Here is a 144,179-nt window from a genome sequence, read left to right as displayed (position 1 = left end):
CAGCCAGCTTGCTAGCAACCAGGGACGGTTTCCGCTGAGGGAGGTCCTGTGGAGTGGGAATGTGGTCACCAGTGACCTCTGTCTTATCCGGGGCTGCAGCAGGAAGCTGCTTGTTCTTCATCTTTGCTTTTGCCATGTTGTAGTCCCCAGAATCAAAATACTTTTGCTGAAAACAAAAACAAAAAAATCAAATTAGAGTTTAAAAGTTCTTTGTTACTATTACACTGACTTTGGTTGAAATATGAAACCACAACCCTCTAACACTATGATAAAACTGTGGGGATGGAGAGATAGCTGTGATTAAGACCACTGGCTGCTCTTGCAAAGGACCTATGTTCAATTCCCAGCACCCACATGGCAGCTCACAACTGTCTGTAACTCCTGTTCCAGAGGATCCTACACCCTCAGACAGGCATACATACATGCAGGCAGAACACTAATGCACATTAAATAAATAAATAAATAAATAAATAAATAAATAAATAAATAAAGCAAGCAAGCCTGTGATGACAGTTTAAGAGCAACCTCAGGATAGTCTACAAGCAAAACCAAATGCATTTGCTTGAGTTCTGCCTTATATTAATCATGTTTAGCTGATTTTTATTGAGTATCTACTGTATGTAAACTAATGTATCAAGAGCTAGCAAAAGATAAAAATGATCAAGTAAGTCAACTGTCATAACAACTTTTAAACCCAGATGCTGTGGTCACTAAAGTCTGGGTTTGGCAAAAGGAAATAATGCTGTGATGAAATGATAGCACAGATGAATAATGAACAGAAAAGATTTCTCAGACTTTGGTAAAATGAAGCAGCTGGGAATCAGCTTAGTGCTGTGGATGGTCTAGGGAGGGCTCACTGGCTGACTCCCCCTAATTATTCTTCGATAAGCCAGATCTGGCCTATGGGTCTATGATTGGAAACTTTCAGATAGCACTGTACAAGCTTCATATGATGTAGTAACAATAAAATGTGGGCCAGGTACTTTTGAGGTTGCTGCAGTATCATTTCTGATTGATCTGTTAAAATGGTAATTTTGATGCCCCCAAAATCAAGAAGCTGCTTATATCTGGGTATGTGTGGCACACCTGGAATCCCAGCACTCAGGAAGTGGAGATATTCAGGACTGACACAAGACCCTCCCTGTCTAAAAATGGAGCACTACTTCTTTTTTACTGGTTGACATCTGCGCACAACAAAGCACACTGACAAATTTCTTACTTGTATTACTTAATGTATGTAGAAAGTAAGAAATTTAACAGTGCAAATTTAAAAAGACTGATAATATATGTATGTATATCTATACATACACACATATATAATAGATACATAATATACATTTTATATGTGTGTATTTATTTATTTTACATCTCCTTATACAGTGGGTATGTATGCCAGAGAGCATGTCTGGAGGTCAGAGGGCATCTTTCAGAAGCTGGTTTGCTGATTCCACCTCTTGAGTCCTGGAGCCTGGACTAAGGTTGTCAAGCTTGGAAGCAAGAACCTTTACCCTCTGTCATCTTGCAGGCCTAACCACTGTGGGATTTCCTCCAATTTAATAAACTCAGTTTCTAACTAGACGCTATTTTATACTAAGAAAACGTTAATCATAAAATGATCTCATTTAATTGCATACTGAGACTTTCTGAAGAGAAAAATAATTTAAATTTTACTGTGGCTGGAGTTTAAACAGAACTCAGCAGAGCAGACACTGACAGGTGGTGCGGGGGAAGGAGACTGATATTTCTCAGGTTAGGATCCAACGGACACAGTCTAGCAGTGGTATTAGCTGTCTAAAAATTTCTAAACTTCATGAATTCATCAAAAAAAAAATCTAAAAGTGGCCATGTATACTAATTACTCTCTATAATCTCCACATTTGGGGTCTCTGTATATAGCAGACATATCAATGCAAGTTTAAGGTCAGCTTGGGCTACATTGTAAGCTCCAGGCCAGTATGAGTTATAGTGAGATCCTTTCTTAAGCAAAACAAACCCCTAAAAACCTAAAACATACTTTAGATCATATAGAAGGCAATCTTACAAAAGCCTCTTCACATATATTTATTTATTCATTTATTTGAGACAATGTCTTATAAGGTTCAAGCTAGCTTCAAACTCTAACTTGCTATGGAGCAGGGGTAGGTGACTGAATTCCTGACCCTCCTGTGTTTTCATCCCAAGTGCTGGCATTACATAAGCGCCCCACCCGACTTCCCATTAACTGAGCAGCATTGATTTTATACATGTGATCACCTAACATGACAAACTTTAAAGTCATGTTTATTAGAACTGGGTCCTCAGTCTTGGTACTTTACAAGCCACAAATACAGAAATTCACAGGCTAGACTGTTCAAATCCTTTTTGACTCTGATGGGCTATAAACTCACCATGCGTATGGTCTTATTGTTAAAAGCCCAGTGAGAATATTATAACATTAATTTTGTAATATCAATGGGTACAATACAGAAAATGACCTAATATAGTAATTGAATATGACCCAGCCCTTTCAAACAATGCAGAAACTATGTTTCTTAGCTTGTTAACTATTATGACAAAGGAAAATTGAAACCTAGAACCTGGTGATTCAGACTTCGAAAAAATTCTAGAACAACAATAAAAGCTTAATCACTGACAGTTTGGGAAATTACAGATTCATTCAAATATTGACACTGCAACTTTTATATAATTATTTGATTCAAGTGTCATTTCCTTCATTTCCAACTATTTTCATGTACGATACCAACTTTAAGATATATTAATTCTGCTGTGAAGAAACCTTCTCCTAAATACTAATAATAATCAGTCAAGCGCAGACATGAATCTGATGCTCAGGATCAAACATGATTATGTCATAGCTGAAAATATACCTAAAGGTGCAGTTGCATAAGGAGACAGTCTTTGCACATTCTACACCTGATGAACGGAGTTCTCACCTTGATGTTTCTTGCTTACATGGTACTTATTAACTATGTTTTTAGAGAACCACATAGTCTACTTGTGGAATAACTTATTAACTATTTCTTTGATGCTGAACATTGATGTGGCTTCTAATTATAGTAAAAGCCTTAAGAGAAAAAAGCTTTAAATTTGAAGGTTTTTCCCCCTCATACTGAATTATAGTTCACATTAATTTATAAGTAATTAGTCAAATAATGAAAATACTTCCATGAATCTTATATAAAATCTTCCATGAACCTTTCAAAAATAAAGAGTAATTTTAATGTTTACACAAAAAAAGTAATACATTAGTTACACACAATTTCATGCTTACCAGTAGGAATTACTCTAAATATTTTCCCACTGTGGTTGAATTTAGTATGATGAAATTTAAATTTTACTGATTTCTACCTTGGATGTAAATACTTTCTGTCCTAACAGTTATAGTTCCTGTAAAATTTCTTTATTTAGAGCTATGCTAATGTTTTTAAGTTTTGGAATAATTTCCATACAATTAATACTCTGAATCTGTTTCAGAGTACAGAATTTCTGCATTTTTCTATATTTAATATTATTTTCTTTATTTTATTATTTGAAAGATATAAGATATTTTATTATTTGAAAGCCTTTCATTTTTTTAATGTTTAAACTAAACCACATTATTTGTTGATACCTTTAAAAAAAATCACTGTTTTGGAGTACATATGTAACTATTGTGCACACCCACAGACTTGTTTCTTATATAAATAGCAGATACTAATACACTTAAGGTACTTAGCATCTTATATAGTATGTAGTTATCTTTCACATATACTCCATCATTCTCTGATCCTGATATGAGAAAGAATTCAAATATGCTTTAATTCTAATTTTCTAAATTTTTCAAGCAGAAGGAGAGGAAATTTAAAAAACAAGTAGCACTAATATTCCCATGCTAAGAAATAATGACTTCTACCTAAAAAAGGCAGACAAGACTCTGGGAAAAAATGTTCAGTAATTTGAATTACTAAAATTATGTGTAAATTGGATTAAAGGAACTGTGAAGCAAATTAAATGATTTTACAAGAGATCATTTCATCCAAATACAAAGGACCGTACGCCTCTGAATGTTGTATTAGACTTGCTTTCAAACAGGCAAGTTTTAATAAGGATGCTGGGGTAAATAAATACCCGTCTCTGGACAGTGTTTCTTTTTGAACAGAAGAGGGAAAGGGGCCACACAGAAAATACAGGGTGGGTTTGAGTTATACCTACATTTACGTTTTTACAAAGATGACAAAGTAAGAATTCTTTGACATTATCACCTGTACTATATGGTACATACTTGAAATACTTTACAGTTTAATTTAAAACATTGTAATCGCTTCTTTTCATACATATTCATTTCATACATGAACCATGTGAAATACTGACAGAGATACACACACCTGGAAATACGGGAATAAAGACACAGACATTCAACTCAGTTTGTCAGCACATTGAGCTCACAGGGAAAAGGTGTGAAGATGGCACTCAGCAACTTACCCCTTTCTGCAATCTTTTCCTTAAAAAATCAGACCCTCCAGGCTTTTGTCCCAAGTGAGGATACCTTGCCTTTAACTTTGCTTCTTCAGCTTTCTCTGGACTAGTCACTTTATCTTCCATTTCCTGAAATAATTTCAAGTAAATTATTTCTGTTACAACTGAATTTTGAAAATAATTCACCTTTTAATCTCTAGTCTCTGGCTTTCTTGTTGAACTCCAAGCAATACAGCCTTTAAGAAATCAAGCCCAGGAACCTTTCAAACGCCTCTATCTTTTTTTCTCGAATGTCCCATGTGATAGCTCTATTATAGCTGTGATGCATGTATAACACCCCACACACTGGATAAAAATACCGAGATAGCTCAGCTCTCAAGTCTTGCTTGCAGTTACTTTCCAGTCATGTATAATACATTCATAATTAGTCACCTTCTATGGAACTCTTCAGCTCTTTGTCTATATTTAGAGAATTTTCCTAATACTATCAAAAATCTAAAAGTTCTTTGTGATTTCCTTATTTAAAATCACATATGATTTTAAACTCCTTAGACTCTTTACTAGACATTAACAACAGCTCAAATACTAGCATATTTTCCCTAAGTAAATCAATTTAGAAGACCTTGTTATCTATGATGGTATTTTTTTTCATCAATCCTCACATCTGGCCGTGTGTGAGAGTTCATCCCTTAATTACAGCACCCAAGAATCTGAGGCAGAAGACTATAGCAAGTTCAAGGCTGGCCTCGAGTGAGAAAGTTCCTGTTTCTACCAACAAAAGGGGAAATTCTGTTCATGTCAAAACAAAACAAAACAAAGCAAAAAAACCCACATACTTTTAGGTTTTGGATGCTGTTTTTGAAAAGGTTGTCATTAAATGTACCCCCTCCATCACAGTGCAACTTGGGGCTCATTATGCTAGTTAAATGTTCTATCACCTGTTTATACTGCTGGTCTTCTTACTATCTTGAAACTATTTTCTTAAACACCTATCTTGTTTGAGTATATATTCTTCAAAATGCTATTTTACAGGAAAGAATTTATCATAACAAGAACAATGAATCAATAAAATCACAGGTCTCCTTTGATGGGAGGATGGCCAGCTGGCCAGGATACTTTTAGCTATTAGACTCATTTCTCTGAACTGGCAAAATCACACTTTGGCACATTTTGAGTCTCTGAGGTTATTTACGAAGTAAAATAGCAGAAATGTTAAATCTATAAATATCAAACCAACTGTTCTTATATAGCAAGTAAATAATTCATCTAGAAGATTTTTGCCCTGTCTTTTTTGTACTTTCCTCAAAATTATATATATATATATACACACACACATATATATATTCTATTCACTTTATGTATTATCAACACTTGACCCTCAACAACTCCCTTATACCCCACTTTATGTCTTAAGAGGATTTTGTAGGAAAAGGTGCTAATGGCAAATACCTTTTGTTGTCAAATCCCTTTCCATATTCCTAACCTATTCTGCTTCAGTATTTTCCCTTTCTAGGCTGCAGCTTCATCTTCTAATCTCTTACTGTGGCGATTCACACATATACTCCATACAAAATTTACCTGTGTATTCAGCACAATAAGACTTTAAATAATGATTTTACAGCTCTTACATTCAAGAATGGTATGTCCAGAAGTTTAAGTGTGAGGTACACAATATATATCCTGGATATTGTTCAGTGTGTGAACATGTCAATATGCTGCTATCATTCTCACAGTTAAAAGCTAAGCCTTCACAAGCCCACCACCTCAGCTGGTATCATATGCTCAAGTCTACACAGAAAAATAACTGCACTATCATTCTTAAAGAAGATTTTTTGGTTTTGTTGTTTGTCTTTGAGACACGGTTTCACTATGTAGCTTTGGCTGACCTGGAACTCACTATGAAGACCAACCTGGCCTTGAACTCACAGAAATTCATCTGCCTCCTGAATTCTGGGAAAGTTCTTTAAGGAGTTTTTCAAAATGTATTTTTATACATGATTTCTGTCTTAAGATTGGAACCTAACCAAGCAGAATATGAAGATATCATACTTATGTAAAGCTGGAGACACCAATGCAAAAATAAGGTGTGCTAGAATCTTAGCGACATCTAGTGGCAAGTTCAGCCTTCACAACACAAATCTACTACCACCAATTGGCATTCTCAGAGCTGCAGTGTCAAAGCAAATCTGGATTAAAGGCCCTATTTGTAGGTTTCCCTTTCTAGTTTGCCCATTTTAGATAATGCTAATTGAAAAGGTGACACCATCAACTGTTGGCCTTTAGTCCCAGCACTTTCAAACCTTTTGGCCAGAACCAGATTTTCTTGGGCCAGAAAGATTATGCAGCAGCAAGTGAAGGAGCTTGCGACGTAAATATGACAAGGGGAGTTTCATCTCTGACGCTAATGGCAGACGGTGAGAACTGAGTCTCCTGACCTTCTCAAGTATGCTGGAGCACACATGTACCCATTCATGCTCACACAAGAGAAAAATGAGGCCAGGCTGATCTACAGAGTGATTTCAGGAGCCACATGTACAGAGAAGCACTTTCTCATGAGAAAACGAAACATATTTATGAGATCTACTTGAACCTGAGAGCTCGAGAGTTTGAGACTAATCAAGGAGAGGATAGTGAGAGGAGAGAGGTAAGACAGAGAGTGAAGGATGGGGGAAGAAAAAAGGGACTCCAATTCTTCAACGTTCTTGTCAATATATAACATTATTAATTAATAAGTCCTGCCAGTACAATCTTAGATGATTTCAAACTTTGGTCTGTATCCAACAAGTGAAAAGAAAGTTAGGAAAAGACTGGCCTAAGCTACACTTTAAAATGTAGTTAAGCACTATCAAGACTACCACAATACATCTCATGAACTATACAAAAACATTCTTAACCTAGTGCAGATGCAGGACCTTATATTAAGTAAGTCTGAATTGCTGGACATTCACTAACATTCTACCACAGCTATAGATTTGCTTATAAAAACATACACTCATGGGGTGGGGACACTGTGGTGCTGGCATTCAGCCACTCTTGCTCTTCCCTACACGCTTCCTCAAACAATATAAACAGAACAGAAGGCTAAAACTACATTTCCCAAACTGCATTACTATTAGGTAGCAATGGCAGCCACAGCAGATGAACAAGTGTGGAAGAAAAGAACCATTCTTCTCTTGGTCACACTGTTACAGAGCAGTAGGCCCTTGTGAGTTCCTACAGTAGGGTATCCACAGACAATCAGGGCTCCTGTACAAGCCACATGGCAGTAGGATAGAAGATGGCAGGCTCCAAACAGGACTCATTCCCACAGTCAGAGACATTCTTCAATCCCTGTCTCTAAAAACATTTCTTTTTTCCCCATTCTGTTCTTCCAACTCTTTCAAGAATTTGTAACCTAGCACCTCAAAACATTTTCTTTCTGTTGAAACATGTAGCTTTTGTTTTTGTCTTCCTCATATAATGCTTAACAAAAATCAAGTGAAATAATTTATACTTGTAGTTATGCTAAAACATGTTAAGAGGACACAGAATTGCTAAGGATACAAGTTCTTATACATTAAAGATATTCCCGAACATTTACTGTAGCTAAGGATGAAAACAAACTGTGAAGAAGGGGTGGGGGAAAGGCTTGAGATAAAGAGAAGGAAATATAAAGCAAACAAACAAAAAATAGGATACATATTCATAAATTAAATATTACACCCTGGATGTCTTTTGCAAAGGGGTAAAAACAGGGCCTGGGATGTAGCCAGTGTCAGAGAGCACAGAGGCCCTGGGCTCACAGTTTTATCATTTGAGAGTGAGAGAGGGCAGGCAACAATAAAGGGCTGGGCTGTAGCTTAGTATGGAGCACTGCCAAGAAAGGGCAGGGCAACAGGTTCAATTCCAAGTGCTGCAAAAACAAAATCAGACAAAAAGAAAAATACATAATAGAATAGTATTTTTAAAATGTACATGTTTGTAATTTGGAACAGTCATGATGGCTTATTCTGACTGTCAAACTTGACAGTAACAGACTCTCTAGGCACATCTATAAGATAGCTTGTGGATGGATTAACTAGGAGGCAAGATCTACCCTAGATGTTGTCAATATCATTTCATAGGCTGGGGTTCTAGACTGTGTGTTTTAAAAAAGGAAGTAGACTAAAGAGATTGCTCAGTGGTCTAAGCGAAACTGTGCAGTTGTGAAGACTGGAATTTGGAACCTGACACCCAAGTAATAAGGCAGGTGCTGCATAAGCACTTGTCACTCCAGTGCCAGGGGCTGTGTGTGATGCCCTCCTCTGGCCTTCACATGTACACTTAACACACAACACAACACACATGCACTTACACTAAATATTGGGGGTAAGGAAAAGGAGGAAGGGTGAACACCAAAATTCATCTCTGCTTCCTGGCTGTAAGTACATTGGTTCATGTGGGCTGCATCTTCAACTGCAGAGCAAAGATAAACCCTTGCTCTAAGTTACTTTCTTTTGCTACTGAGTCAGAGCCATGAGAAAAGAAATTAATACAGAAGTGATCATACTCAATTAACAGTTTGATAAAGATGCATAATAAAGTTTTCTTTCTTTCTTTTTTTTTTTTCCAGACAGTCATTCTGTGTAGCCCTGGCTGTCCTGAAACTCCATCTATAGACCAGGCTGGCCTTCAATTCACAGAGATAAGCCTGCCTCTGCCTTCCAAGTGCTTTAAAGGCATGTGCCACCACCGACCAGGATATAATGAGATTCTAAAGGGGACTAACTAAACAAAAATAAAGCATAAAACTTCCAAATTGGTAGTTTAATAGTAGAGAAAGAAAATCAACAGGGGACTTAATGAAACAATAATGGGACTAGATACAACATGCACGCTTGCACGTACAATAAGAAAGGAACAGAATACAAACATAATGCAATAAAAAAGGAGCAAGGGTGAGATGGAAGAAAAAAAATCCTAAAGTGTTAATGATCACACAATGGCCTGTCCATTTACATCTGTGTCTGGAAGCTAGGAGAGATAAGTCATGCCTGTAATCCCAGTGTTCAAGAGACAGAGCCAAAAGGATTGCTGAAAGTTCACAAGCTTGGTTAGCGGAGCATGTACCAGGACAACCTGCTCAAAAGGCCAAAATAAGCTAATAAATCAACAGATATAAAGTCATAGCTGGATTACAAACAAACAAACAAACAAAAAAACTAGCTACTTACTGAGTAAAATTTAAAGTAAGTGACATAGGCAGAAAGTAACTCAGGGGAGATAACATATTAGGTAAGACCTAACCAAATAAGAGCTAGTGCAACTGTTATCAATATTGAGAAACATAGATCCTAGACAAAAGTATAATTAGAAATACAGAAGCAAGCCAGGTAGGTGGAAGTGGCACAGGCCTTTATCATAGCAGAAGCAAGTGGATTTCTGAGTTGGAGGCCAGCCTGGTCTACAGAAGAAGAGTTCCAGAACAGCTAGAGCTACACAAAGAAACTGCCTCAAAAAGACAAACAAAACAAAAGGAAATACAGAGGCCTTGGTCTCTGTGTAGTTCCCATGGTGGGCATGGGATAGCTATTGCTATTTACTAGTCTCTAATAATGATAAGGTACAAGCCTGTGCCCTGTATAACCTGCACACAGATGCCTGATCCTTGCAGGTAGGTCCTAGCACTACAATAGGGTTTGAAGAAAATCACTATTATTTTTGTCCTTGAAGAAAACCTAACCAGCATTAGAAGCCCACTCAGGAATAGGGCTGTTTACAGAATCTGCACTAACCTAAGAAGTGAAAGCCTGGGCTTTGGAATCTCCACCTTGGAGGTGATTGGCATGTCAGCAAGGTTTCAGTGATAATTTCTGTTAATTCAACTATGAGCAGTGTAAGGGACAGAGAAGGTGGTTACTGTGGACTCTGCTGCTACAAAAGATAATTTCTGTCTGAATTTAGGCAGATCCTAGAAACTGGTCTCTCCCATATTAATCCATGTGAGCAGCTGACAACCTGTTAGGCAAGAAGAAAAGAGGCTGAAACCAGCACATTTATGTACCAGGTAGACATCATTAGTTGGGTGTGGTTACAGATACATCTAGTTCTGGTCTCAGAGCCAGAGATGACTTGAGAGGGTGAGCCTGGGTAAACTTACTGAGACCTTCCCCAAAGCAGAGAGAGTTTTACCTTACAAGTACTTGAAGTACTTGATTTTATATCTAGATCTAGATCTAGACAGAGATAGATAGATAGATCCAAGTAACTGTTTTTACATTTATGTATGTATGTGAGTGTGGAGGCATGTGCATGTCACAATAACGTGTGGTAGTCAGAGGATATAACCTGTAGGAGTCTGTTCTCTTTCCACCATGTGGAACCTGGAGATCAAACTCAAGTTGTCAGGCTTGCAGGCAAGAACCTTAATACTCCAAGCTATCGAGAAGCCATCTCACCAGTCCCAGATAAAATATTTTAGAGTGAATGAGAGTGAGAGTGAGAGAGAGTGAGAGTGAGTGAGAGAGTGAGAGAGAGAGAGAGAGAGAGTTAGTTGTGTGTGTGAGTCAGCAGGTGAGTTCTGGGCCAGCCTGGGCAGTGATACTCTGCCTCAAAACAAAAGGAACTCTCACGAAGACTATGTATGTTGTATATGTCTACAGACTTAACTTAGTGGTAGACCAGTAGCGTGGCAAGCAGGAAGACCTGAGTTTAATCCACAGCAGCAGGCAGGGAAGGACAATAAGCAAAGAAACTAGTTAAAAGGAACTAAAAAGGAGCAATTAGTGAAGACAAAGTAGTAGAGCAACAAAACAAAGGGAAGAGCCAAACAGTCCAGGCAAGATTACAAGTTTGAGTACAGCTTAGGCATCCTACCACTTTCCAGGCCAGCCAGGGCTACAAAATGAGACCATGTTAAAAGCTGGGCATTCAGGGACCCCAGCAGAAGAGCTAGAGAAAGGACTGAAGGAGCTGAAGGGGATTGCAATCTCATAGGAAGAACAACAATATCAACCAACCTGACCAACCACAGCTCCCAGGGACTAAACCACCAACCACAGAGTTACCCATGGCTCCAGCTGCGTATGTAGCAGAGGATGGCCTTATCTGTCATCAATGGGAGGGGAGGCCCTTAGTCCTGTGGAAGCTTGATACCTCAGCGTAAGGGGACACTACAGTGGTAAGGTGGGAATGGGGGTTGGTGGGTAGGGAAGCACCCCCATAGAAGCAAAGGGGAGGGGGGAGGGGATAGGAGGGTTTGCAGGAAGGGGGACAACATTTGAAACATAAATAAATAAAATAACCAATTTTTTCAAAGCTGGGCATCTATCTTTAATCCCAGCATGTATGAAATAGAAGTGAGACCATCAGTTCAAGGCCAGGATTTGATATGTAAGACCAGGTCTTTAAAAACAACAGTAAAAGAAGCTGGCAGACTTCTTTTAATCCCACCACTCATGAGGCATAGGCTGGTGGATCTTTGCGTTCAAGGTCAGCCCAGTCTACAGGTGGAGTTCCAGGATAGCCAGGGTTACACAGAGAAACCCTGTCTCAAAAAAGAAAACAAATAAACAATAACCAACCAAACCAACACCCAAAAGTAAGGGGCCACTTTTCACCAAGCCTAATGACCTGAGTTTGATCCCTGGGCCCAGATGGTAGAAAGAGAGAACAGACTCCCACAAGTTTTTCTCTATTTTGCACATTTACACTGTGTGAACACACACACCTCACAATCACTCTCTCTCCCTCACTAATAAAATATAATAAAAGTTAAAAAGCTTAAAAAAGAATGTCAAATTCTGGAAAGAAAAATAGTTTTAAAAATTCAAATCTGATTTTTAAATTTTATTATTTAAAAATTCTTAACAGGTTTCTATATTTTACCATGTATGATGAAATAAAGTATACTTATATAACTAAGTGGATAATGGTGAAAGGGCATCAACTGTCTTCCTATAGTCGATACATAAAACAGAACCTAATTTTTATCAAATGTAATCATGAACTAAGATTAACACACGTAAGTCCCCTATCTCTGGGGCGGTTTGTTAAAAAAGAATAAAAATTTAAAAAATGATTAACACATGTATTTTTGTGAGTTTTATAATTAGAATATATTAGAAACCCTGTGTTATTAGGGTATTAGGTATACACACATAGAAACATTTAAGGGCTAGAGTTTAGTAGCAAAGCAAAATCTAAAATCCCTAAAGTTCTGAATTCAATAGATCAGCACCAACAATAACAAAAGGCCTTGGGAATTCTTAGATGCAGGGATCGTGGCTCAGTGGTACAGTGCTTGCTCCACATGTGCATGGTAGGCCCTAGGTTCAATCTCTAGTCCTGGGGGGAAAGCTAGACGATTATTTTATATTCTAGTAAGCTAAAAATAATTTTATAAAAACCGCCATCATTCTCAGCCTGTGGTAAGTTACATAGCATGAGCAGTAAAGTCTGAGCACTCAGGTAAGTTCTCTGCCTGCCGGGCACCATGCTCACTGTGAATACGTACAATTAACAACGGCTAACAGACCTTTGAAAATATTGTTAGGAAGGTTCAACGACTGTTACCAAGTTTAGACAATCACTTTTGTCCTGTAAATTGTTACTATTTGGCAGTATTTGGCATGCAATGACAGTAACTAAAAGTCTCCAGAATGAACACAACGTCCTTCAACTGTTTCCATAAAATCAAAAATCTCTATAAAGGTAGGTTTATCATCAGTCTCAGAATATTTGGTGCAGCAGAGCTAACAGGTGCAGGAAATAAGTTATCAAGTACAACCCTTACACAACAAACAGGAGCAAATCTAACAAGCTGGCAGGGCTGGAGATGTAACTTAGTGGCAGAACACCACCCACTATGCACTAGGCCCTGGGTTTCAACCCTAGTACAGATGGGATATGACTGAAGGAAGCCATATTCAGGAGGTAGGTGCAGTAGGATAATACTCACAGTCCAACTCATCCTGGACTACACATTGAGTTTAAGGCCAGGCTGGGATAAGAGACCCTGCTGAGCAAATCAAAGAAAGAGAAATCTGTCTGGATAGAAATAGAGAACATTATTTAGCCTACCAGAAAGTATAACAAAGTAGCTCCAGAAAATACTATGATTAACTACAATTTTTAAAACTCTGGGGAATACTGTTAAATATTGTTATATAGAAACAATTGTGGGACTGGAGAGATGGCTGGGTGTTTAGAAGCAATGGCTGGTCCAGAGGTCCTGGATTCAACTCCCAGCACCCACATGGTGGCTCACAGCTGTCTGTAACAGGAGATCTGATGCACTCTTCTGGCCTTCCAGGGCACCAAGAGTACACATGTTCTCAGATATATATGTAAACACATTAAAACAAACAACAAACAGCCACTAAGAGATAAGTATCAGAGGTAAGATTTAAAAAGCCTCTCATGAGGGAGAGAACACCAATTTCTTTCTCATGGTTTAATGAGCTTATGATGTCTGAAACTGGAGCGGCCATATTACATTATGAAGTAAGATGCTAAGAATGGTGGAGCAGCAACAAAGGACATAAATACTGGAAAACTTAGAGCCATTCTCCCAACCCTCGGCTAGCTTTCATTTGTGCTTTTTTTGCCGAGAGAAAAGTTACTAACTTCTATTTTGTTTAAACTACTAATTTTATTATTCTGATACATGCAAACAAACATAATTCTGATTACAGAAAAAAGCATGTAGGATTTAGACACACAAAGACTCGGACAAGCAGGTTTTGTCTGAGGATGAAGGAAGCATCAAGAAGAGATTAGAACAATGTGAGCAAGAAGATGACTTATGGGAGATAGAGCAAGAGAAGGTGATGAAAGAAGGTTGAACACCAAGCTGGTGAGCTTGGACTTCATCCTGTGACAGACAATTGGGTCAGACAAAGTTACTCTCAGACAGGACTGTCCAAGGTCACCCAGCACCATCCATTCCAGGCAGTCTTTGAGGGAACTTGTATCAAGAATGGAACTAGAGGTTTGACACTGAAACATATTGTCCAGTTCCCTTCCTCTTCCACAATTCACCAAGCTTATCTTCTTTTAACTTTTAAAATTATATTATATATATTATACATACATGGCATATATATAAATTAAGATTTTGTTTATTTTATTTATATGAGTACATTGTAGCTGTCTTCAGATATACCCAAAGAGGGCATGGGATCCAATTACAGTTGGTTGTGAGCTACCTTGTGGTTGCTCAGCCGTTAAAGGCTTCGCTCACAACCAAAAATGTATACATATTTTTTGAGACAGGGTCTCTATATATAGCCCTTGCTGCTTCAAAAATCACAATGTAGACCAGGGTGGCCTCAAACTCAGAGATCCACCTGCCTCTGCCTCCAGAACACTGAGATTCAAGGTGTGTGCCACCACATCCTGCCCATATCTTTAAAAAAAAGATTATTTTTAAGTTTGTATGTTTTGTCTATACGTATGTCTGTATACTACTTATGTGCCCATAGAGGTCAGAAGAGGACACTGGATCCTCTGAACCTGCAGTTTCAGATGGCTATAAGCCACCAAGTGGGTGCTGGGAATCAAACCAATTGCTCTGAAAGAGCAGCCAGTGTTCTTTAACTGAGCCATCACTCCAGCCTGGCCCAGTGTTCTTTTAACACAAATATTTCAGTTGAGAGCTCTACTTCAGCTAGTCTTTCCTCAGACATGTCACTTAGTTTAATTAAAATAATCTCCAGAAAACTTGCTAATGGCATCTTAAAAAACAAACAACCTAAGCTGCAGCACACATATATACATCATGCATTTAGTTTTGTTCATATTTTTAAAGTGGGTCAAAGTTAAGGTTTGGGTGCTCACTGTATAATACTGAGTTAAGTAGCTCAGGTTGGTCCTGAACTCATAGAGCTTCTGCCTCCTGACTGCTGGGATTATTAGATAAACTACTATAGCTAGCTAGAGGTAATTTTAAAATGTTAAGTTAACTTCAGTTCTAAATAGTTAAATGACCTCATAGCTTATATTAAAGGAGAACTTGTCATCACCTGTCCTATGGGATAGTTAGCTTTTAACAGCTGCTACCATTTCTCAATATATTAGATATTTAGTTTCAGTACAATACCAGCTACAATGAACAGTTTATAGACTGACTTCGTTTAGGTTTCTGTTTAAGACTGGTACAAACTAAAGAGAGATATCTGTGTACTTTTATGCTCACACATATTTACCTATTATCCTAATTAAAAATAGGGGGCTATCTGATTTCCTTCTCTTTTTAAACCTTTGCTTTTTAATTCTATTTCCACCAGTCTGTGAATTTCTCCTCTTAGTGTGCGTGTACACCATTCAGAAGGGGAGAGTCATTAACCCTGTCTTAGTTCATGCAGGGTCCAAGCACCTTAAACTTTTAGAAGCAACAAGCCAACCCACTATAAAACCTTAAAAGTATTTTAGCTGAATACTTAAGCTTTAATTGAAGGTCAACTGGGTACAGAGACAATAATCAACTTTTTAGGTCACGTAACTGCTCTTCCAAACAGAAGAAACAGGTGATCTGGCTCATGGGAACACAGAAGTGACTTTGCACATTTTCCTCCTGTTTAAGGATAGTGTCCATGCCACAGGCATTTACAATGTACAGCCAATCTTCATTTAAAAAGGGACGTTACATTTCCCACACCCTCTTACTGGTATTAATGACAGTAGCTAGACAAAAAGACCTAAAAATGCTCGAGGAGAAAAACAAAGCATAAAGAGAAAAGATTAAAAGTTATCCCTGATATTAGGTATTGTATTAGGCTATTTTGAAAAATTATTTTATTTTATGTACACTCTTGGTTTTGGCTGTATCATGTCTGGGTGAGGGTGTTGGATCCTGGAGTTACAGTTGTGAGCTGCTGTCATGTGGGTGCTGGGGATTGAACCTGGGTCCTCTGAAGAGCAGGCAGTACTTTTAACCACTGGACCATCTCTACAGCCCTATATTAGGCTATTTTAATCAAAAGTACTTATACTCTAGAAATCAGTATTTCAAACCTTAGCAACATATTAACAAGCATTACCCAAAATTATTTTAGTTGGGTGTAGTGGCAGCTCGACTGTAATCCTTGAACTTGGGGTGGGGGGGGCTTAAAGCCAAAGCACTTCAAGTTAAAGGCCAGCCAGGACTACAGAGTGAGCCTCTTCCTAAAAAATAATTAAACAGAGGCCAGCAAGATGACTCAGTGGGTACGGACTCTAGCCACCAATTCTTACAATCCAAGTTCAATCCAGAACTCTCATGGTGGAAGGAGAAAACAGACCCCCACAGGCTGTTTTCTGATCTCTATATAGATACCCCCAACATACAACAATTTTTTTAGAAAGAAAATTACCCACCACACTACTATGTAGCAAATTCAAACTGAGCTTCATTTCAGTGTACTTTGGACAAGACAGACAGACATGGCCTTTGAGTTCCTAAATCCAAAGCAGTTATAAACATACCAAAAACTTTGCAATATGGACAGGTAATATTTAAGATTATTGCTAAGAAAGACTGTAACCCTTAAACTATATGCATTTGGGGGGGCTTCAAAACAATCTATTGCTCAGTTGGGCCTCATGGCACAGGCACAGGCTTGTAACCTGAGTCACCTGGTGTCTGCGCCTAGAGGATCCCGAATTCAAAGCCTGGCTGGACTACAAAGTGAGTTCAAGTTGCCTGGGCAACTTAGTGAAATCATTTCAAAGCTGAAATCAGGAAGCTGAGGGCCAGCATGGTTATAGATCAATAGTTTCAGGGCTATCCTCTCTAGGTAACCTGAGCTACACCAGCCCCAGTCTCAAAAAGACAAAAGAGGGGCTGGGCATAGTCAGTCAGAAAGTGTTTGCTGTGCACACACATATTCTCTCTCTCATGCTGTTTCACGAAAATGGGGGGAGCGGGAACCCCAGGAATAGAGCTCAGTGGTAAAGCCCTTGCCTAGGCTGTCCCAGAGGTCCTACTACAGAAGGAAGGAAGGAAGGAAGGAAGGAAGGAAGGAAGGAAGGAAGGAAGGAAGGAAGGAAGAAAGGAAGGAAGGAAGGAAGAAGGGAGGAGGGAGGGAGGGAGAGAGGGAGAGAGGAAGGGAGGGAAGAAAGGATGAATGGATAAATCCTTCGTCTTGCAAAGTATAATATGACACGACATTATAACTGCCTACTGTTTTTATTATCCTTGTTTTCCTTCTTTTCACCAGTTAACTTACAATTACTATCAGAAGAGAACTATGGCAATGGAAGAAATAATAGAGGGTAAGTTGACATGATTAGAGCATATGGAATGAGCAAAACCCACTAATCTACAGTGCAACATTAGACCAAATTCCATATACAGTAAAGCAGATTGGTATTAATTATCAACCAATTAATAAATCTTGAGACAGGATTTCATTATGTACTTCCAGCTGGCCTGGAACTCACAAAAACCCTCTAGCTTCTGCCTGAGTACTGGGTTTAAAGGCCCAATTTGGGTTTTTTTGTTTGTTTTTAAAGAAAAATTGTTGGGAACTCATGACTTTTCTTCTTTGTTAGCTAACTGGCTCCATGTACCCTGGAAGTCAAAGCATCATAATAATTACGACGGAATGGGCAGGCACTACATAAGCATACAGGCCTCAAATTCGTAGGTGTGCTGCTAGCACATTTCCCTTCAACAGAGACATACAAATGAGTTGACAAATATATCCTCATGATTCGAGAAATATCTAAGATAGTGAAATTTCCTAAAGCTCCAATTCTCGATTTTTAGTCAAGTGCCACATGCAAAGCCCACCAGCTAGCTTTTTTTTTTTTTTTGAGCAGAAGTTGTGCTGGGTTTTTCGTTTGGGCCTCACAGCCGTCGTGGGATGTTGGTACTATTACCGGGACTTTACCGACAAGACTGAAGCCCAAAGGGTTTAGGAAAGAGATCACGAGGCCATACAACTCACAACCTTAATAACCGAGCCCTGCATCGCTGCCTGAATGGAGACACCACCTTAAAAGAGTTCCCTGCAAGCTCACAAGTGGCCCGAGCGCTTCCGGAGGGACAATTGCTCAGGAGAGCAAATCAAAGCCCACTACAGAACTGGTCCCTTACATGGGCCGGCGTCCTAGCGGCCTGGTACCCTTGGGTGCTACACCAAGGCACGGGAGAGGATCGGTTCCTTTCCACTCGCCGGGGCCCTCCCGGGTTGCGGGAGGAGCCGTCGGCGGAGGGCTCCAGGCCGCCCTCGCTCCCGCGGGCCCGCCAGCCGAGGTTCCCGCCACACCAGGTCCCGCAGGTCCCCCGGGTCCTCCGGCACACTCACCTTTTGCTCCTCCGCCGACGCTGCCTCGGGGACTTCCGCGGACATGGTGCTCCTTCTGCAGAAGAGACGCCGGGAGAAGACAGATTACCGGGAGGCAAGACCGCCCGCCACCTTCTGCCTGCCCCGCTGCCCGCCGGGCCGGCGGCTACCGCCGCCTTGTGACGACACGGGCCCCAGGCTCCCGCCCGCCGTAGTTCCCGCAGCCCAGGCCCGCCAGGCTCCCGCGCCGCGCCCTTACCTACCTATCCCCGCGCCTCCGGCCCTGCGACGCTCGAGCACTTCCTCTTTCCCTCAAAGGTTGCGGCTCGCGCCTCACCTCACTTCCGTCCATGGGCGCACAGTGCTTCCTGGGAATTGTAGTTGGTCTGTGGCGCTGTGGTTTCCCCCTCCCCTCCACTTCCCCCGCCTTTCCAGACAACCCTGACCTCCTATTTAGTCCTCTGCTTGCTTGGCAGTACCTCTGCTTCAGTTTAACCCCATCCACCTTTACTTCCTCTGTTCTTTAACCTTGCCTCAGCGCCACCTTTTCTTCTTAGACCAACCTCTTCAAGCTACCACTGCTCTGGAGAGTTCCACAACAAGCACAGCGCCATAACACAGGAATTGTGACTACTTTAGTAATGTCACCATTCCTCTTCCTGTTAGCCACAGCAGGGAAGAAGCCAATATTTTACTCCCAGACCTTGATATTTCCCATGCACTAAATCACTGATAAATCAATTCAGCTTCCATTCCTTGCTCTCCCACAGCAGTCAGCTCAAAACATTGATTTTCAAAGCAATGATTTTCTTAACTGTCAAGTCCGTAGCTTCATATTTATTTGTCATTCTACTAAGCATCTTATAGCTGCTGACACATTTGGTTCCAAGGAAATGTCCCGTCCCTTAGAAATCTGGGGCAAAGGCGGCCTTATATAGTTAACTAGTAAGAATCAGAAGGCAATGCAAGCAGTTCTGGAAGACAGGAGAACAATCAAAACCTCAGTCATTGGATATGGAATGTGGAAGACATCAAAATCAAAGCTGAGCCCTGTGGCATAGGACTGCAATCCCAGCTGTCTGGGAGGCTGAGGCAGAAGTGTGGCGAGTTTATGTATGCTTAGGTTAGAGTAAATCAAAGGCCACCCTGGGGGATTTAGTGAGGCCCTGGCACAGTGGTAGAGGGTTTGCTTAGCACATGCAAGTCCACCTACAGTCAATCTCTCTCTCTCTCTCTCTCTCTCTCTCTCTCTCTCTCTCTCTCTCTCTCTCTCTCATACACACACACACACAGAAAGAGAGAGAGAGAGAGAGAGAGAGAGAGAGAGAGAGAGAGAGAGAGAGAGAGCGCTTGGAATTTGGCTCAGTAGCAGATGGATGGGTTGCCTGGAATGACTGTCCCTGCGTTTGACTCCAAGCACCAGATTAAACCAGTATAGTGGTGCAATGCTTGAAGTCCTAGGACTGGGGAGGTAGAGGCAGAAGGATCAAGAAGTTCAAAGTTATCCTCAGCTTGAGTTTGAGGCTAGCTTGGGCTATGTGAGGCCCCATATCAAAAGTAAACTAAAACAAGACAACAACAATAACAATTACAAAGGCCAAGCAAACCCCAAACCCCAGCATGTGCAGAATCTCAGACGGGAAGTCTTGACTGATACTTCAGTTTGAAAAACAAAACGATTAAGAGTTCTTGTTGGAGAAGGAAGGGAAGGGTTAACCGGCCAAGTAACAATTTAAGATAAAAGGGTTTAAGAGGCTAACTCTTGGACAAAGATATCCCTTGAGAATGGCTCAGTTTGTCCCCAAATCAACTGTAGTTCCAGGACTTTGCAACCTGTAATCCCGGAACTTTGCAAGTGGAGAGAGGAACTTCAGTTCAAGCCCAGCCTAAGCTACATGAAGGCGAGTCTCCAAAACCAAAACTCAGCAACAACAGCAGCAGCAGCAGCAGCAGCAGCAGCAGCATTGTTACCATTCTATACTGACAAATGAACCTTCTGTGCTTCCCTACAACTCTGCTGTATGGGGGTGGGGGAGAGAGGGAATCAAAGTATTTTTTTCTAGCTGTTCTAGAACTCACAGAAATCTGCCTGCCTGCATGTGTCCCTGTCCCTGGCTTTTTTTGTTCCAGACAGGGTCTCACTCTGGCCTCAGTCACAGCAAACCTCCTGCTTTAGCCTCTCAGTGCTTTTCACTTGAGTAGACCTGTATAGAGAAGGAGACTGTACTAGTCAGGCTAGTGGACACATCTAACTAGTATTTTTATTAATAAAATACTATACATTATATATATATATGAGTAAATTTGGGGTTAAAATGTAACAAGGGACACAGGAGAAATGTATGTGTAAAGAAATCTGTTCCTGGGCTGGAGAGATGGCTCAGCAGCTAAGAGCACTGACTGCTCTTCCAAAGGTCCTGAGTTCAATTCCCAGCAACCACATGATAACTCACAACCATCTGTAATGGGATCCGATACCCTCTTCTGGTGTGTCTGTAGACAGCAACAATGTACTCACATACATCAAATAAATAAATAAATATTTTAAAAAAAGAAATCTGTTCCTACAATGAATAAAAATATCTATATAAAAATGATAAGCTGATAACCACTGTTCCAAAAATTGACTTCTAAGCATCATTGAATCCCAATGATACGGTAATTCTGTAACTCTATTGTTTGCTGTACAAATAAATGTATTAACAATAAAAATTCGCCGGGCAGTGGTGGCGCACGCCTTTAATCCCAGCACTTGGGAGGCAGAGGCAGGCGGATTTCTGAGTTCGAGGCCAGCCTGGTCTACAAAGTGAGTTCCAGGACAGCCAGGGCTACACAGAGAAACCCTGTCTCGAAAAACAAAAACAAAAACAATAAAAATTCTCTGCAAGTTTTAGCTGCACACAGAGAGAGAGAGAGAGAGAGAGAGAGAGAGAGAGAGAGAGAGAGAGAGAGAGAGAGAACAGGCAGCCAGAGAAGAAAGGGAAACAAAGACAGAAAATCAATATTTATTTACTCCTAAAATAGATAACACCATTCCTGTCAGGGCAAATCTGAATTTTGGGGAGACAGGCTGAGCAAATGGAAAATTCCTCAGGGGCAAAGTCCTGTTTTATGGAACTATCTGATAAGCCATTCTTCCTCCAGTAACACTGCCAAGGGGAGCCATAAAGCCTGGCTCTGGTCCCCTGCAATGCTCACCCACATGAGGAGAAAAGAAGGTGTTAAGTGTGGTGGTGCACGTCTGCAATCACAACACGTGAGAAGCAGAGCAGGAGGATCAACAAGTCAAGGCCATCCTGAGCAACAGAGCAAGTTTGAGCTAGCTTGGGTTTCCTGAGTCCCACCTCTAAACAAAGAAACATTCTCTGTCCCTGTGTTACCCTACAGCAGTGTTCAACCTAAGAAAAGAGGAAATAGAAGCCAGGAAATACGCACATGGAGATTTAGCCCTGTGCCCAAGTTACCAGAACTGGGAGCTACAAGGGCCAGCGTTTGGAGGCAGGCCATTTTCACTCCCAGTGGTATATTCTGTAGGAAGCTGGAACTGAACAAAGCAACTTTAGACAGACTTCAGTTCCCAGAGGCTGCTAGAACACTATTCGCGCCACCATAACTCATGTACTTTAAAGACTGCACACACTGAGCTGCAGTGCTCCATTGCCCAAAATGCTCTCCTCTGATCCCTAGATAGTGGTCATTCCTCCCCACTCCCCTTTCTGTTTAAAGCCAGGGAGGGACTTAACTAGGCAGCTCCACAAGATGGACGCATAGTTGGCGTATAGCTCAAGTCTGGCCTCAAGTTTAATGACCCTTCCTCCTAGGACCGATTCCTGGTGTAACCAAAATTTCAAGTCAGCTGTTTGCCCCTTTACAAAGAAACAAAGAGGAGACCAAGAAACGGCAATGGGTTCAAGGAAATACGGTTCTGTTTCTGTTGCTGGTATTTTTCTCCATCTGGACTGCAGCTACCTACAAATTATAGAACACATGAAACACAACTCAAGGCATCTGCATGTGTCGACACAGCTATACATTATTAAAATTCTGGGAGACCACTCCTCCTCAGGTGTTTAAGAATCTGGGCTATTCTGGTCCCTAGCATTGGATTTTCTCTACATTTTCATTCTTTATGGTCCTTGTACATGCCCTATCACAGGTCTGGGTCGTCATTCCTCGTTCTGTCCTGTCCCTTAACCTCTTTTGTTGAGTCTCTATTTAAAACTTTACTTTTTGAGATGAGTGGTCTCAGTCTATAGTTTAGGTTGCTCTTGAACTCATGAAATTTCAGGGTCCGCCTTTCTTCAGTCTCCCAGATGTTGGTATTACAAATAGAGCTGGCTTTATCCACTGCTTAACAAGAGGATTTTAGGGCCGATGGGATGGCTTCATAGGTAAAGCAAGCACCGAACCCAAGCCTGACTTGATTATGATGTCTTCCCTTTAACCCCAATCTTTCTTTCCTCTAATTGTATACTCTTCCTGAGGTCACACCCATCTGAGGCCCCTGAACTGCCATCAATCCAGAACAAAGCAGTCCCATAGCACTTTCTGTGATGATGTGGTATTCTACGTTTGTGTTCCCCGATACACTAGCTACTAAGCATGTAGTGCTAACCGCCACTGAGCATTTAATGTGGCTAGTACGAGAACTGAATGCTTAAAGAATTAGCCAGAGATTAGAAACCATGAGAAACACTCTTGACAGAGTCTTACAAAGCTCCCTCTGGTGGCTCTGATGCTAATGTGCACCAAAAAAAATAATAATTTTTAAGTTTGGGATTTCATAAGCATATGCAAACTTTTAAAAGATCATAAGTTGTTATTTTTGTCCTCCACCCCCCCCCTTTCTGTCTTTGAGATGCACGTGTAGCTCGGGCTGGCCTCAAACTCACTATGACTCCGGAATGACTTCTGATCCTCCTGCCTCTGCTTCCTGTGTGCTGGGATGACAATGTACCACCATGCCTGGTTTATGCTGTGCTGTGGGTTGAACTCAGGACTTTGTGCATATTAGGCAAGCACTCTGTGACTGAGTTACAGTTCATCACAGAGAGAATGCATTTTTAATTAAAGGGATATATAGTAGGAGACTTGAAAATTATTTGAAACTCAGAGAGGCACTGAGTAGTTAGAACGGGAACTTTTTTGGGTGTGTGTGTGGGGAGGGGGGCAGAGTCTATGTAGTCCTAGCTGTCTTGGAGCTCACTATTTAGACCAGGCTGGCCTCACAGTTGCAGCAATCCTCCAGCCTCTGAACCTCAAGAGTTGGGATTAGAGTATGCCCCGCTCCTAGTTTGTACCTAAATATTCCTGTCTTGTTGTCTACTGTGCTGCCCATTGGTCCAGCACAAATATCAAGACTCTCGTGTTCTACCTGAGCATGACAGGAGGCGGCTTCTGATATATCAGCCAAGCTCTCTTTCTTGGTGACCTTTCCAATTGCCAAATGCTTCTGTCCTTGGCAGCTATGGAGCTAAATGGATACTGTCTGATGGTTAATCTAACAGTCACATAAGTGTCTCGTTTAAGAATAAAAGCCAAATACACGTTTTAGTTTTTTGCATATATTTACAATATAAATATTAATCTTTTCAAAGTACATTTTTTTTAACAGTGTGAGAAAATTATCTAGCATGGGACAGCAATTTAAAGTAAAACCTCTACAGTAGTGATTCAGGGAAAATAGAATGTTTTGGACCTTAGAAGGAATGAGAATGGGCAGGTAGCTCAGCGCTTGCCAGGAGGATGGGAGCAGCTTTGTCGGACCCCCTGGGGACAGACCCTGGGTGAGTGCTATAAAACCTAACCTGGAGAGATAAAAAAGCATACATGCTTGCATAGTGCATTAATCTTAAAGAAGCCCAACATTTCATTCTCATTTTCAGTAGCTTAAATGAATAGCACTTAAAACACACCACACAAAATTAAAGACTTATGCATATATTTCAATTTCAACAATAATGTCAAAAATACATAGTATGATTTTACATAGGATTGTGCTACATTAGAACACTAGAGACAAACATCACTTGACTATTAAGGAAAACATTAAATATTAAATAACAGAAATAAAATGTGTAAACACTAATCTAACTGGGGATTTTGCTATTGCAACTGTCCAACGAAGTGGTTTCAACAGTACGGAAAGGCGAAGACACGGGTGCTTCCAGTCCACTTAGGAGTCACGGGTCTCATTTCAAGGGGTCCTTTAATAAAATCTGGTCCAGGACAGCAGAGGAGGGCCACTCTGCCCCACCGGCTCTCGTTTGATGTATTCCGTTCTGTGAACGCTCATGTTCAGGCGTGGGTACTGAGCAAATACTTTTAAGTTGTCCCCCTCATCAACACCTTGGTGAAAACTGAGGGTTTGTTGGCGACTCAGTGTAGGATTTGAGTTCATACGCAGCACCGCTATCGACCTCCATGGACTTTCTAGAGAACAGGAGCCGGACATCTCTATGGAGGTAGATCTTTCCAGATTTAGAACTCTGGAACCTAAATAAATGCAAAAAAGACAACAATGTTAGGGGATGAGTCTTTAAAATAAGTAAAACTACTCACGGGAGCAGGAAGAACCACTCTTGCTGTGCCATGAGATTAATTCCCTTTCCCACAGTATCTGGGGCTGAGCTGTCAAAAACTAATTCGTCATTCCCTAAACCCTCTGCTCCGTAATGGGGCCAAGACTTGTGTCTTCTGGGAGTCGGGGTTTCAGCGTCACTGTTCCTCCCTGGCCCCGCTGCATGTGCACTCTCCTCATCTAAGGCATCAAATTCCCACTGACACCAGCTAATTATATGACTATGCCTTGGCTCTGCAGGTCAGGCATATTCTAGACACACAGATAAGAGAATTCATACAAATTAGCTTTCTATGACATAGGGTAGATTAAAATGGATCCCATACTCAAAAGAGTCACTGTAGAATCTAAAAAGGTTTTCTGAATAAATTGTCTACTCATGTGATCACATCACTCACTAGGGCAAGACAAGAAGACTGTCACATTTGAGGCCATCATGACCAATTCATCCAATGACAAGCAAGCCTGGACTACAATACAGAAATGTCTCAAAATAAAATAAAACAGGCAAGAGAAGACTCAAGCTTTTCTTGACGTGCATTTGTGCCTGTGTGTGCATGTGAGGGCCGAAGGCGACATTGGCTGTCTTTTTCAGTTGCTCTTCATTCATTTGAGACATTCATACTGAGGCGGCAAGGTCTCTCACTGAAGCCAGAGCTTGCTGACTTGCCTGGTCTACTGCCTTAATTAGGGATTCTATTTGTGATTAAACACCATGACCACAAACAACTTGGGGAGAAAAAAAAAGATTTTATCTTACAACTTGTAGTCCATCATCCAGGAAGTCAGGGTACGGACTCAATGTCAGAACCTGGTGGCAGAAATTGGAGCAGAGGCCATGGCATAATTCTGTTTACTGGCTTGCTCCTCCTGCTTTCTTAGTCAGGGCCACCAACCCAAGGGTGTCATCTCCTACAGTGAGCTAGCCCCCCCCCCCCTCTATACCAGTCATCTAGCAGGAAATGTATCCCAGGCTTGCCCACAGAGCAATCTGGTGGGAGCATTTTCTCAATTGATGTTCCCTCTTCAAGAATGACTCTAACTTATGTCAAGTTGACACAAATACTAGCCAGCACATCTAGCCATCCAACTTGCTCCAAGGATTCTAGATAACTGATTTGAATCTGCTCAGCTTCTATGTGTGTTCTGGAAATGGGAACGCTGGACCTCAGATCTGTGTAGCAAGTGCCTTACCCCCAGTGCATACATTTTGTTTTGAGACTGGGGCTCATATTGTACTGAGACTGCCCTGGAACTCACCATGTAATGAAGGCTAGCCTTGAACTTTTAGTAATCCTCCTGCCTTAGCTTCTTTAGTGCTGCTAGTATTACAGATGTGTGCACCATGCCTGGCAAGGTTCAACTTCTGGGACAATCACTGCTATTATTAGCAGTTGGTTAAATAAGACAGTACCGGCAGACAAAGTTATTGATGAAATGAAAAGAGGCTATAGTTGGCACGGAACTGTTTCTATGTTCCACTAACTTTCCCCAGCAGATGCCATGCAGTGCTAATTTCTCTTTGTTTTCTTGGAACAACAGAAATGACAGTCTGTTTGTGGATTTTACTCCAAAGCTAATGGAAAGGCCTGGTGTGACACTGACTGGCTCACTCCTCCTCCCTTAAGTTTTCACCTTGGGAAGCTTTGGGGACAATGCCATTTTTTCCAAATAGGCTTTGTATAGCTTCTACATATTTAGTCACTATATGAGAACTACAGAGGAGGTTGCTGACTTTGGGTGAATGATGGTTGCACACTGCTAAAGCTATCAAGCTTTGAGAGTTTGACAATGCAACTCTGTGGCATGCACAAGGCTGTAGGTTTGATCCTAGACACCACAAAACAAATAATACAAACCAATCAGCCAACCAAAACCTCAAGAGAACAGTGCGAAGCAGAAGCTGAATAGGAGACCTGAATCTTTTCCTATTGGGCTGGGCTGGTGATTGGTCGGTGGATTAACTGATTTTGCAGTGCTTGGGACTGAACACAGAATCTCATACATAGTAGGAAAGGACTCTACCAATAAACCATATCTTTACTTCCTTCCTTCCTTCCTTCCTTCTGTCCGTCCGTCCGTCCGTCCGTCTATCATTTTTGTAAAACTGAGAATCAAATCCAGCACCTTCCTCATACTAAGGAGACGTCACTATCACGGAACACAGTCCACCACTGGAAAGTATTCCTAGAGTGTGCTATTTGATTATACTTCTACTTCTATTTATTTACCTTTTTAAGTTTCTCACATCTGCGTATCACTCTGTAATTCAGGCTCACATAGAACTCATTTAATAGCCTAGGATGACCTTGAACTCACAGCAGTCAGTCCTCCTGCCTCAGTCTCTCCAAGTTCTTGATTTAACCATATCTGGGAACATTTATATATATTTAAAGTTCTCAACATTTAAAAAAAATTCTGTGTGTGAGGGAAGTGGTACATGTCACCGTCACCATGCAAATAGAGTTCAGAGGACAACTTATGGGAGCTGGTTCTTCCCTTATACCACATGGGCCCAGCTCACTAGACCACATTTCTTGTTTTGAAAAGGTTTTCCAAGTTCGTGTCTGGCGGACACATTTTCACACTCGTAGCTTATGTGCACATCCCATGGTGCTCCTGTCAGGCAGGCCCACTGTGAGTACAGTGTTGCCTTTTGGATGCATAATGACAAGGAGAGGCCCACCATGCAGTGCTCTGAGAGGAACAGTCTTATTCAGGTGTGGCTCTAATTCACTCCCTACCTAACCTGCAGTTACATATTGGCGGATGGCTGAGAATCACAGGATTCCTTACAATAAAGAGCCAGTCATTGACGGGGTTGAGAACATTCTACAGGGTTACAGGGAAAAAGCTATTGTCTTCTGTCTTTGATTTGTTCAGTGTTCCTGAGAGCTACACAGGGTCTAGGGGCTTAAACTGCAACTCAGGGATGTTGGCAACACGGACCAGAAGGGCACAAGCAACCAAGGACAAAAGCTCTTACACAAGCTAGAGCTGCAGGTTGAACACAACGCTGGAGGATGCAGCAGCTCTGAAACCCCTTCCACATCAGCACCGTCACCTGCCAGATAGCTAGAAGCATGGAGGTGCAGTCATGGAGTGGGTGGGTCAAGTTTAAGAACTCCTCTGCTCAATAGGGACACTTAGCTTCATGTGGCTAACAGCCACCTCAAATGGGACTACTTCAAATTGATTGTCCCAAGGGTAAAATATATTGTTGATTTAGAAGATTTGTTAAAACAAAAAGAATAAAAAGTTATCTTGATTTTATACTGATTATATATTCACATTCTAACATTTAGATCTGCTAGGTTAAGTAAAGTGTACTATATAAAGCTTACCTGCTTCTTGTTACTTTTCCAGAGATTCCTTTTTTTTCAGACAGGGTCTTATGTAACCCAGGCAGGCCTTAAACCTGACAGATAGTTGAGAATGGCCTTGAACTTTTGATCCTCCTGCCTCCACTATCCAAGTTCTGGGATGACAGACAAGGGGCTCTATAGCCAGATTTGTAACTTTACTAAAAAGGCTACTAGTAACTGCAAACTAAGCTGATGGCTCAGACCAAGTTTCTATCAGCCTCACTGGTTTTAAAAGTCACAAATATCAGGCTCCATCCTGACTTTTAGTATGCCCCATTTGACAGTTACAAGTGTAAACCCCTGAGTTTAATAAGTAGCAAGGGTGGTAAGAATGAATTCCACATGTTTTCCACGTTGGCATGTTGTCAAGAGAGCCCCATGCTGAGCATGCATGGTGCTAATACAGTCAGTTAAAAAGTTCCCTTAAGGCCTTATCTGGCATCAATCACAGGGGAGTGGGTGGGTGGGTGGGTAGTAGGGGCGCCCTCAAGGAAGCAAGGGGAGGGAGGATGGGATAGGGGGTTTGCAGAAGGGAAACCAGGAAAGGTGAAAACATTTGAAATGTAACTAAATAAAATATCCAATTAAAAAAGATTTTTGCACAAGCTTGCAATCCCAACGGAAGAGGAGTGTTTCTCTTTCTCCACATCCTCGCCAGCATCTGCTGTCACCTAAATTTTTGATCTTAGCCATTCTGACTGGTGTTCAGTTTGGCGGTTCCTCAGAAAATTGGACATAGTACTACCGGAGGATCCAGCAATACCTCTCCTGGGCATATATCCAGAAGATGTTCCAACCGGTAAGAAGGACACATGCTCCACTATGTTCATAGCAGCCTTATTTATAATAGCCAGAAGCTGGAAAGAACCCAGATGTCCCTCAACAGAGGAATGGATACAGAAAATGTGGTACATTTACACAATGGAGTACTACTCAGCTATTAAAAAGAATGAACTTATGAAATTCCTAGGCAAATGGATGGACCTGGAGGGCATCATCCTGAGTGAGGTAACCCAATCACAAAAGAATTCACATGATATGTACTCACTGATAAGTGGATATTAGACCAGAAACTTAGAATACCCAAGATATAAGATACAATTTGCAAAACACATGAAACTCAAGAAGAACGAAGACCAAAGTGTGGACACTTTGCCCCTTCTTAGAAATGGGAACAAAACATCCATGGAAGGAGTTACAGAGACAAAGTTTGCAGCTGAGACAAAAGGACGGACCATCTAGAGACTGCCATACCCAGGGACCCATCCCATTATCAGCCTCCAAACGCTGACACCATTGCATACACCAGCAAGATTTTGCTGAAAGGACCCTGATATAGCTGTCTCTTGTGGGGCTATGCAGGGGCCTGGCAAACACAGAAGTGGATGCTCACAGTCAGCTATTGGATGGAACACAGGGCCCCCAATGGAGGAGCTAGAGAAAGTACCCAAGGAGCTGAAGGGGTCTGCAACCCTATAGGTGGAACAACAATATGAACTAACCAGTACCCCCAGAGCTCGTGTCTCTAGCTGCATATGTAGCAGAAGATGGCCTAGTCGGCCATCATTGGGAAGAGAGGCCCCTTGGTCTTGCAAACTTTATATGCCTCCGTATGGGGGAACGCCAGGGCCAAGAAGTGGGAGTGGGTGGGTAGGGGAGTGGAGGGGGGGAGGGGGACTTTTGGGATAGCATTTGCAAAGTAAATGAAGAAAATACCTAATAAAATTTTTTTTTGCAAACTGAAAAAAAAAAGTTCCCTTACAAAGCAAGTCTAGTGGGCTGGAGAGATGGTTCAGAGGTTTAGAGCACTGGCTCAGAGCTTTAGAGCACTGGTTTCAGAGGTCCTGGGTTCAATTGCCAAAACCCACAGGGAAGCTCACAGCTGTCTATAGTGGGATCTGATGCCCTCTTGTGGTGTCCTCAAGTAAGGTACTTTCCTATTGATCTGAGACATTACCTCAGGTGTATGAGGTAGCGTAGTAACTGTGCCGTGTGCTGGATGTTCTCTTGGTTAATACTTCTCTTCATCTCCTGTTTAACAGGAACTGAGAACGTCCTCTGTCTCAGGAATGTCTGGTGATTGGCTGGCATGCCTCGTAGGTCATACACGACTACAAACATCTTCACCACAGTCTTATTGGGATTGAATAAGGTCTGAAGAAACAACACAAGGGTTATTCTTCAAAAGAGTGATTTGTATATATGGTGCAGAATACCTTCCCAGTAATTAAACAGGCTCTTTAGTAACTTAATTCTGCTCAATAGATTCCATTCAGAAGCTAACATTAACAGCTAAAAAGTAATATTCAATACTTTCAGAGATTCAACCTCATTTCTTATATGACAATAAGAAAAAAAAATCTTGTAATAAACTAAGATTTTTCATCACACATTTCATATTAATAGCAAATAGCATACATTTTTCTCATTGTTCCGATTTTCAGAAATTGTTCTGCTCGTTTAAGCATAGTACACTCTTCATGATGTCTTTTGCATTAGGATATGCTAGTTCTGTTATTTCAAACATTAGCTTCACTGGTGATATCAACCGCAAATTCTCAAGGTAGAATTTTAATTTCTCTTACATTTTAACAGATTGTGATTTTTAAAATAAAAAATATAAGCTCAGCAAAACTAGAATTTTAGAGAAACTGTTTTAAACTACTTACTGTAAAATTGCTATAAATGTTCAAGGGGGGACTTTATTGAAAAAGTTTCAGGATCAGGAAATAAATAAATAAATAAAGCTCACTCTCACTCATTAGACCCACAGTCTGTAACAACACTAAGCTTTTACACTCGGAATCACTCACAAACGATCAGGCTTTACAAATCACCGCTATCATTACAGATCGGAATATGTATTCTCAGAGAAGACTGGAGTAAGTCAATTGTTACTTGGCTATAAATAACTGAAAAAAAATGTAATTTTTAAAAAAAAATACACATTTTTAAATTAAAAACCCAAGCTGCTGAACTGACTTTAACCAAATTACCAACACATCAATCGGTAACTTGGTGCCAGGCTTTGAGAAGCTCGTCCCAGGGACCGGACATCACTCACTGAATCAAAATGAGAAATACACCAGCATTATGATCCAAGTTTACAACCTAGCACGTGCTAAGATCAAGGCTGATACAGTCAAGAAGTACAAAGCAGACCCAGGACGTCAGACCACGTGAAGAATAAAAGCGTGCTTAAAACGGGCCACTCAGAGGTGGACTTCTCTTTCTAGGCCAGTGGCTTATTACTAGGGCAGCTCATAGCTAGCACTCTAGTGGTCCACACACCTCATGGGTTCTACAGCCACGGGCTAGAGAATGGACAAGGATCGCTCCTTAGCTTTAAAAAAATGTCTGGGATAGAGAAATCACATTTTAATAGGCAGCCACTCTTCTGTGGTGCACACGCACACTGCTCACGACTGCTCACTCTTGTGAGATGCCAGATAAGCATGCAGGTGGGGCAGAGCTGAGTCAGACTTGATAAGGTGCAACCCAACTGACAGATGGGCTGACCCCTTGAGGTCACAGGGATCAGAAAGCCTTCCGGGCTGGACCAGAGGCTGAGTGCAAACAGCCAGCAACAGCCAGATCCTTCCAGTCTGCAAAATCTGAAGCCGACTGAGGACTGGCAGTGTTATCCTGGGTCATACAGGTCTGCCCTGGTAAGAAGAGGTTTCCTTAGGCCAAGCTAGATGACAACAGTTGAAGGCATACCACCTTCTCTGCCCCGACACCTCTCAGATTGCACTGAGTCAGCTTTAGAAATCATTCCATTAGTATTAACATCTTGTTTCCCAGGTTTTCCGACCAAAGCAATACAGTATTTTAGGGTCTCCTTTGAAACAGATCAATCTCAATATCGCTTAATATTTAATAGAAGGTATTGGTCAGGACCTAAATATATTGAAAATAGCTCAGTTTAAATCATTTAAATGGTTCATATTATTTGTCTAAGGCATTCATGTCTATTAGCTTATTAATCTTTTCTTTTAATGGAGGCCCCCAAAATGCTCATTCCTGGGGCAGAGCATGGCAACTCCAAACCAAGCTGCAGCCCACTGTTACTTACCAAGGTTGTTGCAGCAGCAGTAGCAGGAGAAAGGGCTAAGTTCTATATGTGTGAGAGAATGATTATTGCAATTGTAGGCTATAAAACACATACCACTTGTATCGTTCCTGAAGGAGGTACTCGATAACCCCTTTTACCAAGGGACTCTAAAGTAATCACACCCTTGAAACAAAAGAAGACAAATTGAGTGCATACATATATAACAGGCGAAAGTAAGAACACATGTTTATCGTACAATTCAGTAACCTATTTCTAAGGAAAAACATTCAGATTGCATTAAGAGCTACATTCTGCGAGTATGAAGCGGTGGGACTCCCCCTTCTAAAGAAACCATTCGCTGCTGCTCTTCCTGGACATGTTGCAACAAGCAGCATACAGCGTTACAGCATTACGGCCACTCTGCTTGGAATTGCCCACTGAGACACAGCAAGGGTCAGGTTTCCTAGCCATAAGGAAATCAATAAAGCAGGGCTATAGATTAGTTCTGTTATCTAATGAGGGAGGGGGCATGAAGAAGCAAAGAAATGATTGATCATGGAGTATGGAAAAGTATGTCTAATTTGGGGCCCCAAATGAAGGAATTCTTCAGTTAGTGAGTCAACTTACACATCTGAATTTCTGATGAAAGACAGAAGAAAAGAATTAAGACAGCAACTAAGTGGGGTTGGAAATCTGGGTTCCAGCCTGATGAATTTCTAGCAGAAGAGATGTTCAAAGCAAGTATGAAAAATGAAGGTTTACCACCAAGCTGCCTGCTCTGCACAAAGCAGCCATACAACTGTTTTCCAGGAGGGAATGCTGCTACAGAAGCAGCTGTGCCGGAATCTGGATCTTTTTAAGGTGCTATTTGAGTATTTTTTTTATTTTATATTTTTCCATTTTTTTTTCCACACAAAGTCTTATGTATTCAGGCCGGATACAAACTTACTATGTTGCCAACGGTGGCCTTGAACGTCTATTGCTTGAAGCTTCTGCTTCTCAAGTGCTGGGATTACACAGCGAGTGTCATCATACCCAAATTATTTCTATTTCCTTTAGTTCTTTGTCTACACAGAGCCTTGCTATGCAGCCAAGACTGGGCTGGAACTCATGAAAATCCCCCTGCCTTAGCCTCTCAAATGTTGGGATCACAGCTGTGATGGACCACACCCAGGGGTATTGCCTTTTAGCTGTTTACTTGGTAAGGAATCTTAGACTTAGAATTGGCTCTAAACAAGAGCAACACTAGCTTGAAGGTCTAAGAGCTGAGCTCTGGGGAGAGGTCAAAGGTGAACTGTAGTCATCTCACTAGCTAAACCTAAAACAGACGCTGAAGGTCCTCCACTTAGTCTAGTACTCAGAGGGGTAGACACAGCATCACACACACACACACACACACACACACACACACACACACACACACACGATTCTGTTAGATCAGTCTGCCTGGCCACTCTCCAGATCTAGCAAATAGATCCTGCCTTTCAACCACAGGACTTCCCTGATGATATCATTTGTACAGCAAAGTTTAAGAAAACCTCAAGTACAAGCAGCAGTTTTTCTGCAAAGTCCAAACAATGGGGAAGAAAGAATAAATGTGAAAAAAATAAGTCAGTTGGATGTGCAAAAAGCTTCCCAATAACCAGGGTGAGGGAGTGGCCACAGGTGGTGCTTTCGGATGCTGTCCATGTCTACTTTCTTGAGGGATTCTTTCCTCCCAGTAGTTACAGCAGTTAAGTAGAGTAAGTGTGGACTCATGACTCCATTATCACATATCGAAAACAGGAGTCTCAAGGTAAGTGTAACATAGGACTGCTGCACTAGGTGACATGGGACCTGGGCTGGGAGGTAAAAAGCAATGGACCAAGGTGGCGAGAGAGCCCTGCTTTAACACACGATCCTAACTTCACACACAGAGCATGAACGTTAGCCTTACACCTTGGCAATGCAGCAATAATTCCTCACAGTGTGCTCAGAGTATTCACTGAGGCATACGCACACCACTTTTCAAGTAGAAGAAGTGTGCACAGGTACATGAAAAACACACTCCTTTCTGAATCCAGAAAGAACAAGCAGAGCATATCAAAGTGATAGCTATTTTATAATCGCACTGGTAGGGCCAGGAGTTATTGTCTTTCCCCCCCAACCTCCTTCCCATACAAAGAAGAGAGAGCCAGGACGATGACAACTATGACTGTGACTGTTTCTTTCTCTAACGTACAATTCTGATAGCTTTTAGATCATAATGATAACAGTGATTAAGTTCACAGTGACTGCAGATTTTTGAAAGGTCTTTTAAGTTTAGGGCAGCACTCCAGTATAATCACTTTTTTCTTCCTTTAAACTGTGTGTGTGTTTGTGTGGGTATTTGAATCTGAGTATAAGTGCCCTTGGAGGCTAAGAGAGGGCACTGGATCCCCTGGAACTAGAATCATAGAGTGTTGTGAGCTGCCCAGTGTGGGTGCTGGGCACAGGTGGCACAGGGCACTTGAGTCCTCTGGAAGAGTAGCAAATACTCTTTGAGCCCTCTCTTCAGCTTCCAAACAACAATTTCTAAATAATCTAAGACCAGTTGTAGCACTGGAAAGCTGGGATTTGATTAATATTACTCAATTCACTTCATGGGCCAGCATATCCATATCCGTACCTAAGAAAACTTCGTTTAATGTAATGAAACATGTCCTCTGGCATATTTGTAATAGTAAGGTAAAGGTGAACTAAATTTGGCAGAATCCTAACACCAAAAAATCCCCAAATTATTAGATGATAAAGAATGTGAATGTCTGGGTACAGTGACACTCCAGTAATCCCAGCACTTGATATGTAGAGGCAGACAGGTTGTGAGGTCAGTCAGACTGGCTGACATGGACCCCATGTCAAAAAATACAACTAACAACAACAAAAACTAGTATGGAATAGTAGATGGAAAACTAAAACCAGCAGGCCTCGATTTGACTAATTACAAACAGCAGGAAACCACTCCTAGCCAGTCATGAGCCCATAACAGGCCTAGCCTGACCTCACCACCATGACAGCTGTTTTCTCTGAGACACAGTTCCTGTGTAGCTGAGTGCTGTGGTGTGGTTCTTGGAGAACATTCTTACTGCTGACTCCAAAATGAAGAATTAATTTTTCAAGAATTGTTCGATACAAAATCCCACCACAAAGAATTTTCTGTCCTAAAATGTATTAGGTACCACAAAGGTGCATTACCTCTGATGGTCTACGATGTGCTTGATCTAACAAAACAATCAGTCCCAGCTAACAAAATATGGTCAGTCCCTTTGAAAGCAGACTAAACCAACAAAATATAGAACAAATTTTAGGAAAGATTTGCGGTGTGAGGTTTGGAGTGAGCCACTAGCAAAGAGAACCCATTCCTACCAAATAAACAGACATAGGGGAAAATATGATAGTGGGAAGATCATTGTAATGGAAAAGGCAGGTGGCATTGACTGTTGTTTTTGGTTTTTGAGATAGGATTATCCTCTGTGGACAAGGTGCTTCCAGAACTTACTACATAGCCCAGGCTAGCCTCAACCCCACTAAGGCAGGCCTCCTTAGAAGGAGAACCTAACAATTCAGTAGGCTGAGTTATCCCCTTCCAGTATCCTTTCAGAGTTCCCAGGAGAACCTAACAATTTAGTAGGCTGAGTTAACCCTTTCCTTTCAAAGTTCCCATTAGACTAGGCTTGTCTACCAAAGGTATGAAACACTACCCAGGCCCTGAACCAAAATTTCACCTTAAAACTGGAGTTAACCTAAACTAGCCCCCTTGACAAACCAGGACACCATTGAGGTGGCCATATTTAGCTCCCTAGAAAGTACAGCTTCTAGTCCTGTCAGGTATGCAGAAATCCCTTTTCACAGCTTTTATTCTTAACAAAAGACATTGTCACTAATGTTCTTAGAATGCCTGAAGGCAGGAGAAAGGAAGCCATTGGGCAGGTGCTAAGTCAGGGATGCAGGTCTAGGCCTGTATGCATCTCTGCTTCTCACAGTGAGACTAACTGTGACTCTGCACTTTACAGCATCACTACAAACCTCTCCTTTGTATTTTGAAGGAGTGTTTACACATACTCCAGTGTGCAGAGGCACTTCTGCAGGCTGAGGCTTGTATCACCCAGACTCCCCTGCAGTAGAAAATGGGAACCTCAAATTTACAAGACCTCAGGCTCAAGACTGTCTTCTCACTCACAGAAGCTCTCCTGCTCTCCACTGAGAGAGAGACACTGGTGTGATCAGAAATAGCTCACACTCTCTAGAACCTCAGGATCAAAAAGCGGGGGAGGGAGGTGTGGTGGAGGGGCTTCAGGTTGCCCCAAGTCCCCACTGACATAAGAACCACGCGAGGAGGCAGCCATTTGGTATTGAGTATACAGTAAGCACTGGGGAATTTGTGTGAACTTAGCAAGATAGACTGATTATGTCAGTCACTAGTCAGTTATGTAAAAATGGGTAAAATTTCAGCAACCTTTTCAAGTGCAAAGCAGGTCACCTGTAGTCTGAGCCAGCTGAGAAAAAGGTCTTGGAGCAGCATTTTGGCTTACTGGTCTGTATTCAGTTTTTAAAACTTTCTCTTAGGAACAGCTTCACACTTTCAAGGGCAAAACAGAAGCAGAGATGTGAAATACTAAGCTGGCTGATTCTTGCAGAAAAGACAAAAGTACTTGCCATGTAAGGCGAGGGAGCATTATCATCCGAAACACTGTAGAACGACACTTCCACTGGCAGAGTCAAGTGCGTTGGGCAGAAAGTCCCACTGGCTCCCACCTCAGCCGTAAAGCCATCGACTATGCCGAGGGGGTCTAAACGATAGTTCAGAACCGATTCCTGGAAGACAAGACGACAACATGTGCTTTGAAAAGGTAGAAAATGTAGCACGTTAATTTCACTTCCTACTTAGGGAACTACTTGACTATGTTTTCCAGGTCCTGTGGTAGCATGTGTCTGTAAACCACTGTCCAACAGGGCTGAGGCAGGAGTGTACTGAGTAGCCAGCCACTTGGAAGTCTGAGTGACACAGAAATGCTGGTTATTACAGGAGACGTGTTTCTTACCTGACCTGAACTCACCTCTGCCTTCAACCAGCTTCTACTAGATCCTACCCAACACCTCCTCTCACCCACTCAGATACCACTGGATCCTCTTGGAACATTGCCGTTTGTTAGATCTAATCGCTTGCTATGCTATTTATCTTTGTGAGTGGAAAATACGCTCTCTGCTGGGCACAGGGACTCGAACCTCATCAGCACTTGGGTATCAGAGGCAAAAGGACTGCTGTGATTTCAAGGCTAGCCTGGACTATGTAGTCATTTCCAAGCTGGCCTAGGTTATATAATAGGACATATTTGAAAAGAAAAGCTCCACCAGAGAAGATATCTGCCCCTGAGAAAGCCCACTGGAAGGTGCTAGGTCTCGACAGAGGCCACATATAGAAGTCCTGTTAGAAAGTTAAGCCAAACATTTGTCATCTTGGAAAATGACTACTTCTGTTTTTAAAAGATGCTGTTGTATAATATATGGAATTTTATTTAGTTTAGCTGAAAAAAAAGGTGAAGAAACCCTGTCCATCCACGTGGTGCTCACTCCTGAGCACCCTGTCTCTAAGTGGTGGCTCTTCAGGTGTTTTCAAGACCCCCAGAAGCTTATGTGGTGTGACCTACGGGGACACCATGGTGTGGGAGGAGTGGCCCTTCGGTCAAGTGATCATTTGAGAAGGAGCAAGATAGGTAATTTCAAGGCTTTGAAAAAAGACGGTCAATTCATTTATTTCCTTCTCACAAAGAATATTAAAGACATAATGATTTCGTAGCCCTAGTGCCCTAGTTTAAGGCACATTGACTTCTACAATAGTTTCAAAACAACATTACCTCAAAATTTCCTAGGAGACTAAGACTTGTGATTGGTGGAGCACTTGAACTCAAAAAAGGTTTTTCATGAACATCTGGGTCCTCGTCAATGTTCAGGCATGGCCGAGAGCTATTGGGAAAATAGAAGCAAAGAAAAATAGAACATGTTAGCTGCAATGTTTTCTTATTTACATCTATAAAATGAATTAGAAGAAGCTGAACAATTTCATTCAAACTACTAAAATTGTTATTAAATTTTAAAATACAAAATTTTTAGCTGGGAGGTGATGGCACACACCTTTAATTCGAGGACTTGGAAGGCAGAGGCAGGCGGATCTCTGTGAGTTTGAGGCCAGCCTGGTCTACAAAGTGATTTACAAGACAGCTAGGGCTACACAGAGAAACCTTATCTTAAAAACCAAAAGAATGAAAAAGTTAAAAAAATATGTAAAATTTGTAGTTGAAATTTCAGATTAAATATTTTATTAGCAATATTCAGTAATGAATATTTATAACACATCACATAGTAGAAGTTACCGAAAATATACAATACTCTGAATTCTACATCATTTTCAGCTGAAAACAAGAATTCAAAGGCAAAATTATGCGATTGTAATTACAGAGCTGTCTAGAGATGCAGCCCAGTGATAGAATGCTAGCCTAAAACACAGGCTGGATCACTGACAAGGAAAATAGAGCTTTTCTAAAGGAGGGAAGGAAGGAGGGATGTAGGAGAAAGGGAGGGATTGGGGGATTGAGGGAGGCAGGCAGGCAGGCAATGCAGGCTGGAAGACAGAAGGCTCAGCAGTGAACTGATGGGCCTGGCCCCTGAACCGCTGTGAGGAGCACACAGCCAAGCTCACTGTCTCGCTCTTTATGTGTATGTGCAGCAGCAGCATGAAAACGGGACTTTTTTCTTTAATTAAAATTCTTTAATTTTTATAATATTCATATGCAGGGGTGTTTTGTCTGCATGTCTGTCTGTATGCCGAGTGTCCATGGAGGCCAGAAGGTGTCAGGGTCCCTGGAACTGGAGTTACAGATGGTTCTGAATCACCTTGTGGGTGCCGGGAGTTGAACTGTGGTCTCTACAAGGGCAGCCGCTGCTCTTAACCACCGAGCCATCTCTCCAGCCCCGAAATAATATTTCCTATGACACTTTGACTTAGAGTCGGCACGTCTGCTGCACAGTTCTCCTTCACACCTATGCGTTTGAGGCAATTACCTTTTGGAGGACAGGCTTCTCAGATGCAGCAGTGACGTGTCTAGATCAAAGCAGCCTGACTGTGTTTTTCTTTGAGGAACCTAAAGGCAAAGTAATTACTTACTTTTTTTTAAGGATTACTTTTAAAATTAATAAAACTCTTAGAAAATCCAGGCTAAACATGTTGTTTTAAATGACAGCTATTTCTTTGTTTGTATGTGTATAGGTGCATGTAGGCTAGAGCACACACGCAGAGGTCAGAGGACAGTGACAAGAGTCAGTTCTCTCTTCCCGTCATGTGGCTCGGCAGCCAGGCTTTACCTGCTGAGGCTTCTTACTGATTCAAAGCATAGCCTTAAAGTAATAAAAATTCTCTCACAATAGTTTGCTTCAAATAATGATGCTTGTCACATATTTTTCTTTCATTCTCATTTTATTACTATAGAAAAAGAACTCAGGAGATTCCTAAAAGTACTTTAACTAGGTTCTAAGTAAAACTAGGTTTTCCCCGAAACTAAAGCATACATGATTTTTCTGTACAAGGACTCTTACTTTGTGTGTGTGTGTGTGTGTGTACAAGTGCAACTATGTGTTTATACATATGTGCATATATGTGTGAAGGTCAGAGATCAATGTAGGTACCTTCTTCAGTCAGACTTTTTTATATGAGTACACTGCTGCTGTCTTCAGACACACCAGAAGAGGGCATTGGATCCCATTACAGATGGTTGTGAGCCACCATGTGGTTGCTGGGAATTGAACTCAGGACCTCTGGAAGAGCACTCAGTGGTCTTAACCGCTGAGCCATCTCTCCAGTCCTTCAGTCAGTCTTTACCCTACTTTTTGAGTCAGGCTCTTTCATTGAACCTGGGGCTCATGGATTCAGTGAGTGCCAGAGATCCTTCTGTCTCTGCCTCCCCACCACTGGCTATAGTCATGTGCTGCTGGGCTCAGCTTCTGTGGAGGCACTGGGATCTGAACTCAACTTTACCTACTGAACCACCTCCTATCCTTATTTGTAAGTTCTATCTACCTGTGCACTTTGGGGGATGTGTACCTGTAATGTTTAGAGCTTAAACTAAAGGGACAAAAAATAAGAGTGTTGGCATCCTACCCACTGTAACATCCCAAGAATGCAATCTTCACAGAGAATGGGTTTGTAAAACAGTGCTCTGAATTTTCAATCACCAGCATATACTAGGTTATATTTCTCACAAGATACATATCTCAAAATACACTGAAAATGAAAGCTCTAAGTGCAAATTAAAGGTAAAGACAGATACAACAGGAGAGTTAGATCTGTTTGGGGAAGCATGTTTGTAAAGCATGAATAATTAGTGTAAAATACAACTGAGGCACTGGTCTGAGAAGAAACGGCTGAGATCATCATGGCTAGAAGTGACAGCAACCCTGGAAGCTACAGAGGTCATGAGATGAGAGAGCAGAAAGGTCAGGACTGGATGGGATGGACCTCTCTGGGAGACCCTGCATCAAAGTTAAAGCTGCCTCCCCATGCCCACAGAGTGGGGAAAGGTATGTTCAAGTGGTAGGGTGCTTTCCTAGCATGCACTCATTTAAATGGGTTCAATCTTTAATACCACAGAAAAAGTCTCTGACTCAACTGTGTCTCAGAAGCTGACCATATAAAATAAAGCAGCCAAAACAATGGTGAGCTCATATGTGTACAATCCAGCATAACTCACACTTCAGAAAAGCCCTCTGTCTTCCTTCATTTCACTCTTGATGCTCGGCCTGGTCTGTGCTTGGAGCTTCTGCTGCACATGGTGAGCGTGATACCTGTGTTCTCTGGCTCCTCCAGGGTTACCATTCCCTCTCCTTCCTGTCTGTCACACTTAAGTGCTTTCTAAATATCTGCCTGTGTATTTACTAAACTTCCACTCAGCTGATTCCATTCTACTATTTTTCCATATGGAGTGCATGTACGTTCATGCATCTGTGTGTGTGCATATGTGTACATGCATGTATGTATGTACATGCATCTTTGTGGGTGCGCACACTTCAAGGAGAATAATTCCATATCCAGATGTTTCCCTTCAAACACAACCCACCCCCCCCCCGGCTTTCTGGAGACAGGGTCTCTCTTTATAGCCAAACAGCCACTGGTTTGCAGTCATCTAGCCCTCTCAAGTGGATCATTCTGTCTCTGAGCAACATTCCAAGCCCTCCAAGAGGAGTTTCTAATCACTGCACTCAAAACTATGCTCTTATTTATACTAGTTTCTAAATAACATTGTTGCTGGTACCAATATTTATTGAGATAAGAGAAAAAAAATCTATTTGTATGAAATTCCATCAGCATCAAGGCATTTTTAAAAATCTTTTTTTCTTTTATACTTAGTAACATAATATTTAGCAAAAGAACTTCAGGAAGAATTTATTTTTTAAAAATAATTATTTATTTTATGTATATGAGTATACTATAACTTTCTTCAGACACGCTGGGCATCAGATCTCATTGCAGATGGTTGTGAGCCACCATGTGGTTGCTGGGAATTGTGCTCAGGACCTCTGGAAGAGCAGTCAGTGCTCTTAACCACTAAGCCATCTCTCCAGCTCCAGGAAGAATTTCAATACCAGTAAAATACATTTCATTTTCTTTCAATGTATAGTCTTTCCCCGTATTATTATATAGCTGTTAAATGTACTATCAAAACCCATGAAGTTTTCTAACTGAAAATTTATTTCACGGGCATCGAAATATTTCTGTCACTGTTGGCTGAAGTGCTTGAGAGCATGCCAGCGGCCTGCCTGCAGGTGCTGGGCGTGAGGGAACTGAGGGAACTTACTGGACTTGAGAGGAGAGGCAGCCCCGTCTGAGGATGAAAGGCTCTGGTTGATGTCCCATCCAAGGAATGAAAATTATGTTTCCTCCAGACACTTGAATGTTTCAGTGTAGTCCTCTGTGAGGAAAAGTACTAGATTTTAGTGGGAATATTTAAATAATGGCAAATTTGTAGCTACACTGCTAATGCACTCTGAGATATACACCCCTGATGGTGAAGCTAAAAAGCCCTTTCTATCTTACATGTCTAAACATACACCTACACACATGCAGACACATCAACACAGACCCATATAGCACTTGTTTCTGATATCATGTCTCAAAAATTTTGAAGTGTGCCCAATACAACTCTTTTATCAACATGTTCACTCACAATCTAGCATCTAATATTTTAACTTGTAGGAAAAACCAGCTAGAAATCAGAGTTAAGACTATAAAGTATATAACTGTGCCAAGAGCCATTTTTAGAAGATGTAGTTTAGGATGACAAATTTGGAAATATAGAACGGGGCTGGGGAGAGGGCTCAGCAGTTAAGAGCACTTCCTGCTTTTCCTGAGAACTCAGGTTTGGTTCCTAGCACCCACATGGTGACTTACAACCTTATGTAACTTCAGTTCCAGATGGACCCAAAGCCCTCCTCTGGCTACTGTGAATACCAGATATTCATGTGATGTTCACATATACACGTGGGCAAACTACCCATCCATATAAACACAATTAAAAAACTTTTCTAAAAAGTGGTATGAATCAAGTGACGTGGTCACAGCACTGTTTTTACTGTGAGTCACAAAACAGGAGGAGGGGGAAGAGTGGCACATATACATATATATTATATATGTGTAATATATATATATATATATATATATATATATATATATATACACACACACATACATACACACATACATACATGCTTGTAATCCTAGTGGCTTCCAAGGCTAAGCCAGGAAGACTTGAGCCCAGGGCTCGAGGTTGGCCTGGGCAACCACTGAGACCCTCTTTCAAGAAGCAGGGGGGAATACTTACAAATTGGACAAATTTATATCTAAAGATCAGAAATTTACAAAAAATATGAAAACTAAAAATAAATAAATAACCTAAGTTGATCGCAGTTCACATTTATCAGCTTTTTTTTTTTTAAAGATTTATTTATTTATTATATGTAAGTACACTGTACACTGTAGCTGTCTTCAGACACTCCAGAAGAGGGAGTCAGATCTCATTACGGATGGTTGTGAGCCACCATGTGGTTGCTGGGACTTGAACTCCAGACCTTCGGAAGAGCAGTCGGGTGCTCTTACCCACTGAGCCATCTCACCAGCCCATTTATCAGCTTTGTGACCCAGGATGAGTTATCTTGTCCTTCTGACCTTTGGGGTTAAATAAAAAAAAAAAAATGCTTCTGGCCCTGGGGCAAGAGAGAGAGAGAGAGAGAGAGAGAGAGAGAGAGAGAGAGAGAGAGAAAGTCCAACCCTCTGAGCCTCTGTTTCCCCCATGTGTCCTACCTGTTCCTTGGTAAAGTGCCAAGTTCTATAAGCATTTGACATAACTGAGAGGACCCAGGAAAGAATGCAGAAATCAATACACACACACACACACAACATTCATCCCTGCGTCCCCAGGCCAAATACAAAGGCTAGGTGCTTCTGAATGGCAGGAAAAGGTCACATAGCTTTTAGGCTGCTGCTGAAAGGTTTAAATGACAGACCTCACAGAGCCTTGACAGTTTTGCTGCTGTAATCAAAACTTTTAAAGAAGGGACCCCACACTGGATTTTAAACCATGTGACCCATGATCCATTTCTTCTCTTACCTTGTGTTGACTTTCAAGAGGGTGGGTTATTGGCAAGAACAGTGATAGTTCTGTAGAAATCTTATCACACCACACTGGGTACTCTACAGATAACAGGTACCCTTGGGCCTTCATAATCACATTTCCAGTGAATCCAATTCTAATGCCTAAGAATCACATTTGAACTATCACGTTACCTACCAATATGTCTGCGCTGTGCAGTCTTTCGCCTGCAGACAAACAGTGCTTTACGCTTTGAGGTTTTCCAGCACCTGAGTCCCTTTTTTCCTCCTGTTCAGTTTTGAGTGGGTCTGATACAGTGCTTCTGGGACCCTCAACCTCTTCACTGAGGTAATTTTCTGTGCCAACCCGAACGCATTGCTCACACGCCTTGGATCTTGTGGAGTCTTTACTTGAACAATTCGTTTTGTTCTTGTTCAAATAGTCAGGCATTTCCAGCAGAGTCACTTTTAGTTTTGAGTCAATACCTTTTGAATCATCACACTGGAGATGACGGAGAGATCCTGGACTACGCTCGTCGTTGATTTTCTCCGTACACGTATTTGTGCAAATCTGTTTGTCAATACTGTTGCAATGCAAACACTGTTTCTCAGTTTCATGGCTCATTTCTTGCTCCTTAAGGTGTAATTTACAGGATGTACTTTCCAATCTGCTAATCAAACCCAAGCTGCTTTCATTGCAGAGAGCTGTGTTAGAGGAAGTTAGTAAGCCAGCAGCCTTGTTCAGCAACTCCTGCCTGGCTGTGGGGCTGATGCTATCAGGATGGTTCTGATGCTGAGTTCTTACTTCAGGTTTCAAAGGCTTTTCTTGAGGGCTGAATTTGACAGATCGCAAGCATTTACTAGGTTTGAGGCTTTCCCCATCACCTCTGTCTCCCAATAAGGACACTTCTGTATGAGACGCAGAGACAGAGACATTCTCTCTGCCCTTCTTCAACAAGGTTTTGTCATCAAATGAACTCCTGAACACTTTAGAAGGAATGGAATTGGAGTCGTGCTTGCTGAATGCAGGCCGGGGAATGTGAGCTGCGGGGTCTATGTGTTCCAGGTGCTGTGCAATCCTGGCTATGACGTCCTGCCGCTCCTGGAGTAAAGAGCCAATCAGCGGGTTTGCCTCCCCAGCAGGCTGGTGAGGGTACAGACTGTGAGAAGTGCAGGTTTCTCCTGGCCTGGTTTCTGACTTCTCTCTGACTTTCCCCTCCCTGCTGTCTCCTGGGGAGCCAAACTCTGGACTCCCAAAAGAGACAGAGAATGCTTCTTTATATCTTCTCACACATCCACTTTCCTGTGAAACTGGGTGAAGCTTTGGGCTAAGTGAAGTGGACTCCTGGGTGTTAAAGGGGAGTTCAGACATTCTAGAGGAGCTGGGGTCACAGTGAATCAAGTGCTGAGCAATCCTGGCAATGACTTCTTGTCGATCCTGAATCAAGGAGTCCATTAAAGGGTTAGGTTCCCCTACTGGCTGCCGAGAGCTCTGACAGCTGGAGACACTGGAATCGACCACAGGCAGTGATTTGAACGTTCTCACTGATGCCCCCTGTGACCTCACTTCTCCCCCGGTGCCACTGAAGCCCAGGACACTGGCTTGAGGTGCCCCATGGTCAGACTTGCTACCTGTGCCTGGGCAGAGCCTGACATTTCTAATGGCTGCAGTGTACTCGGGAGGCATGCCACTTCTGACGTGCAGGGCACTCACGGGTGCCATGGTCCATGTGTGCTGGCTGCATAGGCTCTGTGAGCTGCTGGGACAACGGTACTCCACCTCACCAGGGCCATGGTGCTGACAGGCTCTAAGCTCCTGTTCGTGAATTCTCTTCTCATACAGACCAATGTTAGTATGAATACTACAGGTCAAAACCGGATAATGAGCTTGTCTGGGTAAGGACTGAACGCTGACTTTCAAGGCCACATTGTGAGAGACATTGGGGACTGGAAACACATGCTCAGTTGGAGTCTGGGAAAAACTCCACTGCAGGTCAACATCCGCAGCACTGATTCTAGAGACAGAGAACACAGATCAGTCATAAGCTGCCCCCGTCACCCCGAAGCACTTTAAGGCTACAAAGCAGTTTTATCTCTGCATTAAGTACCACCAAGGTCCACTTTCAGCCACTCTATCTTGTATGTCACCGCTAAAAGCAGCACACATGGCACAGATGGTTGAATTTGGATGAGGGGACTTTAAAATAACAGAAAAAAGTCTTTAAGACCAAATTTTATAGCCAGATGGTAGTGGAGTACACCATTGATCCTAGCCCTTGGGAGGCAGAGACAGGCAGATCCCTAAGTTCGAAGCCAGCCTGATCTACAGAGCAAGTTCCAGGACAGCCAGGGCTACACAGAGAAACTTGGCCCCGAAAACAAAAACAAACAAAATGATAGAGTTTCATTCTGTAGCCCTAGATGTTTTGGAATTTACTATGCAGCACAAGTTGGTTTCAAACTTGCAGTGATCCTCCTCCTGCGAGATTACAGGAAGGAGCTACAGAAAACACCAAAGGCTCAAAAATATTATGAATTATTCATATTTGCCAAAATAGAAAACCAAAAGTACCAGGCAGCAGTGGCGAATGCTTTTAATCCCAGTACTCAGGAGGCAGAGGCAGGCAGATCTTTGTGAGTTTGAGGCCATCCTGGTGTACAGAGTTAGTTCCAGGACAGGCAGGGATACACAGTGAAACCCTGCCTCAAAAAACCAAAACCAGGGCTGGCGAGATGGCTCAGCGGGTAAGAGCACTGACTGTTCTTCCGAAGGTCCTGAGTTCAAATCCCAGCACAACCACCCATAATGAGATCTGACACCCTCTTCTGGAGCGTCTGAAGACAGCTACAGTGTACTTATTTATAATAATAAATAAATCTTTGGGCCAGATTGAGCAGGGACTGAGCAGGGTTGACTGGAGTGAGTGGGGCCAACCGTAGTGAGCAGAAGTCCTAAATTCAATTCCCAACAACCACATGAAGACTCACAGCAACCTGTACAGCTACAGTGTGCTCACATATATAAAATAAATACATAAATCTTAAAAAAACAAAACAAAACAAAAAAACCAAGACCAAACCAAACCAAAGAAAACCACACACACACACACGCACGCACGCACCCACGCACACACACACACAAAGGAAGAAGAAAAAGGATAAAAAAATAAGGCCACATGACAACCAAAACAACCAAATAAACAAAAAACAAAGAAAAAACAGGGCTTTGTGTTTACTATTAAATAAGCTGATTCTGCTTATTGAGCAGGACAGTCTAGAGACTATTTCACCTGCATAAAGAAACAATTAGTTGCTTGGCAGCCTGCATATTTCTTTATTCACACATACAAACACACACATGCATACAAGAAGTCACGCAAACATGTGCTTCTCTTCCTTGTTTGCTCCCTTCCTTTTTTCCTTCCCTCCCACCCTCCCTCCCTCCCTCCCTCCCTCCCTCCCTCCCTCCCTCCCTCCTTTCCTTCCTAAGACAAGCGTTTGCTATCTTGCCCAGGTTCAAACCCACTGTCCCAGCAATCCTACCCCACGTCTGGAATAGTTGGCGCTGTGAGCACACAGCATTAAGTCCAGCAATGTTTATATGTTTGAGATAGAAAACTCCAGAGCTCAGGGGACCTCAGTTCCCACTGTACGGTGACATTACGTCCAGCTCAGCTTCCTAAGGTAAAGCTGAGTGTTCTTTAAACAGCTTTGTCCACCAAATGTAACCCCCAAGCCATCTTAACAAGATACAGCTCAACAAGACTATCCATATAATATATTTCCCAAATAATATACTCTCCTAACTTGTTTTGAGAAGAACTTCATCAGCGTATACTGGTTTTCATTTATAAATGAAGGAAAAATGCTTTTGACAGGCTAAACATCACTCAGTAGACTGACTATAAACTGACCCTTTCCCCCTGGACAGACATACATACCTGTAAAGAATGTTTCGTGGAATAGCACCGTGAGAAACACTCAACCAAGCACTTAACTGAGAAAAAAACACAAATGATCTGACAGCCAGCAGAAGTGCCTTCTCTTCGATGAAGCGGTCACCATTCCTAAGGGAGGAAACACGGCTGAGACTGAGAGACTGCTTTTGGAAGAGGAAAGAGGGGACAGGTGTCTCTCGGGATGTGTACTCTAAGAGCACCTACGTGAATTTCCTAATGTCATTTGGTGTCATAATTACATAGTGAACCAATGTACTAAGTATCTCAATTTTACCACATAAAAAAGGGGAATTCAGCTGGGTGTGGTGGCGCATGCCTTTAATCCCAGCACTTGGGAGGCAGAGGCAGGCAGATTTCTGAGTTTGAGGACAGCCTGATCTACAGAGTGAGTCCCAGGACAGCTAAGGCTACACAGAGAAACCCTGCCTCGAAAAACCAAAGAGAGAGAGAGAGAGAGAGAGAGAGAGAGAGAGAGAGAGAGAGAGAGAGAGAGAAAGAAGGGGGGGTGTTCAGAGACATGATGCAGTGGCAGGGTAAGGTAACAAAGACATACATGCAGGAGGTCATGGAAAATTGGAGACCAAGCTGAACAACTCACTGTCGGGGAACTGGCTCCAAGATCCACCTCTCCAGTAACAGTGCGTCTTGCTTAATGGCGGGATCATTCAGATCTGTCCCCTCTGTGCTAGGCCCCTCATCACTGTAGCAGCAATCTGGCAGGAGCATCACCTCCACCATGATTGGAAGATTATTTTTCCACAACAGTGTGACCTCAGATCTGGTTCGTCTGGCTTGGCGACACTGGGAGAAAAGGGAGATAAACAAATGAATATTCTCAATAACTGCCTTAATTTTGTATTTAAAGTTCAAAACCATAATTGTAGATATCTGCACAAGAAACACAGCACACGCAGTAGCACTTTTTCAGGCTTGGCTGTCTCTTCTATTCCCAGCACCCACATCGTGGCTCACAACCATCTGTAAACCTAGTTTCAGGGGATCCACTGCTCTCTTCTGGCTTCCATGGGTACTTGGCATCGGGTGGAACAAACACATACATGCAGGCAAAACACTCGTATATATTAAATAAATGTAAAAACAATAGAGAGCTCAGCAGTAGAGGACTTGTGGCGTGGTAAATCGCTGGGCAGTGGTGGCACATGCCTTTAATCCCAGTACCTCAGAAGCAGAGGCAGGTAGATCTCTGTGAGTTCAAGGTCAGCCTGGTCTACAAGGAGAGTTCCAGGACAGCCAGAGCTACACATAGAAACTTTGTCTCAAAAAAAAAACAACAAAAAAAAAACAAGCATACACCTTTAATCCTAGCACTTAGGAGGCAGAGGCAGGCAGATTTCTGAGTTCCAGGCCAGCCTGGTCTACAGAGTGAGTTCCAGGATAGCCAGGGCTACACAGAGAAACCCTGTCTCGAAAAAAATAAAAAACAAAAAACAAAAAAACCCCAAAAACAAGCAACAGGAGTGGAGTGATGGCTCAGCAGTTATGAACACTGTCTGCTCTTCCAGAGGTCCTGAGTTCAATTCCCAACAACCACATGATGGCTCACAACCATCTGTAATGGGATCTAATGCCCTCTTGTGTGTGTGTCTGAATGATAGTGACAGTGTGCTCACATATATGAAATAAATAAATCTTTTAAAAAATTACCACAACAAAAGAAATTAATAACTGGAAGAAATATACATACAAACACACATATACATATGAGAAAATATATTACTTTTAGAAAGTATATCATGTGCTACTTATTAAAATGTTTTAACAATTTTCTTTTAAAATATTAATAAAAATTATTCTCATTGAAAAATACAAGAGAAATAGTGTGGGTCATTTAATAAGAACATACAATGGAAGGGCTGAGGTAAGACTCCATAGCTTAAGAATTTCATAAATTCATTGCCTAAGAATTTCATAAATTCATAAATTGGATGGATCTGGAGGATATCATCCTGAGTGAGGTAACCCAATCACAAAAGAACTCACTTGATATGCACTCGCTGATAAGTGGATATTAGCCCAGAAACTTAGAATACCCAAGATACAATTTGCAAAACACAAGAAAATCAAGAAGAAGGAAGACCAACTCGTGGATACTTCATTCCTCTTTAGAATAGGGAACAAAATATCCAGGGAAGGAGTTACAGAGACAAAGTTTGGAGCTGAGACGAAAGGATGGACCATCCAGAGATTGTACCATCCGGAGATCCATCCCATAATCATCCTCCAAACACAGACACTAGTTGCATATGCCAGCAAGATTTCGCTGAAAGGACCCTGATATAGCTGTCTCGTATGAGGTTCTGCCAGTGCCTGGCAAATACAGAAGTGGATGCTCATAGTCATCTATTGGATGGAACACAGGGCCCCCAATGGAGGATCTAGAGAAAGTACCCAAGGAGCTGAAGGAGTCTGCAACCCTATAGTTGGAACAACAATATAAACTAACCAGTACCCCCGGAGCTTGTGTCTCTAGCTGTATTTGTAGCAGAAGATGGCCTAATTGGTCATCGTTGGGAAGAGAGGCCCCTTGGTCTTGCAAACTTTATATGCCCCAGTATATAGGGGAATGCCAGGGCCAAGAAGTGGGAGTGGGTGGGTAGGGGAGCAGGGTGTGGGGAGGGTATAGGGGACTTTCAGGATAACATTTGAAATGTAAATGAAGAAAATATCTAATAAAAAATTGGCAAAAAAGAAAGCGTCCATAGCTAAAGGAAAGGGGATGGCAGCACAGAACACTACTGTGGAGTGGGAGGCAGGAGGGCTTCCAACACCTCCTCAGCTTAGGGAATCACCGGGAGCACTTCCAAGCCACACTCAAATATAAACATCACCATGACAGAACAGCCACCATGACAGAACAGCAGGGATGAAGACATCAGAGCACAAACAGCAATGGAGCCCAGTCCTCACCTGGGCCAGCTTGTCGCTGCATTCATGTCTGGCCGTTCCTGGGAAGCGAGACTGCGCTGGAGGGCAGTGGAAACTCTCTGCACGGCCTTTCACAGAGCACTCTGGGGTTCGTCCTTCAGTTATCAGCAAGGCCAAAGAGACCAAGAACTCCTCTGCGTCATATTCAAAATACTCATCCAAGGCATCTGGCATAAAAAAGGAAAATTCTTCATTGTATTAAGAATTCCACCACTTGAATTAGTCACATTTTTTTTTATAGTGTTGCTGTTTATCTATCATTATGGGACTGAACCCAGGGCCACATACACACTAGGTCAGCGTTTTACCATGCCAAAAAGTGTTCTACAACTGAGCTATATCCATAGCACATTAATTTTTAATGAATTACTTGTTTGGAGATAGGGTTTCAATACAACCCAGGCTGGCCTTGAGTTCACTGAGTGGTAGAGGTTGGTCTTGAACCCCTAACCTCCCTGTCTCCCACTCTTAGGCTCTGAGATTACAGCACCATTCCTATCTACTCTGTCACTGAGATAAACCTCTAACCCTAAAGTACTCAACAGGACTCCATGACAGCTGGGGCAACACTCGCAGCACTCAGAAGGCTAAGACAAGGATTGTTCTAAGTTTGAGGCCAGCCTAGGCTACACAGTGAGTTCCAGGCAACTTTTGGTTATATAACACCCTGTCTCAAAAAAGCAAAAACTAAAAAAACAAAAACCCAAACCATCACTGCCAATGACAAAGCCTTTCTCAGACTGAGGGTGTAGCCGAGACCTAAAACCCCAGCACTGAGGAGGTGGAGGCAGGAAGATGACAGCTAACACTTCAGATGGTGTTCTACTGGCATGAGTATCACTAGTTCTAAGTACATGGTCCAGATAAGCCCAGTCCTCAGGGCACTGATGGATGAGGACTCCTGCCTGCATCTCACAGGCAATCGAAGCAAGGGGAGGGAGCTGGCACATGCTCACCCCAGACAATCCGCAATTTGGATATACAATTTGGTTCCAGAAACCAGGCCCTTAAACCACTGTAATAATGCTGTTGTTCACCATGACCATAAAGATCTCCTATTACATACTTTTGTTTCTTAAATTAAAATGAAAATAATATATATCTAACACACACTTTTATTCATTTGGTATTTTTGTGATACAGAATTATTTCTGGAAATAGAACTATAAATTATAATAATGAGCTGACTGGAAAAGAGAGGGTCTCAAATCTCCTTTGGGAATTAAATTAGATCATAAATCGAGGGGTATTTACAGATAGGCCGAGAGAGACACGACTATCCATCATTGTTCCTACCTTTACATTTTTTGTTGCATTTTACTACTTTATTTGTGCATGTGCATGTGTGTGGGCACCTATGGAGCAGGTGTGTATGCCACAGTGCAAATAGAGGGTCAGAGGACAAAATGGTTTGTTCCCTACATGAGGATTGATCTCAGGCCATCGGGCTTGCTGGAAAGCACCTTCAATAGCTGAGCCATTTTGTTGGCCCCTTACTTTCTATCTTTTTAAAAAACATGTTTTAACTTAATCTAGTAGACCACTTTCCTTCTCAAACGTAGGCCTCTATTTTTACTTAACTGTAACTATAGCTTGATCTATTTAATCAATCCTATACTGTTGGATGTATAGGATGATCCAGTTGCTTTCTAAATAGATAAAAAGAATTTTTATAAATATGTTTGAAAACTAATATGCTTGAATACTCAGCTTAGTGAACTCACTATGGCTGGAATAAACTCACAAATGAACAATTTTGATTCATATTAACAAACAGGCCTCTCTGAAGATAAAACAATATTATCTTAAATAAGATACTTTTTAGCAATCTCCTAGGTTTTTCCCTGGCCTCTTTTCCACTTTACTCTGAGGTTTGAGTGGCCTGGAATCTTTCTACTACCTTGGCAGGCTACAGAAATAAGTCAAACAGCATGTGTAGCAGCCCAGCCAGACTTGGGAAGGACACTCCTCCTCCATCCCTCTACACAGAGCTGTGTGCTGCCCAACTGCACCGGGTTTTTCCATGGTGCAAAGGCAGCCATGTGTGTGCATGGCAGGTTCTGGTGCAGTCAGAGGCTCTGCTCACTCTGCGTCCTCAGGAAGCCTGTGATCTCTCCTAGGGGGCTTTCCCTGAGCTACTTCTAACTTAACTTTTTCCTTTCCTTTTTTCCCTTCCCTTTTCCCTCCCTCCCTTCCTTCCTTCCTTCCTTCCTTCCTTCCTTCCTTCCTTCCTTCCTTCCTTTCTTCCTTCCTTCCTTCCATTTGTTAGGTTTTTTGTTGTTGTTTTAAGAATTTTTTTCTTTCTTTTTTTCTTTTCTCTTTAAAGACAAGTTCTCACTTAGTCTGGGCTGGCTTTAAACTCACTATATATAGTCAAGGCTGTACTTAACCTTCTGGTCTTCCCGCCTCTACCTCCCAAATGCTGGGCCAGCTGGCCATGACCCAGCTCCACTGCTTCTGAAGAGCAGAGATGCATAGACTCTCAGGGCTGAAAGAATCCTGAGAAAGTCAAACTCAACCTCCAAATAAGCTCTCAGACACTACCCTGGGAACTGTCACAGCCAGTCCTCGCACATCTAGTGGCGAGGTAACCTATTTCATCTGTGGCTCTTCCCAAGTGTCTAGAGCTTTCACTATGCCTAAGCTGCTTGCTTTTCTAGTTGAAGTGGGCTCCAGTCCAGAGCCTCGAGAGCACAGCTCTCCAAAGCCCCAGCCCAGCCCCAGCTCCCAGCCAGACTGTAAACAGTACACAGAGGCTGAGACAGTACACAGAGGCTGAGGGACGCTGCTCCATCTCCCAACCTAGTAGAGATCTGTTTTACTGAAGACCCACTCCACTACAATCCTCAGGGTACAAAGGTTTGGTTATATCTCTCCTTCGGTGGTTGGCTTCCTAATGAATGCACTTCTAGACCCTCAAGCCCGATGCTCAGGCCAGAGCTGCCACAGAGCCATCTGCTTTTGCTGGATGGACAATGTGGCATGAACTCTGCTTTGGATGCTGACTGAGTCCCAGGTCAACTCAGCTTCTGCAGCTCCCCAAATAGTCCCTCCATCCCAGACAAAGTCCTGTGTAGAAAGCTCGTGTCCTTCCATTCTCTCTCCAGTGCAGCAGGCAACTTTCTCCTCTCCCTTTCATAGACCCACAGGTTTGTGAAGAATGCCCCGTCTATCTGTGGAAGGCCTCTTTCTGACCTGCTCTCGACACTGACCTCTTACTGACTTCCTTCTCTTCCCAGTGCTTGCATAAGCCACTGATGCAGTGAACAGCTGTTGCCAGACACTGGCACGCAACCCAGAGTCATGCCTTCCACATCCACATGGACCCGTTACCATTTCTTATGGACAACCTTCTCCAAAATTGGGGCACTGACTAGGAGAAAGGAAAGGCTAAAGAAACCAATCAGCACTACAGATGAACTAAGCCAGCCCAACTATCTTGACAGCCCTGAAGCACGCGGAACCATCTGTTTCCTCACAGTGAGTATCTTAACCATGCATCCCTGAACCCACCAAAATGTGAACAAAGAAACACAACCGCCCACACTTGCTCTCTAGCCTCCATCTCTACAACATGCACACACACGAACATACATGCCCACTCTATCTCATGCACACTGCACACATACACATAGTATTTTTAAAAAAAATTATATAAACCTAAAAAAATTATATCAACACATGATTATGAGAAACAGCCACAATAAACATCATGGATTGACTTCATTTTTGTTTTTGTTTTTAAGATTTGTTTGTTTTTGGTTTGAGACACAGTTTCTCTGTGCAACCTAGGCTGTCCTGGAATTCACTCTGTACACCAGGCTGTCCTTGAACTCACAGAGATCCACCTGCCTCTGCCTTCCAAGTGCTGGGATTAAAGGCATGTGCCACCAGTGGCCAGCTTAAAGATTTAATTTTTAAAGTTAAGTACATATGTGTGAACTGTGTGGGGATGTACAGGTAAGCGCTGGTGCCTACAGAAGCCAGAAATGAAAGCTGGGTGCACTGAAGTTGGAGTTGTGACTGACCCAGCATGGGTCCTGGGAATTGAACTCTGATCCTCTGTTCTAAATTACGGAGCCATCTCCCTAGCCCCATTACACAACTCGTTTATTTCAGCTTCCCCCTTATTAATCTCTATCTCTGTATGTATGTGAGTGCTCACATGTGTGTGAGGATGCACGTGAGGATGGAGGTTGGTGCTGGGCATCTTCCCCAACTGCTCTCTACTTCTTGAGGCAGGCTCTCTGGCTGAACCTGGAACACACTGAGGGAGTGTAATTCACCTGAGAGATCTGCTGTCTCCACCTCTTGAGTTGGAGCTGCAGGTGGCTGTCAGGCCTGCCAGGCTTTCATGTGGGTGTTGGTGGTCTGAACTCTGGGCCACATTGGTGGCCAAGTATGTAACTCTCAGAGCCAGCTCCTCAACCCCCTTTCCACTTAATAAAACTGACTTCAGACTGCAGTCACAACAGTTATTTGTAAAAAAAGAAAATTTTTAGAATATTTCCATATACATAAGGGGCACAGAATAACTATTTATTAAATTTAAAATGATACCATTGGACACTATTTCCCTCCTTTGTGGATGAGAAGAAGAAATTTCAAAGTCATTTGCCCACGCTTACATACATTATCATCAACTCTGACTTATTTTTATTTCAGAAAAAAGATTCAAAGGCAATCAACTCAACTTATGGTGTGGGTTCTAGAAAGCTCTCTGGACAGCTAGAGAGTTCTCTTGTTTCTTGTCTTTTCTTTCTTTCTTTCTTTCTTTCTTTCTTTTTTTTTTTTTTTTTTTGTAAGAAATAAGGTATTATTTAAGAAACCTGCAGCTTGTTATGGGTTCTGCTGGTTGCATTATTTTTATTCAATTTCACTTGGTTTTGTTGTGTGTGTGTTGCTGTGTGCGCCACACCACATATGTAAAGATCTGAGGGCATTTCCTGGAGTCAAGTCTCCCCTTCTACTGTCCTTTTGTGGGTTCTGGGGATCAAACTCACCTGGCAGTGAATTTACCTGCTAAGACATCTCACTGGTCTTGGCTTCAGATAAATGATACTTTAAAGGCTAATTGTATGCACAAAGGGTTAAATACGATGCCTAAATTAGAATTAATTTTGAACCTGGATTATTACAATGTGAGAGTTGGTAGAATCCCAAGGCACAAAGATGTAAGCTCCAGGACTGGGCAAGCTGAGATGATACGTTCCTCAGTGCTGTGCGTCAGATGCAGGGTTCCAATCACGCTACTGAGGTGGTCAAATACTGAGTCTCACCCCCAGCCAATGTAATCAAAATTCTTACCTCTGAAACTTCTGAAGAAAAAAAAAAGTCTTTGTCCTTTGATTTTTGGCATGCCTTGCTATGGCAGAAACTTAGGTTTATTTTTAGTTAACAGTCAGCTATTAAATAATAAACCCAGCACAGTTGATAGACGCTTACCTTAAAACACTATAGCTGTACTAATTCAGAGAGTCAGGATGATTTCCTCAGTGGCCTTTCTGCCAAGGAACTAGAGAGTGAATTAAACTACTCTTTTCATGAGTGTTTGCTTTCTGATGTATCTGTCTGCCTGAAGAAATGTCATGAGGCATGTTCCTTAAGAAATGAAGCTGGGGGGTTGTAGAGCAGGCTCAGTACTTAAGAGCACTGGCTGCTCTTTCAGAGCACCCAAGTTCAAATCCCAGCACTGACATAGTGGCTCACAACAATCTGTAACTGTAATTACAGGAGTCTGATGGACTCTGAGGACACAGAATGTAGGTTGTGCACAGACAGACATGCAGACAAAACACCCACACACAAAATAAAAATAGAAATGAAGCTAGAGTATACTCAACAAAACTGAAAGCCAAAGAGAAGTAAAATTCATGTAAAGAACTTTTAAAACAATGTTTCTTCCCTTTTTTGCTGGGGTGTGGGTGGGTGGATGAACAAGATCTTACTTTGTACTCTAGCTTGGCTTGAACTTGCTTGCTATATAACCTAGTCTGGCATCCAACTCCAAGAAATCCTCCTGTTTCAGTCACAAAATTGTCCTTTAATTAATCCCGGCTTTGTGACTATAATTAAAAGATTCACTGGAGAATGCAGTTTTACACAAAAGGGTAGTAAGAGCCAAAGAGTCCAATTTTAGGCAAGTTCAGACATGTTACTTCGTTTCTTTGTTTCTAATGGAGGAATGATAACTGTTAGGAGAGAAAGACCTTATATGTCCTTGGGGGGAAGTAGGACTTTCCCACAGGCCTTGTTTTCTCTCCAGGGGACATGCTGAAGGGAAACCTTCCCCTTCAGGAAACTCTGCTAGCTTCTGGGCAGTTTCCATCCAAAGCAGAGAAAGAGGGATATGGGTTACTCTCACACTACAAACCAAACATAGGGTGGGCACCTCTTACGGGGAAATGGGAACAGATTTCCATGCTGAGGCACAGGCAGAAGCAGAGTTGAGCAGTCCCCACGAATGAGGGGGGACTCATTCGAGAAAGGAGGTCAGGGTTGGTCTCCAAAACAAAACAAAACATACACAGCAAACCGGAGACAATTCACCTGCAGAAGGCATGCATGACAAGAGATGTGAAAGCAACCATCCTGAGACAATTCACCTATGGAAGACATATATGACCAAAGATGTTAAAGCAAGCACTCCTGGCAGAAGAAAACTGTACTCTCTGGATCCACTCAAATAGAGTGGAAGCCTCAGAAGTGCAGATACATGTAAATGGTTTACTTTTAGGTTAGCATGGTTGGTTGGTTTGTTGTCGTGGTGGTGGTGGTGGTTTTTACATTTTTACTTTGTATATGAATATGTATGCACATGTATTCCACGAAGTATGAAGGTCAGAGGACAGCTTTCAGGAGATAAGTAAGACCCCACTACCGTGGAGCCGAACTCAGGCTGCCAGGCTTGAAACAAGAGGCCCTGACCTCCTAGCCATCTTGCTGGCTCTATTCTCATTTTTAAATCAGTTTTTTTCTTTTATTCCCTTTTGTTTTTTGAGACAGTCTCAGTATGTAGCTCAGGGTAACTAGAACTGACAGTGGCTCAGGCGAGCTCATGCAATCCTCCCACCTCAACCTACCAAGTACTCGGACCATTTCTGTTGCCACCATGCCTAGATTTACAATACATTTTATTTAGTTATTTATTTTATGTATATAAGTGTTATATCTGAATATACACTTGCACGCCAGAGGAGGACATCAGATGGTTGTTAAGGCAGCTCCAGGAGATCTGAAGTCCTCTTCTGGTCTCTGTGGACACTGAATTCATATGCACAAAAACACACAAACATGTACACAAAATAAAAAAATACTTTAAAAACATTCATTAGGAGATATGACTCAGTGTTTTTGAGTGCTGGATGCTCATTTAGAGGACCCAGGTTTAATTCTTAGCACCTACAGGTTGGCTCACAACAATCTATAATAACATTTCCAGGGTATCTTAGGCCCTCTTCTAACTTCTGTGGGCACCCGGCACACACGTTACACAGGCATACATACAGGGCACATGCATGCACACACACACACTTTTTAAAAAAACCCATTGTGGTGTTATGGGCTTGCAATTTTAGTGTCAGGAAGGCAGAGGAGATAGACTGATATCTGGGACTTGCTAAGTTCTAGACCAGTGAGAGAGCTGGTCTCAAAAAAGGGGGAGGGGGAGCCAGCAGCTGAGAAGAGCCTGGACACCCCAGGTTGACTTTTGGACTCCATACACTTGGGCATACCCCACCATACACACACTATGGGATCAAAGGTTCTTGCTAGATTACAGTATCCCCTCAATATTCAACTTCCTAGTCACAAACCCGCAGGAAGTAAATCCATTCCCACAGGCTCTCATTATCTTGCCCAGGCCAGCCTGTAGCTTACAATTCTCTTGCCTCAGGCTTTCACATAGCTGAAACTAAGCTGGGGGTCCCCCCCCCCCCCCCCCGCCAGACTAAATGTGTGTTCTTTTAAAGTTAAGGACTCTGATGGTTGGGGAGATGACTCAGTAGCTACAGGTACTTGCTGGCAAGCCTAATGTTCTGGGCCCCACACGGGTGGAAGGAGAACTGATTTGCACAGTCATCCTGAGACTTCCATATATGTTCTGTGGCACGGGTACCCATGCATCTACATGTACATTCACATGAACCCACACACGTAAATGTAATAATTTTTTTTCAATTATGAAGTCTGGGATATTGTCATAATAGTACAAAATCAACTAAGATGGTTATCTTGACTTTCTGGTAATTTTAATAGTTAACCATCCAACTAGTTATAGTTGTTATAATAATGAGAAATGATGTATGGAAAGCATTAAAATGGCCTCACTCAAATGAAAAAGAATCTGTTCTGTGGCAGGTTACATAATGAAATTTAGATAAAGATAGGGAGAGCAAAGAAATCATAAAGACTAAGAGACAGAGGGAAAATAAAACCCACACTGAATCCATTAAGCCCAGTGTCAGCTGCCACTCTCTCCTGCTCCTACCCTCCTAGAGTGAAGTTACACTCTACACTCTAACCCTGCACATGCTCAAGGAGCCAAGACCAAAAGCTCTAGCTGTTTTCTCTCCCATGTTCTTCTATGGTTGTAATCTCTTCCAGAGTAACTACAACAGTTCCATGGCTGGGCTCTCTGCTTCTCGTCTCCTTCTGCTCCTGTCCATCCAGAATTCTCTAAACAGTGTAAACGTGATTGCTGGGTCAAACCTCCACAATGCTTCCTACTATCTACATTTTAATGGCCACTTTCTGTTCTTTAAGAATACCCTCAAACCACTGACTACAGGCATACAGCACTGCTATTAAGGCTGATCACCAAGGTGTTCCTGTCTCCCGAACACAGGATGTTCTAATGAATCAACCATAATTACTGCAAATGAGTTTTCTATTTCCAGTCTTTATGCTTTTTCTTCTTGCTGTATTATGATGGCTAGTGACACAACAACAGTACAGAAGTAGCAATAGTGAACATCTTCTGACCTTGGCAACAGAGTGTTTAATAGTTCACAACTAAATGTAATAACTATAGTTTTCACACTGTTTGTTGGGTCAAGAAGGCCTGTTTATAAAGTTATCTTCATTTCATAAATGTTGTGTAAACCAGAATCCTCAAGGAGATGGCATCCATTCTCTCATACTGCCCAGCTAGTTTATATCTTTTGTCTTGCTGAGATAGAGCCTCAGTATGCACCCCAGGCTGGTGTGGCCTTGAATTCTTCTGCCTCAGCGTCCTGAGGGCCAGGATTACAGGGGTGCACTATGATCAGCTGGCTGTGGACTAAGCTCGGGGCTTTGCACGTGCTAGGCAAGTACTCTACCCCAGAGCTTAGTCTCCAGTCCTAGCTAAGCACTTAACCCACACAGTACCCACAAATGTCTTCAGTGTCTAAAAACAGAAGAGGTTTGCTAGTGCGAGAAGAGGAAGGGTTGCACCTTAATACTTGATACTAGACTTGTATTGCAAGCAAAGAGCTATTAAGCAACTAGGGAAAGGCCTTTCTAAAACGACTGACATTCTCCAAGTCTGTTGTGAATAACCTTTCTTTTATATAACCTCCACAGCCAAATTTCTTGGGCAAAATTCCATGGTTTAGAACAATGAGTATTGCGTTTCTGTATTTTTGGGGAAATGTCAGAGTGAGCGTCTTTAATAAGCAGCGCTCCATGCTGCACATGGCCATCCGGTATTCTACAAACCAGTATCCGCCTGTTTAGTTAAGGGCTTCCCTGCAGCACGGAGCTATGAAACAGCTGCTCTCTTCCACTGACACTGAAGAGCACGGCACTGCTCTCTGCATCAGCTGTGGTTCTACCACAGCTTTAATGCTGCTAAACGCTGTAGCCACAGATACGTATATGCATCCTGGATGTCAGACACCGTGATATAGATTATCTCATTTAATCTCACAATGATAGCTATACAGCAATATGTGAAGGTACGTGTGCCATGGCCAGAGATGGCTCAGCAGATTAGATCATGAGCTGCTCTTAAGGACGATGGAAGCTCTGTTCCCAGCCGCCATGTCAGCTGACGCACACACCATCTCAGCTCCTGGGATCCCACACCTCTCACCTGCATAGGTACCTATGCTCACATACACAACCCACACATGAACATACAGCTCAAGATAAAATTAATTTAAAACATGTGTACCAAGCTCACAGCACAGTCACAGTATCTACTCCAAGCAGAGCCCATTATATAAGTCATTAATATACAATTACTGTTGTTACTCCATCAAATCTGTAATGTCATTAATAAGATATACAAACATTTTATGTTTCACCTGTTAAAAAAATAATCCTGCCAATTAAACTATTGTGTTCCTTCAAAACTCATTTAGGAAGTGGAGGAGATGTGCCTGTCAAACCAACCAAGCGTAGGAAGGGAAGTGATGGATTTCTGTATGACTCTCATTTACAAGCAATATAGCATGATTGACCAAAGCCAAAGTAAGCAAAGTCTCCTAGATGAGTGTTTTTCAGCTTCTTCTGAAGATATACCCACATTCTTAGAGAACCTACTGAGCCAGCAAACCTTTTATCTGAAGAAAAAAAGAAATAGCTGTAGATATAGATGCTCATAAGAACAGAATTCATTATGTTTGTGTAGATGGATGGACATAGTCATAGACAAATGTATAGACAGACAGACAGAGAAATAGGCACATTATGTAACCCAGGGTAGACCTTCACTTCCAGTCCTCTTACCTCAGCCTCTTTTTTTAGATTTATTTTTAGATTTATTTTTAGATTTTTTTTTAGATTTATTTTTAGATTTTTTTTTTAGATTTATTTATTTATTTATTTATTTATTATATGTGAGCAAACTGTAGCTGTCTTCAAACACACCAGAAGAGGGCATTGGATCCCATTACAGATGGTTGTGAGCCACCATGCGGTTGCTGGGAATTGAACTCAGGACCTCTGGAAGAGCAATCCATGCTCTTAACCTCTGAGCCATCTCTCTAGCCCTTATCTCAGCTTCTTGTCTGCTAGGATTACAGGTGAGCACCACCTCATTCAGCTCTTAGATTTATAGATTTCTAAGGAAACTGTGTATCTGGACCAAAATTAAAACAAAAACAAAAACCAGTCATCAGAAAGTGTGTTTACTACAAATAGGGTAAAAATCAATCTCCATTTGAGGATCGGGTGCATCCAGCACTGGTACAGTGGCTGCCCAGTATGGATGAAGACCAGGGTTCAGTATTCTTGGATCCACCAAGAATAACGACAAATTATGGTTTGGTGGTTAGGATCATGATAGCTAGAGTCCAAGTCGTGACTGTGCTTTAGGTTATATCTGCTTAAAGCTTGACTTCCTGAGAAAGACGGAGGCAATACCCAGCCTATAGCCTTGTTCATTTAGAAGACAAAGCACGCTGTCTGAACATGCTCATGGCATACATGCTATTGTGTAACATGATTCTGCTGAGACCTAATTTTAGAAGACACTTTGACAAGTTTGAAATCTCATGTTTTGAGTTTTTGCTGTACATGGAACAAACTGGAAATCTTTAAAACTACAAACAGGGTCTGGGCAGGTCACAGAGGCAGAGCTTGTGATTCAAAGCAAGGTCCTGACTCTAGTCCTGAGAACCCAGGTGAAAAAAACAATGACACAATAAAACTAGGACTCCATTTAAGACCAAACATGCATCTTTTAAAAAGGCTTCCGAAGAAATTTCAAAGTTCAGCCACTGTAGAATAATGTTTACAGATTCAGAACTCCTTAATTTTTCTTTTAAACATTTATGTGTGTATGTATGTGTGTGTGTATATATGAGTGTAATGCCCAGAGAGGCCAGAAGAGGGCATCATATCTCTTGGAACTGAAGTTATAGATCATGAACTGCCCTACATGGCTGCTGGAAGCCAAACTTGGGTCCTCTGAAAAAGTATCAAGTGCTGGTAAGCTATCTCTCCAGCCCCCAAGAGTCCCTGCTCCTTTTTTTTTTTTTCCATTTTTTTTTCAAGACAGAGTTTGTGTAGCCCTGGTTGTCCTATAACTCACTCTGTAGACCAGACTGGCCTCCAAATCAGAGCTCTGCCTGCCTCTGTCAGAATCCCTGCTCTTAATGGAACCTTAAAACCAGGAAATGAGAAGAAAGTGACAACTACACAAGGGAGTCACAGAGAGTTCTGTACTAATGAAAGGCCCATCCTTGTTGTTTATAACACAAACCTACATAGATTCATTAATAACACACAAGTGAGGAGCAGGAATTTCTCAAACTGGATTGCTTGACATCCTGTGGAGCTGACAGTGTCTTTCTCTTGAAATTAATAATATAATTTCCCTTTCAAAGAAAAATAAGAGCCCAGCACATATCTACCCTGAGTCCTCTAAGTGTCATAAACAACTGCTGCTTCCCACGTCAGTGCCAGCCACACTCACTGTGATTAACATTTACAGATGGACCGCTCAAACTGCAGGATTTCAAAAGCTTGGTGGACAGGGGAGCTTAAAACACAGTGCCTACATTTGTGTCATGTGCAAAATGTCATGCTGGACTAGAAGACTAACAGTTGACATTGGCCTAAGCAAATACTAAAATATGCAGACAGCATCACACACACTCTCAACACTGAAAGACTTCTCCCTGAAACTAGACCACCCTGTGTTCATAATCAGAACAGTAACTTTATAACTGTAACATGTCACAGTGACTGTAGAATGTATTGGTTCTGTAACTTTAGTTGCATTAAAACTGCTAAAGGGCCACCTTTTCTGGCCCTTCCCCATCTGCAAATCCACAAGCCTAGCTCCGACCCTCTTTGTGTACGAGCTACCTTTCATGGGCAAGTCTGGCTACTATCATCACCCCTCATCACGGAAGCCTCTCTTTATACCACGTGGAAACCATTACAGAAAACTACAACTGGATACAATGCAGAAATCAACAGATATATCTCCATCACAGCTTCTGCGTTTATGACTCAGGGGACATTGAAGAAGAGGGAACAGAAAGACTGTAAAAGCCAGTGTGCCAAGAGGTCTGCTGTCAAAGAGTCTCTCCTAGATGTAGCCAATGGCAGTATCAGTAGACATTTCAATGTGGACGGAGGGTTTATTGGGTTTCACCCTTAGACACTTAAAAGATGTAGGACACTAAGAACTGTTGGAAGAGGGAGAATTACCCTCTCCTAAGGATGAGCCCCTTGATTGGTTATACAATGCAAAATGGTCAGCTTTGAAACCATACACACACACATACACACACACACACACACACACTCAAAATGAACTCAGCAGGTTGTATTTTTACATATTTGTACATGCACACATCCCAATAATAATAATCAAAGAAAAAGAGGCTATCAAATTAAGAAGGGGCATATAAGAGGGGGTTCCAGGGAGAGTGGCTGGGAAGAGCTAGAGGAGAAAATTGTATCATGTGGGAACATGATACAATTCTATTTCAATTAAAACATTAAAATGTTAAAATCTTTGGCTTTATAATTATATGAGGGCTATGTGAATGAAAACGCTTTACTAAGTCATTTTTCTACATTGTAATTAAAAATAATTTATGCTAGCCATATCAATTTTTATCCTTAGGCAGTTGTGAGAGCCTGGAAGACACCCTAAAGAGGCTCAAGTTTTAACTCTTTTAAGCGATGAGAATGTCTTCAACTTCAACAAAACACTTAAGACCTTCACTCCTTCCTCTGATGTTACCTTGAGTTCAGTGAAAGTTATGTGGGGCTTTCCTAAATATATGACAGGTTTCTTAATATGGTCAGAATGCTTGCATCCCTCTGAGATCCTCTATTGATATGTAGTTCCCAATGTGAGGGTAGTCAGTGTTGGGCCTCGGGAAGGTATCCAAGCAGCCTGTTTGCCCCTTTACTTGACGATGTAGCAGGAAGGCATGTCTGATGCAAACGTGAGCCCTTTACAAACAATAAATCTTCTCATGCCCAGATCTTTGGACTTCCCAGCCGCCAGAACTGCAAGCAATAATTTTCTCTTGATTATAAATGACTTAATTTAGTGCATTTTGTTATAGTAGTCGAAATAAAATAATATAGCTTCTAAAACCAAGCCAAACTCCTTTTATTTATTAATTCTCCCTGTTATAACATTAAAGAAGTATAAGAGGAAGTCTAGACAGGTTATGTAATCTTCCCCAGAACACACAGAAAATGTGTCCAGCCAGCACATCTTGGTCCCATTTCAGCACTTGGCTCTCCCGTCAGCATCGCCCCTACAGATGCGTGCAGACCTCACTACTAATCTGTCTTTAACAACAGAGCCAGGGCTGCTCCAAGTGTAGTCTGCAAGTCTTAGGGACTTTCTACTGGGTTAATCTTAAATATATTTGTTACAAATGTCAGTAACTTTACACAACTGAAAATATTTCATTAGCTCTTAAAAACAAGGAAGCAAGTATTGTCTTACAACCTCACTTAAAAAAATCAAAATATTAACCATCGACACTGCTAAATGTGGTTCAGACACGAACCCAAGGAAGCTGCTGAGACAGATCCAGTGGAGGAAGTTGAAAAGCAAAGTAGACACCATCATCCTTCACTTTTAAAATGCAGGCAATACATGCATAGCTATTTTATTTCATTATTTGCAAAAACAAAATAACATCCTAAACTTGGGGGCAATGAGACAGGGTAATGGAGAGGTCGTTTACTTTATATAAAAATTCTAATTATGGTTGCTCAATTTGGCAAATAAAAATAAAACTTTCCCAATTATATATTTAAACTTCAGTACAAGATCTATGGTACTAGGAAGTTATTCATCTAAAATGTAGATTTAAATGAGACACCATATTAAAACAACAAGAACAAACCCAACCCAAACCAAACCACCACCAACAACAACAAAACAAAACAAAAAACCCACTGCTGTAGGCCCTACACCTCTTCTGGGAAGGGCAGTGGAGCTGGCCCTCATGGTGAAGGCAGGGGTGGGAGAGCTCAAGGGTGCGAGAGTTAAAGGGCTGACCCAGCCCCTCTTGGGCTGCAGCACACAGGACAGCAGGCCTTGCAGTTCACCGAGCAGCAGTATATAGTAGAGCTGGCTCTGGAGGCACGGGTATAAGTGAGTTAGTTGCCCCTGCCCCTAGCCAGCTGCAGCACTGTGTGAGCTAGCTGGGGCAATGCCAGAGAGTTCCCATGGTGGTGTAGGTGGGGGAGAGCTGGCGTGCTGACCAACCCACTAGATTTGACCAACCCAGGCCTAGATCTAGGGCTTTGAGTTGGCCTACCCCAAAAATCTACCTCATCTATGAATTGCTGGGAGTGTGTGAAAAAGGCGGGTCTTACAAATCCAAACTTTCCAGATCTCAAGACACAGGGCAACAAAAGGATATCTGAGAGCAATCCTGGTAAGGATCCAGCATTGACAGTGTGGCAGAAGCCAAAGGCCTTGAACCAGACCAGTGACTCAATGCAATGAGCATTTGCAAGAAAGGATACGTGGTCAAGAGGGTATACTGTGGGACACGCTGTGATACCCTACAGCTTCCATAGGAAGATGGTTCCTATGTTTTGTTTATTTTTTTTTGTTGTTTTTTATTTTCTTTTGGGGGTAGATTGCAAAGGCAGAGGGCCATCAGAAGGGATGGGGTGGTGAGCAGGATTGAGGTGATAATGTGAAACTTACAAAGAATCCATAAAGACCACCGCTGGGCAAGCCTACTTCACCTATTTCTAAAGTTTGAACTTAGACATTTATATTCTGCATCTAGGATGGTTGTGCCATATAAATTGACAAAGCATCCCAACTCTAGCCAAAGTACCTAGATGATGATGCGTTTATTTCCTACACTATGCAGCCCAATGAGCAAGGCTGGCATGGCAGTGTGGCTCAGCGGCACAGCATGTGCCCAGCAAGCACAGGCCCTGGGTCCTTTACTTCAAAAGCAAGTCAATACTAGTGCCCTCCTACATTGGAAAACCATGCTACGGTTAGAGTCAGTCTCTCCGGGTGCACAGTCGCTGCTCTGCACAGAAAGACAGAGCTGATGGAATATATTCAGTATGGTACTATTTTTGGAGTCTTAAGACATACAAATTAATGTGAGTTTATGTGACTAAAAAGTGGCTAGAAAGATTGGAGGTACACACCTCAAACTGTTGATACTATTTAGCCCACGGAACAGAAGAAGGAAGTGAGAAGGAGTCACTTTCTATTTGATGGCATGCTGTCTTGTTTTAACTTTGTTTCAAACATTATGTAGCATTTTTGTAATGTCCTAAACCAAGGCGTAACAGGCTGGGACATGGCTGAAATCAAACAAACACATGTTCAGACCTATCCGGCTCCAAGGCTTCTAAAGTCACAGACAAGTAAAATGTACCAAAGCAAATACAGAATCTACAACAATATAGATGTGAAATTTTGCTAAAGATATTTTTAAAAGAATCTTATTTAGAAAAACACATGATAAAGCCCACTCAGTTGAAAAGAAATACAGTTTCATATTTCTTATGATTTTAAAATAATGCCTAAAGGTATGGCAAGCATGGTAGCTCATACCTATAACCCCAGCACTTGGGATACAGACAGAAAGACCGAGAAGTCAAGGTGAGCCTCAGCTTCACAGTGAGTTTGGGCAAGCCAAGGCTATACTAGATTGTCATCAAAATGAAGGGGAAAAGTAGAAATAAGAATAATGTAAAAGATTAAAATAAAATAGATATGCAAAGTTTCTAGTTTCAGAATCTACAGTAAGGACGGTATCATTTCACTTCCTAAGCAAAAGCACAGGTCTACAGAAAGAAGATTAAAAGTGTACTGTCTCAACTTTCACTTTCATCATAATTATAAATGAGAAGTCATTTCAGAGCAGATGCTGAGAGGCCTGTCCTTGCTGTAGACATTAGGCCAGCCCTCAGTAAACACACAGAAAGGCTTGAGCTGAAAGCAACCAGGAACTTCAGCGCGGTGCTCCACGAGATAGAAAACTGCCAATTCTGAAACAAGGCTGCCCTGGGTCAGAAGTGTGAAGTGGGGCTGGGGCTGGAGAGATGGTTCTGTGGATAAAAGCACTGGCTGCTCTTTCAGAGGACCCAGGCTCAACCACAGCACCCACATGGTGACTTACAACTGTTTGACATTCCTGGGATACAATGCCTCTCCTGGCTTACGCAGGCACCAGGCGTACATGTGGTACACAGATACAAATGCAGGCAAATCACTCCTATGCATAAAATAAAATTTAAAAAGGAACAAGCTTTCTAAAAGAAAATGGGACAATCCAGAAACATTTGGAAAGAAGGAGCGCAGCCTTCCTCAAGCAATTCAACGTCTTGGGGCAGGCAGCATCTCCTAACCATCTACTCACTCAAGGGGCTCATTCATGCCTGTTCACACGCTGGTCCACAGATCATCTGCAATGGAACATTTTAGCTGAATTTCTCTATGCCAGTTTCTCTTTTAAGCTATTGCTTTATTATCAGGTTGGCATACTTTCTTCGGTTTTTCTCTTCAAACACCACCCCAACTGCCCTCTCATTCCTCTAGAGTGGTGACAGCCAGAGGCGGGATTCTCAGTTAAACACAAGAACCAAGCTCTGGGATTAAAAAACTTTTAATTAAGGTTTTATTAGATAACTGTGGTCGCTACAATCAACTTCTGGCAGTCAAGCATAAACTATTTCCTAGAACCAGATTAAACTGGCTTGAGACTAGCCAAATCACACATAAATGGAATTATAGTCCAATGCCCACAGCTATTATGATTAAGTGGTTATTATTTACTGTTCATTAGTTTAAAATAGATCTTGAAGTGTGCCAGTCTGCTTAATGCCCACATTCTACTTCCACTCTCAGCTCTTTCCCCTTAATTAACAACATTATGATATGGGGTCTCCTATCACCCAGGTTGGTTTTAAACTTGCTGTGGAGCTGATAATGGCCCGTACCCCCGATCCTTCTGCCTCCATCTTCAAGGTGCTGAGGATTACTGGAGGGTGACACCTCACTGCCTTCTCCCTAAATAACACGTCTTTAGGTCAGTATTTGCAGTTGTATCGTATCTTGAAATTCCCAGATCTCTCAAAAAATACAAAACCACCAAAAACAAGAGCACTATGGGAAATGCTGCTCCAGAGTCACCCGCCAAGCCTCACAGTCACAGAGCCCTGGGTCCTCAGGAAAGGTCACACCCTCCGACCCTCAGCCTGCTCCTTGGACAACAAAGGTGTGTGAAACTGGACAGGCTTCTTCCAGCTTCAGTCCTTTGCAACCATAAACACCACCATCCCATCTGTTGTTTTTTAATATCATTCTGGCCCACAGGCATAGGCTGACCCCACATATACCCTACCACAACAAACTAAAAATAATCACAGGGGTGCTTACGGGAGTGGAGGCCTGGGCCCGACCACAGCTGCTTTGCATTTTGTGACTTGAAACCTAAGACTGATGTACACTTCATTTCCATCTTTGTCCCCAGTTTGACATCCATGTGGTAAAGTCTGATTACTCTATTTCCAGTAATTTCTTATATCTGCCCTATGACCACTTCCAGGAGTAGGAGCACTGGACACCTGAAGTACAGTAATGAGGCACGGGGTGAAAAATCCAAACCCCAGCCTATTTTTCCATTTATTCAGCATTTTGTTTTGAGACAGGATCTGTGTATGCCCGGCTGTTCTAGAACTCTCTATGTATACCCACGTTGGCGTCAGATGACTGAGCTATGCCTGCTTCTGCCTCTGGAGAGCTGGGATCAAAGGTGTGTACCACCACGCGTGGACTCCACCCTCCCTCACCGCACCTGTCTGGTCCACCTCAGCTGCTGAGGTACTCTGGTTTCCGGCACTCCCTTGAGCAGGTCTCATGGGCTGCACCATGTAGGCAGGCCTGGGTAGGCAGATGCCGATTCATCCTCCTGAGCATATAGCCAGTGATTAAAACCACTCCAACTGATGTCTAGAAACCACAGAAGCTTCGTGCTCACCATTTATGAGCACCTGCAGGGGAGCCCTAAGGTTAAGTTCCTCACAGCATGTACAGGGGATCAGGCTGGGTTTCAAAGCTGCTCTTACAAGAAGACATCCCCTTTATATTTCCTAACAAACTTTCTTCCTGGAAGAGAAAAATTCATCATACTATGAACATCAAAAAATATGCTATAGGCTGGGTGCTGTTGAGGTCACCTGTAATCCCAGCGCTTGGGAAGTTGAGGCTAGTTTGGGCTATATAATGAGATCTGCCTGAAGAAGGTCTCTGTTTCAGCTTGTACACACAGTCCTTCTTTAGGTCTTCCTATCTCGTCTGAAGCCTGTATCCTCTTCTGCAGCTCTGACTATCTTTGGAGGACCTCACTGCACTGTGTACTTTTTCTTCCGAAACTCAGCATGAATAAAACACACCTTTAGTTCAAACTCCGTGAAAGGAAGGCCAATAATCTATGTGTGTCTGTGTGTGCATGTTTGTATGTGTGCTTGTGTGTAGGGTGCACACCTGTGTGCACATGTGTGTGTATACATGTGTGCATGAATGTGCCTGAATATATGTGTGCATGTATGCATGTGTGTGAATGTGTGTGTATTGGTCTGCATTGTATGTTATACACGTGAAGGTCAGAGGATGACCTTATGGAGTCAGTTCTCTCCTTCCATCTTTACATGGGTTCTGGACAATAGACTTTGGTTTTCAGGGCTGTACATAGCCCTTTATCTGCCGAGCCTACTTGCTGGCTGGGATCATCACTAAGTGTCCCTGCTGTCTGGGCATAGTGTCTGGCAGGAACAGGTTCTTGAATGGTCAGTGTTAGTTCTTGCTTTGTTTTCTTCTTACTTTTAGCTTCTTTTTGATTTAAGTGATAACAAGTTTCCAATTTACCTTTCTGAATAATGATTCTTATTATTCTCACTGTCTTCATATTTTAATAGCCACTTATTTTCTAGTTTATCAATATAGTCCCCTGTAATGGGAAAAAGAAACATTCATTTTAAAATAAGCAAACTACTTTAAGCAATCACTCCTGAAATCTCTAATACAAGAGTGAAAGGCATTCAAATCCAAAGAAAGAAAGGAAGAAAGAAAGAAAGAAAGAAAGAAAGAAAGAAAGAAAGAAAGGAAGGAAGGAAGGAAGAAAGAAAGGAAGAAAGAAAAGCAAGACAGCTCTTCCTAGTTCCTAGAAGTTCCTAAGCCTGGCAATCTTTTACAGGACTGCAGATGTACACCATAACAAGTCTACTGCATGTTTACATAAGGAGTTGGTGGTGACCAAGGCTCAAAACCCTCTGAACTCAATCAATCCAAAGAACTAGCTCAGAGATCGGAGTAGAAACAAGAAACTTCATGTTTAGGTGTCAAAATATTTAGCTTTTTCCTTTTTTTTTTTTTTTTTTTCGTTTTTCGAGACAGGGTTTCTCTGTGTAGTCCTGGCTGTCCTGGAACTCACTCTGTAGACCAGGCTGGCCTCGAACTCAGAAATCTGCCTGCCTCTGCCTCCTGAGTGCTGGGATCAAAGGCGTGCGCCACCACCTTCCGGCTTCCTTTTTTTTTTTTTTTAATTAGATATTTTCTTTATTTACATTTTAAATGTTATCCCCTTTCCTGGTTTCCCCTCCAAAAACCCCTATCCCCTCCCGCTGCTCACCAACTTACCCACTCCTGCTCCCTGGCCCTGGCATTCCCCTACACTGGGGCACAGCGCCTTCACAGGACCAAGGGCCTCTCCTCCCACTGATGACAGACTAGGCCATCCTCTGCTACATATGCAGCTGGAGCCATGAGTCCCACCATGTGTTTAATTTGGTTGGTGGTTTAGTCCCTGGGAGCTCTGGGGGTACTAGTTAGTTCATATTGTTGTTTCTCCTATGGGGCTGCAAACCCCTTCAGCTCCTTAGGTCCTTTCTCTAGCTCCTTCATTGGGGACCCTGTGCTCAGTCCAATGGATGGCTGTGAGCATCCACTTCTGTATTTGTCAGGCACTGGCAGAGCCTCTCAGGAGACAGCTATTATCAGGCTCCTGTCAGCAAGCACTTGTTGGCATCCACAATAGTATCTGGGTTTGGTGATTGTATGGGGATGGGTCCCCAGGTGGGGCAGTCTCTGGGTGGTCATTCCTTCAGTCTCTGATCCACACTTTGTCTCTGTATCTCCTCCCATGGGTATTTTGTTCAAGCAAAGACAGAACAAGTCACCATCACCATCTCTAAGAGGGAGGAGCAAGCCACCATCACCACCTCCTAGGAGGAGGAACAAGCCATTATCACCACCGCCAAGGGGCCAAGGGTGGCCACCTTGTAAGGATAACAAGGATTGGTCTCATTTGTGATATGTTGAGAGATAACGGGACACACATCAAAGCACAGGGAAACAGAAGAGCACGGACTTGTCAGAGGAAGTTCCCGTAAGAGTTACAACTAAGTTGGTGTCAGTCACTCAGGAAATCCACTGGTATCCTAAAAAATACAGTCTTCCTCCTTAAAATTTGGGCTACAGAATTATGCTTTCATCCACAAAGCCTGGGCTTGATCTGGGCCTACCAGTTCTTATTCACTGCCTGCTTCTCTGCACTAAGCCCACTTCAAAGCACTTCTCTGTGGTCCATGCAAAGCGTCAGCATTAAGAGAACACACGTTCAGACGGAAAGGCTTCACATAGAAGGTATTATTCTTTTCACTGTCCTCTGTGTAAACATCCACGATGCTCGGTGTTCTCATTCCCCAGCCCACACAGAAAGAAGACAGAGGCAGGGGCTGAGAGAACGCTGTCACAGGAGAAAGCTAGAGCCCCCCTTTCAGAAGCACACGCTCCAGGTTTAACTCAGAGGAATAGTGTGTGCTACAAAGGTGACTGTCTACTGTTCTAGTGCTGTTTAGTTTTGTTCCAGCCTTACTAATCCCTGATAACTGGCACATAACTTTCCAAAATTATCCTTAAGCCTAACCTAATTTAGTCTTGCATTTTACCTCGTGGGAATATGGTTACAACATAGGCTGGTCCCGAAAAAACACACCCTGTCCTTTCAGCATTCATGCCTCTGCCATGTGTGTGACCCTTCACTCCTCAGCACTCGCAGTCTTCACATTTTCCACTGAGTGTGTTTATATGTGGGAAACCTAAAACGCCTGGAGAAACAGAAAAGATAATGGGATACAGACATGCTTCTAATTACCACACAGAGCAACTGCAGCTCAGCTGGACTGTCTCTAACAAAGATGGAGGCAGGTGACATTCATACAGTGGGCCTCCATTTCTAGAACAGGACCATTTCTACCAAGGCCATAGCAGCCTAAGGCCAAAGGAAGTGTCCTCTGGGTGGCCAGAAGTCCCAGCCTGCAGCTCAGAGCTGTGTTCCAAGCTGGCCTATCTGTGGTTGGTTCTTTGCCATAGCTAATCCAGAATGCACCAGCCAGTGCAGGACACGGTTTCATCAGAACAATCTGTACAAGCAGTTGTTTAGAAGGTATATTCTGGTACATGTCACCATCTCCTCTGAGGCTCCAAAAACCACAGGGTGCTCAAGATTCAATACTTTGCCTGCATTCATGTCCTGAAATTTTTATTCAGTCTGTTTTAAGCCTAAATTTTGTATCTGTGTTTGTGTGTGTGTGTGTGTGTGTATGGTATATACAATACATATGGATGTGTGTGTGTTCACATGTGTGTACATTTGTGTGAATGTGGAAAAGCCTTGCCACGGCATGCATGTAGAGGTCAAAGATCAACCCCAGATGTCAGTTCTCAGCTTCTGCCCTCTTTTGTTGTTTACTACTGCATACACCAGGCTAGCTAGTGCACGGATCTACCTCGTATCCCACGGGTGGGAGACATGCACCACTGTCCCCCGCTTTACACAGGATCTGGGAACTCAAGGCTTAGAGATGACTATTGAGTGGCAATGACTTTGCTCTCCGAGCCATGTTCCTCAGCACTGTTTGGTTGTTGAAGACATTTCACACAGTCCAGGCTGCTTCTGAATTCACTATGTAGGCAGAGGTGACCTTTTACTCCTGCTGCCACCCCAGGCAGAGAAAGAACAAGTGTATACCACTAATGCCTTTTTTTTTTTTTTTGGTTTTATTCTGTTCTTTGTGATAGTCTTGCTAAGTAGCCAGAAAAGACCTAGTCCTAGCTACAAAACTCAGGCTTGCTTCAAAGTTGTGGCAATCCTCCTACCCCATACTCCCACATTCCGGAATCACAGCTTCTGAGATGGCTCCTGTGCTCTTATCTTCATTAAGTGCAAAGTAGTCCCTGGGCGGACACAGCAGCATCCTAGCAGAACTACTGGGCTCACTGACATGGGGTCTGATGGGAAGCATCAGCTTCTTTTTAAGTTTGCTTGCTTCTTAGCTCTCAGTAAACTACACGGCCTCCTCGGCAGGTGGTAGGAAAAATGATGTTTATGTGAGAATCAAGTTGTCTGAGCACTAAGGCTGGGTATAGCTCAGTGGTGGAGGGTTTGCCTTGCACACACATCTCATCTCGTGTGTGTGTGTGTGTGTGTGTGTGTGCGCGTGTGCGAGAGAGAAAGAGAGAGAGAGAGAGAGAGAAATTTATTATTAAATAAAGCTAGGTTGGGCCTGGATTAAATCTTGCTCATAACACAATAAATAAAATTATCATAGCTCAAAGCAGTGAAAGTACTGTGGTCATTAAAAATTTTGTGTACGAATTAAAGTGAATTAAAGAGATCTTTTAAAAGACCATTTCTGACCATTTTCACTTGCAAGTTTGAGTTTTCAAAATTTAGCCTCATAGTACCACCCAATTTCTGTTCTGGAACTTTCTGCACTCTGAGACAGTCTTAATCATCCTATTTGTGATATTCATTTCCTGGCTCCCAGACAGCTGGCTGTCCCTGCTAGTTAACATGGGTAGCAATGACAAGGTCACCCTTGCTAAGTTCCTGCTGAGGAACCCCAAGAGAAACCACAAACAAGTTACTACCCAGAGGCTACCAGGCAGGCCAAGGCAGTCCAGTGTTTGCAGGGTGCTGCACAAGGCAGAAGACTGCTCTCCCTCCCTTGACTTCCCTCACTCTCTACCCACTGCCTACTGCTGTCTGACAGTCCTCACTCACCTCTGCCTCCTTTTTCTGATTCAATCTTCCGTTTCTTTCCAAAGCATGACACAGCTCAGAAAACTGAGAAATGTATTATATCTAGAAATGTGAAGCTTGGGGCAAAGTCTTAAACTTGAAATCTACCTAATACTGAAAAAATATGTTGACATTTGGGTATTTCAGTCACACATCACTGAGTACGCTGGGCTATTAATCTGTGCGCTTCCGCACAGTTTTTCATTGAGATCCCAACACAGCCTGAAATCACTTCACTGAAGAAGGGCTGCTGCCCACAGCCTGTCCAGGCACACCTCAGATCCCAAGTGCCAGACCAAATCGTTACCACTATTGTATCACAATGTGTGGTCCAGGCTGGCGATGAATTCACAATCCCCCTGCTTCAGCCCCTAGAGGTTCCAGCCCTGTACCTTCATGCCCAGCTTCAAACTCCAATCTTAATGCCCTGCATTTAGCAACACCATTTAGAGAATGGGGCACATACAACCAGATGCAGCAGCTCCCTCTTATGCCACATAGGAAACGTCTAGCAAAATCCGAGGGTTAGGTGGGCTCTTTTTATATGCTAGCTATCTTGACTACTTCTTGTAATTTGCAATTTTATTGTTTCAGTGTGTACCACTATTTCCTTTGATGTTCAGAATCTCCTAATAAGAATGAGAAGGTAATAATTCCAGCTTCCCTATGAATAGTCCTCTCCTGCCACTTTCATAACAGTCTTGGCATAGAGGATTATATAACCAGACCCAATTAATATCACTAACAGGTATATTTTCCCATCTCCAGCTTTTGACTTTCCACAGTGACGTCTGAAGGCTAAAATAAGACTCACTATGTTCTTACTAAGTGTCAAGTCTATGGAGCAGCACAATTGATGTGGGAAACTGCCCAGCAACAGATTGGGAGCTGCCAGGCTGGAGACTGGCTTCCATTATGGGAGGCTGAGGCAGGATGGTCATATCCTGAGTTCAGGAGTTCATCCAGACTGGAAATAAGTGAGACACAAAAGAAAAAAAAAAGGAAGCAGAAAAAGCAGAAAGAGAGAAGGAGATTGAGAGAAGAAAACAGCTGACCAAAAAAAAGAAAGAAAACATTAAGACCTACCTGCCCTGCCTAGCTGACCATGAGAAATCATCTTTTCCTGATTTAGGCTACAGATAAGCAGGGAGTTTCTGCAGGGAAGAGCTGAGTTTATCATGCAGCTTTTAAGTGAGTGGACAGGTACAGGACGAGGACGGAAACATCTGTGGTGGCACCTAAGTATAAATGATTTCACAGAGACTAAAAAACCCACCAGGTTGGTACCCATTCCGGTCCTGAGCAGCCTGGCTAGACAAGTGGCTTGGTGGCGGGGGGGGGGGGGGGGGGGGCTGGCCTAGCTTGCCCACAGCCCTGGGCATAAGCCCTGCACTCTCATCATGCCCGCCTCCTTCCAATAACAGAGGAGAGAACTTAGGAATGGTGAGGTGTATTAACATATCACAGCTTACAGATTTCAAAGCATACAGGCAAATTCCTTAACTTGATAAGGAGAACTGGGTTTGCCCCCCTCAATAAAGCAAAGTGCAAAGGCTGAGAGATTATTTACAAATCTGACACAGAAGGCAGGGGAATGCCTACTGTCAGATAATAAACTCAGACAAGAACCAGCTAGCAAGGACTCTCAGCCCCAGTATCTAAGGTCCATTGCCCCGAGATTCTGACAGTGAACACGAGTTCTCAGGGCTCTGCTAGAGAAGGAATCTTCAGATGCCGAGTGAGCCAGGACCCAGTGGAAGGTCCTGCCAAGAACATCCCTGTTGAATACAGCAAAGCCCAGCCCGTGTGACGGATGAGGGTGTTCAGCTCTGCAGCTCTATCATCTCCCATCATTCACGCATATGAAAACAGCCTGGGCTCAGAGTTCAATCAATTCTTATGAAGTAAACCAAAGACAACGGGACAGCAAGGCGCTTCACGGAAAGCATTGGGTCTGTATAACTGAGAAAATGAAGTTAGCAGTGGACAAGAATGAGCTCAGAAAAGAGAAAACCACTAGACTGTCTCCGTGTGGTCACTGTTTTTTTTTTTTTTTTTTTTTTTAAACACAGGGTCTGGCTCTGTAGCCCAGGCTGGCCTCTAATTTGTAATCCCCTTGCTGAAGCTTCTCAAGTGCTGGGATTATAGGAGTGTGCCACCATACCCAGCAAGGTTTTACTCTGACACAAATACTATATGTATTGTTAAAAATAAGGCACAAAAGCATAAACATATTTTGAAAGGAAAGAAACATCTTTTCCTTACTTATCAAAAATGCCCAACACTGGCTGGTATGCCTTTCTAATTACAATAATGTTTGCAAAGATTAGAAAGTTCAGACATGTCTCCAAGTAAATTAAACAGGAATGACTTACACAGCTACATAAAAGAAAATGCGATGGCTCACAAGGTAGCTCAGAGGCACAGTGCTTGCATGGTATACACAAGGCCTGGGTCTGATCCCTGGTACCACAAACAAAAGCCAAACCACAACCAAACCTGGATTAGTTACAGCTCAGCAATGACTGCTCATGAAATGGGAAATATGCTAATTAAAGTCCCCTGCTTTAATTAGCTTAAAGGAATAATCATCTATGTCAATTATATAAATTCTAATTTTACAGTATTTAAAAAAAAAATGGTGGTGGTGCACGCCTTTAATCCTAGCACTTGGGAGGCAGAGACAGATGGATCTCTGTGTGTTCAAGGCTAGTCTAGTCTACAGAGCAAGTTCAAGGCCAGTGAGAGCTACAGAGAAACCACCACCACCACCATCAACAACAAAAGAAAACCCTTGCTGTTAAACCAGCATTTTCAGATCTCAAACTGTACCTTATACCCTGTTCAATTACTAAATCAGTGTGGTTTAATTAATATTTTTTAATAGTTACAACCAGCTCATCAGGTGTGAATTATTATACATAGGAGACCAACTTTAGTCTTAGAATTCCATCGTTAACATTGTGGGTTGGCTTCAAAATCTCTTGCTCTCTTTTCTAGGTAGACATTTAACAGGTTTACTGGGGAACTACATTACTGTCTTCTCTCTGAACTGTGCAAAATTAGTCAAGAGACCCAATAATTAAGACACTGCATAATTTTGGGGTGCATCTTCGTAAGTGCACTGTGGCTGGGCAGTATGCACCCCTTCTTGTCAAACCCATTAAAACTAATCCCTGACAGTTTTGGTCTCACTCAGAAATCATTAGTTCAACTAATCGTATATAACAGATTTCCAAAACATTTCCTGGCAGCTTTTGTTTTAAAATCTCTTCTGTGCACACAGCAACACTTCTGGCTGAGCATACTCCCCTCCTCAGTGTTCTTATTTCTATCACATTTTTCCTGTTAAAGTGAGCACACTGTATCTGGTTTCTTTTCTTCCCACTCATTGTTCAGATTAGCATTTTAATCATCCTTCAGGCAATGCTGTTCAAAGAAAACAGGCTATCTGAAGCAAAGGACGATTCCCTATGTCCCATGACTCTCAAAGTCCAATCATATCCCTCGACCTGTTTCTTACAAATCCATGTAAACCAGCAGTACAGTCAACAACCACCCCGGACGGACGGGACAACAACAAAGCCGCTGCAAACACCTCGTTACACACCTTGTCTGCGGAGCCCTTTGTTCCCACTGAAAACCATACTGGAAGCCTCCGGCTGTCAGCTGCTACCCTGTCAGCCGCGGATGGAAAGCACGGGAGAGGAGAGAGCGAGCGAGCGAGCGAGCGGAGCAAGCGCTGGGTGCTGCGCTTCCCCGTGCAGGCTTCTCACAAAGGCAGAGAGTAGGGCGCACATAGCAACAGTGCACTCAGCTGATTGGACGCGGGGCTGTGCTCAGCCTCACTCCTGGGTCGGCTAGCTCGCTCGGCTTCCTGTCTACTTGGCAGCACTGTCATGTTTTCTTTGCTCCTCTTAAGAACTCAGCTGTGTTTAGGCAACTTGAAAGGAAAGAACAGTGAGCTGACAATGACCAAGACTTCCAACACGGGGCCCCAACACGTGTACTTCTAATCGCTCTTAAAAGACCAGAAGTGTGTAAGATAAAATTGATCTCTGTTAGCGTTGCACATAAAACCCGGGACAAAGCAGGGAAGTAAGGGGAAACACTCACTACCTCCCATTTCAAGTCAATCAGGTTCTCACCCAAGTGAAACCCTCAAACAGCATGCAAACACAGAAATCTAGAACCACGTGAACACAGCACGGACTGACGTACTATGAAGTCCAGCAGCACACTGCTAGGAGGAAGGCACCTCTAGAGAGGTACTGACCCGCAGGCAGTGAGTCCCAGTGCCTTTAAGAGGCGAGAACAGGTTAAGCGGTCAAAGTGTAAGATTCAAAAGGGAAAAGCTATAAGCTGCCCAGTGAACCCTGACAGTATAGGGCAGAGGTACAAATTTCTACCCTAAGGTCTCTTGTTGCATGGAACAAGGCACACAACCTAAATTCATTTACTTTTATCTTAAAGTTACCCGAATACGGGAAGGCACTGAAATCATTGAGGTTTCACATTTGCTAGTCCACATCATCTCTGTGAACAGCAACAGCAAACCCACCTCTCCAGCTTGGAAAGCTGTTTAGGTTTTTTTTTGTTTTTGTTTTTGTTTTTTTTTAGTGCTATTGGTCATCGAACCTAGGGCCTTATGTTTGCCAAGCAATCACTCTGTCACTAAGCCATACCCAAAGCCCTCTAAGCTGCCTGGGAGACTCAATTCAGGTATTAAGGGACAGACTGGAAGGATCACAAAGGGTTCTCACTTCAGAAATGCTTTTCTGAGCATCAACCAGAGCACGGGGCTCTGCATGTTAAAGCAATGGAACCTTTTCATGGGAGCTCTTGGTGGCAGCTGAGAGGCCTGCAGAGCGGCCGCCGCAGCAATCTGCTCGTTACTCAGAGCTTTGTTTATCAAGTGTCCTGGGTGGGGGGAGCTTGGCGCGATGGAAATCCTGGCTACTAAGCGCAGCAGGAGCACCGCGGGACTATTTTTACTTGAGAGGTTACAAACAGCACAACAGTTTCATGGCAGCCCCAGAATCCACAAGATTACTACCCCAAGGAAGCAGCCAGACCCCAGGGGTTTGTAACATAAAAGTCAACACAACCAAAGAGTTAATGTCATCCTCTCACTGGCTCCTCTATGAGGCAGTGGAGAGCTCCCAGCTCTCCTGAGGGACAAGACAGAGAGGTATGCTTGGGAACAGAGTGAGCCCATGACACAGGTAACTCAGGAATGCTATGGAAGAGAACGCAGGGTTTTAAAGGCAGACCACACCATGAATCTTTATGATTTACTAGCATGTAAGAGATAGAAACTAAGCAACGTAAGCTTCCTTATCTTTAAGCCGTCCGAATGCAAGGCTAGTCTCAGGACCCTTCTGAGTGCTGGAGACAGACTGTAAACAGCTGCTGACAAACGACTGCTTTAAGGGGTCCCCTCCGCTACACTGCATGCCCTTCAAATGGCAGCGTCACATCTGTGTTACAACTGCTCACCCAGTAACATGCCCAATTAAGTCCCACGTAATTTAATTTTATTCCAAAACTACTGGAGATGAATAGAACACAAATGAATAGAGGTATTATTTTTGCTGCTCAAATAAGAAAACTGGCTCATCTAAAGGGAAAGGCATTAAAAATCTGGATTAATAAATTTTTATTTCAAAATTAACTCTTTCAAAAAAAAATAAAAGAACCACATAAAACCTAGCTGAGCATGGTAGAACACAACTATAATCTTAGCATGCCAGAGGCTGAGGCAGGAGGATTACAATATCCGGGTTATCTTGGGTCAATGAGACTCTCTGCCTTGGCAATAAAACAATACTAGTAACTCCTAGGTGGACTGGGAACAGTTCCCTTCAGTTACGGCTGCCACAATGCAATTACTGGCTAGTGCTACTGCGTGCTTACTTTCACTATAGTATGGATCAACAGTGTAAAGAAAGAACTCCTAAGCCAGGTGTAGTGGACACTGAGGAGGCTGCGGAAGGAAGAATCAGATTTTGAGGCCAGCCTAGGCTACATTATGAGACTCTGTTTAAAACAAAACAACAGAACAAAGCAAAACACTACCCAGTAAAGCCCTTTGGAGGCAGAGGAAGAAGGATCTCTGAGTTTGAGGCCAACCTGGTCTACAGAGTGAGTTCTATGACAGTCAGAACTACATAAAGAAACGCTGTCTCGAAAACCACAAAAATTCATACATACATACATACATACATACATACATATATTCTAAACAAAAAAGGAGAGAACACATAGAAAATGTATTATATTTATTTAGTCAGAATAACTATAAATTAATAACCATTTCCAAGAAATATACCACCTTGAAAAATGAAAATAACCAAGAAGTCTATTTAGCAAACTGCTTCCCCTGTGCTGCACCAGTTTCCAGGCCACTGTGAACAGTACCTCACCTTCTTCTGGAGTCTTGCTTTTCCTTCGGTTGCTCATTTTAATAAACAAATCTGTGACAGGTATGAGACAGTGGCACAGCATCAACCATGAGCCAAGAGTCGAGACACACACAGGACTGGCTGCTGTCCTTAGGTCTCTGCGCCCCCCCCCGCCCCCTGCCCCCCCATTAGTATGCACTGTACATGGTCTAGTTCAGGAAGTTACTTCTATTATTCCAATGCAAGGAGACGGACAGGAAAAGCACATCTTTTATAATGTTTCTTTTAAAACAATGTATTTATTCCAAATAGAAAACGCAAGAACTTCAAAAGCCAGCTGTTTTATATTATTTATGCTTCCTGCTAGCAGAAATCACTCCTAAGATACTTTAGACGCAAGCTTTGATACTCCTGAACAAGGGCCTTTCATAGGTGCCTGTTAAGCAACGCCGGTATGTTCAGTAAGTACCTATCGTGAATACATACATATTAGGGAACCACTATATAGGGACTACCACCCAATTGGTTACATACACACCTCCTCTCACCCCAAGGCAGTTGTTACCCAACACCGGAGAAAAATGGCTTGCTACCTGCCTAAGCAACCAGAGTCAGGTGGACAGACAGAGAGCTAGGGTTCAAAGGTAGTTCTTCCTGTATCTAACATAGAAGCGTAAACATAGCTGTCCTGACCAGAAGCTGTGTCTGAGGGACGGACAGACAGACAGACAGTCAGAGGGGACTGAACTGAATCTACAGTTTGTTTGTTCTCTCCCCCCCCCCCTTATCTAACACAGAATTTTGCTATGTAATACTGGCTAGGCTCAGACTCACTTGTGGTACCTTGAGCTTTCAAGCTTTCAGTGACCCTCTGGCCTCAGTCTCACACGTGCTGGAATTACAGTTGCCCAGCACCATACCTGCTGGGCTCTCTTTTTACTTGTTTATTTTTAGACAGGGTCTCATAATGTTGTCTACCGTGACCCTGAATTCTGTATACATATAGCACACAGGCAGACCCTGAACTTGGCCTCCTCCTGTCTCAGCATGGTAAACAGGTAGGATAACAGGCCTGTTTCTCATATATCTCATAATATATACATACATACATACATACATACATACATACATCTCCATCCATAAGATAATATAGCCTCACATAAGAATAATATTTAAACACAGAAAGCCCACACTGTTTTTTTCTATCTATTAACCAGGATTTAGCACCACAGCCCAAAACACAGCAATGCTGGATGCACCTCAGCAGCATAATGCTCCCAGGTCATGCCAGGACCTGAAAATAAGGGGGGATAAATACAAAACAAAAACAAAAACAAACCAACATCTATCTTTAAAACCCCATTCTTGCCACAGGGAGGCAGAGAGCCTGATGTAGCTACAGCAAGACCATGAGGTAGACAACAAAAAGCTTGAGCTGGAGACCCTTGCCGCTTCTTGACAGAGATCACTCACTCAACCCAAGAGAAGTGAGGTCAGCAAGAATGAGAGTTGAGAAGAATGAGAGTTGAGACTCGGGACTTAAACTCGGCTGCCAGCAGACCTGTGAATTAAGTGTGGCTTTGAGATGCTCCAAGAGTGCACAGTGAAGGGCAGGTAAGACAAAAGTGTAAGAGCTGCAAGGTGCTATACAACTAGACTAGAACTTCCCACAGTGGACGGCTGAGACAAGCCCAGTACAGAAGTGCTGACACCTTCAAACAAACTCCTCTTGGAAAGATCACTTAGGACAGGTGCTCTCAGGATTTGGAATGTTCCCACTTAAATGCCGTCCTAGCAAATCTACCTGTACTCATTTATTTACAAAGTAGGAATAGTGGTTTCTCTAATGCCACAAACCACCTAGTCAATTCAAGAATGGAAGTCTCTCGGGGCGGTGGTGGCACACGCCTTTAATCCCAGCACTTGGGAGGCAGAGGCAGGCGGATTTCTGAGTTCGAGGCCAGCCTGGTCTACAAAGTGAGTTCCAGGACAGCCAGGGCTATACAGAGAAACCCTGTCTTGAAAAACAAAACAAAACAAAACAAAACAACAAAAACCAAAAACAAAAAACAAAAGAATGGAAGTCTCTTCCTGAGCAAGGACACACAGCTCTGTAGTAGTCAGTGATTGTACAATGCCCTTGGCTGGATTTCCAGAACAAAGTATTTTAAGTTTCTTTACCTTTGGATACATGAGGTCCATGCTATAATAAAAGAATCCAGAGGCCTTCCTTCTTCCAACACCTCCCCACACGTGTGTGTTTCATGTGCACACATACACAGACAGACAGACAGACAGACACACACACACACACACACACACACACACACACACACACACGGCAGATACACAAATAACAAAGGGATAGAGCTGATCTTGACTACCAGCGGTTTCTATTCTTAATGTTTTATATGTCTTAAACAGTGCCACATTTAAGATCTTAATAATTAAGTTACAAGAAAGACAAGATAGTTAAAATTTAACAGTTAACAGTTATAAAAATGGCTAAGCCTTTTTGAAAATTAAAGAGAATTATAGTTCCTCCCCCATGTAGATGCTGAACAAGATGTTTGTGTCTGCTGAGATGGTTTGGGTGGCCAAAGAGCCCCCAAAGTACTTTGTTATTAAGAGCCAAACGCATTTTTATATAAATCATAATAAGACCCAAAGAGACCTAATTGGCATCCTCATCTGTGCCCTCTGGGTTACAATGACCTAGATGGGCTGCAGAAGCAGAGACTCGCAGAACATCTCCAGAGCCTTGTTTACAAAACCTAAGCTCTTGGAGAGAAGAAAATGTTCTAGTTGGTTCTTTTGGCATCATTCATACTACATTGTTTAAAATGAGCTAGAACAGGGGTTATTTTAATCTAAGCTACTGGACAAACACTTTGTCTAATAATATCTGCACATACATTAGTCACATATTAATAAGCATTAAGATCAGCTATAAGAATCCATTTTAACACCCTACATGTGGTTAATCTTAGCACCATTATATAAAGCGTGTGCTCAGATGCACACGGGCCCCCTTGGCTCCCTCAGAGTTGTGTTTTGGGATTTGCTCATGCCCTGTTATTGCAAAGCAGGCTACCTTCAAGTCAGCTGTAAAAATCTAGAACCAAGAAAGACTTTTATTGTGGTAAATCAATGTTTTCCTGAAAGCTTTTCCATAGAGATAAGAGAGGCCATAATTGCATGTTCTTTTTTTCTTTTAGGGGACTTATTTATTTTATGTACATGAGTATACTGTCACTGTCTTCAGACACACCAGAAGAGGGCATCGGATCCTATTACAGATGGTTGTGAGCCACCATGTGGTTGTCAGGAATTGAATTCAGGGCATCTGGAAGAACAGCCAGTGTTCCTAACCTCTGAGCCACCTCTCCAGCTCACCTGTTCTTTAAACAACTGCAATTTTGTGAAATAGTATTTTAGAGATTAAGAAGCTGGGTAAAGAAACTAAAGCAGCTGGTGAGTGACAACACCAAACGCCTATGCCTGTCACTAGTATGTATCGTGCCCTCTCTATTAACAGGGACTGGCATCAGCAACAGATTCTATACACTAATTAAGTTCAGGAGAATTTTAGCAGAAATCTGCTAAGGAAAGCAGCTCTGCAGAGCTAGTCCGCCCAGTGAGGTGGCACACACTTGTAATCCCCAGCACCAGAAACTCTGAGTAGAAGACTGGACAAGCAGTCTAAGCTCAGCTAGGGTTACACAAAGGGATGGGGACACAGCGTAACAATGGAGGTCTATTAATGCATGACCAAGGCCCTGGGCTCGATCCCCAGCGCTGACCAGTACTGCACTAAATTATTTAGTTATCTAACTAAAAAGCACACACAAGCAGGCACTGGAATTAATGTTCGGAAAAGCAATGAAGAAATCCAAACTGTCATTTTTAAAAATATGTGCTTTTCTTTTATTTACGTATGTGTAGTGTGGATGCCCTCAGAGGCCAGACAAACTACCAGATAGATCCCCAGGAGTTGAAATTATAGGTGACTATGAGCCCCTTGACATAGGTTCCGCAAGAACGGCAAGTGCTATTAGCTACTATGACATCCAGCTCCATTTTTTTTCTACTGCATGAAGGAAGACTGGCAAGTGACTCTGGCAGCGTGAAGACAGAGTATTGTCTCAGGCAACAATGTCAACTCCCCAGCTCTGAAATTACTTAAATACACTTTATAAAGGTGTGCTAACATTTTCAAGTTTTACTTTCTAAAGTACCATATGAACATCCAAGCATAGCAAGCCATGCCTGTAATCCCAGGATTTCGGAGGATCAGGAGTTCAAGGTTATTCTCAGCTATGCAGGGAGTCCAAGGCCAAGTGGGCTATGTGAGAGCCTTTCAAAGCACACCCAAACCAAACCAAACCAAACCAAACCAAACCAAACCAAACCAAACCAAACCAAAGGCCTTACTACATCTTGCCTACTTCTGTCTAAAGGAAGCAGAAGTACTCATCTCAAGGTGCTGTTGTTGCTTAGGTAAGTGAGTGTTGTTTATAAACATTATATAAAGCCAATTCTGTGGCAGGAGGGAAGAACACAGCCAGGGGTTTGATGCACCTTCTTCCCTTGGAATAAAAACTTAAGCGAGGAGACCAGTCCTTCGGTACCAGGACTCCGGCTCTTTCTAAATTCAGGGCCTTCGCCCAGGACACTCTGCCCACTTCCTTCACAGCTCACTCCCTCTTGTCCTGTGCTCTTTCTCAGAGGCCTTAACCGATTCCTCTCTGATCTTGGCCTTTCCCTCGGCCTTTGCAGGTTTCTTCAGAACACTTGGAATTTGTGTTCAACCTATGTGTTAAAGGCATGCTAGAATTCACAGCAACAGACAACAGCACTGCAAATTATTTAGAATCAAGTTGTAGACTGAACACTTCCCACAGCTCTCTTCAACTAATGGCTACAACAGCCCTGTGCACAGGTCCTACAAATGCTGGGCAGGTAGGAAATCTGAGACCAACTTTTATAGGTGGACAGGTTACTTCTTTTCTCCATGCCTTGTTGTCTGTCATCTGCCTGCCCATCTGCTTGCTTGCCTTCCTGCCAGCAGACCAGACTGACCTTGAACTACAGAGCTCTGCTGGCTTCTACCTCCTTCCTATGTACTGGGGTTAAAGATGGGCATCACCACTGCTGGCCCAAGCCTAGTTTTCTTAACTGCAAAAGTTAAAGAGCCTCACATTCTCGACAAGCCTTTCTCACTCTGCTTTTTAGCAACTAAATGGCTCTGAAAGTAATTTCCGAGTAACAAAAGCACTTTCAGAGCCTGAGACGCTAATAGAATTTACTCTGTGTCATTATATATGTAACCTGAGGCTTTCTCGCTGACCTGAGCCATTCAGAAGGCCTGAACTCCACAACCCGAGTTACCAGAAAGGCATTATATACCTGTCAAGGTTAGCTGACAAGCCAGCACACCTCCAGAACCAGCATTCACTCTGCATAGTCATTAGCCATTACTAAGATGACAACACAGCTCCTCACAAGTCTGGCTACATCCTTCCAAAATTCTCAGTAGATAAGTTCAGGGAAACAACATTGAGAAAGGAGTTATTAGCAATGGGACACTGGGGCTGGTGAGATGGCTCAGTGGGTAAGAGCACCCGACTGCTCTTCCAAAGGTCCAGAGTTCAAATCCCAGCAACCACATGGTGGCTCACAACCATCCGCAACGAGATCTGGCGCCCTCTTCTGGAATGTCTGAAGACAGCTACAGTGAGTGTACTTACATATAATAAATAAATAAATCTTTAAAAAAAAAAAAAAAGTAATGGGACACTGAACCTAGAAGAACTGCCTGAAGTAATCTCATCTAACCATCAGATGAGGAGGACCATGGCTGAATGAGTACCATAAGGTGGTGTCTATTCACACAGACTGGTGAGAGAACTAAGACCCCAAACCCCAGAGCTCCTCCTTCATGCTATCCTCACCTTAAACAAGACTCCACCAGCTCTCCTTCCTTAAACCTTTGTTGTGAGACCCTCCCTTGGCTGGAGAAGAAAAGAGATGCATGTCTGTCCTCGCCACACAGCCTCCTGGGAAAGCTTATCCATGCTGCAGGGAGGGACCTCCACACTCAGGGCTCGCAGGCGGCTGCAGGATAAAGCATCTAATCCCACAGCATCTATAAAGCTTCGTCAAGCAACTGTCCAGAGCAGGAAGATGAACCTCTAGCCTTCCCACCTTACCAGGTATATTCCTCCCTCACATGTTAGAACCTGTAGCTGCTTCAAAACAATAGTGCAGCTCACTGCTCTGCCAAGAGCAGCAGACAACAGGATTATTAGGACTGTGCACCACACAAGCAGTTCCAAGAACCTTCAGAATAGTGAATACTAACGCTTATGTTTATAAACAAAGAATGAAGGCAAAGGGTAGAAAAAAAGAAGAGAGGGAATTTCGCCAAGAGCAAAAGATAGTGCTGAGTAATTTTCATAAGCATAGGTCACAATGGAATCCTGAGATCTAAAACATGATCTCAAGGCTGTCAGATAGTAAGGCTTGTTTACATCTAAGTTAATGAAAGAAAATCCAACTATTCTTCTAGAAAGTTTTCTGCAGACATCCCAAAGTACTTACTATTGCCCACTGTCAAACAGATTAAGTCCAAAGTCCTTAGTTTGATATTGAAAAATCCAATCTCTTTCATTCCTAAATTAGCCCTCAGTCCAAGAGTGTGCTTTCTACCTTGTCTTAATCAGTGTTCTGTTGCTATAAAGAGACACTCTGAGCACAGCAACTCTTAAAATCGGGTCCCGCTTACAGTTTAGAGTATTTAGCACATTATTGTCATAGCAGGAAGAATGGCAGCACTCAGGAAGACATGGTGATGGAGAGATAGCTGAGGGTTCTCTATTCAGATCCACAGGTAGCAAGAAGAGAGAGAGTCACTAGGCCTGGCTTGAGAGTTAGAAACCTCAAAGCATAACCCCAGTGACACACTTCCTCCAAAGCTATACCTCTTAAATCTTTTCAAATAGGGCCGTTCCCTGAGGGGGCCATTTTCATTCAAACCACCAGCGCCTCTACACTGCAACTCTCTCCTCACAACGTTCGTTGAGTCACCTCAATCCGTAACTGTTGTTAAAAAAGAAAAAAAAAAGTCCATCTATACAAATCATCCATGCCTTTTAAGGCTCAACATAGCGGCTGTGTCTTCTTAAGATCATCCATGCCTTTACATCCACTTCCCCGGCTGGGCTGCCATCAACCGTGCCAATGCACTCTGACAGAGACGCAGCTCAGACACTCAGGCAGTTATCAGCTCTTTTCACATGACTGCGAGTTGCTACAAGATAAACAACTACGAGGCAGAGTGGTAGATTCTGCTAGAACACACACACTTTATCTGTGTAACCAATAACTTTTCTTTAGCAGACCTGAAAACACTGAAGGGATTGCTAATCATTTGAGATTTACAGATGAAATAGATATGTGTGTTAAGATTAAACCAACACCACGAAAATCTAAATTCATTCCACAACAATTCTGAATCCCACAGCCAGGGAAGGCAGAATCTGCCTCATACATGTGTGTGTATTTTTCCCTCCTTTGTTCTGGCCTTGAGGGAACCTCCCTGAGACTCCTCAATGGGGCTCCCTTTGTGTGCACTCCCATTCTCAGGTCACTGCTCTATCAGGCCTCCTGCTGAGCGAGCTCCGCTTCAGGCCTTTTCCTCACTAGATGCCCACTGCCTTGCCATAGTCGTCTGTATGCTTGGGGGAAGCACAGGTGACATGGAAGCATAAACGCTTAGATACTGAACAGCTCTTGTGCCAGCTGCGGCGGTACAGCCTGCACCGCCAACGCTCTGCAGATACAAACAGTAAGACAAAGTTCAAGGCCAACCTCAGCCACTTGCTAAGACCCTGCTTAAAAAAAACAAAAAAAGAAAGAAAAAAGCAAACGAAAAGAATAAACAGCTCCCTGCTTATTTTTGATACATATACAGTTCTTTTTGTCATATAATTTCATTCAATCTACAAATAACCTTATAGGAATAAATATCACCATTGGTGGGGAGAGGGGGAGAAAAACACACAACAAACCCAAACAGAAAAACCAAAAACTGACACCAGAGTATCTTATTTTACATTACAAAGCTAACCAATTACAAAATGGTAGATGGAATTCTCCTCGCCATTCCGTGCCTTTCTCTCCCCACAGGGTATTTAAATGACCCTGCTTGTTATTCACAGCACCATGAAACAAGCCTGAATGCTGGGCTTAGAGAATAAGGGGAGCCTGGTCCACACCCTGTGGATCCCTAGGTAAGGCTCTCAATTATTAAAATGCAGTTCTGGCCAATAGCTCATCATGCTGTATTTTCTACCAAGCTCCTAGTGGCCACCATTCCGCCGCTGTGCCCTCTGCACTAGCGTTACCCTAAACTGATCACCACCACCCAGAAACAGCTAAATGTGCCCAAGTTAACTACCTCCCCTTTCTGTGGCATCTGCCCCAAACACTGCACAGTTCATGCTGGTTTCGACTTCTAGTTTGCACGTGCACAGAACGCCGGGCCATGGTGACGTCGGGTCTGTTGTCCTCTTGTTCCTGTTAAAAGTCATTTTTATAATAGAGTTCTGAAATACTCAACTCCTCAGATCAGCTGAAGAAAAACAAAAAAACGAGAGCTAGCCCTAAATCCCTTCCTGTATCATACATGAGCTGGGTCTTGAAAGCCTTGAGCCATGTGGGCTAACCCACACCCCTGCCTGTGCCAGGCATATGGTTCCTGCCATTGCCACATTCTCAGTTCAGTTTCCAAAAGTCTTCATGTTGACAGTGTTAGAGAGCAAAAAGAACCATTACTCAGATAACGTGTCTCAAGGTCATTTTGTTCTGGCAAATGCTGACTTTAGAACATGTGAATACACATACGTGTGTGGGGTGTGTGTACATATATACCATGTATACATGGTATATATGTACATACATACACACACACACACACACACACACACACACACCATGTGAGTGCCTGGCGGTTACCGGCAGTTGAGTCACCATGTGGGTGCTGAGAATTGAACCCAGGCCCTCTATAACGACTGCTCTTGACCACTGAGCCATCTCTTTCCAGCCCTTGACTTTAGAATCTCAATCCAGGTTTGATCATGAAAATCTCAGGTCCTTACCTCCTGTTACATGATATTCCACAGCTAAGAGGAGGTCCCATTAGCTGGGCGTGGTGGCGCACGCCTTTAATCCCAGCACTTGGGAGGCAGAGGCAGGCGGATTTCTGAGTTCGAGGCCAGCCTGGTCTACAAAGTGAGTGCCAGGACAGCCAGGGCTACACAGAGAAACCCTGTCTCGAAAAACCAAAAAAAAAAAAAAAAAAAAAAAAAGAAATAAAAAAAAAAAGAGGAGGTCCCACTGACCTGAGTAAATGCAGGCCGTAGTTTAACACTCCTGGAGAACCGTCTAACCAAGCAGGGCCTGTAGTGCAGGCCCATTCCCCCTAGCTACTTTGGAGGCTGAGGCAAAGGCCAAGTCCTATCTGTAAAGGCTGTAAAGATAGTTCAAGGCCAGCCTGGGTGGCCAAATAAGACATTTAAACTTTAAAAATAAAGAAAAAATAAAACTAAGTATGCATTTATCACCCACATGACTCTGTACTCTTATAACTTGAGCCAGGGAATGGGGAGTAATTCATTTTCTAAAATGTGTCAATTGCTCTTAGGAGAGTGGCCCCAGCTGTGCAGCACCTGACCGATGGGGAACACTGGGCCCTCAGCTCCTACTTGGGAACAGTCCTACCCTCGGGGTAAACCCGGAGTGTTTATAGCATTCCACAGCTTTAGAGAACCCGTTGTCACATCCTCTCACCTGAGCTCAGAACCAGGACTGGGCCAAGCACATTTTCTTGATGAGAAAACAGGTTTGGGACTTGACCCATGTCACAAAACCCAGTAAGTGACCGACCGACCACCCCCTAATCTCAACTCTCCATCCTTTCACTCTTCTTACCCTCCCACCCTGCTCCCTTGTCTTCTTGTGCTTACAAATGGGAAGCCGCCAGGTACGCCCCTCCCTCCTCAAAGAGCAACAGGAACAAACCGAGCCTGGGGTCGGTGATCAGAGGTTCCTCCAAGTATCTGTCTGTGGAGGACTTGTTAATCCTATAACCTGGAGACCACTGACACCAAGCAGTTTTTGCCTAGGTCTTATTGTATAGTGTTTTATTTCAGTCTAACTAGACTTTACAACATACACAGATATGTATGTACAGAAGATACACACACACACACACACACTTTCTTTAAATAGGAAAATGCTGGGCTAAGGATGTAATCCAATTGGTAGAAGCCCTGGGTCTGATCTCTAGCACTGCATAAAACTGTACACGATGGCATATCCTGCAATCCCAGTCTTTGGGAGGGACGTGAGACACTGCCCCCCTTCCCCAATCTTGGAATGTGAAAATGTTTTTAAATGGATTTGAAAAAAAAAATCAGGTACAAAGTTGTGAAAATAGCCTAGAAGTCATAATCAAATACCTAAATTGAGAGGATTTTACTTAATGTTAATGACAACTACCTTCTCTTGCTTCCATTTCTTTCCCATTGATGTGTATTAGCTATTCTTTCATTCATTCATTCGTTCATTCACTCTATAGATGTATATCAAGTACAGGATATGCACCTACGACACACCTACCATCTACAAAACTGATGAATCAGGGAACACAGCTGAGGCCTCATGTATCGACACATAGCAAAGAAAAAAAAAGATAACTAATTACAAAGTTTGGTAAATGCTATCAAAGGAACGTAGAGTGCTAGCACAGAATAGCAAGAGAGATGTCTAGTTTAAGAGGTGTGTCAACAGAAACAGCTAAGGAGAGTTGAGAACGCTAGGGTAATCAGGGAAGAAACCTCTCCGAAAGAAAAACATAAGAGACACCCCAGGCTAGAAAGAGAAAATCGAGGAGCACCATGGGAATCTGGCGAGAATCTGGCGAGAAGGGCTTGCTGGGTAAAAGGAAGAGTGTATCTAAGACCCTGAGTGATAACTGAAATCCAACAAGGTGGCCACTGGCACCGGGTGTAAACAAGAGGAAGCGTGATCTAGGCTTGCACTGTTTCTGATGAGCACCTTCTACGTGAAAGCAGCTCCCCCACCCTGGACTTCAGGCATCTCATGCGGCTGTGGGGCTAAGGTCTGGCTAAGGTCTGGCCTCCTTTGAGCCCATTTTCCCCCAACAATTAAGTGATAACCCCTTATAATACCTCGATGTAAATTTACCCAGTCAGCTCAGCAGGAACCTCAGATATAATCACGGAACTACCCTGATTTTGTCATTTGCTTTTGTTCCTTTGGACATCATGTCTTACTCTCAAGTCCAGACTGGCTTGGAACTAATTCTGTAGCCTGGCCTTGGATTTGTGACAACCTCCTGTCTCAGCCTTGTGAGGGCTAAGAGATGTGTGAATTGGCATACTGGGCTCAATTCTGACCCATCCCCTCTTAACCCATCTGAGAGAGAACAGACCCGGGTATGGTGATCCCTCTTAACCACACATACTTCTAACACCAGGAGTAAGCCACACTTAGTTTAGGGGTCAAACTTCAAAAGGAAGGAAGAAAGACACTGCCATGATCAGATCCAAAGATGAGGGGCCAGGGCTGGAGAGATGGCTCAGCTCTTTTGAAGGTTGTGAGTTCAAATCCCAGCAACCACACGGTGGCTCACAACTACCTGTAATGAGATCTGATGTTCTCTCTTCTGGGGTGTCTGAAGACAGCTACAGTGTACTTACATATAATAAGTAAATAAATCTTCCGGCTAGAGAGAGAAGAAAAAGTGAAGACAGCTACAGTGTAGTTACATATAATAAATAAAAAATAAATCTTAAAAAAAAATGATGAGGGACCAAAGAGTAAACAAAGTCAGATGTGGTGTGCACCTGTGCAGCTGGCACTCCAGAAGCAGAGGCAGGAGAATTGCTCCAGGCTTGAGGCCAGCTTGGGATACAAAGTAAGCCTCTGTCTCACAAAACAAGCAAGCAAACAAACACACACACACAAACCCCAGGTAAATGTAGAAATGTAAATGTTATTTGCTTAAACAACTAAATTTCTTGTTTACATAATATGCTCAAACCACAAGGATTTATCATTGATTCAAGTTAAATGAAATTTTAAATCATTCATTGCACATATACATTAGTTTCTCAAGTCTACCTGCAGATTTTTCCCCCCTCATTGGACAGAGAAATGACAGTGTTCAGTCTACTAAATCACATCCTTTTCACTGGGTGACAAGCAGAAACATAGGGTGCTTTCTCGGTCCACCCCTTTACTATCCCAGCCTCAGAAGTCACATCAAGCCAGTAATTACTTGACAGCGCCCCGATGTGTCAAGGCTCATCAGCATAAGTGTGTGACAGCCCAACAGGGTGGCCGCTCTTAACTCCCAGCACCTCTGTGAAGAAGCAGGAGCTGAATCGGCGCCTTTGTTCCACCGGCCCGGCCCGGCTTTCTCTAAATGATTGGCTTCTCCCTTTGAAAATGTCCAAAAGCAACAACAGCAGCTCACATTTGCATGCTCACTAAGCCGCAGCTGCTGTTCTGAGCACATTGTGTATGTTAACTTATTTCGTTTTCAGGGTAACTCGAAGCCAAGGTACTATTTACTGAAAAGCCCATTGTGAAGACACTGGAGGCAGGAAGACAGGCAGCGTCCAGAGTCCCAGAGCTCAGGAATAACTGTTGCTGGTTTCCCCGGCCCACTTGGTTTGTCGGTGGTGTGTATGAATGAGACAGGCCTGTGTCTGTTCTCTCCCTTCACCACGTGGGTCTTAGGGATGAAATGCAGGTTGTCAGGCATGATAGCCAGCCTCCTTCGAGCCCATTTTCCCCCAACAATTAAGTGATAACCCCTTATAATACCTCGATGTAAATTAGTTACCAGCAAGGCTGAGAGCACATACTTGAACACACTTTCAAGTGGGACTCACCTTTTTAACTATCTGCACACCTTGTGTAAGAAACTAAAGTCCTCTGTGAACCACTTCACTCATCCATACAACAAAGGTGCTAACAGCTATGTGCTTGAGTAGCTGTGCAGACTGAGGGAGTTATATCTGGAAACGACACAGAACAGGGTCTCTGCATGGAAGGCCGGAGTATCAGCTGTCATTAATACCTCCATTACCTCCCGCTGGGAGCAGGCCAAAGACCACTGCAGTTAACACAGCCAACATCTCTTTTCTTCCAGCAGCTGTCATTTCTGTCATTTGATTTACACAGGCCGACAATGAACTGTTCACACCACCAAAGGAAGGCACCTGATTCCCCCGCCACACTGTCCAGTCCTAACCACGGCTTCATTCTACTTCAGCTACCTGTAGACCATCATTTAAAGATAGCAGGACCGTTTATATGTACATAATGAGGTCCAAAGTCACGGCAATCCAAAGGTTAATGACAAAATTCGTAAAATGATAACAAAAGGGAGAGAAAGCACATTCCTCCCATTTTGACTTAAAAAATATCAAATTGTTTGACATTTTGTTTGTAGATCAAGTTTTACACTAATAATAGTTCTCACTCGAGCACAGACATAATCTAAAAAAGTGTTTACATATGAACTGAAACACAGTATATTTAAATAATCGATTTATTGATAATTGAAGTTTGTCTTTAACAAGTTTCTGTAACCCAAAACAGTACTTAAAATAGACAAAACTGGAATACTTTATGTTTGTAGCATGTGGGAATATGATTTAATTACTTCTATACAAAGGTCACATTTGAAAGACTTCCAAAGAGGCACCAGATACCCCATATTTGTATAACTGGGGTCAGGTCCCAAGTTGCACATCTTTGAGTCCAAGGCAGAAGCGCTCACCCTCTGCAGCCACACTGTTGGCTTCAGCAGGCAACGCCATGTAAAACCCTGTAATCCAGGAAAGCTTACTCTAACCACACCACTCCTCAGACAGATAGTAAAGTAGTTCTAACAGCAGATGACGGCATCAAGGAATAAGCTACACTTATGTCCTGTATCCCTTTGTAGGCTACATGTTTTCCCGGACAGCTAGATATCAGGAGGTTACTAAATGATCCTGAACTTTCCCAGGTCGGGGGGCTATGAATGGATAGAAAGACCAGCACTAGGCCACTGCACACTTACTTTCTTACCTCTGTTGTACAGATTGCAACTGACCAACATATCAGCAGCTGTACGCTTACCACGATAAAGTTAGGTACTTAGTTCTACTGAGCGCCAATTGCTACGTAGTTGAGGTGGGAGAAGGCAGAAGTGAATGTGATGAAGATTATATAGTGAGCTTCTTAGAAGAGACACAGTTCTGACTCCAGGGTGCACACTAGCAATTAACATCAAGGACTCAGGTTGTCAGCATTACCCAAGGAGTGTTATGAACTGCCTGAAATTTTATAAGGGAAAATACTATTGACTATGTGGAATGTAACCATTTGCTACACAGTAACATGTTAATTGAGTATAAACAAAACCTCTAACTTCCACTTAGACAGGCAGAGTTGACTATGCATACCCACCACATAAAGCAGTGCCTCTCTGCCTTCCTAACGCTGCAGCCCTTTAATATGGTTCCTCAGGTTGTGATGACCTCCACGCAGAAAATGACTTCACTGCTATTTCCCACAACCTACAGGTTATATAAGGAGCCTGCTGATATAAGGAACTTCTTTAGCACACCTTGAGATGCAGACTAGACACATTTCTAGAGGAACCTTGTCTTCTGCTACTAAATCCCCTTGTATTACTCTGTTCATTATAATACAACAAGAAACCATAAATTCAAAATATTGCAGTGAAAAGCAAATTGAATACTTGAAACAAGTCTCCCCTACCCCCAACCTCCCTCCTCTCTCTCTCTCTCTCTCTCTCTCTCTCTCTCTCTCTATATATATATATATATATATATATATATATCTCACTCTCAATCCATCAATTTATCTGTTGTCCATCTATCTATCTGTCCATCCATCCAGTACATGGGATACTGGGGATTGGACACTGAGCCTTGAACAATGTATTAATTATACCACTGTGTTATACGCAACCCCCATAACATATTTCCAAGAAACAGAAATTCTCCCTTTCCCTAAAACAAACTTCTGAATTATGTGCATACAGAATACCTATAAAACTGTTTGTAAAAATTAGAAAGTATTAAAAATGTGAGAGTCCAGCCTTAAACTGTTCCACAGTCTCTCCTATTTCACACAAGTCAGAGCTAGAGATCTTAAACTGTGTTTTGGTTTACACAGGAAATTACACCCAACTCTAAAAACAGACCCGCTTCACCCTCCAAAAGGCTCACGGAGAGCATAGATAGCTCAAGGGTACTGACTGTACAGGCCCTCGAGTTAATCCTTAGCACCAAAAAGAAACCCTGAGGGGCTGAGGGCTTGGCTCAGTGAGTAAGAACACTAGCTGCTCTTGCAGAGGACAAGGTTCAGTTCCCAGCACTCACATGGTGGCTCACAACTGTGCTTAACTCCAGTTCCAGGGAATCCAGTGGCCTCTTCTGGTCTCTGTAGATACCAGGCACACATACGATGCACAGACGTACAGGTAAGCAAAACACCCACACACATAAATGTTTTTAAAAAGATAAAAACAAAGCAGGAAATGAAGAGGGAAAAAACCAGAAGATATGAAATGAAAGGATAAATGAAAAGCACTGTGATTTTTCTGTGATTCCCACTTAACAGTTTTTATTAGCCAGCCAAATACCATACCCAATCACATAGGTTAAGAGGCTCCCAGTGCATTTACAAACATTATAGCAAGTTCCAGGGCAGTTTGGGCTATGTGACCTTATCTCAAAAAACAAGGGTAAAGCTGGGCAGAGGTGGCACACACCTTTAATCCCAGCACTAGGGAGGCAGAGGCAGGAGGATTTCTGAGCTCAAGGCCACCCTGGTCTACACAGTGAGTTCCAGGACAGCCAGGGCTATACAGAGAAACCCTGTCTCGAAAAACCAAAATCAAAACAAAAAACCAAAACAAGGGTAGATAGACATAGCTGTACCCTACTAAGCAAATAGTTTCAAGTCTCTACATTAAAACACACACTTTACAGTTCTTGGATGAGCACCTGAGGGTCACTCATTTACTCTCATTTTACAGAGAGCCTGGTATCAGGCAGGATCATCAAGTTCTCCAGGGCACAGACTAAAAGCAGAAAAACTAAAGGAGCAAGAATAAGTATATCATTGACAAAGACTGCTAATACAGGGGGCCATAACATCAGATATAAACAGAGAAGAAATAGTGGAGTGGTTGAAGTTAGAGACAACAAGAAAATATCACAAACTTACCTAGCTTCTCTAGATTCTGATGTGGTACAGAGCTGCAATTTTCAGCAGGCCCCCCTTTGTCATCAACCGAGGTTAGATTATATGGATTGTACACACGCTTTTAAAAAGCCTGTGTGCTCATACGTGCGTCTGTGTGAGTGCATGTGTATCTGTGTGTGTTCATGTTTGTGTGTATGTGTGTGTGTGTGATAGCCAGAAGAGGGCCTCAGATCCCCTGGAGTTGGAGTGACAGGTACTTGTGAGCCACCCGACATGGGTGCTGGTACCTGACCTCAGTTCCTCTGGAAGAGCAGCAAGTGAGCGCTCTGAACTGCAGAGCCGGTTCCCCAGTCTCTCTTTCTTTTTACTAGAATAAAAGGCAGCACTTGCCCAATGGAGGCAAGAGAATCAAGAGTTCAATGCCAGCCTCAGCTACAAAGTAAGCCCGGGCTAAAGAAGATCATACAAGAGCATGCTGTACATAGTAATGAAAAAAAAATAAATCTGTGAAAAACTTACTTTAGTGTTTCCGTAGTAGTTTAAGAATTTGTAATTATTCTGAATCTTGTTCTCCCTCCCCCCAAAATATCCATGAACCAGACAGTTAATGTTTTTATGGGATAAAAGCTCAACCTTGGCCTTGGGATCATTCCACTTTCCCTGAGAACGATACAGGGGGGAAAGAAACTCACTCCCCTGGGAATCTGGACAAGTGGGTTATTTTCCTTACTAACTTGGATCCATCTATGGCTAAACCTTGTATTGCTTAGTTACAGTCCCACCTGAGATAAAACAACTTTTCTAGAGTCTCTGCTGTAAAAGCTAGTTTTTCCACTGCTGCGGCTTTAAAGCGACTTTTTAACAATAATCCAAGACAAACAGTGACTTTGATTTCATTTGTTTGTTTATTCTGAGATGCAGCTTCTGACCTCGGAGCTAGTTTTTCCAGTCACTGATGTAATCTAAAAATCTAAACTTAGCATGGTCCACAGCAGTCCTCTCAGGAGCGATGCACTCAATGACGCTTCGGCAGGCATTAACCACAAACCTATTTTACTTAACAGTAAAGCATTCAAGACTAATGTGAAGCCTGAAATTAAATATAGCTGTCTCCTACTCCTCCCTAGTATATTTTATATGAAAATACCCATTTTCACATATATATTTGCATAGGTTCTTGTAAATCCACCTTGGTGGATAAATCACTATTTCCAATCCTGAAACCCCAGATTTGGATGAGTGCTGTTGTCTAGTCCTTCCTTCCAAACACGCCGATACCTGCTGTACAATCCCTTGGAATCAAACTCACATCAAAGAAGTCCTCACTCCTAAACCACTACCATAGCAAACACCCCTCAGAGCTGTCCTTATTCTTAATCAGAAGTTGATGAACACCTTCTTTTGATGTCTTTGAAAAGCAAAATGAGGCTGGTGTGGTGCTGTATGCCTGTAATCTCTGCACCTAGGAGACGGAGGCAGGAGGGATCCTAGCTGTAGGCTAGTCTGGGGTAGTAGTGACACCCTTTTATTCTTTTCAAGATATTTCTTATTATTTTAAAAATAGTTAGTTGTTGGGTCTCTGTGTACACTGTGTGCAAATGTGCATGGGTTGAGGTCAGAGGTCAACTTTCAGCAGTCGATTCTCTCCTATCTTGTAGGTTCTAGGGTTCGAACTCAGATCAGGCTTGGTGGCACCTTTACCCACTGAGCCATCTCCTGGGCTTGTGACAACCTTTGTTTTTCAATCAAAACAGACGCCAGGGTTGGGAGAGGGATAAGATATGTACATTCTTCTCTAAATCTTGAAAATATGGGTTTAGAACTGGGCTTAACAGCCCGAGGCTTTAATCACTGCACTTGGGAGTCAGAAGCAGACAGATCTGTGTGTTCAAGGTCAGTCTTAACTACAGACAGAACTCCAGGACAGCCAAGGCTACAAAAGAGCCTCAGGGTTTAGATCTGAAACCTGTAGAAAATACAGATTTAGAATGAAAAGTTGGGCCCTAATTGTCTATAACAGACTCAAGCTGGGGAACTCTGAAAACAACTGGAATTCCCTTAGAGCACAAAACTAATGAGGGGCCACAGTGGTGCATGCCTGTAATGTTGATTTTCAGGTGAAGGCAAAAGGATCCTTAGGGACTTCTGGGCCTACCTGGGTTACATGGTAAGACCTGTGCCAGCCTAGACAACTTGACAAAACCCTATCTATAAAAAACAGACAACAAAACACACACACAAAACCAGCTAATGAAATGCGAATGGCTACAAATATTACTTTTTATCAAGTTCAAACTCAAGTTTCAAAAGTTGACAAACTTTTCTGAAGTTGGATTGACTTTACCTAAAAAACTGAAGAGCTGCAACTAAAAAGGATACTAAGCCTGTGGCCACTAATAAACACTTCCTTTGACGCCTTCGTTCTGCTAGACACTCTCTAAGAACAGGTCCTTCCCATCTGACTTTAACCACCTTCTCCATAAGTCCATCTTTTTTTCCCTCTGCGTCTGGTATCTTCAGAGAGACAGTTCGTCACGTCTGACACAGGAATGGTTGATCCTGCGGAAAATTAGGTTAACGCCTCTAAAAAGAGACAGAGAAACAAAACACAACTCAAGCTCTACTTAAATAAATCATTTACCTCGGTCTGGCTTCATTTTGGCATCCAATTTCCACCCAAAGTGCTGTAAAACACAGGTGTGGGTTCTTCCAACCGGCACACGGCTGACTCAACGGCTTCTGCTTCGTTTTCCAAACGCTAAGAGAGAAAATAAACATATAAAAAAATAATAATAAAGAAAAAGAAAGACGGGTCTTAATTCCCCCGGATCTTGCAAGAAAACTACTAAGTTGGGCCTCTTCCTGGTGCAGACTGCGGTGACAGAACCCTGGGCAGGTCTGAAGGAAAGGCGGAAAAAAAAGCAGCTCAAGTCTGTGCACCGCCTCCCCCGGCGTCCTCGGGCCTAGCACCCCTGTTCCCCGCCCCTGGGCTCTCCAGGCCAAGGTGTCCTCCTCTGACACAGCGTCTCGGAAGCACCAGCAGGATCTATTTATGCCCTGGAGGTACAGGCACGGAGGAGGAAGAGTCGGGCCGCAGGAGCTAAGGCAGCCCTCGGTCCAGTAGCCTCCGGGCACCGAGGCACCCCCGCAGGGGCTCGGGCGCAGCAGCCCCCGCAGCCCCCCGGGCCTCACCTGCGGGGGATCCCCTCTGGCTAGCCTCTCCGAGGCTTCGGTAGCCGGGTTCCAGCCGGAGCCGGTCAGCAGCAGAGTCTGGGCATGTCCTCAGCCGCGCCGACCCACGCGTGGCTCAGCCCACCCGGGAACGGCTCCCATGGCCCGCCCGCTCGCCGCCCTCCGGGACCCCTCGCTCCTCCTCCCGGCACTGCTCTCTGCGGCCGCCCGGCCGCTCACATCACACTCCGTGCTCCGAGCCACGCCTCCCGGAGCGCAGCGCGCAGCGACCCCGCGGCCGCCGAGACGCCGAGACGCCGCGCCCGCGCATCCACCGTCCCCGCTGCCTGCCCGCCTCGCTCGCTCGCTCTTTACTCTTTCTCTCACTGTTTGCCCTGTCAAAACACTACCCTGGTCACGTGTCCCAACAACAGCCAACCCACTCTCGTCACTTCCTCCGCTGAGGCTGCGCGCGCCGGTTGTTATGGCAACGCCGCCGCGCGCCCTGGAGTTGGAGATTGGGGACCCGTCTTCCCGGATAAGGGTCTCAGAGGACCCAGGGACCCGCAGGGACTGCCTGCACCGCGCGCCTAAGCAGCCAAGGAACTGCGCTCCGGGTGCATTGGGGTCACCTGGGAGATGTCAACCTAGGGCTTACCCCAGACGGGAAGATAATTATAGTTTCTACTCCTCCACAGGGATGCTGGCCTGGCGCAAAAGAACTAGGAATCCAGCCTTAAATGCATGCAATTTCCCAATGGAATCCGTGTTTGATGTGGCCAGGACAGGAAGGTGGGGAGCCATACCTTCCAGAGAAGGGTACTTGGAAACCAAGGAAGGCCCCTTCCCACTGCACCCCTAGATTTTCTGCATCTCTAGGACTTAAGAACCCAAGCTTCAGAAACACTGGATGAGCTAAAAATAGCTTGTAACTTCTAGCGCACTGACTCACCGCCAAGCGGACACTTCTGACACCATGTTATTGTTGGGGAGCTGTAATTTTCTTGTTGTGCTATAACAATGTGACACGATGACACGGCGTGTTCTGATGTTGTGTCATCATTTAAACACAAACAGATGTCAAGAATTGCTGTAGCTAAAAAAAGCAACAAGGACTGCAGCTATTAGCCACTCGGTTTATAGGCAAACCCAAATGAAGAAGTACAAAATTGCAAGGCTCTAGTTTCATTGGGAAAAAACCATACTTTTTTTTAAGAACCTTTTTTTTTTCTTTTTGCATATGAGAATCACAACAGGAAGGACTAAGATCATCTGTGGTCGACTCTCTCTATAGTTTTCCGTTTCTACATTTTTAGAGGGTTATTTTTTTAACCCACTGTTTTTGTAAAGCACAAGATTGGTAATTTTATTTATTGTTGTTGGTGGTGGTGATGATGATAATGTAAAGATTTTATTTTTCATGTATTGTGAGGCTTGGAATACTGATCAGTGGTAGAGTGCTTGCCTAGCATGCACAAGACCCTAAAAATAAAATAACGGTACTTATATGTATGGGTAGTTGTGTGTTTATCTGTGTACTACATGCATGCAGTTCATCTAAAAGCCAGAAGAGGGCGTCGGATCTCCTGGCACTAGAGTTGTAAGCTGGAAACGGAATAAGCTCTTTTAACTGCAGAGCCATCTCTCCAGCCATGGTCATTGTCATTATCATTATCATCACTAGTTTGCTTCAGATCAAATATATGAAATTTAGGTTGTGAAAAGGTGATATTTTCTAGATGATTAGACATGTACAATAAAATAAAGTATACAGCTGAAGTTATTAACTTTAGCTCCAAAGCTAGTTTGAGCAAACGAATACTATAGTCACTGGGATGTTCTGGCAGTGTGAAGTGGCCTTTGGACAATGGGAAGACTTTGTTGATATAGTGATGGCTACAAACGTTAACTCCTGGTAGACTTTCCATGGGAACTATTTAATAAGGTCTTATGTGGTTTAAAAACGGGGCAAAAGTTTGATTTGTTTTGAGATCACTTCCTGGTTAACCTTGGTAATGGAAGATATACAGAACAGTCATAGATAGTCCGCAATACTTAATTTAGCACAACATCTGGAGTCAGATAACAGCTATTGTAGAATATGTAGAATGTTGTGGAATATAGATGAAGACACAACAAGAGGTGTGACCCATCACCCCCTATTCCAGGTTTATTTTGTTAGACATATAAAGAACAGAAAAATGGGCTGACAAAATGGCTTAGGTGGTAAAATGTGCTTGCTGCCAAACCTGGAGGTCTGAGTTCAACCAACCCAGCTTAGGACCTACATGGTGGAAGAAAAGACCGACTCCCCCAAGTTGTTCTCTGGCCTACACACACACACACACACACACACACACACACACACACCCTTCACAATAATAAATATAATTACATGCAGAAATAGAACACATTCAGAGAATACTTGTAATCCTAGCATTCAGGGGTTGAGACAGGAGGATTGTTGTAAGTTTGTTCCTAGCCTTAACCACCCTGAACCACACAATGAATTCCAGGTCAACCAAGGCCACAGTGTGAGATTCTAGGTTTTTTGGTTTGGTTTGGTTTTGTGATTTCTTTTTCAAGAGAGGATCTGTCTGTCCTGGAACCTCCTCTGTAGACCAGGCAAAGCTGACCTCTGACAGAACTCTGCCTGCCTCTGCCTCCAGAGTACTGGGATTAAAGGCGTGCGCCACTTCGCCCAGCTGAGATTCTATCTTAAAAACCAAAACAGAACATATTATGAAAGGGCTGGAGATGAGTTCCATGGTAGAATGCTTACCTGTATTGAGATCCCATCCCTGGAAGAAAGGGATATGAAGACAAAGAAGACACAGGCAAGAACTTAGCCATGGATGAAGAAGAGGCCAGGAGTCCAGAGAGTGGTCACTAAAACATGAAGGTCTTTAATTCTGCAAAAGTTATGGTTAGCCAGTTGAAAATGTTAAGAAACTCTAGATAGCAAAAGTAATTCTAGGGCTGGAGAGAAAGCTTAGTAGTTAAGAGCACTGGGTGCTCTTCCAGAGGACAGGAGTCAATTCTCAGCAATCACATGACTATCTATAAAGGGACCTGATTCTCTCTTCTGGCATGCAGGTGTACCTGCAGCAGAGCACTCAAACACACACACTATTTTTTAAGTAATTCTATGGACTGTAGACATGGTTAGAGCACTGGCTGCTCTTCCGGATCTAGGTTCAATTCCCAGCAACCATATGGAAGCTGTCTGCCATACCAGTTCCAGGGCCTTCTAGGGCACCAGACACACACGTGATATATAGCCATACATGCAGGCAAAAATCCCATATGCATTAATTAAAAACAATTTTTTAAAAAGTAATTCTGATATTTATAGCTAAAGGACATTCATGAAAGAATATTTAATACTCGTCAAATGCAAATACACTTTGTTTGTTGGTTTGCTTAGAGGCTGACTCTGGCTATGTAACTCAGGCTAACATAGAACCCAAAGTCCTTTTTCTCTGTGTCTGAGTCCTGTTATTACAGGTTGTGTGCCACTGTGCCAGAAATATGTGCTTTTAAATAGGACATTTGGTAGCATTTTTCATCATAAAGTATATGGAAATAAACATGAAATGTTAATTAGAATGTGTGGCTAAATATAGTCTTCTAGGGTAACTATCAGCAGACAGGCCAAACTCTGTGGGTTTCTTCTTTAAAATGTAAGCTGTCTTTTCTAAATGGTTTCTGGTCATTCATTAAATTCACCAAGTCTATTTCCTTCTGAAAGTAAAGAATCAGAGCGTCATAGCCAAGATCCCAGCTTCTATAAACAGTCCTATGCCTTTCCTTACACTCGTTGGCTGCTCTGTCCTTTTGTGACACTGTCCACTCTCTGTGACCACAGGTATAAGGAAGTAAGAAATGGTTCTAGTCCTTGCCTGCAGAAGTGATTGTAGTACCTAGACACACAAAAGCCTCTAAATTTAAAGCCATGGCAACTTTTAATTATTCTGCAGGTTTACTGAACCATGGGAGGTCTCTGTGCCGTGGCATGTATGAGCCTGTCTGTGAGGTCAGAGGTCAAGCGTGGGTATCATTCCATGGTTGCCATCCACAAATACATGTTGCATTTGTTGTCTTGAACCTGGATTATTTCATCTGATTTACTTTTTAGTTTCTTCCATTTTCCTGCAAATTTCATTTTTCTTTCCTGGCTGAATAAAGTCCCAGCAATGTGTATGGACCACATTTTCTTTACCTATGCATCAGTTTATCTAGGTGGACCTGCAGTCTCGCTATTATGGAACGAACAGCACTAACCACGGGTATAAAGAGACTCTGTGGCAGAACAGACTCTTTTGGTGTGCCAACCATATTCTTTTAAAGGCTTGTTTTACTTTTAATTATGTGTGTGTGTGTGGGGGGGGAGTTTGAGTTACCAGCAGTCATGACCTGCCCAATGTGGGTGCTAAGAATTTAACTTGGGGCTTGTGCAAGAGCACTACACACACACTTAACCACTAAGCCATCCCTCTAGCCCCCTAACCACCTACTTTTAATAAGTTAAATAGAAGATATAGATATAGATATACATATGCAATGGAGTTGGGAAGGGGACAGGCATGGGGAGGGGGAAGGGGTAGATCTGATTATGTCACTTATGCATTTATAAAATATAAAGAATAAAGCCGGGCGTGGTGGCGCATGCCTTTAATCCCAGCACTTGGCAGGCAGAGGCAGGCAGATTTCTGAGTTCGAGGCCAGCCTGGTCTACAAAGTGAGCTCCAGGACACCCAGGGCTACACAGAGAAACCCTGTCTCAAAAAACAAAACAAAACAAAACAAAAGAATAAAAAGTGATTCAAATAGAAGAGTTGGCTGGTGAGGGATGGGGAGAAGGGAAAAGGGGGGATGGGAGGATTCTGCCTTAGATACATTGTGTTTGAAAACCGTAAGCATCTAAATGGATGTTCAGAAACAGAAAAATACTCTGCCCTGGGACCTGTGGACAGGGTCTCTAAGCGCATGGTGGTGACTCCACAGTAGAAGAAGAGATGGACAGGCATGTGGGGTATCTAGAAAAAAATGGCACTCAGTGACCTCAGCAGCAGCAGAGACTTTAACTAAGGTAAGGACTGAGAAACATCACAAGGCTGTCACATCACGCATAGAGGAAGAAACCATTTTGAAACTGCTTTTGCAAAGAGGGGGACGGGAAGCAGTCAGTGGACTATTCATGTTTGGGAAATTTACTTTATTGTTATGGATTTGATGGCTACTTCACATGAGGCCAGTGTGGTGTAATTCTGCAAAGAGCAGACTATACCGAACATTATTTTAGGAATCTGCTATCATTTGTACTAAGTCCCATTATCTGGTGAAATGTTCCAGGAGACATCTAATGTGCTGGGCCTGGAGAAGGTGCAGCAGCTAGGAGAGCAGCTGACCGCTGTTGGGGAGGACTGGAGTTTGGTTCCCAGCTCTCACATCAAGCACTTCACAGCACCCTGTTACTCCAGCTCCAGGAGATCAGATGCCCTCTTCTGGCCTCCATAGACACACACACACACACACACACTCACATTTACACTCACACACACTCACACACTTACACTCACCCACAGGCACACATGCATGTACACACACACATACATACACACACACACACACACACACACACACACACACACCCTTGCACTCACACACACATACTCACACAGGCACGCACACACACACACACACACACACGTACACACTCACATTTACACTCACACACACTCACACACTTACACTCACCCACAGGCACACATGCTTGCACACACACACATGCACACACACACATGCACACACACACATGCACACACACACACTCACACACACATACTCACACAGGCACGCACACACACACAAACAAAAATAAAATCTTTGGGAAAGATCTAACGTTCAGAAATTTTGCAGGAAGTATTTTTCTAAGAGTGATGCACTTCAGAGATGCTTTCTGGTGTGTTGGGAATGCCTCCGGGATTGAAAACTACGGGATTCCTGAAGTTCGCACTCAGAAATGTCTGTGGATGAATTCTTTCTTCATTGTGCCATATGTCGTTTCCTCCCAGTAAATTCTGACTCATGTCTAGCTTTTTCTCAGAAAGCTTCAAGATGATTCCAGGAAGCAGGCCTGGGCATCCATGTACTATTCATCAAGTGAATGCCTCAGAGTGGAGACATTTTGTGAAGATGCGGTGTGTAATGAAGTCAGCATGGCTTGTTTGGGTTATTGACATGAGCACAAGGCAGCTCCCGGTTATGGCCTTTAATAGTGTGTAGCACTCATCCATGCAAGATGCCTCAGAATACTGCCTGGCTTGTGGCTCCCTTCATGCCAGGATTCTGATGCCCCTGGCCACTGGGATTGATCCAAGGATCAATATCTAACCTGAAGCAACCCTGTGCAACTTTGGTGGCCTGCAGAGTGGCCTGTTGCTAGAGAATGGAGCCAGATAGAAGTGCATCATGCTGGTTAATGACTGGCTAATCCAGATTGGAGTGTGTTATACCAGTTAGTGACAGCTAAGCCAAAGACTCATGGATTATACTGGTTAGTGACTTGCTAAACCAGATAGGGATATGTTACACTGGTTAGTATCTGGCTAAGGACACAGAGGCATGTGTTACACTGCTTAGTGATGGATAAGGTAGAGAGTCACCATTTGGTTGCTGGGAATTGAACTCAGGACCTCTGGAGAAGCAGTCAGTGCTCTTAATCACTGAGCCATCTCTCCACCCCACCAAATAATCTTTAAAAGAAAAAGTTATTTGCTATTCATTTTTTATTTCATGTGTATGAGTGTGCACCTTCGTGTGCTTATGTGTACCAAGTGCATGCAGTGCTCATGAAGGCCAGAAAAGGGTATCAGATCTAGAACTAGAGTTACAGATGGTTGTGAGCAGCCATGTGGGTTCTGGGAATTGGACCCAGAACAGCCAGTGCTTTTAATCCTGATCTATCTCTCCAGCCTTGCTACCAAAAACTCCTAATCCAAGAGCTTCCACCGTAGACTACTGGAAGTACCAGTTACAGATGGTGAGAATGAGACGTGGTCTGTAGTTCGGTGGCTTGGATGCTGCACCCACTGAGCATCTTGTGTCTTCCCTATTAAGACCCTATGAATCTTTCCACCAAACCCCCATGAAAAGGGTAGCCTGGACATCCGGACACTGGATACCTGAAACTTGAGAGCATCTGAACCAGGTGTGGTGGTCCACATTTGTAATCCAGAACTAAGGAGTCTGAGGCAGGAGGATCATAAGTTAGAGGTCAGCTGTTCTATAAAATGTGACCATGTCCAAGGAAATACATATCAGTGAAACAACTTTACACGGTTTCAAGTCATGAGTGAAAAAGTTAAAATACATTCCTAAATTAGTTCTCTACACACATCTGTTATTCAGTCAGCAATCTGTCTGGTTGCCGGCAGTGTTTGACACCTGGAATTTAGTTAGAAATTTAGTAGTGAGCAAGATTGATATGATCCCTGCCTCCTAGGGCTGGTCCTCAGAAGCACATAGTCTGTGTGTCCTGTGGACAAGCCTCCACTTCGCAGAACTCAGATCCTTGGAATCTGTAATCATTTGCTTTTGTTAACTGTACCTGGTTTTCTAGATATATTCATTGCCTCCACAACATATTATCAAGACTCCTGTTAGAATCCTTCCACAATCACTATAAAATTTAGCCAAGGGTTTTCTAAAGCTTCACACACCCGAAACAAACCAAGGAGCAGAAAGCAGCCTCAGTAAATCTGCAGCCCCTACCTCAGGTGGTCCCTCAGTAGAACTAGTAATATAAAACATGATAAAATTCTCAGAAATCAAAAGGACGAGTTAGCTGATAACCCTTCCTAGTCTAGCGTTTTGTGTCGATGGGAATGTGACGCTGATAAACGAATGGGAATCCAGAGAGTAATAAGTCACCCTTCCTCATTCTATGAACGAGATAAACTGAAAATTAATGGCATGGATTGCCCAAGATAACAGGCTGAAAAATAAAGAGATGGGTAATTCATTAAACTAGATTAAGGAAGATGGAGGAGACCGGAGCTGATGCTCGGGTAAAATTGAAATGTCCAGGACCTGACATTGATGCATTCCAAGATGACCCTGCTGTGATTAAGTGGCCAAGCCAAAAATCTAAATGCTATGTTTCTTAGACCAACGTAGTTAAGAATTTTTTTTTCCCCAGAGGAGATAAAGTGACTCCAGGAGAGTTAGGTACCAGTACTCAGGGGGTTGTGATACAGTGTGGAGGAGTTGGGGTGCAGCATTGGATGTTTGGGGTGTAGCACTCACTAGGGTAACCCTGTTAAGTGATTCATAATTGTTCAGACTCACTACGTATTAATCTATTTGAACTTCAAGGGACTATAAATGCTGCTGGTTATATCCTACCATTCAGATTTGTACAAACGTTCTAAAACACCCAAATCCCTAAATGCTGAAACTCCTAATAGCTGCACAAGACTTAATCTAGCTGCTATAGTAGCACTGTGGGAATTCTCTTATCGCTTTTAACTAAGTAGATTGCAATTTAAATGTCTGCATCACTTTACAAAGAGAACATGAACATTAGAGATGAGAGAGATGAGGGTTGCTCACTTTAATTATGACATTTTTTATTTATAACTTTATAAGTCCTCCTGAAGCAGGGGGACTTGGTTCAAGGTTAGCCTGTGCAATCCATAGAGATTCTCAAAAATCTAGGAGGACTGTATTATGTAAGTATTACAAGAGTTCAGAACTGCTTAACAGTGTAGAATCTGTTCACATAAATCCATATAAAGAATTGACATGTCTGATCAAAGGGAACAGAAGCCAAATAAATGACCATCATGGGCTAAGAGTACAGTTGATGAAATTTTATACCTGTTCCTATGAAAGATCTCTGAGGGTACCATGGTGGGGCATGCCTGTCATCTCTCAGCCAGCACTGAGGAGGCAAAGTCAAGAGGATCATGAGTTTGAGACTAGCTTGGACTACATATTGAGACTCTGTCTCAGATGCATGTGTGTGTATACTTATATTATATATATATATATGAAAAATCAGGTTTACAGAAGAATACTACTTAAGTGGGCCTGCATTATGTGTGTATCTCAACCATTTAATTTGTTCTTTTGTTCAATAAATTAGCCAAAGCTTCTAAATTAAGAGCACTACATAGCATGTCTTGTAGTGAGAGTTTTGGTTTCTTTAAAAACACAGAAATACTATAGGAATGTGGTTTTCGTTTTAATTCCAGGTGTGGGCTGTGGAGCTGCTTCTGATTGTCTACAGCAGCTGTGTCTTGCCTCGTGCTGGGGGGGGGGGTGCAGGGGTTGCCAGCTGCAAATTGTTTCTGCAAGCAGGTGATGTTTGGAATTCTGGGACTCTTCAGAGGGTATATAAACACTAGGACCCTGCGAGGCAGCGTTGCTGCTATTGGGCTGTTAGCTGATAGTTGCTGTTGGTTGCAGTTTGTTAAGTAGTTGTGGGCAAAGAAGAAACAAGAAGAAATTATATAGCCTGACTTCGAAGACCAAACTTGCTCCAAGGAACTGGACACTCTTAATCAGTAGGAAGTAGTCTAAGGATAGCGCCACCCCCCTTTTCCCTCTATCCTTTTGTTTTTCTCTCCTATCCAGTGTTAGGGGGTTGAAAGAGTGGAAGAAAAGAGGGGAGGAGGGTGGAAGACAAAAGAACACACAAAGTAGCCAAAAGTGTGACTACAATGACTGCTTTTTGTCTTAATGCATTAATGCATTAATTTGCATTTAATGTCAAATACACAACATGGCGGCTCATGCCTGTAATCCCTAAACTCAGGAGGACAGAGCAGGTTGCTGTCTATCTGAAGCCAGCCTGGGCTATACAGTGCATTTCAGGCCAGCCTGAGCTTCAGGGTGTCCGGAATTAAACAATATCAACAAAAGTAACACCCCTCCCCCAGCACACAGCCTCTACAACATAAAATTTTACAACTTGACTATCAGCCTCTGCATGGTGGTGGCAGCGGCTGCTGCTCCTCCTTTTTCTTAAACCCCTTCTCCCTTTCCTCGTTTTTTTTCCTGAAGCACAGTTTCACATATCCTATGCTGTCCTCAAACTTCCTGTGGAACCAAAGATGACAATGAACTTCTGATCTTCCTGCTCCTCTACCCCCCCCCCAAGTGTTAGAATGTGCACTGTCATGTTTAGTTTATGCAGTGCTAGTATAGAGCCTAAGGTTTTGTGCAGGCTCAGCAAAGATTTCTACTAGCTGAGCCACCACCTCAGCCATTGCATGGGCTTCTTAAGGCCCTAACTCAGTCGTCTCTGATATGTGATTGTTTAGATTGAAAACAGGTATTAACATTTCTCCATCGGGATCAAATAATTCCTGGAAATTGGACCTACATCTTTGTATTAAACAACTTCAAAAATATAAAACACAAAAAAGGCCAAGATAAACTAACAGTGACACACACACACACACACATACACAAATGTCACTGATTTTCAACAGTACTAATGCCAAAACATTAGAAGAAAAGCCCTACCAAGTTAAAAAAAAAGCTTGAAAACCTAAAGAAAAACATTTTTTGTTGCCAGGCATGGTGCTGTATGCCTATAATCCCAGCACATGGAAGGTAGAGACAGGATGAACAAGGGTTCAGGATCATAGTGAGTTCCAGGCCAGCTAATTAACGTCTCTATGACTCTATGATGATCAGCTGCTAAATTCACATTCCAAGTGTCTGAGAACCTTTTCATCTCCAGACCTACTAGCTATCTCAAGCAAGATCTCTTCCTCCTTCTCCCCTCCTCTTCTTCCTCTTCTTCCCCCCCTCCCCCTCCCCTCCTCTTCCTCCTCCTCCTCCCCCTCCTCTTCTTCCTCTTCTTCCTCCCCTTCCCCCTCCCCTCCTCTTCTTCCTCTTCTTCGTCCTCCTCCCCCCTCCTCCTCTTCCTCCTCTTCGTCCTCCTCCCCCCTCCTCTTCTTCCTCTTCTTCCTCCTCCTCCCCCTCCCCTGCTCTTCTTCCTCTTCTTCCTCCTCCTCCTCTTCCTCCTCTTCCTCCTTCTCCCCCTCCTCTTCTTCCTCTTCTTCCTCCCCTTCCCCCTCCCCTCCTCTTCTTCCTCTTCTTCCTCCTCCTCCCCCCTCCTCCTCTTCCTCCTCTTCGTCCTCCTCCCCCCTCCTCTTCTTCCTCTTCTTCCTCCTCCTCCCCCTCCCCTCCTCTTCTTCCTCTTCTTCCTCCTCCTCCCCCTCCTCTTCCTCCTCTTCCTCCTTCTCCCCCTCCTCTTCTTCCTCCCCTTCCCCCTCCCCTCCTCTTCTTCCTCTTCTTCCTCCTCCTCCTCCCTCCTCCTCTTCCTCCTCTTCGTCCTCCTCCCCCCTCCTCTTCTTCCTCTTCTTCCTCCTCCTCCCCCTCCCCTCCTCTTCTTCCTCTTCTTCCTCCTCCTCCCCTCCTCCTCTTCCTCCTCTTCCTCCTTCTCCCCCTCCTCTTCTTCCTCCCCTTCCCCCTCCCCTCCTCTTCTTCCTCTTCTTCCTCCTCCTCCCCTCCTCCTCTTCCTCCTCTTCCTCCTTCTCCCCCTCCTCTTCTTCCTCCCCTTCCCCCTCCCCTCCTCTTCTTCCTCTTCTTCCTCCTCCTCCTCCCTCCTCCTCTTCCTCCTCTTCGTCCTCCTCCCCTCCTCTTCTTCCTCTTCTTCCTCCTCCTCCTCCTCCTCCTCTTCCTCCTCCTCCTCTTCTAACTCCTCTTCTTCTTCCTCCCACTTAACTGTGTTGAGGACTATAGGCATACTGTGCATACACTCTGACATAGAGTTGCTCCCTTAATCTAAAAAGGCTTCTTCAGATAGCATTGTCAAACTAGGTCTCACTGGGGCGAATTGAAGTGGCCAAGGGTGCATATAACCTGGTGTGTTAATGAGTTTGGCTTTCTGTTCTCTGCAAGAAGTATTTGAGGCATAAAATACTCCCTGCAAAGGTTCAAGGCCAGGGTGTTTCCTTATATGTTTAAGAAGAGAAATGATGGAGAACACTTGGTGAAGGGGCGTGAAGGAGAGAGTTGGAAATGAGGTCGGAAGGTGATGGGGGTCTAGATCACATGGGAACTCAGTGTCAACTAAGGTGACTTTGACAATGCATGAGCTACTTATTTTGCAGAAGTCATTCTGGCTGCTATGTTGAAATTAGACTCCAGCAGGGCAAGGGCAAACCCAAAGAGCAGGTTAGTAGGCCTCTGACTACATACAGTCTCTGAATGACCTGGTATGGCTTGGTCTGCCATCCTCCCTCTTACCCAAGCTAGACACCTCAGTGAGCAATTCCAGTCATCCTCTGCCATCTACCTTGCCACCTCCCATCTTTCTGTGTTAGTTACTGTCCTGTTGCTGAGACCAAATAGTGGGGACAAGCAGAGAACAGGATAGGAGGCCTGTTAGGAGGTCTCAGTGGTCCAGACAAAGTCTGAGTGGACTTCAGTACTAACACTGAGGCAGTGGGTAGCATCAGGAGTTTGTGAGTTAGAAGAGAGCTGGTATCATGGTTTGAGTATGAACTGTCCCCAACTTGCTCATGAGTTGAACACTCAGTGCCCAAATGATGGTACTATTTTGGGAGGTGGTAGAGCCATCAGGAAACCTAGTTAAGAGTAAGTTACCAGAGGCATGTCCCTGAAGGTCCTAACTAGTTCCTGTTCCCTTCCTCCTCTGCATCTTTTCTCTGTACAATGATCTGTTCTGCTCCATCACACCATCCAACCAGGTAGACAGAAAGCCACAGAAGCTTGAGCAAAATCAACACCCCCACCCCACCCCACCCCTGCCCTGGGATGTTGTCATGGCTATTTGGTCTCAGCAACATTTTTGTATATCCTTAAATTTTTTTACATTAATTTTTGTGCACTTGAGTATGGCTGGTGACTATTGGAACCCGCTAAAAGTTTATGACAGAGTCTTAGAAATGAACTGGCTTTCTGAAAGAAAAAAATTGTGTACTCAAGTGTGTGCAAGTGTGAGTATATGTGTGCCATATTATGTCTGTGGGTGTCAAAGGACAATTTATGAGTTAGTTCTTCCACGTGGGGATTGAATTTAGGTAGGCCTCGGAACAAGCATCCTTACCTGCTGTTTTAGTTAGGCTTTACTGATGTGAACAGACACCATGACCAAGGCAACTCTTATAAAGACAGCATTTAATTGGGGCTCATTTAAAGGTTCAGAGGTTCAGTCCATTATCATCAAGGTGGGAGCATGGCAGTGTCCAGGGAGCAATGGTGCAGGAGGAGCTGAGAGTTCTACATCTTCATCTGAAGGCTGCTAGGAAAATGCTGGCTTCCAGGCAGCTAGGCTACAGGTCTTAAAGCCTATGCCCACAATGACAACCTACTCCAACAAGACCACACCTATTCTAACAGGGCCACACCTTCTAATAGTGCCACTCCCTGGGCCAAGCATATACAAACCATCACAAGTGCTGAACCATCTCATTGGCTCTTTGCATTTCTTTCTTTCTTTCTTTCTTTCTTTCTTTCTTTCTTTCTTTCTTTCTTTCTTTCTTTCTTTCTTTCTTTCTTTCTTTTTAAATATGTCTCATTATGTAATCCTGGTTGGCCTGGAACTTGCTATGTAGATAAGTCTGGACTCATACTCACAAAGATCTTCCAGTCTCTGCCTCTGCCTTTGTTTCCCCTAGTGCTGGAATCATCCAAATGAGATTGTGTTTCTTTTAATCTTTTTTTTCTAGACCTTCTTTTAATCTTTGTGTATGTTTGTGTTTGTTTTTCAGGGAGTTTTATGTACCTCAGGCTGGCCTTAAACATTCTATGTAGCCAAAGATGTCCTTAAATTACTAATTCTCCTACCCCTGCCTCCCAAGTGCTGGGATTATTGGCATATGTTATCATATCCATCTTGTATTTTGATTTATACATTTAAAAATAATATTAGCCAAGCAGCCAACACCTGTGATCTAAGTACTTGGAAGGAAACAAGAGGATGGCCATGACTTTAAGGCCAACCTGGGCTTCATCATGAACTCCAAGCCAGCTTGAGCTACTGAGTCAAATCTTATTTCAAATAGAACAAAATTTAAAAGAAACAAAACTCATAAAGTTGTAGTCTCTGAAATGTGTGGGCTTCACCAGGTTGCCAAAGGAACTCAAAGCCAGAAAAATCTTTAAAGCTTCTGGCTTGATCTTGTCAGTACCATGCATGCCCTAAAGCTTGTTAGCGCTTGCCAGTGTACAGGATGCAGGACCAGGTTCTCTTGTTTTCTCGTACGTGGACTCAGACCAAACTTCACACACTAAGCAAGATCTCTGCTGCTGAGTCATAACCCCTGGTCTTATACAGGAATTCATTTTATACCCGTACCACATTAAAAAAATTCCTGTTGTATGGCTTGGGCCAACTCAAGTACACCTGCCTCCGTTTCTTAAATAGCTGGCATGGCTAGCAAGCCCCGTGCTCTCCCATGCTGTCCGGGATGTCTGCATGTGCACTTTGTTTACTTTTTCTACTCGATAGAAGTCACTCCTCCTCTAAATGATCTTTGGACTCCTTGGGTGTTGGTAACTCACAGCGTCAGATGGCTAAATCCCACAGTTCTCAGTGTGAGCACCCTTGCCAGAGGTCGAAGGGTTGAGTAGCAAACTACTCAATTTGCTTCTGAAAGTCAGTAGGTTTCTGGAGAACCAGAGAAGCTCTGGTGAGTTGTCCATCAGTACTTGGCTCTTGTAGCTACAGGAAAAATAGAAATGAAGAAAGACTGTTCTGGTCACCTCAGGTCCCTGTTGGCTCTTGGCCACTTGGTTCATCTGGCTGCTCCTGGTGTTTCCTGATCCAGCAAAGCCTGTCCAACCATGGACAACTCCCGTTTTATCTTCCAGAGTTCTCCAATTTCAGGAGTGTCCTCTCTCCCGCCCACTTAGGATGAGTTAGTCTCTCCTCCTCCTCCTCCCTTCTCCTAGCTCTCCTCCTTCTCTCTTCCTTCTTTACCTTCCTCCTTCCTAGGGCACATCACACATGCCTTAACATCCTCTTCTGAGTCCTGGTTGACCTACTACTTGCCTTTGCTTGCTCAATAGTAACACCTCATGGGGAGAAACTCTCTTACATGCCTTGGAATCCCTAAAGGGTGTCAATAGATGCTTTAAGGGTGAGTGGAACAGAATTAAACTATGATTACTTTAGATAATTGATCTGAGAACATGATTCAGTTCCTTGTGTGTCCATGTTCCTTGTGTGTCCATGTGGGCTCACGTGTATGAGCTTTTATTTGTGTCACATTAAGTGGTAGTGAGGTATGTGCACATATGTATACATGCGTGCAGAGGTTGGAAGTTGATGATGGTTGTCACTCTTCCTATACTGAGGTATTCCATTGCTTGAACCCAGAGCTCACTAATTCAGCTACTCTAACTAGCTAGCTTGATGCAGTGATCTCATCTCCATTGCATGAGGACTGTGATTTCAGCTACAAAGGCTTGGGCACTATTTCCATGAGTGCTAGAGGTCTGAACTCAGGTCCCCTTGCTTGCATGGCGAGTGCTCCACCCACCAAACAATCTTTCCAACTCCCTGACTCATTTCTTTTGCTTATAAGGATACAATGAACTACACCTCAGAATTGTCTATCTTCTAACATGCAATCCTGTTTGCTTATAAGGAAATTTTTATTTGCAAAACACCACTAGAAGAAAGTTGGAGTTCATAGGATCCAGACACCCACCCACCCACTGTTTGATTTTGAGACAAGACTTCTGTTCAGGTCCAGGAATTGCCTCACAAACCCCAGAAACACTAATCTCAGTCTGGCAGGGATCGTTTACTAAGCATATGCCTCAAGACTGGCCAACCAGGGCCATGTTCCAGTGCAGGAACGGAACCATGACCCCAAGTTAAGATCCTACGGGGTTTTTAAGCCCCAAATCCACCAACATCTATGCCAAGTGATTTCACCAATCAGGATTTATGGATAGGGGATTTCATTAGGAACATGTCTTAACTTGCCAACCAGGATACCAGTTACTAACATACATGTCTCTTTCTGCCAAGTACGATGTCAGTTTCCAGAGAGGTCTTGGGAACTTAAATTTTGCTGGACCACTATTCAAAATGCAAGTCTTTTTCCCAATAGTGTGGGTGCCTCCCTCACGTTGGGGTCTATCCCAGGGGCAGCTTATACTATAAAAGCTTGTACACGGGTACAGGAAGTACGGGTTGCTGATTTGAGTCTAAGCTTATTGTGGGTAACTATACAAAACAATTCTATTGACTTTTATCGTGATTGGTTTCCAAGAGCACAGAATGTAAGGGAATATGTAGTCCATCGTGGCATTAGAAAACTTCCTAGTAATAGCAGAAACATGAGAAAATGTCCTCATAATGGCAGGTTAGCCAAGTTAACTGTTACCTAGGTCTTAACAGCCTCAAAGCCCAGGATGGCCTCCCACTGACTCCATAGTAAAAATGATTTCCAGTTTCCCCCATCTCTCTTGACTTTACCTCTAAGTGCTGGGATCAGAGGTATGCACTACCACATCTGGTTTATACATTGCTAGGAATCAAACCAGAGTTTTGTGCATGCTAGACAAACACTCCATCAACCGAGCTATACCCCAAGTCTCAGAACCACTATTTTTAAAGAACTGTTTCTGTTACTGTGGGTAGCCCTGGGTGTCCAGTACTTTAAAAAAAAATGGGCAAAAGACTTGACTGGAAACTTTGAAGCAAATTTTTTCACGTGGTTAAATGAAAAGACAAGAAGGGAAAAGAATAAGTAAAACAGGTAAGGGAGGGGCACCCAGGCTTGCAAATAACTCAGAAAATATAAATGAAGCTTGAAGAAACCTCAAAGGCTAAAATTGCAAATATTAACATATCAAATATTCTCAAGGATGTAGAATTTGTATTTGTTGCTGCAGGGATGCTCTGTTTTTAGAAACATACCTGTTAGCTTCAACTATAGTTAAACTCGCCTCTCTTTTACCATCCAATAATTCTATCCAATGCTGAAAATCAAACCCACAGCCTCTGACTCTCTGGGTAAGCACTCTACACTGAGTCACATTGCCAGCCCTCATTTCTCTCTCTCTCTCTCTCTTTTTTAAAGATTTATTTATTTATTTATTTATTTATTTATTTATTTAATGTAAGTACACTGTAGCTGTCTTCAGACACACCAGAAGAGGGCATTAGATCTCATTACAGGTGGTTGTGAGCCACCATGTGGTTGCTGGGATTTGAACTTCGGACCTTTGGAAGAGCAGTCAGGTGCTCTTACCCACTGAGCCATCTCACCAGCCCTCATTTCTCTTTTTAGTTTGAGACAAAGTTTCACTGAGTTGCTCAGTCCAGACTTGAATTCTGTAGCCCAGCCAAGCCTTGAACTTGGTATCCTCCTGTACCAGTCTCCTTGATAGCTGGAATTACAGGCCTGCACCACCGGACCTGAATTAGCAATTGTACTCCTTGTACCCAAGAGAACTGAATACACAGGTCCTCTCATTTGTATAATACTGTGGCCAGAGCTTTATCCAAAAGATGAAATAATCAATTCCATCAGGAAGGAAATAAACTATGATACATGTACAGAGTAGGACACTACCCCTTAATTAAAAAAAAAAATGGCTTAAGAGTAGTGGAGTGTATCGGTAATTCTATCACTCCAGAAGCAGAGGCAAGAGAATCAAGGGTTCAAGGTCAGCCTGAGCAAAGTATTAAGACCAGTCTCAATGCACTAAGAGCTGAAGATTCAGCTCACTCCTAGAGTACTTTCCCAGAATGCACAGGACACTGGGTTGAATCTCCTCATGGCACAAACAAATGAACAACTCAGAAAGAAATGATCAGCCCCAGCAAGATAAGGAAACCTTACAGAGACTGTGAATGAAAGCTAAACAAGAAAGAATGATAAGAGAAGGGAGCAGCCGGGCGTGGTGGCGCACGCCTTTAATCCCAGCACTCGGGAGGCAGAGGCAGGCGGATTTCCGAGTTCGAGGCCAGCCTGGTCTACAAAGTGAGTTCCAGGACAGCCAGGGCTACACAGAGAAACCCTGTCTCAAAAAACCAAAAAAAAAAAAAAAAAAAGAGAAGGGAGCAAATTGGGACAGGGAAAGACAACTATTACATATTTCCACATATGGAATCTACATTTAGTAGCATATATGGGTATATAAGAAAGAGGACAAGAGACTATGTGGAGAGAGGAAGGGGACAAAGGAGAGTGATGGTGATGAGCAGGAGTGCATGATACTTACATCTGTAAAAGTTATAGCAGAGTTTATTTTTCTATTGTCTCTGCCAACTAGAAATGGTGGTGGTGGTGGTGGTGATGGTGGTGGTGATGATGATGAGACCTGCCAGATATGCATCTATAACTCCTCTTATATAAAAGCTAACCAAAAGCATGTCTAAAAGATGTTCATAGAAGCTGTTCTAGGGGATAAACAGAAGGGAAAGCACACAGTGGGCCCTCAGGGATGCAAAAAATGCTCTGTCGTTTATCTAGATAGTGGCTATCTAGATATAGACTGTGGGCTGGACATGTAATCACTTTATTATTTAGATGCTATTACTCGTGCAACAACAGACTAAATAAACAAATCAGCCGCAGTGGTCATGATTTTGGAGATTTGTGTGTGGCCAAATTCTGGGGAATGGTTTTGATATAGTCCAAGACAAACTGCCACTTGACCTAGTGGAAAGAATAAGAAAGCTATTCTTGGATGGGTGAAACAGTGAAGTGAAAACAGAAGTATTTTGAGAATAGAAGCTCTGTATGAATGTTGATCATTAGTGGAAGCATTTCCTAGCTGCACAAGAGCCTGGTTAAACCCAAAGGCTCACTTACCACGCACCGTGGTAGTGTGGCCTCCTGAAGTGAGCCACCAGTACCTTTTGTTAAACTATCTACCTTCTATTTCCTCCTGCCTGTCTGTGCCTTCACGCTGGTGTTTGGGACTGAAGAGAATCAAATTCTTGTTGTTGTCAGGCAGGTGACATGAGGAAGAGAGAGGATCTTATGTTTCTTTTCCTTCCTTTCTTCCTCTTTCCTCCACAACCCCTCTATCTTTCTCTAGTGTTGAAGTTCAAACCATGGCTCTGTGCTTGCTAGAAAATTATTCTAATGTTGACTTACACCCTAGCCCTACAGTTTAGATTCACAAAGGAACTCTCAGCAGAAGACCAACACGAATGGTCGTTCTCTGTTCTCAGATGATGCCAACTTGAGTAGGGTCCATTTGGACCATGGCTTTAGTGACTTCTGGATGTTGAGCAGCTGAGGGGAAACATCTTCATATGTAGCCCTTTGTGAGTAGGGTACCCTTGAAGTATTCTCTTTTCTTAACTGAATGTTTTCCAGATTAATATCCTTGAGCCTGGAACAGGTATGATCTGATTAATTATTGAGGCCTCCTCCTCCAGCATCTTTCCTTTGTTCTGATGAAACTTAGTTGACTTCCTCATTATTTTGAAAAACACGCTGTTTTTAGCCCCTGTTTTATATAAGTACTTTTGATTAGACTACAAGTGTCTCAAGTCTTTCTCTCAGCCTTTGCCAACAGTCTCACTATGAATTTGGCTAAAGGTAGCTGGTCTGAATACTAGACAATTTTGAACATTCCTCTGCTAAATTAATGTGTTTGCCACTTTAAAGCTAAACTCTCCACAAAGTCTTAGGTCACGGAAAGGATGTCAACAAATTCTTTGTCTGGTAGAATTAATGGCTCCTGCCAGTCCAATTACTTATAGAGTCATATTCTTATCTAAAGGCCTTAGAGGCTGGGTTTTCAACTCTTTATAGTCTCACAGGCATTCTGCTCTTCTGAGTTCCCGCCAGAATCACCCATTCAGCTGAGCTTGCAGAAGTCTAGGGTGTGTCTAGACACTTCCAAACTCCTCCAAATACCCCACAAACCAGATGCACCATAGCAACAGCTCCACAAACCAGATCTACCATTGTAACAACCCTACCAATTTTCTGTATTCGTTACTTTTCCATAACTGTGACCAAAATATCTGAGAGAATAACTTAAGGATGAAGACATCCGCTTTGTCTCACAGTTTCAGAGGGTTCGGGGCATGGTGGCTGGGTCCCACACTCTAGGCAGGAGCACATGGCAGGCATGAAGCAGAGAGAGAGAGAGAGAGAGAGAGAGAGAGAGAGAGAGAGAGAGAGAGAGCGCCAGGACGGAACACTCTGGAGGACCTCTTCCAAGTGATCCATTTCCCTCAGTCATCTCCCACTTCCTAAAGTTCCCAGAAACTTTCAAAGTAGCACCAACCACTTGGAGGCCCAGCCTCTGACACATGAGACTTTAGTAGAATACTTCATGTCCAAACCATGGCAGTAGCTTTCAGTCAGATACTGAGCAGGATGCATGGCTCCTTCAAAAACAAACAGGTCTTGGTCCTATTAGTTATACCCAAGGTGAGTATTATCCATATTCACCTAGAGCACACTCAAGGAAATGCTATCTAGCAAACTTTACACCAAATGCTTTTAGTTTCTAAACACAGCTAACGGTAATTAAAGAGCGTTTATTGCAACCATTTGCATCACTATAATTAGGTACTGGGGGAGGGGGCTGAATCCCGGGCTGTGTGCGTGTTAAGCACACCACTGGAAGTTTACTATTTTTACAACCATCAGGGAGAGATTGGTTTTGATGAGAGCAGATTTTAAACCAAAGGGGAAGCTCGAATGAGGAATGGGGTATTTACATAGCATTGCTGCCCCTACAGACTGCCTAATGGCTTCAGGGGAACAAGTTGCAGATACAGTGACAGGTGAAGAAAACTGACATCCCACAACAGGGGCTGACAGGTGCCCTGTGGCTTCTCAGGACCTTCTGAGGACATAAAACCGCCCACCCACTTCAAAATCATGTCAAATTACTGATCCATATTCTTCAAAACTATCAATGCCATGAGTGACAAGAGACAGAAAATATTCCAAATTAAGGGTGGAAAGAGACATCATTGAAAGCTACTTTAGTGGGAGAGAAAAAGCCTATCATTTGGGCAACTGACAAAATTAAAATATGGACTAGTTTATATAAAAACAATCTTTTGATGTAAAAAAAAATATCAGAACTTAATGCTAATGTGGCGTACAAAACAATGTATTTGGTGCTGGGGAGACATCTCAGTGGCTAAAGTGCTTGCCCTGAAAGTGTGAAAGCATTAATTCAGGTCCCCAGAAGCATGTAAAAAAGCTAAGTACAGCAGGACCTCCCCCCGAACCCCCACTCCTGCACACACACCCCAAGCATTGGTGGGGCAGAGGTGGTGGAGGCAGAGTCCTCGGCTTTGTTAACCAGCAGTCTTGCTGAAACAGGGCTCCAGGTTCAGTGAGAGATCTTGTCTCAAAGGACAACGTGGAGATATGTTGGGGAAGGACATCTCAGCAGCACCTGCATGGGTGAGCATAGCACACATGCATATATACATACATGCATACATGTACACATGCACAGAGAGGAACTTCCTGCTTAGAAAGCATAGACTGATGGACCATGTATTTTCCATTTACTTTTAAGTTATTCAAAAGCAAGCAAGCAAACAAACAAAATAGCCGTGGTGTTGGGAGGAGGAGAATCAAACCCAGGGCTTTCTACCAACTGAGCCATATCACCAAACCCATCTGCCTTTCAGAGATGAGCCCCTGGATGCAGAGAGGCAGAGATGCAGAGATGCAGATTTGCTTTGGATCATTTTGAACAATCCTGTCCTGAACCCGCTCACTTCCCTACCACAGCAACCCTGTTACCAGAGGTTGCTGTCATGGGAGGGTGGGGAATTTTATTTTATTTTTTTTGTGGAACTTTAAGAAAGGAGAATGGAGTTGGGGGATGGTGGCACGTGCCTTTAATCCTAGCACTTGGGAGGCAGAGACAGGTGGGTCTAAATGAGTTCAAGGTCAGCATGGTCTACAGAGTGAGTTTCAGGACTACCAGGGCTACACACATAAACCCTATCTCAAAAAACAAAGCAAAACTAAACAAACAAAACTATTAACAACAAAACCACAAACAAACAGAAAGAAAGAAAGAAAGAAAGAAAGAAAGAAAGAAAGAAAGAAAGAAAGGAAAAGAAAAAAAGAAAAGAAAAGAAAAGAGAAAGGATAATGGAGTTGTCCAGAGAAAAAGTTGCTGTGCATATTAAATTAGGACAAAATAAATGAACAAAATAAAGGTAAGAAAGAGGTCAAGCAAAGCACCTTTCAGCACATCAGCACATGAGAGGTCAGAGGTCAGCATCTTACTTCTAGAAAGCAAGGACTTTTCACTGGAAGAGACTCTAGGCCATCTTCAATGACAAATGTAAAACTTCAAAACACCCCTGGTATTCAGGAGCGGCAGCAGAACTCTGATACCTTCCACCTTCAGAGGGAAAACGTCAACTCCAAACGTGGATGGGTGCTTTCTTTTGTTTGTTTTTGGTGTGTGTTTTGTTCCTTTTTTTTATATTTTCGAGTCTGAGGCACGGTCTCACTATTGGTCTTGAAACTTAAAATCCTCCTGCCTCAGCTGTGTGGGAATGAAGGGCATTGGACACCTGATGCTGTAACAAAGCAGGGTGAATCTCCCGTCTTGCTCAAGCTTGTTATCGCGGCAGCTTACCACATTCACCCATTCCTGTCTTCATGTCCTCACTACCATCCACCACCGTATGTCCAGCTTCCTCTAGACTCCGACCTACCAGGTGTCCTCCACCGCAGCAGCCAGGGGCTGTGCTGGGAAAGAGAACTTGGGGGGGGGGGGGTCTGAGAGCTAAGCAGCCTGCAAGGCAGACACTGTAAATAGAGCAAGGAGTGGTGGAGCCTTCCAAGGAGAAGCCCAGAGGGAGGTTAATTAAAGAGACCTGCTCCTCAGGGAACCCTGGCCTGCTAATAGCAGAAAAGGACCTGACTGTCCTAGCCTGGCTCACCCAAAATAGTTCTGCTCTTCAGGCCTGGTTCCTCATGTGAAGGTCTAAGAGCTCGCTGGATGTTTTGGTGTTGTTTTCTTTTTTAATTCAAGTACTTTTTTTCTTGAGTGATATTATTATTATTAATATTAATTATTATTATTCCTCTCCTCCCAGTGCTTTATCCCAACCCCTGCCCCCCAACACACACACAATCCATTCTTCCTCTGCTTCTCTTCAGAAAAGGGTAGGCCTCCCCTGGATAGCAACCAAACATGTCCTATCAAGTTGTAGTAAGACGAGGCACTTCCCCTTGTATTAAGGCTGGCTGAAGCCAATCAGTAGGAGGGGAAGGGTCTCAAAAGTGCCCCCCCAATCGTTATTGTTTTCAAGTTCACCGGTGTTAAATCTTAGTACCTTGATGAGTTGGTAGTCACCCCACAGAACTACATACACCCCAGAGATACAAAAATGCTACCTATGGGACGCTGTGCTGTATGGCTGTTACTGATTCCAAAGAGAGGCAGCATTAAAGTGGTCCTGATGTGTCCAGGCCCTGAGTGATGGGATTAAAGGCATGCACTACCATGCCCTGCTTCTCCCCTCCCCTCCCCTCCCCTCCCCTCCCCTCCCCTCCCCTCCCCTCCCCTCCCCTCCCCTCCCCTCCCCTCCCCTCCCCTCCCCTCCCCTCCCCTCCCCTCCCCTCCCCTCCCTTCCCCTCCCTTCCCTTCCCTTCCCTTTTTCTCTCCTGATATTCTTCTCCCTCCTTCCATTCCTTCCTCTTTCCTTCCCCTTTTCTATTTTCCTTTCTTCTCTTTCCCCCTTTCCTTCTTCCCTCTCTTCCTCCATCCATCCCTCCTTTCTCCCTCCTTTCTTCCCTTCTATTCTAAGACTGTGCCTCACGTAGCTCCCAAACCCAGTCAAGCTTCTGAAGGAATAAAAGGATTTTATTCTCAGAAACTCGATGGGACTCCATGGAGCAAGCACACACATCCAATTTTCAGACTCATTTTCTACCAAGAAGTCTAGTTGAAACTTCCACGAATCCAGGCCTGTCACCCCAGCTACTCTAGAGAAGGAGGCAGGAGGATCACAAGCTTAAGGCCTGTGTGGCATACAGAGTGAATCAAGGCCAGCCTCGGCAGTTTAGACAGCAGTTCAAAATAAAGCAAAAGAGACAGAATGAGTGTGTGAGGGCTGGGAACATAGCTTATCGGTCCAGTGCGGGCCTAGTGCACAGTGCCCTAGATCCAATTCCCACCATCCCCCAACCCCTGCAAAAAAACAACTCAGGAGGATCAGGAGCCCATGGTCAGCTTGGCTGTCGTACATTGTGCTAGTCAGGGAGATCATTTTACTTGGGAATAACCTTTGAAACCATATTTCAACATCCAGAGAACACAGAAACGGAGAATGTTCTAGGGCTCTGAGTGTCCTTTGGAGCTTGTAAAGGAGACCTGGCAGGAGGCAGGGGTTGCAGCAATACACTACTCTTAAAGCTCCAAGAGAGGACTGGGGTGGGCCACATTGCTACAGTTAAAGCCATCAGCAAGGTTTCCTGATGGAAACATTTTGTTTGTTTGTTTGTTTTGCTTTTCTTTTTTTTCATTATAGGGTTTCTCTGTGTAGCTTCCCATGGCTGTCCTGGAACTCATTCTGTAGAGCAGGCTGGCCTTGAACTCACAGAGATCTTCCTACCTCTGTCTCCCAAGTGCTGGGATTAAAGGTGTGCACCACCACTGCCCGGCAATAGGCTTTTTCTTTTTCTCATTCCTGAGTCTCTACGTGAGCCAATACCAGCTTGGCTCCCAAGATCTTAGCTTTGTGAGCCATTCTTCTAGAACACTGGGCTAAGCACCAGGAGAGTTTTAAGACTTTGGATTCCCTGGGAAGTTTCTGTTGAGCTGCAAGTGAACCATCATTTGTGTCCACTGTCCTGAGGGAACTCAGACTTTAGAATGCTAGGGACTTGGTAACAATCTAAAAGCTTCCACTACACTGGTCTTAAACCTGTCATCCAATCATCTGGGAGGTGGTGACAAGAGGACTGCCTTGAGATTAAGGTCAGCCTGGGCTATATAGTAAGTTCCAGGCAAACTTGGGCTACAGTGGGAGACCCTGTTTCAAAAACCAATACTACTTCTGCTACTAAAAATAATCAGGGCTGGGCAAGCAATAGTGGGGCACACCTTTTATAGTTCCAGAATTCGGGAGGCAGAAGCAGGCAGATCTCTGTGAGTTTGAGGCCAGCCTGGTCTTAGTGAGTTACAGGATAGCCAGGGCTACATAGAGGATCCCTGTCTAGAAAAAAACAAAATAATAATAATATTCAGGAAGAGAGGAGGATGGGGGAGGTGAGGAGGATGGGAAGAAGGAAAAAAGGAAGAAGAGGAGGGGGAGGAAGAGGAAGAGGAAGAAGAGGGAGAGGAGGAAGAAGAGAAATTCTTACTTAAAAATTAACCTCTAGGATTTTAGGATTATTTACCTGACATTCTAAAGATTCATAAGATAAAACTTCTGGGCACATCTTTCTGAATTTCCTCAGAAAGAATAAAATTTCATCTTTGATACTTTAATATCAAACCATCCCAAGACTTATGTGAATTATAGAATGGCTGTTTTATTGTTGTTGTTTCTTTAGTATAATTTTATTAATTCTTTCAGAATTGTATATATGCCTACAATGTATTTTGATTATATTTATTCCCGAATCCTCCCCCTAACTCCTCCTGGGTTCACCATCTCTGACCACCTCCTCACAAATCCATGCCCCTCCTTTTTTTATACCCCATAGAATTGAATTTGTGCTGCCTGTATATGCATGGATGTGGGCTCCTCCCACTGACACATTCCTAAAGAAAGCTGACTCTCTCTTCCCCAATATTCACCAACTGTCAATAACCCCCCAGCTAGTGGTGGGGTCTTCTTCCTGCTCCTGTTGACCTGTTTTCTTTTGTTTTTAATACAGTTTTGTTGTACAGTCCAAGTTGGTCTCAAGTGGGGAATCTTCCTACTCCTGCCTCTTGATTATGGGTTTAACACATATATGCCACCATACCCTGTGTATTAGTCAGGGTTCTCTAGAGTCACAGAACTTATGGGTTGTCTCTCAACAGTAAGGGAATTTATTGATGACTTATAGTATGTAGTCCAACTCCCAACAATGGTCAGCAGCAGCTGTGAATGAAGTCCAAGGATCTAGCAATTGCTCAGTCCTACAAGGCAAGCAGGCAAAAGAGAGAGTAAATCTTCCTTATTCCAATGTCCTTATGTAGGTCTCCAGCAGAAGATGTGGCCCAGATTAAAGGTGTGTGTCACCATGCCTTTAGTCCCAGATGACTTTGAATTCAGAGATCTCCCTGTCTTTTTAATAAAGATTTATTTATTTATTATATGTAAGTACATTGTAGCTGTCTTCAGACACTCCAGAAGAGGGTGTCAGATCTCATTACAGATGGTTGTGAACCACCTTGTGGTTGCTGGGATTTGAACTCAGGACCTTTGGTGTTCTTAACCACTGAGCCATCTCTCCAGCCTGAGATCTCCCTGTCTTAATATTCTGGGATTCATATCCACTATGCCTCAAGATCTCCATGTCAAGATTCAGGTCAGAAACTTGTATCTCCCAGCCTCCAGATTAGGATCACTGGTGAGCCTTCCAATTCTGGATTGTAGTTTATCCCAGATATAGTCAAGTTGACAATCAGGAATAGCCACTACACCCAGCAAAGGGTTGATTCTATTGTCCTCACAGATTCTATGAGTTAGGAAATCTAACAGAGAAGAAAAAGGGAAGCTCAACTCTAATTTGTGAGGTCTGGCCCTTTGCCAGCAAGAAAGTGTGTGAAACAAAGGCTGAGGGTTGAAATCTCCTGGCGAGATAGGCCACAGTTGTATCTGGCAGTTGACGGCTGGGCACACCTACTCATGGTCTCTCCGTGGAGTCTCTGTTCAGAACTATTTGGGCTTCTTCAGAACATAGCAGCTGTCTTCCAAGAACCAGCATCCCTAGAGATGAGGGCCAGAGGCTTGTGAGATGTTTCAGAGCAGGGTTGAGGGCTCAGGCTGAAATCGGAATGTGGGGTGGGGTGATGTATTGCAGTCATCTTTGGAAGATTATAGTAAACAAGTGTAGATTTGACTTTCAGAAACAGCTAAAATTCTTTGGGAATCAGAGAGGAGTAAAGTTGTTTGGATTATAAACTAAGAATTATGGGCTGAGGATGTGGCTCAGTTGGTAGAGTGCTTGCCTCAAATGCACGAGGTCCTGGTTTGAACCCATGGTACTGCATAAACCATGCCTGTTGGCACATGCCTGTAAACCCAGTGAGATGTGGGGACTCACTCAAGGCCAATCTGTGATTCTGTCTCAAAACAAACAAACCAGACAAAACCCCCACATGCCCACCAGAGTTTTTAGACAAGGTGTGGCACACCAGTGGTGACTGTGACCACTTTCGTCCTGCCTTGTACAGACATCAGATCCTCTCAGAAGCACTTGAAGAGCTGCCCGGTGGACTGGCAAGTTCATGCAGTGGAAAGAAGCCATTTTTATAATCAAGAGCCTCCAGACTGTTAAGATTTTGTTGATGAAATCTTTTGAATTTCTGTAGAGATGAGATATTATAGATCAATAAACTCGGGTTAGATTGGGTTATCTTTGGTACCCTCCTCTTTGAGACAGGGTTCCCAGGCTGATCTTGAACTCACTGTATAGCACTAATGATGGCATTGGTCCTCTGCCTGAGTGCTGAGATTATAGGTGGATACCACCACACACAGTTTATACGGTGCTGGGCGTGAACCCATGGCCTTCCTAGACAAGACCATACTAACTGAGCTATGTCCAGCTAGGTTCCACTTCTTGATCTCTCTCTCTCTCTCCTCTGTCATCTCTCTCAACTTCCCTTTCTGAGACAGAATCACACCTTAGCTCTGGCTGGCCTTGTATTTTTTTAAGTAGCCCAAAATGGTTTTGGAATTCTGGCAGTTTTCCCACTATAACTGTAAGGGTTTTACTTGTATTTGTGTTGGGGGGGGGCATGCTTGTAACTGTGAGTACATGTGTACATATGAATAGACATGTGTGTGTAACCTGACAGGTCAGCCATTGTGTGTCTTTCTCTATTTCCACTTTATAATATTTATTTATTTAAAATTTCTAAGACATGGTCTCACTATGTAGCACTAACTGGTCTAGAGCTCACAGAAATCCACCTGGTTCTATTTCCAGAGGTCTGGGATTAAGGGTGCACGCACACACTATGCCCAGCTAGTTTATTTTTGAGACGGAGTCTCTCTTCAGTCGGAGCTCAGTGACTGGCTAGGATGCCTGGCCAAAAAGCTTTCAGGAACCTCTGGTCTCTGTTGGCCCAGCATGAGGGTTAAAGGTATGAGCTTTTTTGTATGTGCTGAGGATTCAAACTCAGGTCTTCATGCTTGTGTGGCAGGGACTTTACTGATGGAACCTTCTACCAAGTCCCTGTTCCAGCCTTTTGAGTGCTGGGATTGCAGGCATGTACCACCATGGCTGCCCCAAATGCTCGCTAGTGGTGTTTCCTGAAACCCTACTCTGCAAAATACTAGGTCCTCCCAAACAGAGCTAATTATAAATCCATCTGAGAATGAAAACATTTCCACCAAGGACACACATCTGTGGAGCTGGGCTTGCAGAAGCTCTGAGGTACAGCAAGGCATCTGGCAGGGAACTTCGAACTCCCTCTGAAGTAGGCCAGGAACCAAGGTGTTTGACATTTGAACCCAGGAGCCAAAGACTCTTCTTTCAAAGAGATCTTGCTGCTGTCTCTTGGAACAATAGAGACCACTGCTGTGTCGTCTCCCCCTTAGAGAAAGATCTAGAACTAACAAGAGCAGCTGCAGTACAGCTGATTTGCTGCTTTGTTCTGTGTTCATTTTTAATTTCCGATTAAACTGGTGCCAGCTGATCTGATTCATTTGTGAACTTGAAGGCCACCTGGGGCCATTTGATAAAGCCTCATTAATATAACACAACTGTGTTGCCCGGGTTTCTGGGCTGCTTTCACAACCATGAAAAGCAATCCGGGGTATAAATGGTAAAAAGAACCGTTGAGCTGGAAGAAACCTGAGAGATTATCTCCTTCGGCTCCTTCATTGTAAGGATGAAAACTGAGGCTTAGCTTCTGTTGGGCGACTTCTCCAAGAAAACATTTGTCGATGCCAGCCAAACCAGAACCGGGGGCCAAGTGCGCTTTACCTAATACAGCTCTTCCAAACAGAAACGGGATGCCTGTGTATCCTGGGGAAAATCTAAGTCCTTACCCAGCAAAAGCAAAGCTCTATGGGTTGAGATTTATTTTTTATTATCTTTAACTAAATGTGTATTTGGGAGACAGGTATATGTGGGTGGGTCAGGACACTCATGGAGGCCAGAGATGTTGGACTCCCTCTGGAGCTGGAGTTATGGGTGGTTGTGAGCCATCTGACATGGCTGCTGGGAGTTGGACCCGGGTCTTCTGTAAGAGCAGAGTGTTCTCTTACCCACTGAACCATCTCTCCAGCACCAGAAGCAAAATTGCATCAGTTCTGAAGAGGCCCTTCCGAGGCCCTTCCAGTTAACGGCTAGATCATTTCGATGCTGCACAAACTCACTCCTTTTCCCCCTGAGCCTCTCTGCCTCCGCATCTATAACGTGGCATTGATTTTGTATCCGGCTGACTTGTGGAGTAACCCTAAGGGTCAGATGTGGTAATGCTTTGGAAACATTTTAAATAAACTTTGTGGTTCTAGGGATGCAGCTCAGTTAGGTACAGTGCTTGCCTAGCATGCACAAACCTACAGGTTGAAAGGTGGATGTGGTGGCGGGTGCATGCCTTCTGTAATCCCACCATTCTGTTGAGGTAGAGGCAGGAGGAGCACAAGTTGGAGATCCTGAACACAGGGAGTTCAAGGCCAACAGGGACTACACGAACTCCTCTAAAACAAAACAGAACAGAACAAAACAAAACAAAATGTAGCAGCAGCAGCAACAACAACAACAAAAATCCCCCAAACCTACAAAGTAGCCATTCTTTTTGCTCCCTTTGTCAGTGACACACAATGAATAATTGAGAGCAGTCCACAAGGCACACGCTCAAGGATTCTTGGAGATATAAAAAAAAAAAGCCCACAGTTATCTCCCCACTGGTCTCATGGCTGGAGGATCAAATGTTTGCCTTGAATCATCCTGGTGTTAAGAGGCCAGTTAGGTGGCCCTGCCACGGACACTACAAACAAGGGGCTCATATACCCTGTGCCTACATACAGAGAAGCTGGCAGGAAAGCTGAGGTTTTTAAAAACAAACACACTCTATCTTGCTATGGTGACAAGCAGACCTTCATAATAACCTAGAAAGCTGTGTGGGTGTAAAAGTCTCAGAATTACACACACACACACACACACACACACACACACACACACACACATACACACACACAATATGGCATCACAGAAAGAATCAAATTTGGTCCCAGGTCCCACCATCTGGCCCCTGCTCACAGCCTACCTGCTTCTTATCTGTGGGCACTGCCTGCATGGGAAAGGTAGGTCCTGCATGTGTCTGGCCAGCTCAGCTCCCATATCCAAACTGGATCTCTACATCCCCTTTGGGAAACCCCTATCAGTCCATCCTTCAGACCAGGAGGCATGCATTAGAGAGGTGGACTGCAGGGGAAAAGGCTAACCGACTCTTACCACAGCCTTGGGAGTGCCTGAATGAGGAATTCCAGGACACGAAAATAGTATTGCAATAGTGGTCTAGAAGCAGGGACTTGTATTTGAAAGCAGGCCTCTTATCTGCTGTCTCATTCATAACTTGGCTTTGCCAAGAGAGGCAAGGCCAGAGGAGGGGAGATCAGGTTATAAAAATCAACACCCAGGGCTGGGAAGATGGCTCAGGGGTTAAAAGCACTTGCTGTTTTTCCAGAGGAGCTGGGTTCAATTTCTAGCATCAACACTGAAACTAATAGGTATTTGTAACCAAGCTTCCCAAGTGTTGGGTTTACAAACCTATAGCAATAGGTCTCACAAACAGAATCGATTCTTGTTCTTACAGGGTGCTGAGAAGCAAAGAAATAGAATGCTTTGCTAAGCAATTCTCTTACAGATACTGATAACAAATTAGGACTATCGGGCAGTCACACGCTACCCTCGCTCTTGGTTCTGTTGAAGGACAGTCTCAAAAGCCTAACAGAAGCCCCAGCTTTGCTAATGAGAGCAGAGAGTATAGCTTGCCCTTGTGACCAGGGCAGGCCCACCACCAGCCAGCATTCTCCCCTCTCATTCTTCCTATGGGAGGGAGATCCAGAGAACTGTGGGCCTCCAGAAGGAGACTGTGGGTCTCAGTCATCTCTGCCTGGTACATGGGAACAGAACCAGAGAGGGCAAGGTTCAGACGGCATCAGCAAGACAGAGTGAACAGACAATGGACCTTCACCCCTATCTGTCCCCAACACGGGTCACTTCTCCCCAAGGGGCTGAGCCCAGCGTGGCTCCACTACTTTACTGGAGGACAAACTGTGAGCAGAAGGCACTATCTTTGGGGTCAGTGGTGGAAGAAAAGAAGAGATGTATTACTTCAGCTACTACCTGGCCCAGTTTTATCCTCTCAGAACATTCCAGAACAGGTGGGGCCCCAAAGCTAGATTTCTAAGTGAGCTCCACTGTGTATATGGATGGGGTTGGCTGCCACAACAGAGAGGACAGATGGAATTTGCAACATGAAACTCCAGCTATCGGTCCTGAGAAACAGCCAAGAGCTTCCTACTGGGAGTCCCACAGGATTGGGTTGGAAAGAAGAAAGTGATATATATTTGTGTGGGATGTGCGGGGGGAGGGGGACGGGGGCTGGGGGAGATGTGTTGGTGTGGGTGTGGAGGCCAGAGGTCAACCTTGGGTATCATTCTTGAGGAACTGTTTGACTGGGCTTTTGAGACAGAGTCTCTCATGGACCCAGAGCTCACTAATCAGACCATCAGGCCATAGGGGTGGTTTTGTCTCCACTTCCTCCATGCCGGGGGGGTTACAAGCATACACTCCACAGCTGGCTTGGGTTGTTTCTGTTGCTGCTGCTGCTGCTGCTGCTGTTGTCGTCGTCATTGTTTCTTAAAAGTGGATTCTAGGGATCAAACTCAAGTCCTCCTCATATTTATGCAGCAAGCATTTTAATAACCAAGCCATCTTTCCAACACCATCCCCTTTTAAGTGGACAGAAGACAGGGAAAATGTTTATCCCTTGGGGCTGTAAGTCAGAGAGAAAAGCCTAGAGTTTATGGGGTACCTAAATGTGCCGGAGTTTTAGCATAAGTGTGAACATTAGATTAATTTCTAATGTCCCCCTTTTGGCTGTAGCTTCCTGCATGTCTCACCCGTCTCCTGTTTCCTTTCATTTGAACGAGTGAGATTTAGGCAGCCTTTCATCCCTTCACATGTAGTTCATGGGTAGATGGAGGAGAAAATTTAATTAATTAAAGCCTTAATTAATTAAAATAATGAACAGTGACATGTGACTTCAAGGTCTCCTAAGCCACCAAAGACACATTTGTATTTTAGAAGAACAGAATGCTTATGGGAACGATCTCACTGGTTTACGTGACAGGCAGAGTTCTGAAGCTGTTTGTCTGGGAATGGGAGATAGTTCTGTTCTCAGCCCCTGCACAGACAATACAGCCTTCTGTGAAACAGCGCTGAGTAAGGGCCAGCCACAGGCTCGGCAGAGGTCAAGCATGAAGACATAGAGATGACCACTGATTGTGTGGAATGAGGTCACAGATAACTTAAAGGAACTAAGGGAAAGTGTCTATGATGAACGGTGCTGTGTAGATTTGGATTAGCCAGGAGTTTGGGATGTTTATCTGCAAAGCCCTGGGCTGATATAACAGCCTGGAGATAAGAAAGATCCCTACTTGCTGGAATAGTGAGATGTTGCTTGAGAGGGTCAGAAAACAAAACCTTTTAAAACGTGGGACTTTTTTTTTTTTTTTTTAAGACAAGTTCTTGTATGTTTCAGGCTAGCTTTGAACTTGCTATGTAGCTGAGGCTGGCCTTGAACTCCTGATCTTCTTGCTTCCACCCCTTGAGTGTTAGGATTAGAGGCACGCACCACCAAGATTACCTACACTCTGGAGGTCTGTTGAGGTTACTTCCCCTTTTCTAAGCAAACCTTTAGTCTTTAACAAAGGGAAAGTTAACCTCTCTCTTACTGTCAACACCTGGGCACACGGCCTTTCTGCTGAGGTAAGCACTTGGCCAGCCTATCAAAGCACATGTTCCCTTCCTCCCCTCAGGCAGTCCCTCCCCTTGGCTAGACTGCCTCCCCACACTTGCCACAGAGCCCTCATTCCTCTCTCACCTCTGCTCTTTCCATTCTCCTCCACCTCCCTAGCAAGGCTCCTTTTGGCCCTCAGAATAGTTCACATCCTTCAAAGCTAGCTTAAGATTCCAGCGCAGTCCTCTCTGGAGACATGCCCTAAGTACCAGGACCACCCAACTCCTGATCTCTGAACTCTGATATTATTATCTTTTTATCTATCTATCTATCTATCTATCTATCTATCTATTAATCTATCAATCTATCATCTATATCTCATAATAATTGATTTATTTGTATAGTACGAAGGACTGAGCCTAGGCTCTGGAGCATTGGAGACAAGGGTTCTCTCAATGAGCTACATCCCCAGTCTTCCTTTCCCTCTTTGAGACAGGACTCCACTTGATTGCTCAGGCTGATCTAGAACCCACTGTGTACCTCAGACAGTCTTTGAACTTGTTATCTTCCTACCCCATCCTCCCAAGTACCTGGGTTTACACCCTGTGCCACTAGGTCTGCCTGAGCATGCAATATTATAATAACACTCCAAGTAATGAGCCAGGTCTTAATGTTGGAATATTACTAAGAATGGCAACAACATGCTATTATCTTCGAATGTTACAGCATTGTTCCAAAGATAAGGGATCAATATGATTACTGCTTAAAAACAAACAATAATAAAAATACGCAACAATACGCATGGAAAATATACATGGAAACTGAGGTCAAGAAGAAATAAATCTGTTTCAGAAGACAGCCAGCCTCCCTTCCATTTAGGTCTCTAGCTTGTGGATGGCTATGCACGTGGCCTAACACATCACAAACTTACTAAAATCACTGAGAGGTTTGTTTTGTTTTCGCAACTTAACTAGGCAGTTCTTTGTAGATGACAACATCGTTTCGCAATGGCAGAAGTTTGGACACACCTGGCAGTTTCTGATTTAATGTGGTTTTGCAGAAGCCAGGTGTGGTGGTACGTGTCTGCAATCCCAGCTACTCAGGGTCAGGAGGATCAGGAGTTCTAGACAAGACTGTGTTACTCAGCAACTCTGACAAGTAGCAAGCACACGTGCATGCGTGCGCGCACGCGCATACACACACACACACACACACACACACACACACACACTTCCTACAGTGCTTTCAAGTTCGTTTCCATGGCTAATTTGGCTCTCTAGTAAGATCATAAGTTTCTTCGGGGCAGGAAAACTCTGCTTGGGTTTTTATTTTGTCTGTGTTCTCTTGGCTTCTAGAATTGCAGCCAATGTGTAATTAAGGGTTTTAAAATGCTGCCTTGACGGGCAACAGCTTTAGGGACAGCCCTCACTCTGTTGTTGGGAGACCCTTGTGGAGACTGAGCTCCACATCTGCTGCATACATGCAGGGGGCCAAGGTCCAGCCTGTGTATATTCTTTGATTGGCGGCTCCAAGAGCCCCCAAGGGTCCAGATTAGTTGACTCTGTTGGTCTTCCTGTGGAGTTCCTACCCCTTTCAGGTCTGCCTTGTCGGACAGACCTCAGTGGTAAAGGATGTGTCTAACCCTGCAAAGACTTGATACACCAGAGGAATGGGATACCCAGGGGTGGGCCCCACCCTCTCAAATGAGAAGGTAGAGAGGGGAATGAACTCTGTGTGTGTGTGGTGGGGGAGGACCAGGAGTTGGGGCAGTGATTAGGATATAAAATGAATAAATAAATTAATTAATGGAAAGAATGCTGCATTGAACTAGGGGTGAAGTTCAGCGGGAGAGCTTTCCTCCAGCATGAAGGAGGCCTGGCTGTCATACAGCAGCCATGAAAGACGAAAGAAAACTCTGTTGTGGTGAGGAAGACCCTGGGCTTACTCTCCTGGGCATGTGTAAATGTGGACAATGAGGCTTTCTGGGCGAGTCCATTCACTTCGTTTGGGTGTTGGAGGGAATGAAGAATATGAAGAAAGCTCTGAGATAGGAGCTTCTATTACTAATCGAAAGTTCTTCAGCATTGAAGTCCAGGTAGGAAGAAACGAAATGTCTCCTTAGATGAACTCAGGAATAAGGATGAAGAAGGTATGTTGGGAAGACGGGCTATGCAGCTGCTCACTTATCTATTCATCTGAGGGAGAATTTAGGGAGGAAGAGGGTGTGGCCTATCTTTCCTGGGGCTTAGTTGGAGAGAGATGGGTCATGAGCCTGGCTCTGCTCTTGACCTCTGGACAAGAGGAAAGAGGGTTTCCTGAACTTGCTCCCAACCCAATTCCTAAAGGTGAAGCTACTGAAGTCACTATGATGAGTGATGGGGCAGGGACAGATGGAGGATGGACTGACTCGCGTGTCCTAGGAATGCTGGAGCTGATTGATGTATCTACTGTCTTGGTGCCATGTATGCTTGTGTCCCACGGTGAGGATATGCAATCTTATAATGGCATCAGAAAGATTTGCTAAGATTTACATTTGTAAACATAATGGAAGGAATGTTAAAGTTTCAGTACTCGGAGTAAATCCTACTGAGTATTGATCACTGCACAAAAGATTAATTTGAACCATATTCCAAGTTGGGTATGTAAGCATGCCAACAATATTTCTGAGGGAAAAATTATCAACGTACACCTCCCAGGCTCCAGATCAGTTTTAATAAATGTGTAATAACTGCTTCATTTCTAACTAAGACATCAAATATTCCTGAGAACTTGACCTTCTCGAGAGGGAAATCAATCACACTATGATCAGCAATGAATGACTTGAACAAACATAAGAGCTGGGGAAATAAAATATATTTATGATGACAAAGATTGCTTCATTTTTCAGCATATTTCACCCCATATACATATACCTCAGAATTGGCTGAGAAAGTTTAAAAAGCAGTTCAAAATTCTAAGTATGAGGGGTGGGGGTAGAGCTCAGTTGGTATGGCATTTGTCTAGCACGTATGAGGCTGTGGGTATGATCTCAGCATGGAAAAAGTGGGTGTGGTGGTTTGTGATCCCAACACTCAAGGTAGAAGCAGACGCATCAAAATCATTCTTAGCTACATAGAGAGTTCAAAGCCAGCCTGAGTTACTAGGACCCCTACCTTAAATAAAATAATACATTTTAAGTATGTAAATATCTTTGTATACATATACTAAGGTATAAAATCATATTAGACATGCAGGAAAGCAATCAGACACTGCAGGTTAAGTTAGAGAGACTTAAGTTAGAGAGACCAAAATGGCAGGTGTACTGAATAGGGACTGGTACATGGTCTGAGTTCATTCAACTGGTCTTTGAGGATAAGATAGCAAGCTTTCCTGTATTGTCAGTTACATGCCTGGTGTTGTCTCAAGCAATGTAAGCATATTGACATACTTAATTTAATTAACAACTCGATGAGTTAGATTCTATTCTATTGGTTTCATAGATGAAGAAATCATGGCCCTGAAATTCAGTTCAGCAATTTATCCAAAGTCACACAGCCAGTAAATAACAATGTAGAGGAATTTTAATTCAGCAACATGGCTGCTCTGGCAAGAGATCATATCCAAAGACCTTCTAGGCCTGAGTGATCGAACTGGAATACAGACACACCTTTAGTCCCTCTGGCTAGAATATGGACACACCCTTAGCACATATCTTTAATCTCAAACAATGTAGGTAAATTTAGTTTGTAGAAGGAAGCATCTGTGTTTGAAAGTGATGTCTAATTGAGAGGCGGACAAAGTGACAAATTAGAGAAAGATTTGAGTATAAGTCAGAGACAGGATATACCCAGTAGATGGGAAAGAGAGGCTATTTAAGAGCAGTGCAGGGAGAGAGAGTTTAGTTCATTCAGTTCAGTTTGGTGCAGTTCAGTTGAATGAGTGCAGTGCAGTAGAGTTGAGTTCGTTTGCCAGGAGAACAGATTTCGAGAGTTAGTTTGAAGTCAGGCAGAACAATTCAGTGAGAAGCCAAGAGAAGCCAGTTTGAGTCAGTCAGCTTGGAGAGGAGGTGAGCCAGCACAGCTGAGTTGAACCAGCCAGCCAGAGTTCAGAAAGAACTAGAAAGGGTGAACATATTTAGCAGTCAGCCTCTGAGACAACAACTACATCAGGTGAGTAAAGGTTACTTTTACATAACAGTCCTGGAAATACAATCCCAAGTCGTACAGAGTTAGGGTCTCATTATATAGCCCAGGAATCAACAAAATCCTCATGCATCAGTCTCACAAGTCCTGGGATTATAAGTATGCACCATCACACTGCAAGGTTGTAGTCTTAACCACACAGAATCTCAAGCTTCAAGTATGACTACTTACAATAACAATAATGATGGTAATGATGATAAAAATGATGATGATAATAATAATAATTTTAGTTGTTTTTTCCTATGTTAAAACTCAAGGTAAAAGTTGGGATATTAATGAGACATATGCATGGAGATCCCTGGTCATGGTTCTATAGCAAGCCATATCCATACTCCCCATCTTCTTATATCTTGGATTGTGATTGACAGGCAAGGGGCTGGTTCTGGAAGCCTCTAGTTGGTTGCCAACTCACAAATCATCTGAAGAATTCTTTGTGTATAAATTACTTAGTTGGGGTGTGGCAACATGCCCCATCACTCCAGGCACCAATACCTGCTCTGCTGAGCCCCTTGACTAGTACTGTGACTGGCCCAGTCAGACTCATTCTGTGAGACTCCTCATGCCCTGCAGAGGGGAAGTGCTGAGTTAGATTCCGTGAAAGCAGTCCAGCCTTAAGGAGAAGGAACCCTGGGGTAGGAGAGGCTGGGCTGACTGGGAGAGTTAGGGCATCTGCTGGCTGGTGGTAGGGGTCATCAGTTTTGCAGACTTGCTTGCTGCAGAGCCTCTGGGTGACATCTGGTGACAGAGCAGTGTGGGCATCTTGGACCATCACAAGTGATATTGTCTGTGAAGCTGGCAGTGTGAATGTGGAGACGTTCTCTTCTCTTCTTGAAGAGCCCACACATGCTTAGGAGAAGTTCCTATCCTCAGAGTGCTGTCATGGTTTCCTGTTGCTGTGATAAAATATCTAGACAAGAAGCAGCTTAGGGGGGAAGGGGTGTGTTTTAGCTCATAATTCCAGGTTATAGCCCAAGAGTGAGATCATGGGTCAGACACTTGCAGCAGTCACATCAGAGCCTCAGGCAGAGCAGAAAGAAATAAGTTCATGAGTGCTTATTGAACGACTGACTTTGCTACACTCCTCTACAGTCCTGGGCCACAGTCCTGGGCCACAGCCTGGCTCTTCTCACATCAGGGAAGACAGTCACAGATATGCACACAGAGCACCCTCATCTAGACAGTCCCTCACTGAGACTCTTCCTAGGTGATTCTGTCTGTGACAGTTGAAGCCAGCCGTCATATGTATATGTGCCTTTTTGCAGCTAACAATTAAAAAGAACCTAAGAACTCAGGCATTATGACCCCTTTCTTCATCCCCCCCCCCAAGGCTCCCACTATCAAACAGAACCAACTCTCTGTCAGCCTTCATCCCAACCCACCCCCACCGTGAGTCCTTCATCCCTCCTACAGAAGCCAACAGGAAGCTCCCAATCGGATTCACTTTAGGAACGAATCTGCTTAAAAGTCATTCTAAAAAAATAATTTATAAATGAGTTTTGGATTCATTTGCCAAAAAACAAAACAACAATAACAACAAAAAAAAACCTTTAAATTTGTCCCTTTTTGATTAGCATGTTATTATTGCTGATTGGAATCAGAACATATGAAACTTTCCAGGCTGAATTTCAGCAAAAGTGCTTACATAATGGGGACACGGGGCTGAAAAACAACGGTGCTGATTTATTAACACGTGGACTCCCTTGGGTCTGCTTTTTTTTTTTTTTTTTGTAAGGTGTCATTCATCAGCCTTGACAGCCCCTCAAACTCCACGAACCCACACTAATCTTCTGCAGGTTGAGATTTCTTAGAGGAATAGATTGTTACCGACCTCACTGCTCATACTTAAACTATTAATATTGTTTTCTGGAATAAGGGAGGTGCCCAAGAATCAATGTGGGTGACCACAGCTGTGACTCACAGAATTGAGGATATGGAACCTGAAGAGGTCACCTCCTGTAGCCAGGCAGGAGCCCCAATGGAGCGATAGGGACACCAACCTTCCCACAAAACTTGGGACCCAAAATTTATCCCATGTACAAGACATGCAGGCATGGAGGATGGAGCAGAGACTGAGGGAGTGGCCAACCAATAAGCAGCCCAACTTGAGACCCACCCCATGGACAAGCACCAGTTCCTGACAGCATTAGTGATACTCTGTTATCCTTGCAGACTGGAGTCTAGCATGACTGTCCTCTGAGGGGCTCCACCCAGAGCTGACTCAAAACAGATGCAGACACCTACAGCCAAACAGTGGATGGAGCTTGGGGCCTCTAATGGAAGAACAGGAGGAAGGATTGCACCTCTAAAGGGATAGGACCTCCACAGTGAGACCAACAGAGACAATTAACCTGGACCCTTGGAGCTCTCAGAGACTGAACCACCAACCAAAGGACATATAGGAGCTGGACCTAGGCCTCCCTGCACATATGTAGCAGATGTGCAGCTTGGTCTTCATGTGGGTCCCAAACAACTGGAGTGGAGGCTATCCCAAAAGCTGTTGCCTGTATGTGGGATATGTTCTTCTAGCTGGGCTGCCTTGTCTGGCCTCAGTGGGAGAGGATGTGCCTAGCTTCACAGAGACTTGATGTGCCAGGATGGATTTCCTAGGGTGGCCCTCACCTGCTCAGAGTTGGGGGGGGGGGGACTGTAGAAGGGTATGAGTGGGAGGGGGCAGTGAGCAGGATGTAAAGTGAATAAGTTAAAAAAAAAAAGCTTAAAAAAAAAAAAGAATATGTACTTCTGGGGATGGAGAGATGGCTCAGTGGTTAAGAGCACTGACTGTTCTTCCAGAGGACCTGGGTTTAATTCCCAGCAACCACATGGCAGCTCACAACTGTCTGTAATGCCAGTTCCAGGGTGCATAACACCATCACACCAATGTACATAAAATAAAATACAATTTAAAAATATTGTTTTCTGGAATAACAAATACTTTAAAAAATTATTTAGGGGTCCAGATAGTAGATTGGTAGGAGGGGCTGGAGAGATGGTTCAGTGGTTAAGAGCCCTGACTGCTCTTCCGAAGGTCCCGAGTTCAAATCCCAGCAACCACGTGGTGGCTCACAACCATCTGTAATGAGATCTGACGGCCTCTTCTGGTGCGTCTGAAGACAGCTTAGATATAATAATAAATAAATCTTTAGGCTGGAGTGAGCGGGGCCGACTGGAGCAAGCAACCTTCATTCCCAGCAACCACATGATGGCTCACAACCATCAGTGCAGCCACAGTGTACTCATATACATAAAAATCAATCAATCAATCTTTAAAAAAACTAAAAATAAAAGTAGATTGGTAGGAAAATGTTCGCTTATCACATGAATCCCAGATTACAACCCAGCACCTCAAAACCAAATTACTTATGAGCTGGAAGGAAAGTGAGGTCCCTGGATCTACAAGACCCAATGCTAGGTCATCTCCATCCTTCTTCTCTTGCCTCTCTGGCCATCTTCCACCAGTGTCCACTGCACTCTGAAAGGTCGTGCTTCGTGTAGCCCCACTTCCAGCTTCTCCTCACCCAGTGGTCTCAGTTGTTCCGTCCTCTTGTCCAGCATCCCAGATGGTTGAATTCTGACTCAGCATTTGTACTTTCCTTCCTTCTTCTTTTCTTCTTTTCCTTCCATTCTTCCCTTCCCCACCCCCTTGTCCTAGAATTCACTATCTAGTCCAGACTGGCCTCAAACTCTTAGCAATCCTCCTGCTTCAGCCTCCCTAGTGCTGGGATTACGGGCATCAGCTACCAGACAGGCTCTCCGTCAGTGTTTGCTGGGATTCCCATCCTCAGCTGACCACAGTTTTCCTGTACCCTGATGTTCTGCTTTTGAGACTCAGCACACATTTTACCTGTATCCCCGAGAAATTTCCCGTACCTTCTACCAACCCAGTGATCCCAAGAAGTCAGATTCCATGGCAGGCCCTGTTTCATATCCTGGGCCCTGGTACCTCAGGTACTCTGTGAACATTTTCTCGCCCTAGCTTTACCCTGTGCTGTCTTCCTGAGCAACCTTCCCCAGCGGGCTCTGTCTTTCCTTACGCCCTTAGACCTGTACAAATGCTATTTGTTACCACTCAGGCTTTCTGAGAACTAGGGACCAACTGTTCCTGAGAAAGCCGTGAAAACAGAGGTCGACTCTCACAATGCCTCTCACACAGCCCATAAGGCAATGCCAGCTGCAGTGTGTGTTTCCTTCACGTTTAACAACCAGACATCTGTTGCTTGTCAACGTTGCGTCAAACAGGCTACGTGAACCACGGGGTAGGCTGTGGTTACTAAGTGGTCTAAGTGTGTTTCAACAACAAAATGATCCCGTCTCAGGCCTGATTTAGAAAGTCTCTGAAGAGGTGAAGAAAGCACCTTCCATTCTGAAGGAAATGATCTCATGGATGAGGCAGATAATCCTGAATTATTCACCAGCCCTGATCTTCCTGAGACACAGCAGAGGGGACAGAAACTAAAGTTCTCGTCTCACCCGGAAAGGAAAGCACACAGCCACCTGTTGTGACTCACACGGGCTGTCTGGCAATGGTTTCCAGGTTTACTTCCAATTAAGAAGCCGCACAGAAGGACGGAGATTGTCTAGTTGAGCCTGTAGGGCAACAGGTGTTCAGACCTTGCAGTCGCTCCCAGGATGGGGACTTGGTCTGAAGATGAATTCTGATTTTTTAAAAGTGCTAAGACCAGGGGCTGGGGGTGGATTTTAGTTGGTAGCACCTAGCCTGCACAAAACCCTTGGCTCAGTTCTCAGTGCGGCCTAACCAGGGGTGGAGATACCTGGTTAGAATCCCAGCCCTTGAGAGGTAAAGGCAGGTGGATTCCAAAGTTCAAGGTTACCCTTGACTACACAGAGAGTTCAAGTCAGCATCCATAAGATATCCCTCTCTTGCTCTCTCTCATATATATATAGTGGTTGTGAGTCACTATACTATGTATATATTATATGATATATATTTTATATAGTAACGATATTTAAATTGTATATAAATATTGCATAAACTTTAAAATAAAAGCCAAAGTAGCTGAACTCTGCTATGGGTTCTGACAAATGAGTCACTTCATGCTGTTGAAGGAATGAACAGGGGACCTAAGTGACAGATTCAAAGGTTCAGTAGCCATGTAGCCTCTGGTCATAGGAGTCCTATGACTTTGGACTGCATTTGTAACAAGCTATCAGATAAAACACAGCTGGGGAGAAGGCTGAGTAGGCAGGAAGCCGGGGGAGTGGGCAGACAGGAATGGAGTCATAAAGAAGGCAGCCAGCCTGTGGCTGAGAGGACTTGGGAATCTGGAAACAGTTCTCCTTCCCTCCAGCCCGAGGGGCTTCCTGAAGGGTACTAAGAATGGACAGACACTATCTCTCATACAGAAGCCAGCCCTCAGCTTGTCCCGTTTGAAAGATTTCTGAGGGTTCAGCTTGTTCTTAGACCAGCGGTGAACTCCAAACATAATTCATTGTTGAAAACATATGACTCTTTTGTTTGTTTTTCAAGACAGGGTTTCTCTGTACGGTAGCCACAGCTTGGCCTCGAATCCCCAGAGATCCGCCTGCCTCTGTTTTCTGAGTGCTGGGATTAAAGGTGTGTACCACCACTGCCCCGCTTGATTTAGACTCTTGAATAGGGTGTTTTCTGAAAGGCCTTTAACAGGCAGAGTGTGGTGGCACAGGCCTGAAACTTCAGCTAGGGGAGAGATGGAGGCAGAAGGAGTTAAGATCTCAGG

The 144,179-nt window shown here is 43.3% G+C and overlaps 2 protein-coding genes across 5 annotated transcripts in view; both read right to left on the bottom strand.

Annotated features, from left to right (window-relative positions):
* Arpp19 (cAMP regulated phosphoprotein 19) overlaps window positions 1-19,041 on the bottom strand; it is a 19,064-nt gene extending 23 nt beyond the window's left edge. The window contains exons 1-4 of one of the 2 annotated variants that reach the window (XM_021172847.3): window positions 18,947-19,041; window positions 18,705-18,759; window positions 4,462-4,584; window positions 1-166 (exon numbers count right to left, since the gene is read on the bottom strand). The exon at window positions 1-166 is cut by the window's left edge and continues 23 nt beyond it. In XM_021172847.3, coding sequence (XP_021028506.1) covers window positions 1-166; window positions 4,462-4,584; window positions 18,705-18,759; window positions 18,947-19,035 — 433 coding nt within the window. In that variant the 5' untranslated portion in view covers window positions 19,036-19,041. Of the gene's footprint in view, window positions 167-4,461; window positions 4,585-18,704; window positions 18,760-18,942 lie in introns of both variants that reach the window. The other variant, XM_021172848.3, reaches the window with a different exon arrangement.
* Window positions 19,042-24,607: 5,566 nt separating this feature from the next.
* Window positions 24,608-101,544, bottom strand: Atosa (atos homolog A). Of its 3 annotated transcripts, none has more exons than XM_021173437.3 (13): window positions 101,417-101,544; window positions 100,647-100,763; window positions 51,223-51,407; window positions 48,893-49,095; window positions 48,277-48,402; window positions 44,535-46,350; window positions 42,546-42,659; window positions 39,760-39,839; window positions 38,556-38,664; window positions 37,357-37,515; window positions 32,797-32,865; window positions 30,586-30,782; window positions 24,608-25,178 (listed from the first exon to the last, which is right to left on the bottom strand). In XM_021173437.3, the coding sequence occupies exons 2-13, from the start codon at window positions 100,660-100,662 to the stop codon at window positions 25,025-25,027; spliced, it is 3,228 nt and encodes a 1,075-aa protein (XP_021029096.1). In that variant the 5' UTR covers window positions 100,663-100,763; window positions 101,417-101,544; the 3' UTR covers window positions 24,608-25,024. The 3 variants fall into 3 exon arrangements, with proteins under 3 accessions (XP_021029096.1, XP_021029095.1, XP_029337883.1); XM_021173436.3 differs by lacking the exon at window positions 101,417-101,544 and adding an exon at window positions 101,198-101,404; XM_029482023.2 differs by lacking the exons at window positions 100,647-100,763; window positions 101,417-101,544 and adding an exon at window positions 78,889-81,468.
* Window positions 101,545-144,179: the final 42,635 nt, after the last annotated feature.

This window comes from Mus caroli, unplaced genomic scaffold (genome assembly GCF_978045245.1).
Source record: "Mus caroli unplaced genomic scaffold, Mus_caroli_1 scaffold_11, whole genome shotgun sequence".
NCBI lineage: Eukaryota > Metazoa > Chordata > Mammalia > Rodentia > Muridae > Mus > Mus caroli.
This window is presented reverse-complemented; position numbering and strand designations above follow the sequence as displayed.

Bases quoted from the DNA above. Each gene is read 5' to 3' on its own strand.
- Atosa (XM_029482023.2), bottom strand. From the start codon at position 78,925: ATGGTTTTCAGTGGGAACAAAGGGCTCCGCAGACAAG. The intron at 42,660-44,534 runs GTAGGTAACGTG...TTTTCCTCACAG, and splicing joins TGCACAGCGCAGACATATTG to AGGACTACACTGAAACATTC. The intron at 37,516-38,555 runs GTAATGTTGTTT...CTTGTCTTCCAG, and splicing joins GTCTCCTAGGAAATTTTGAG to GAATCGGTTCTGAACTATCG.